The following is a 144,179-nucleotide window of genomic DNA, read 5'->3' on the forward strand; positions in this document are numbered from 1 at the left end:
ATAGCTGCATGAGCAATATGCCCCTACGGTGTCTAAGTCCATTCTTAGACATTGTAAGTACAGTGTAGCCATATTAAGTATATGGTCTGGGAGTTTGTCAAAACAAACTCCACAGTTCCATAATGGCTACACTGAATACTGGGAAGTTTGGTATCAACCTTCTCAGAATAATAAACCCACACTAATGTCAGTGCTGGATTTATTTAAAAATGCACACAGAGGGCATCTTAGAGATGCCCCTGTATTTTACCCAATCCTTCAGTGCAGAACTGACTGGTATTTGCCAGCCTGCCGCTGAGAGATGAGTTTCTGACCCCCTGGGGTGAGAGTCTTTGTGCTCTCTGATGCCAGAAACAAAGCTTCACACCTCCCCCCTGCAGGAACTGTAACACCTAGCAGTGAGTCTGAAAGGCTCAGGCTTTGTGTTACAATGCACCAGGGCACTCCAGCTTAGTGGCGATGCCCCCCTCAACCCCCCAGGACACAGCCCCCACTTTTGGTGGCAAGTCCGGGGAAATAATGAAAAGACAAGGAGGAGTCACCCCCTCAGCCAGGTCCACCCCTAAGGTGAACAGAGCTGAAGTGACCTCCTCTTTGGAAAATCCTCCATCTTGTTTTGGAGGATTTACCCAATAGGAATAGGGATGTGCCCCTCTCCCCAAAGGGAGGAGGCACAAGGAGGATGTAGCCACCCTCAGGGACAGTAGCCATTGGCCCTAACACCCCTAAATGTAGTATTTAGGGGCGACCCTGAAACCAGCAAACCAGAATCCTGACACCTACCAAGAAGAAGGACTGCTGACTTAGAAACCCAGCAGAGAAGAAGGAGACGACAACTGCTTTGGCCACAGCACTACCTGCCTGTCTCCAGATTCAAAGAACCTGCAACAGCGATGCATCCAGCGGGACCAGCGACCTCTACCGACTCAGAGGACTGCCCTACAAACCCAAAGGACCAAGAAACTCCTGTGAACAGCGGCTTTGTCCAAAGCAACAAGAAGAAACCATCTTTAAAGGGACTCCCACCTCACTCCTGAAGCGTGAGTCCCCAACACTCTGCACCCTATGCCCCTGGCCCGTGTCCAGAGAAACCAACACTGCAACGAGGACCCCCAGGCGACTCCCCCGGCGTGTCCACCCTGAGACAACCTCCCTGCACCCTCACAGAAACGCCTGCCCCAGTGCCGCTGAGGGTGTATTTTCTGAGCCTGTTTGGGACCCCCTCAGTGCTCTACAAATCTCCCCCTGGTCTGCTCCCTGAGGACGCGGATACTTACCTGCTAGCAGACTGGAACCAGACCACCCCTAGTTTCCATAGGCACCTATGATATTTGGGCTCCTTTTTGACCTCTGCACCTGACCGGCCCTGTGTTGCTGGTGCTGGGTGTTTGGGGTTAACTTGAACCCCCAGCGGTGGGCTGCCTATGCCCCGGACACTGAACTTGTGATTTACTTACCTGACAAACTAACCTTTTCTTACCTCCCCCAGGAACTGTTGAATTTTGCAATGTGTCCACTTTTAAAACAGCTTATTGCCATTTTATGCCAAACTGTGTACATTACTGTTTTCATTCAGAGTTCTATATTTACCTAAGCCAAGTACCTTACAATTCATGTACTTACTTGATATCTGAATCTTGTGGTTCTAAAATTAAGAAAATAATATTTTTTAACCCATTCGCTGCCAGGCCTTTTCCCCCTCAGGTGCCAGGCCTTTTTTTGGCTATTTGGGGCAGGGCTCGCTTAGGCCCTCATAACTTTTTGTCCACATAAGCTACCCATGCCAAATTTGCATTCCTTTTTTCCAACATCCTAGGGATTCTGGAGGTACCCAGACTTTGTGGGTTCCCCTGAAGGAGGCCAAGAAATTAGCCAAAATACAAAGAAAATTTCGTTTTTTTCAAACAAATGGGAAAAAAGGGCTGCAGAAGAAGGCTTGTGTTTTTTTTCCCTGAAAATGGCATTAACAAAGGTACGGCAGGGCTAAAATCACCAGCTTCCCAGCTTTCAGGAACAGGCAGACTTGAATCAGAGAACCAATTTTTCAACACAATTTTGCGATTTGTTGTGCTTTCAGCTTCCTTCCAGTCAGTGACAGAAATGGGCGTGAAACCAATGCTGGATCCCAGAAACGTAACCATTTCTGAAAAGTAGACAAAATTCTGAATTTAGCAATGGGTAATTTGTGTAGATCCTACAAGGGTTTCCTACAGAAAATCACAACTGAAATAAAAAAATATTGAAATTGAGGTGAAAAAAACTGCAATTTTTCTCTACGTTTTACTGTGTAACTTTTTCCTGCGATGTCAGATGTTTTAAAGCAATATACCGTTACGTCTGCTGGACTCTTCTGGTTGCAGGGATATATAGGGCTTGTAGGTTCATCAAGAACCCTAGGTACCCAGAGCCAATAAATGAGCTGCACCCTGCAGTGGGTTTTCATTCTATACCGGGTATACAGCAATTCATTTGCTGAAATATAAAGAGTCAAAAATAGGTATCAAGAAAACCTTTGTATTTCCAAAACGGGCGCAAGATAAGGTGTGAGGAGCAGTGGTTATTTGCACATCTCTGAATTCTGGGGTGCCCATACTAGTATGTCAAAACACAAATTTCCTTCCACCCAGCGTTCCCTCAAGTCTCCCGATAAAAATGGCACCTTACTTGTGTGGGTAGGCATAGTGCCCGAGAATGGAAATGCTCCAAAACACAACGAGGACACATCACATTTTTCTACAGAAAACAGAGGTGTTTTTTTGCAAAGTGCCTACCTGTGGATTTTAGTCTCTAGCTCAGCCGGCACCTAGGGAAACCTACCAAACCTGTGCATTTTTTAAAACTAGAGACCTAGGAGAATCCAAGACAGGGTGACTTGTGGGGCTCTCACCAGGTTCTGTTACCCAGAATCCTTTGCAAACCTCAACATTTGGCTAAAAAAACACTTTTTCCTCACATTTCGGTGACAGAATGTTGTGGAATCTGAGAGTAGCCACAAATTACCATCCACCTAGCGTGCCCCCAAGTCTCCCGATAAAAATGGTACCTCACTTGTGTGGGTAGGCCTAGTGCCCGCGACAGGAAATGCCCCAAAACACAAAGTAGACACATCACATTTTCTCCAAGAAAACAAGGTGTTTTTTGCTAAGTGCCTACCTTTGGTTTTTGGCCTCTAGCTTAGCCGGCACATAGGGAAACCTACCAAACCTGAGCATTTTTGAAAACTAGAGACCTAGGGGAATCCATGACAGGGTGACTTGTTGGGCTCTCACCAGGTTCTGTTACCCAGAATCCTTTGTAAACCTCAAAATTTGGCTAAAAAAACACTTTTTCCTCAGATTTCGGTGACAGGACGTTCTGGAATCTGAGAGGAGCTACAAATTTCCTTCCACCCAGCATTCCCCCAAGTCTCCTAATAAAAATGGTACCTCACTTGTGTGGGTAGGCCTAGTGCCCAGGACAGGAAATGCCCCAAAACACAAAGTAGACACATCACATTTTCTCAAAGAAAACAGAGGTGTTTTTTGCAAAGTGCCTACCTGTGGTTTTTGGCCTCTAGCTCAGCCGACACCTAGGGAAACCTACCAAACCTGTGTATTTCTAAAAACTAAAAACCTAGGGGAATCCAAGACAGGGTGACTTGTGGGGCTCTCACCCGGTTCTGTTACCCAGAATCCTTAGCAAACCTCAAAATTTGGCTAAAAAACACTTTTTCCTCACATTTCGGTGACAGAACGTTCTGGAATCTGAGAGGAGCCACAAATTACCATCCACCTAGCGTTCCCCCAAGTCTCCCGATAAAAATGGTACCTCACTTGTGTGGGTAGGCCTAGTGCCCGCAACAGGAAATGCCCCAAAACACAAAGTGGACACATCACATTTTCTCCAAGAAAACAGAGGTGTTTTTTGCAAAGTGCCTACCTGTGGTTTTTGGCGTCTAGCTCAGCCGGCACCTAGGGAAACCTACCAAACCTGTGCATTTTTGAAAACTAGAGACCTAGGGGAATACAAGACAGGGTGACTTGTTGGGCTCTCACCAGGTTCTGTTACCCAGAATCCTTTGCAAACATCAAAATTTGGCTAAAAAAACACCTTTTCCTCACATTTCGGTGACAGAACGTTCTGGAATCTGAGAGGAGCCACAAATTTCCTTCCACCCAGCGTTCCCCCAAGTCTCCCAATAAAAATGGTACCTCACTTGTGTGGGTAGGCCTAGTGCCCGGGACAGGAAATGCCCCAAAACACAAAGTGGACACATCACATTTTCTCAAAGAAAACAGAGGTGTTTTTTGCTAAGTGCCTACCTGTGGATTTTGGCCTCTAGCTCAGCCGGCACCTGGGGAAACCTACCAAACCTGTGCATTTTTTAAAACTAGAGACCTAGTGGAATCCAAGACAGGGTGTCTTGTGGGGCACTCACCAGGTTCTGGTACCCAGAACCCTTTGCAAACCTCAAAATTTGGCTACAAAAACACTTTTTCCTCACATTTCGGTGACAGGATGTTTTGAAATCTGAGAGGAGCTACAAAGTTCCTTCCACCCAGCATTCCCCCAAGTCTCCCAATAAAAATGGGACCTCACTTGTGTGGTAGGCCTAGTGCCCGGGACAGGAAATGTCCCAAAACACAAAGTGGACACATCACATTTTCTCAAAGAAAACAGAGGTGTTTTTTGCAAAGTGCCTACCTGTGGTTTTTGGCGTCTAGCTCAGCCGGCATTTAGGGAAACCTACCAAACCTGTGCATTTTTGAAAACTAGAGACCTAGGGGAATCCAAGACAGGGTGCCTTGTGGGGCTCTCACCAGGTTCTGTTACCCAGAATCCTTTGCAAACCTCAAAATTTGGCTAAAAAAACACTTTTTCCTCACATTTCAGTGACAGGACGTTCTAAAATCTGAGAGGAGCTACAAATTTCCTTCCACCCAGCATTCCCCCAAGTCTCCCAATAAAAATGGTACCTCACCCGTGTGGGTAGGCCTAGTGCCCGGGACAGGAAATGCCCCAAAACACAAATTGGACACATCACATTTTCTCAAAGAAAACAGAGGTGTTTTTGCAAAGTGCCTACCTGTGGTTTTTGGCCTCTAGCTCAGCCGGCACCTAGGGAAACCTACCAAACCTGTGTATTTTTGAAAACTAAACACCTAGGGGAATCCAAGACAGGGTGACTTGTGGGGCTCTCACCAGGTTCTGTTACCCAGAATCCTTTGCAAACCTCAGAACTTGGCTAAAGAAATACTTTTTTTCCTCACATTTCGGTGACAGAACGTTCTGGAATCTGAGAGGAGCCACAAATTACCATCCACCTAGCGTTCCCCCAAGTCTCCCGATAAAAATGGTACCTCACTTGTGTGGGTAGGCCTAGTGCCCGCAACAGGAAATGCCCCAAAACACAAAGTGGACACATCACATTTTCTCCAAGAAAACAGAGGTGTTTTTTGCAAAGTGCCTACCTGTGGTTTTTGGCGTCTAGCTCAGCCGGCACCTAGGGAAACCTACCAAACCTGTGCATTTCTGAAAACTAGAGACCTAGGGCAATACAAGACAGGGTGATTTGTGGGGCTCTCACCAGGTTCTGTTACCCAGAACCCTTTGCAAACGTCAAAATTTGGCTAAAAAAACACCTTTTCCTCACATTTCGGTGACAGAACGTTCTGGAATCTGAGAGGAGCCACAAATTTCCTTCCACCCAGCGTTCCCCCAAGTCTCCCAATAAAAATGGTACCTCACTTGTGTGGGTAGGCCTAGTGCCCGGGACAGGAAATGCCCCAAAACACAAAGTGGACACATCACATTTTCTCAAAGAAAACAGAGGTGTTTTTTGCTAAGTGCCTACCTGTGGATTTTGGCCTCTAGCTCAGCCGGCACCTGGGGAAACCTACCAAACCTGTGCATTTTTTAAAACTAGAGACCTAGTGGAATCCAAGACAGGGTGTCTTGTGGGGCTCTCACCAGGTTCTGGTACCCAGAACCCTTTGCAAACCTCAAAATTTGGCTACAAAAACACTTTTTCCTCACATTTCGGTGACAGGATGTTCTGAAATCTGAGAGGAGCTACAAAGTTCCTTCCACCCAGCATTCCCCCAAGTCTCCCAATAAAAATGGGACCTCACTTGTGTGGTAGGCCTAGTGCCCGGGACAGGAAATGTCCCAAAACACAAAGTGGACACATCACATTTTCTCAAAGAAAACAGAGGTGTTTTTTGCAAAGTGCCTACCTGTGGTTTTTGGCGTCTAGCTCAGCCGGCATTTAGGGAAACCTACCAAACCTGTGCATTTTTGAAAACTAGAGACCTAGGGGAATCCAAGACAGGGTGCCTTGTGGGGCTCTCACCAGGTTCTGTTACCCAGAATCCTTTGCAAACCTCAAAATTTGGCTAAAAAAACACTTTTTCCTCACATTTCAGTGACAGGACGTTCTAAAATCTGAGAGGAGCTACAAATTTCCTTCCACCCAGCATTCCCCCAAGTCTCCCAATAAAAATGGTACCTCACCCGTGTGGGTAGGCCTAGTGCCCGGGACAGGAAATGCCCCAAAACACAAATTGGACACATCACATTTTCTCAAAGAAAACAGAGGTGTTTTTTGCTAAGTGCCTACCTGTGGATTTTGGCCTCTAGCTCAGCCGGCACCTGGGGAAACCTACCAAACCTGTGCATTTTTTAAAACTAGAGACCTAGTGGAATCCAAGACAGGGTGTCTTGTGGGGCTCTCACCAGGTTCTGGTACCCAGAACCCTTTGCAAACCTCAAAATTTGGCTACAAAAACACTTTTTCCTCACATTTCGGTGACAGGATGTTTTGAAATCTGAGAGGAGCTACAAAGTTCCTTCCACCCAGCATTCCCCCAAGTCTCCCAATAAAAATGGGACCTCACTTGTGTGGTAGGCCTAGTGCCCGGGACAGGAAATGTCCCAAAACACAAAGTGGACACATCACATTTTCTCAAAGAAAACAGAGGTGTTTTTGCAAAGTGCCTACCTGTGGTTTTTGGCCTCTAGCTCAGCCGGCACCTAGGGAAACCTACCAAACCTGTGTATTTTTGAAAACTAAACACCTAGGGGAATCCAAGACAGGGTGACTTGTGGGGCTCTCACCAGGTTCTGTTACCCAGAATCCTTTGCAAACCTCAGAACTTGGCTAAAGAAATACTTTTTTTCCTCACATTTCGGTGACAGAACGTTCTGGAATCTGAGAGGAGCCACAAATTACCATCCACCTAGCGTTCCCCCAAGTCTCCCGATAAAAATGGTACCTCACTTGTGTGGGTAGGCCTAGTGCCCGCAACAGGAAATGCCCCAAAACACAAAGTGGACACATCACATTTTCTCCAAGAAAACAGAGGTGTTTTTTGCAAAGTGCCTACCTGTGGTTTTTGGCGTCTAGCTCAGCCGGCACCTAGGGAAACCTACCAAACCTGTGCATTTCTGAAAACTAGAGACCTAGGGGAATACAAGACAGGGTGATTTGTGGGGCTCTCACCAGGTTCTGTTACCCAGAACCCTTTGCAAACGTCAAAATTTGGCTAAAAAAACACCTTTTCCTCACATTTCGGTGACAGAACGTTCTGGAATCTGAGAGGAGCCACAAATTTCCTTCCACCCAGCGTTCCCCCAAGTCTCACAATAAAAATGGTACCTCACTTGTGTGGGTAGGCCTAGTGCCCGGGACAGGAAATGCCCCAAAACACAAAGTGGACACATCAACTTTTCTCAAAGAAAACAGAGGTGTTTTTTGCTAAGTGCCTACCTGTGGATTTTGGCCTCTAGCTCAGCCGGCACCTAGGGAAACCTACCAAACCTGTGCATTTTTGAAAACTAGAGACCTAGGGGAATCCAAGACAGGGTGTCTTGTGGGGCTCTCACCAGGTTCTGGTACCCAGAACCCTTTGCAAACCTCAAAATGTGGCTAAAAAACACTTTTTCCTCACATTTCGGTGACAGGATGTTCTGAAATCTGAGAGGAGCTACAAAGTTCCTTCCACCCAGCATTCCCCCAAGTCTCCCAATAAAAATGGGACCTCACTTGTGTGGTAGGCCTAGTGCCCGGGACAAGAAAAGTCCCAAAACACAAAGTGGACACATCACATTTTCTCCAAGAAAACAGAGGTGTTTTTTGCTAAGTGCCTACCTGTGGATGTTGGCCTCTAGCTCAGCCGGCATTTAGGGAAACCTACCAAACCAGTGCATTTTTTAAAACTAGAGACCTAGGGGAATCCAAGACAGGGTGCCTTGTAGGGCTCTCACCAGGTTCTGTTACCCAGAATCCTTTGCAAACCTCAAAATTTGGCTAAAAAAACACTTTTTCCTCACATTTCAGTGACAGGACGTTCTGAAATCTGAGAGGAGCTACAAATTTCCTTCCACCCAGCATTCCCCCAAGTCTCCCAATAAAAATGGTACCTCACCCGTGTGGGTAGTCTTAGTGCCTGGGACAGGAAATGCCCCAAAACACAAATTGGACACATCACATTTTCTCAAAGAAAACAGAGGTGTTTTTGCAAAGTGCCTACCTGTGGTTTTTGGCCTCTAGCTCAGCCGGCACCTAGGGAAACCTACCAAACCTGTGTATTTTTGTAAACTAAACACCTAGGGGAATCCAAGACAGGGTGACTTGTGGGGCACTCACCAGGTTCTGTTACCCAGAATCCTTTGCAAACCTCAGAATTTGGCTAAAACAATACTTTTTCCTCACATTTCAGTGACAAAACGTTCTGGTATCAGAGAGGAGCCACAAATTCCCTTCCACCCAGCATTCCCCCATGTCTCCTGATAAAAATGGTACCTCATTTGTGCGGGTAGGCCTAGTGCCCACCATAGGAAATGCCCCAAAACACAAAGTGGACACCACATTTTCTCAAAGAAAACAGAGGTGTTTTTTGCAAAGTGCCTACCTGTGGTTTTTGGCCTCTAGCTCAGCCGGCACCTAGGGAAACCTACCATCTTTGAAAACTAGAGACCTAGGGGAATCCAAGAAAGGGTGACTTGTGGGGTTCTCACCAGGGTTTGTACTCAGAATCCTTTGCAAACCTCAGAATTTGGTTAAAGAAACACTTTTTCCTCACATTTCGGTAACAGAACGTTCTGGAATCTGAGAGGAGCCACAAATTCCCTTCCACCCAGCGTTCCCCCCAAGTCTCCTGATAAAAATGGTACCTCACTTGTGTGGGTAGGCCTAGTGCCCGCCACAGGAAATGCCCCAAAACACAAAGTGGACACATCACATTTTCTCAAAGAAAGCAGAGGTGTTTTTTGCAAAGTGCCTACCTGTGGATTTTGGCCTGTAGCTCAGCCGGCACCTAGGGAAACCTACCAAACCTGTGCATTTTTTTAAACTAGAGACCTAGGGGAATCCAAAACGGGGTGACTTGTGGGGCTCTCACCAGGTTCTGTTACCCAGAATCCTTTGCAAACCTCAAAATTTGGCTAACAAAACACTTTTTCCTCACATTTCGGTGACAGAGAGTTCTGAAATCTGAGAGGAGCTACAAATTTCCTTCCACCCAGCATTCCCCCAAGTCTCCCAATAAAAATGGTACCTCACTTGTGTGGGTAGGCCTAGTGCCCGGGACAGGAAATGCCCCAAAACACAAAGTGGACACATCACATTTTCTCAAAGAAAACAGAGGTGTTTTTGCAAAGTGCCTACCTGTGGTGTTTGGCCTCTAGCTCAGCCAGCACCTAGGGAAACCTACCAAACCTGTGTATTTTTTAAAACTAAACACCTCGGAAAATCCAAGACAGGTTGACTTGTGGGGCTCTCACCAGGTTCTGTTACCCAGAATCCTTTGCAAACCTCAGAATTTGGCTAAAAAAATACCTTTTCCTCACATTTCGGTGACAGAACGTTCTGGTATCAGAGAGGAGCCACAAATTTCCTTCCACCCAGCGTTCCCCCATGTCTCCTGATAAAAATGGTACCTCACTTGTGGGGGTAGGCCTAGCGCCCCGACAGGAAATGCCCCAAAACACAAAGCGGACACATCACATATTCTAAAAAAAAACAGAGGTGTTTTTTGCAAAGTGCCTACCTGTGGTTTTTGGCCTCTAGCTCAGTCGGCACCTAGGGAAACCTACCAAACCTGTGCATTTTTTAAAAACTAGAGACCTAGGGGAATACAAGACAGGGTGACTTGTGGGGCTCTCACCAGGTTCTGTTACCCAGAATCCTTTGCAAACCTCAAAATTTGGCTAAAAAAACACCTTTTCCTCACATTTCGGTGCCAGAACGTTTTGGAATCTGGGAGGAGCCACAAATTTCCTTCCACCCAGCGTTCCCCCAAGTCTCACAATAAAAATGGTACCTCACTTGTGTGGGTAGGCCTAGTGCCCGGGACAGGAAATGCCCCAAAACACAAAGTGGACACATCAAATTTTCTCAAAGAAAACAGAGGTGTTTTTTGCTAAGTGCCTACCTTTGGTTTTTGGCCTCTAGCTTAGCCGGCACATAGGGAAACCTACCAAACCTGAGCATTTTTGAAAACTAGAGACCTAGGGGAATCCATGACAGGGTGACTTGTTGGGCTCTCACCAGGTTCTGTTACCCAGAATCCTTTGTAAACCTCAAAATTTGGCTAAAAAAACACTTTTTCCTCAGATTTCGGTGACAGGACGTTCTGGAATCTGAGAGGAGCTACAAATTTCCTTCCACCCAGCATTCCCCCAAGTCTCCTAATAAAAATGGTACCTCACTTGTGTGGGTAGGCCTAGTGCCCAGGACAGGAAATGCCCCAAAACACAAAGTAGACACATCACATTTTCTCAAAGAAAACAGAGGTGTTTTTTGCAAAGTGCCTACCTGTGGTTTTTGGCCTCTAGCTCAGCCGACACCTAGGGAAACCTACCAAACCTGTGTATTTCTAAAAACTAAAAACCTAGGGGAATCCAAGACAGGGTGACTTGTGGGGCTCTCACCCGGTTCTGTTACCCAGAATCCTTAGCAAACCTCAAAATTTGGCTAAAAAACACTTTTTCCTCACATTTCGGTGACAGAACGTTCTGGAATCTGAGAGGAGCCACAAATTACCATCCACCTAGCGTTCCCCCAAGTCTCCCGATAAAAATGGTACCTCACTTGTGTGGGTAGGCCTAGTGCCCGCAACAGGAAATGCCCCAAAACACAAAGTGGACACATCACATTTTCTCCAAGAAAACAGAGGTGTTTTTTGCAAAGTGCCTACCTGTGGTTTTTGGCGTCTAGCTCAGCCGGCACCTAGGGAAACCTACCAAACCTGTGCATTTTTGAAAACTAGAGACCTAGGGGAATACAAGACAGGGTGACTTGTTGGGCTCTCACCAGGTTCTGTTACCCAGAATCCTTTGCAAACATCAAAATTTGGCTAAAAAAACACCTTTTCCTCACATTTCGGTGACAGAACGTTCTGGAATCTGAGAGGAGCCACAAATTTCCTTCCACCCAGCGTTCCCCCAAGTCTCCCAATAAAAATGGTACCTCACTTGTGTGGGTAGGCCTAGTGCCCGGGACAGGAAATGCCCCAAAACACAAAGTGGACACATCACATTTTCTCAAAGAAAACAGAGGTGTTTTTTGCTAAGTGCCTACCTGTGGATTTTGGCCTCTAGCTCAGCCGGCACCTGGGGAAACCTACCAAACCTGTGCATTTTTTAAAACTAGAGACCTAGTGGAATCCAAGACAGGGTGTCTTGTGGGGCTCTCACCAGGTTCTGGTACCCAGAACCCTTTGCAAACCTCAAAATTTGGCTACAAAAACACTTTTTCCTCACATTTCGGTGACAGGATGTTCTGAAATCTGAGAGGAGCTACAAAGTTCCTTCCACCCAGCATTCCCCCAAGTCTCCCAATAAAAATGGGACCTCACTTGTGTGGTAGGCCTAGTGCCCGGGACAGGAAATGTCCCAAAACACAAAGTGGACACATCACATTTTCTCAAAGAAAACAGAGGTGTTTTTTGCAAAGTGCCTACCTGTGGTTTTTGGCGTCTAGCTCAGCCGGCATTTAGGGAAACCTACCAAACCTGTGCATTTTTGAAAACTAGAGACCTAGGGGAATCCAAGACAGGGTGCCTTGTGGGGCTCTCACCAGGTTCTGTTACCCAGAATCCTTTGCAAACCTCAAAATTTGGCTAAAAAAACACTTTTTCCTCACATTTCAGTGACAGGACGTTCTAAAATCTGAGAGGAGCTACAAATTTCCTTCCACCCAGCATTCCCCCAAGTCTCCCAATAAAAATGGTACCTCACCCGTGTGGGTAGGCCTAGTGCCCGGGACAGGAAATGCCCCAAAACACAAATTGGACACATCACATTTTCTCAAAGAAAACAGAGGTGTTTTTTGCTAAGTGCCTACCTGTGGATTTTGGCCTCTAGCTCAGCTGGCACCTGGGGAAACCTACCAAACCTGTGCATTTTTTAAAACTAGAGACCTAGTGGAATCCAAGACAGGGTGTCTTGTGGGGCTCTCACCAGGTTCTGGTACCCAGAACCCTTTGCAAACCTCAAAATTTGGCTACAAAAACACTTTTTCCTCACATTTCGGTGACAGGATGTTTTGAAATCTGAGAGGAGCTACAAAGTTCCTTCCACCCAGCATTCCCCCAAGTCTCCCAATAAAAATGGGACCTCACTTGTGTGGTAGGCCTAGTGCCCGGGACAGGAAATGTCCCAAAACACAAAGTGGACACATCACATTTTCTCAAAGAAAACAGAGGTGTTTTTTGCAAAGTGCCTACCTGTGGTTTTTGGCGTCTAGCTCAGCCGGCATTTAGGGAAACCTACCAAACCTGTGCATTTTTGAAAACTAGAGACCTAGGGGAATCCAAGACAGGGTGCCTTGTGGGGCTCTCACCAGGTTCTGTTACCCAGAATCCTTTGCAAACCTCAAAATTTGGCTAAAAAAACACTTTTTCCTCACATTTCAGTGACAGGACGTTCTAAAATCTGAGAGGAGCTACAAATTTCCTTCCACCCAGCATTCCCCCAAGTCTCCCAATAAAAATGGTACCTCACCCGTGTGGGTAGGCCTAGTGCCCGGGACAGGAAATGCCCCAAAACACAAATTGGACACATCACATTTTCTCAAAGAAAACAGAGGTGTTTTTGCAAAGTGCCTACCTGTGGTTTTTGGCCTCTAGCTCAGCCGGCACCTAGGGAAACCTACCAAACCTGTGTATTTTTGAAAACTAAACACCTAGGGGAATCCAAGACAGGGTGACTTGTGGGGCTCTCACCAGGTTCTGTTACCCAGAATCCTTTGCAAACCTCAGAACTTGGCTAAAGAAATACTTTTTTTCCTCACATTTCGGTGACAGAACGTTCTGGAATCTGAGAGGAGCCACAAATTACCATCCACCTAGCGTTCCCCCAAGTCTCCCGATAAAAATGGTACCTCACTTGTGTGGGTAGGCCTAGTGCCCGGGACAGGAAATGCCCCAAAACACAAAGTGGACACATCACATTTTCTCAAAGAAAACAGAGGTGTTTTTTGCTAAGTGCCTACCTGTGGATTTTGGCCTCTAGCTCAGCCGGCACCTGGGGAAACCTACCAAACCTGTGCATTTTTTAAAACTAGAGACCTAGTGGAATCCAAGACAGGGTGTCTTGTGGGGCTCTCACCAGGTTCTGGTACCCAGAACCCTTTGCAAACCTCAAAATTTGGCTACAAAAACACTTTTTCCTCACATTTCGGTGACAGGATGTTTTGAAATCTGAGAGGAGCTACAAAGTTCCTTCCACCCAGCATTCCCCCAAGTCTCCCAATAAAAATGGGACCTCACTTGTGTGGTAGGCCTAGTGCCCGGGACAGGAAATGTCCCAAAACACAAAGTGGACACATCACATTTTCTCAAAGAAAACAGAGGTGTTTTTTGCAAAGTGCCTACCTGTGGTTTTTGGCGTCTAGCTCAGCCGGCATTTAGGGAAACCTACCAAACCTGTGCATTTTTGAAAACTAGAGACCTAGGGGAATCCAAGACAGGGTGCCTTGTGGGGCTCTCACCAGGTTCTGTTACCCAGAATCCTTTGCAAACCTCAAAATTTGGCTAAAAAAACACTTTTTCCTCACATTTCAGTGACAGGACGTTCTAAAATCTGAGAGGAGCTACAAATTTCCTTCCACCCAGCATTCCCCCAAGTCTCCCAATAAAAATGGTACCTCACCCGTGTGGGTAGGCCTAGTGCCCGGGACAGGAAATGCCCCAAAACACAAATTGGACACATCACATTTTCTCAAAGAAAACAGAGGTGTTTTTGCAAAGTGCCTACCTGTGGTTTTTGGCCTCTAGCTCAGCCGGCACCTAGGGAAACCTACCAAACCTGTGTATTTTTGAAAACTAAACACCTAGGGGAATCCAAGACAGGGTGACTTGTGGGGCTCTCACCAGGTTCTGTTACCCAGAATCCTTTGCAAACCTCAGAACTTGGCTAAAGAAATACTTTTTTTCCTCACATTTCGGTGACAGAACGTTCTGGAATCTGAGAGGAGCCACAAATTACCATCCACCTAGCGTTCCCCCAAGTCTCCCGATAAAAATGGTACCTCACTTGTGTGGGTAGGCCTAGTGCCCGCAACAGGAAATGCCCCAAAACACAAAGTGGACACATCACATTTTCTCCAAGAAAACAGAGGTGTTTTTTGCAAAGTGCCTACCTGTGGTTTTTGGCGTCTAGCTCAGCCGGCACCTAGGGAAACCTACCAAACCTGTGCATTTCTGAAAACTAGAGACCTAGGGGAATACAAGACAGGGTGATTTGTGGGGCTCTCACCAGGTTCTGTTACCCAGAACCCTTTGCAAACGTCAAAATTTGGCTAAAAAAACACCTTTTCCTCACATTTCGGTGACAGAACGTTCTGGAATCTGAGAGGAGCCACAAATTTCCTTCCACCCAGCGTTCCCCCAAGTCTCCCAATAAAAATGGTACCTCACTTGTGTGGGTAGGCCTAGTGCCCGGGACAGGAAATGCCCCAAAACACAAAGTGGACACATCACATTTTCTCAAAGAAAACAGAGGTGTTTTTTGCTAAGTGCCTACCTGTGGATTTTGGCCTCTAGCTCAGCCGGCACCTGGGGAAACCTACCAAACCTGTGCATTTTTTAAAACTAGAGACCTAGTGGAATCCAAGACAGGGTGTCTTGTGGGGCTCTCACCAGTTTCTGGTACCCAGAACCCTTTGCAAACCTCAAAATTTGGCTACAAAAACACTTTTTCCTCACATTTCGGTGACAGGATGTTCTGAAATCTGAGAGGAGCTACAAAGTTCCTTCCACCCAGCATTCCCCCAAATCTCCCAATAAAAATGGGACCTCACTTGTGTGGTAGGCCTAGTGCCCGGGACAGGAAATGTCCCAAAACACAAAGTGGACACATCACATTTTCTCAAAGAAAACAGAGGTGTTTTTTGCAAAGTGCCTACCTGTGGTTTTTGGCGTCTAGCTCAGCCGGCATTTAGGGAAACCTACCAAACCTGTGCATTTTTGAAAACTAGAGACCTAGGGGAATCCAAGACAGGGTGCCTTGTGGGGCTCTCACCAGGTTCTGTTACCCAGAATCCTTTGCAAACCTCAAAATTTGGCTAAAAAAACACTTTTTCCTCACATTTCAGTGACAGGACGTTCTAAAATCTGAGAGGAGCTACAAATTTCCTTCCACCCAGCATTCCCCCAAGTCTCCCAATAAAAATGGTACCTCACCCGTGTGGGTAGGCCTAGTGCCCGGGACAGGAAATGCCCCAAAACACAAATTGGACACATCACATTTTCTCAAGAAAACAGAGGTGTTTTTGCAAAGTGCCTACCTGTGGTTTTTGGCCTCTAGCTCAGCCGGCACCTAGGGAAACCTACCAAACCTGTGTATTTTTGAAAACTAAACACCTAGGGGAATCCAAGACAGGGTGACTTGTGGGGCTCTCACCAGGTTCTGTTACCCAGAATCCTTTGCAAACCTCAGAACTTGGCTAAAGAAATACTTTTTTTCCTCACATTTCGGTGACAGAACGTTCTGGAATCTGAGAGGAGCCACAAATTACCATCCACCTAGCGTTCCCCCAAGTCTCCCGATAAAAATGGTACCTCACTTGTGTGGGTAGGCCTAGTGCCCGCAACAGGAAATGCCCCAAAACACAAAGTGGACACATCACATTTTCTCCAAGAAAACAGAGGTGTTTTTTGCAAAGTGCCTACCTGTGGTTTTTGGCGTCTAGCTCAGCCGGCACCTAGGGAAACCTACCAAACCTGTGCATTTCTGAAAACTAGAGACCTAGGGGAATACAAGACAGGGTGATTTGTGGGGCTCTCACCAGGTTCTGTTACCCAGAACCCTTTGCAAACGTCAAAATTTGGCTAAAAAAACACCTTTTCCTCACATTTCGGTGACAGAACGTTCTGGAATCTGAGAGGAGCCACAAATTTCCTTCCACCCAGCGTTCCCCCAAGTCTCACAATAAAAATGGTACCTCACTTGTGTGGGTAGGCCTAGTGCCCGGGACAGGAAATGCCCCAAAACACAAAGTGGACACATCAACTTTTCTCAAAGAAAACAGAGGTGTTTTTTGCTAAGTGCCTACCTGTGGATTTTGGCCTCTAGCTCAGCCGGCACCTAGGGAAACCTACCAAACCTGTGCATTTTTGAAAACTAGAGACCTAGGGGAATCCAAGACAGGGTGTCTTGTGGGGCTCTCACCAGGTTCTGGTACCCAGAACCCTTTGCAAACCTCAAAATGTGGCTAAAAAACACTTTTTCCTCACATTTCGGTGACAGGATGTTCTGAAATCTGAGAGGAGCTACAAAGTTCCTTCCACCCAGCATTCCCCCAAGTCTCCCAATAAAAATGGGACCTCACTTGTGTGGTAGGCCTAGTGCCCGGGACAGGAAATGTCCCAAAACACAAAGTGGACACATCACATTTTCTCCAAGAAAACAGAGGTGTTTTTTGCTAAGTGCCTACCTGTGGATGTTGGCCTCTAGCTCAGCCGGCATTTAGGGAAACCTACCAAACCAGTGCATTTTTTAAAACTAGAGACCTAGGGGAATCCAAGACAGGGTGCCTTGTGGGGCTCTCACCAGGTTCTGTTACCCAGAATCCTTTGCAAACCTCAAAATTTGGCTAAAAAAACACTTTTTCCTCACATTTCAGTGACAGGACGTTCTGAAATCTGAGAGGAGCTACAAATTTCCTTCCACCCAGCATTCCCCCAAGTCTCCCAATAAAAATGGTACCTCACCCGTGTGGGTAGTCTTAGTGCCTGGGACAGGAAATGCCCCAAAACACAAATTGGACACATCACATTTTCTCAAAGAAAACAGAGGTGTTTTTGCAAAGTGCCTACCTGTGGTTTTTGGCCTCTAGCTCAGCCGGCACCTAGGGAAACCTACCAAACCTGTGTATTTTTGAAAACTAAACACCTAGGGGAATCCAAGACAGGGTGACTTGTGGGGCACTCACCAGGTTCTGTTACCCAGAATCCTTTGCAAACCTCAGAATTTGGCTAAAAAAATACTTTTTCCTCACATTTCAGTGACAAAACGTTCTGGTATCAGAGAGGAGCCACAAATTCCCTTCCACCCAGCATTCCCCCATGTCTCCTGATAAAAATGGTACCTCATTTGTGTGGGTAGGCCTAGTGCCCACCATAGGAAATGCCCCAAAACACAAAGTGGACACCACATTTTCTCAAAGAAAACAGAGGTGTTTTTTGCAAAGTGCCTACCTGTGGTTTTTGGCCTCTAGCTCAGCCGGCACCTAGGGAAACCTACCATCTTTGAAAACTAGAGACCTAGGGGAATCCAAGACAGGGTGCCTTGTGGGGCTCTCACCAGGTTCTGTTACCCAGAATCCTTTGCAAACCTCAAAATTTGGCTAAAAAAACACTTTTTCCTCACATTTCAGTGACAGGACGTTCTGAAATCTGAGAGGAGCTACAAATTTCCTTCCACCCAGCATTCCCCCAAGTCTCCCAATAAAAATGGTACCTCACCCGTGTGGGTAGTCTTAGTGCCTGGGACAGGAAATGCCCCAAAACACAAATTGGACACATCACATTTTCTCAAAGAAAACAGAGGTGTTTTTGCAAAGTGCCTACCTGTGGTTTTTGGCCTCTAGCTCAGCCGGCACCTAGGGAAACCTACCAAACCTGTGTATTTTTGAAAACTAAACACCTAGGGGAATCCAAGACAGGGTGACTTGTGGGGCACTCACCAGGTTCTGTTACCCAGAATCCTTTGCAAACCTCAGAATTTGGCTAAAAAAATACTTTTTCCTCACATTTCAGTGACAAAACGTTCTGGTATCAGAGAGGAGCCACAAATTCCCTTCCACCCAGCATTCCCCCATGTCTCCTGATAAAAATGGTACCTCATTTGTGTGGGTAGGCCTAGTGCCCACCATAGGAAATGCCCCAAAACACAAAGTGGACACCACATTTTCTCAAAGAAAACAGAGGTGTTTTTTGCAAAGTGCCTACCTGTGGTTTTTGGCCTCTAGCTCAGCCGGCACCTAGGGAAACCTACCATCTTTGAAAACTAGAGACCTAGGGGAATCCAAGAAAGGGTGACTTGTGGGGTTCTCACCAGGGTTTGTACTCAGAATCCTTTGCAAACCTCAGAATTTGGTTAAAGAAACACTTTTTCCTCACATTTCGGTAACAGAACGTTCTGGAATCTGAGAGGAGCCACAAATTCCCTTCCACCCAGCGTTCCCCCAAGTCTCCTGATAAAAATGGTACCTCACTTGTGTGGGTAGGCCTAGTGCCCGCCACAGGAAATGCCCCAAAACACAAAGTGGACACATCACATTTTCTCAAAGAAAGCAGAGGTGTTTTTTGCAAAGTGCCTACCTGTGGATTTTGGCCTGTAGCTCAGCCGGCACCTAGGGAAACCTACCAAACCTGTGCATTTTTTTAAACTAGAGACCTAGGGGAATCCAAAACGGGGTGACTTGTGGGGCTCTCACCAGGTTCTGTTACCCAGAATCCTTTGCAAACCTCAAAATGTGGCTAACAAAACACTTTTTCCTCACATTTCGGTGACAGAGAGTTCTGAAATCTGAGAGGAGCTACAAATTTCCTTCCACCCAGCATTCCCCCAAGTCTCCCAATAAAAATGGTACCTCACTTGTGTGGGTAGGCCTAGTGCCCGGGACAGGAAATGCCCCAAAACACAAAGTGGACACATCACATTTTCTCAAAGAAAACAGAGGTGTTTTTGCAAAGTGCCTACCTGTGGTGTTTGGCCTCTAGCTCAGCCAGCACCTAGGGAAACCTACCAAACCTGTGTATTTTTGAAAACTAAACACCTCGGAAAATCCAAGACAGGTTGACTTGTGGGGCTCTCACCAGGTTCTGTTACCCAGAATCCTTTGCAAACCTCAGAATTTGGCTAAAAAAATACCTTTTCCTCACATTTCGGTGACAGAACGTTCTGGTATCAGAGAGGAGCCACAAATTTCCTTCCACCCAGCGTTCCCCCATGTCTCCTGATAAAAATGGTACCTCACTTGTGGGGGTAGGCCTAGCGCCCCGACAGGAAATGCCCCAAAACACAAAGCGGACACATCACATATTCTAAAAAAAAACAGAGGTGTTTTTTGCAAAGTGCCTACCTGTGGTTTTTGGCCTCTAGCTCAGTCGGCACCTAGGGAAACCTACCAAACCTGTGCATTTTTTAAAAACTAGAGACCTAGGGGAATACAAGACAGGGTGACTTGTGGGGCTCTCACCAGGTTCTGTTACCCAGAATCCTTTGCAAACCTCAAAATTTGGCTAAAAAAACACCTTTTCCTCACATTTCGGTGCCAGAACGTTTTGGAATCTGGGAGGAGCCACAAATTTCCTTCCACCCAGCGTTCCCCCAAGTCTCACAATAAAAATGGTACCTCACTTGTGTGGGTAGGCCTAGTGCCCGGGACAGGAAATGCCCCAAAACACAAAGTGGACACATCAAATTTTCTCAAAGAAAACAGAGGTGTTTTTTGCTAAGTGCCTACCTTTGGTTTTTGGCCTCTAGCTTAGCCGGCACATAGGGAAACCTACCAAACCTGAGCATTTTTGAAAACTAGAGACCTAGGGGAATCCATGACAGGGTGACTTGTTGGGCTCTCACCAGGTTCTGTTACCCAGAATCCTTTGTAAACCTCAAAATTTGGCTAAAAAAACACTTTTTCCTCAGATTTCGGTGACAGGACGTTCTGGAATCTGAGAGGAGCTACAAATTTCCTTCCACCCAGCATTCCCCCAAGTCTCCTAATAAAAATGGTATCTCACTTGTGTGGGTAGGCCTAGTGCCCAGGACAGGAAATGCCCCAAAACACAAAGTAGACACATCACATTTTCTCAAAGAAAACAGAGGTGTTTTTTGCAAAGTGCCTACCTGTGGTTTTTGGCCTCTAGCTCAGCCGACACCTAGGGAAACCTACCAAACCTGTGTATTTCTAAAATCTAAAAACCTAGGGGAATCCAAGACAGGGTGACTTGTGGGGCTCTCACCCGGTTCTGTTACCCAGAATCCTTAGCAAACCTCAAAATTTGGCTAAAAAACACTTTTTCCTCACATTTCGGTGACAGAACGTTCTGGAATCTGAGAGGAGCCACAAATTACCATCCACCTAGCGTTCCCCCAAGTCTCCCGATAAAAATGGTACCTCACTTGTGTGGGTAGGCCTAGTGCCCGCAACAGGAAATGCCCCAAAACACAAAGTGGACACATCACATTTTCTCCAAGAAAACAGAGGTGTTTTTTGCAAAGTGCCTACCTGTGGTTTTTGGCGTCTAGCTCAGCCGGCACCTAGGGAAACCTACCAAACCTGTGCATTTTTGAAAACTAGAGACCTAGGGGAATACAAGACAGGGTGACTTGTTGGGCTCTCACCAGGTTCTGTTACCCAGAATCCTTTGCAAACATCAAAATTTGGCTAAAAAAACACCTTTTCCTCACATTTCGGTGACAGAACGTTCTGGAATCTGAGAGGAGCCACAAATTTCCTTCCACCCAGCGTTCCCCCAAGTCTCCCAATAAAAATGGTACCTCACTTGTGTGGGTAGGCCTAGTGCCCGGGACAGGAAATGCCCCAAAACACAAAGTGGACACATCACATTTTCTCAAAGAAAACAGAGGTGTTTTTTGCTAAGTGCCTACCTGTGGATTTTGGCCTCTAGCTCAGCCGGCACCTGGGGAAACCTACCAAACCTGTGCATTTTTTAAAACTAGAGACCTAGTGGAATCCAAGACAGGGTGTCTTGTGGGGCTCTCACCAGGTTCTGGTACCCAGAACCCTTTGCAAACCTCAAAATTTGGCTACAAAAACACTTTTTCCTCACATTTCGGTGACAGGATGTTCTGAAATCTGAGAGGAGCTACAAAGTTCCTTCCACCCAGCATTCCCCCAAGTCTCCCAATAAAAATGGTACCTCACCCGTGTGGGTAGGCCTAGTGCCCGGGACAGGAAATGCCCCAAAACACAAATTGGACACATCACATTTTCTCAAAGAAAACAGAGGTGTTTTTGCAAAGTGCCTACCTGTGGTTTTTGGCCTCTAGCTCAGCCGGCACCTAGGGAAACCTACCAAACCTGTGTATTTTTGAAAACTAAACACCTAGGGGAATCCAAGACAGGGTGACTTGTGGGGCTCTCACCAGGTTCTGTTACCCAGAATCCTTTGCAAACCTCAGAACTTGGCTAAAGAAATACTTTTTTTCCTCACATTTCGGTGACAGAACGTTCTGGAATCTGAGAGGAGCCACAAATTACCATCCACCTAGCGTTCCCCCAAGTCTCCCGATAAAAATGGTACCTCACTTGTGTGGGTAGGCCTAGTGCCCGCAACAGGAAATGCCCCAAAACACAAAGTGGACACATCACATTTTCTCCAAGAAAACAGAGGTGTTTTTTGCAAAGTGCCTACCTGTGGTTTTTGGCGTCTAGCTCAGCCGGCACCTAGGGAAACCTACCAAACCTGTGCATTTTTGAAAACTAGAGACCTAGGGGAATACAAGACAGGGTGACTTGTTGGGCTCTCACCAGGTTCTGTTACCCAGAATCCTTTGCAAACATCAAAATTTGGCTAAAAAAACACCTTTTCCTCACATTTCGGTGACAGAACGTTCTGGAATCTGAGAGGAGCCACAAATTTCCTTCCACCCAGCGTTCCCCCAAGTCTCCCAATAAAAATGGTACCTCACTTGTGTGGGTAGGCCTAGTGCCCGGGACAGGAAATGCCCCAAAACACAAAGTGGACACATCACATTTTCTCAAAGAAAACAGAGGTGTTTTTTGCTAAGTGCCTACCTGTGGATTTTGGCCTCTAGCTCAGCCGGCACCTGGGGAAACCTACCAAACCTGTGCATTTTTTAAAACTAGAGACCTAGTGGAATCCAAGACAGGGTGTCTTGTGGGGCTCTCACCAGGTTCTGGTACCCAGAACCCTTTGCAAACCTCAAAATTTGGCTAAAAAAACACTTTTTCCTCACATTTCAGTGACAGGACGTTCTGAAATCTGAGAGGAGCTACAAATTTCCTTCCACCCAGCATTCCCCCAAGTCTCCCAATAAAAATGGTACCTCACCCGTGTGGGTAGTCTTAGTGCCTGGGACAGGAAATGCCCCAAAACACAAATTGGACACATCACATTTTCTCAAAGAAAACAGAGGTGTTTTTGCAAAGTGCCTACCTGTGGTTTTTGGCCTCTAGCTCAGCCGGCACCTAGGGAAACCTACCAAACCTGTGTATTTTTGAAAACTAAACACCTAGGGGAATCCAAGACAGGGTGACTTGTGGGGCACTCACCAGGTTCTGTTACCCAGAATCCTTTGCAAACCTCAGAATTTGGCTAAAAAAATACTTTTTCCTCACATTTCAGTGACAAAACGTTCTGGTATCAGAGAGGAGCCACAAATTCCCTTCCACCCAGCATTCCCCCATGTCTCCTGATAAAAATGGTACCTCATTTGTGTGGGTAGGCCTAGTGCCCACCATAGGAAATGCCCCAAAACACAAAGTGGACACCACATTTTCTCAAAGAAAACAGAGGTGTTTTTTGCAAAGTGCCTACCTGTGGTTTTTGGCCTCTAGCTCAGCCGGCACCTAGGGAAACCTACCATCTTTGAAAACTAGAGACCTAGGGGAATCCAAGAAAGGGTGACTTGTGGGGTTCTCACCAGGGTTTGTACTCAGAATCCTTTGCAAACCTCAGAATTTGGTTAAAGAAACACTTTTTCCTCACATTTCGGTAACAGAACGTTCTGGAATCTGAGAGGAGCCACAAATTCCCTTCCACCCAGCGTTCCCCCAAGTCTCCTGATAAAAATGGTACCTCACTTGTGTGGGTAGGCCTAGTGCCCGCCACAGGAAATGCCCCAAAACACAAAGTGGACACATCACATTTTCTCAAAGAAAGCAGAGGTGTTTTTTGCAAAGTGCCTACCTGTGGATTTTGGCCTGTAGCTCAGCCGGCACCTAGGGAAACCTACCAAACCTGTGCATTTTTTTAAACTAGAGACCTAGGGGAATCCAAAACGGGGTGACTTGTGGGGCTCTCACCAGGTTCTGTTACCCAGAATCCTTTGCAAACCTCAAAATGTGGCTAACAAAACACTTTTTCCTCACATTTCGGTGACAGAGAGTTCTGAAATCTGAGAGGAGCTACAAATTTCCTTCCACCCAGCATTCCCCCAAGTCTCCCAATAAAAATGGTACCTCACTTGTGTGGGTAGGCCTAGTGCCCGGGACAGGAAATGCCCCAAAACACAAAGTGGACACATCACATTTTCTCAAAGAAAACAGAGGTGTTTTTGCAAAGTGCCTACCTGTGGTGTTTGGCCTCTAGCTCAGCCAGCACCTAGGGAAACCTACCAAACCTGTGTATTTTTGAAAACTAAACACCTCGGAAAATCCAAGACAGGTTGACTTGTGGGGCTCTCACCAGGTTCTGTTACCCAGAATCCTTTGCAAACCTCAGAATTTGGCTAAAAAAATACCTTTTCCTCACATTTCGGTGACAGAACGTTCTGGTATCAGAGAGGAGCCACAAATTTCCTTCCACCCAGCGTTCCCCCATGTCTCCTGATAAAAATGGTACCTCACTTGTGGGGGTAGGCCTAGCGCCCCGACAGGAAATGCCCCAAAACACAAAGCGGACACATCACATATTCTAAAAAAAAACAGAGGTGTTTTTTGCAAAGTGCCTACCTGTGGTTTTTGGCCTCTAGCTCAGTCGGCACCTAGGGAAACCTACCAAACCTGTGCATTTTTTAAAAACTAGAGACCTAGGGGAATACAAGACAGGGTGACTTGTGGGGCTCTCACCAGGTTCTGTTACCCAGAATCCTTTGCAAACCTCAAAATTTGGCTAAAAAAACACCTTTTCCTCACATTTCGGTGCCAGAACGTTTTGGAATCTGGGAGGAGCCACAAATTTCCTTCCACCCAGCGTTCCCCCAAGTCTCACAATAAAAATGGTACCTCACTTGTGTGGGTAGGCCTAGTGCCCGGGACAGGAAATGCCCCAAAACACAAAGTGGACACATCAAATTTTCTCAAAGAAAACAGAGGTGTTTTTTGCTAAGTGCCTACCTTTGGTTTTTGGCCTCTAGCTTAGCCGGCACATAGGGAAACCTACCAAACCTGAGCATTTTTGAAAACTAGAGACCTAGGGGAATCCATGACAGGGTGACTTGTTGGGCTCTCACCAGGTTCTGTTACCCAGAATCCTTTGTAAACCTCAAAATTTGGCTAAAAAAACACTTTTTCCTCAGATTTCGGTGACAGGACGTTCTGGAATCTGAGAGGAGCTACAAATTTCCTTCCACCCAGCATTCCCCCAAGTCTCCTAATAAAAATGGTATCTCACTTGTGTGGGTAGGCCTAGTGCCCAGGACAGGAAATGCCCCAAAACACAAAGTAGACACATCACATTTTCTCAAAGAAAACAGAGGTGTTTTTTGCAAAGTGCCTACCTGTGGTTTTTGGCCTCTAGCTCAGCCGACACCTAGGGAAACCTACCAAACCTGTGTATTTCTAAAATCTAAAAACCTAGGGGAATCCAAGACAGGGTGACTTGTGGGGCTCTCACCCGGTTCTGTTACCCAGAATCCTTAGCAAACCTCAAAATTTGGCTAAAAAACACTTTTTCCTCACATTTCGGTGACAGAACGTTCTGGAATCTGAGAGGAGCCACAAATTACCATCCACCTAGCGTTCCCCCAAGTCTCCCGATAAAAATGGTACCTCACTTGTGTGGGTAGGCCTAGTGCCCGCAACAGGAAATGCCCCAAAACACAAAGTGGACACATCACATTTTCTCCAAGAAAACAGAGGTGTTTTTTGCAAAGTGCCTACCTGTGGTTTTTGGCGTCTAGCTCAGCCGGCACCTAGGGAAACCTACCAAACCTGTGCATTTTTGAAAACTAGAGACCTAGGGGAATACAAGACAGGGTGACTTGTTGGGCTCTCACCAGGTTCTGTTACCCAGAATCCTTTGCAAACATCAAAATTTGGCTAAAAAAACACCTTTTCCTCACATTTCGGTGACAGAACGTTCTGGAATCTGAGAGGAGCCACAAATTTCCTTCCACCCAGCGTTCCCCCAAGTCTCCCAATAAAAATGGTACCTCACTTGTGTGGGTAGGCCTAGTGCCCGGGACAGGAAATGCCCCAAAACACAAAGTGGACACATCACATTTTCTCAAAGAAAACAGAGGTGTTTTTTGCTAAGTGCCTACCTGTGGATTTTGGCCTCTAGCTCAGCCGGCACCTGGGGAAACCTACCAAACCTGTGCATTTTTTAAAACTAGAGACCTAGTGGAATCCAAGACAGGGTGTCTTGTGGGGCTCTCACCAGGTTCTGGTACCCAGAACCCTTTGCAAACCTCAAAATTTGGCTACAAAAACACTTTTTCCTCACATTTCGGTGACAGGATGTTCTGAAATCTGAGAGGAGCTACAAAGTTCCTTCCACCCAGCATTCCCCCAAGTCTCCCAATAAAAATGGTACCTCACCCGTGTGGGTAGGCCTAGTGCCCGGGACAGGAAATGCCCCAAAACACAAATTGGACACATCACATTTTCTCAAAGAAAACAGAGGTGTTTTTGCAAAGTGCCTACCTGTGGTTTTTGGCCTCTAGCTCAGCCGGCACCTAGGGAAACCTACCAAACCTGTGTATTTTTGAAAACTAAACACCTAGGGGAATCCAAGACAGGGTGACTTGTGGGGCTCTCACCAGGTTCTGTTACCCAGAATCCTTTGCAAACCTCAGAACTTGGCTAAAGAAATACTTTTTTTCCTCACATTTCGGTGACAGAACGTTCTGGAATCTGAGAGGAGCCACAAATTACCATCCACCTAGCGTTCCCCTAAGTCTCCCGATAAAAATGGTACCTCACTTGTGTGGGTAGGCCTAGTGCCCGCAACAGGAAATGCCCCAAAACACAAAGTGGACACATCACATTTTCTCCAAGAAAACAGAGGTGTTTTTTGCAAAGTGCCTACCTGTGGTTTTTGGCGTCTAGCTCAGCCGGCACCTAGGGAAACCTACCAAACCTGTGCATTTCTGAAAACTAGAGACCTAGGGGAATACAAGACAGGGTGATTTGTGGGGCTCTCACCAGGTTCTGTTACCCAGAACCCTTTGCAAACGTCAAAATTTGGCTAAAAAAACACCTTTTCCTCACATTTCGGTGACAGAACGTTCTGGAATCTGAGAGGAGCCACAAATTTCCTTCCACCCAGCGTTCCCCCAAGTCTCACAATAAAAATGGTACCTCACTTGTGTGGGTAGGCCTAGTGCCCGGGACAGGAAATGCCCCAAAACACAAAGTGGACACATCAAATTTTCTCAAAGAAAACAGAGGTGTTTTTTGCTAAGTGCCTACCTGTGGATTTTGGCCTCTAGCTCAGCCGGCACCTAGGGAAACCTACCAAACCTGTGCATTTTTGAAAACTAGAGACCTAGGGGAATCCAAGACAGGGTGTCTTGTGGGGCTCTCACCAGGTTCTGGTACCCAGAACCCTTTGCAAACCTCAAAATGTGGCTAAAAAACACTTTTTCCTCACATTTCGGTGACAGGATGTTCTGAAATCTGAGAGGAGCTACAAAGTTCCTTCCACCCAGCATTCCCCCAAGTCTCCCAATAAAAATGGGACCTCACTTGTGTGGTAGGCCTAGTGCCCGGGACAGGAAATGTCCCAAAACACAAAGTGGACACATCACATTTTCTCCAAGAAAACAGAGGTGTTTTTTGCTAAGTGCCTACCTGTGGATGTTGGCCTCTAGCTCAGCCGGCATTTAGGGAAACCTACCAAACCAGTGCATTTTTTAAAACTAGAGACCTAGGGGAATCCAAGACAGGGTGCCTTGTGGGGCTCTCACCAGGTTCTGTTACCCAGAATCCTTTGCAAACCTCAAAATTTGGCTAAAAAAACACTTTTTCCTCACATTTCAGTGACAGGACGTTCTGAAATCTGAGAGGAGCTACAAATTTCCTTCCACCCAGCATTCCCCCAAGTCTCCCAATAAAAATGGTACCTCACCCGTGTGGGTAGTCCTAGTGCCTGGGACAGGAAATGCCCCAAAACACAAATTGGACACATCACATTTTCTCAAAGAAAACAGAGGTGTTTTTGCAAAGTGCCTACCTGTGGTTTTTGGCCTCTAGCTCAGCCGGCACCTAGGGAAACCTACCAAACCTGTGTATTTTTGAAAACTAAACACCTAGGGGAATCCAAGACAGGGTGACTTGTGGGGCACTCACCAGGTTCTGTTACCCAGAATCCTTTGCAAACCTCAGAATTTGGCTAAAAAAATACTTTTTCCTCACATTTCAGTGACAAAACGTTCTGGTATCAGAGAGAAGCCACAAATTCCCTTCCACCCAGCATTCCCCCATGTCTCCTGATAAAAATGGTACCTCATTTGTGTGGGTAGGCCTAGTGCCCACCATAGGAAATGCCCCAAAACACAAAGTGGACACCACATTTTCTCAAAGAAAACAGAGGTGTTTTTTGCAAAGTGCCTACCTGTGGTTTTTGGCCTCTAGCTCAGCCGGCACCTAGGGAAACCTACCATCTTTGAAAACTAGAGACCTAGGGGAATCCAAGAAAGGGTGACTTGTGGGGTTCTCACCAGGGTTTGTACTCAGAATCCTTTGCAAACCTCAGAATTTGGTTAAAGAAACACTTTTTCCTCACATTTTGGTGACAGAGAGTTCTGAAATCTGAGAGGAGCTACAAATTTCCTTCCACCCAGCATTCCCCCAAGTCTCCCAATAAAAATGGTACCTCACTTGTGTGGGTAGGCCTAGTGCCCGGGACAGGAAATGCCCCAAAACACAAAGTGGACACATCACATTTTCTCAAAGAAAACAGAGGTGTTTTTGCAAAGTGCCTACCTGTGGTGTTTGGCCTCTAGCTCAGCCAGCACCTAGGGAAACCTACCAAACCTGTGTATTTTTGAAAACTAAACACCTCGGAAAATCCAAGACAGGTTGACTTGTGGGGCTCTCACCAGGTTCTGTTACCCAGAATCCTTTGCAAACCTCAGAATTTGGCAAAAAAAATACCTTTTCCTCACATTTCGGTGACAGAACGTTCTGGTATCAGAGAGGAGCCACAAATTTCCTTCCACCCAGCGTTCCCCCATGTCTCCTGATAAAAATGGTACCTCACTTGTGGGGGTAGGCCTAGCGCCCCGACAGGAAATGCCCCAAAACACAAAGCGGACACATCACATATTCTAAAAAAAAACAGAGGTGTTTTTTGCAAAGTGCCTACCTGTGGTTTTTGGCCTCTAGCTCAGTCGGCACCTAGGGAAACCTACCAAACCTGTGCATTTTTTAAAAACTAGAGACCTAGGGGAATACAAGACAGGGTGACTTGTGGGGCTCTCACCAGGTTCTGTTACCCAGAATCCTTTGCAAACCTCAAAATTTGGCTAAAAAAACACCTTTTCCTCACATTTCGGTGCCAGAACGTTTTGGAATCTGGGAGGAGCCACAAATTTCCTTCCACCCAGCGTTCCCCCAAGTCTCACAATAAAAATGGTACCTCACTTGTGTGGGTAGGCCTAGTGCCCGGGACAGGAAATGCCCCAAAACACAAAGTGGACACATCAAATTTTCTCAAAGAAAACAGAGGTGTTTTTTGCTAAGTGCCTACCTTTGGTTTTTGGCCTCTAGCTTAGCCGGCACATAGGGAAACCTACCAAACCTGAGCATTTTTGAAAACTAGAGACCTAGGGGAATCCATGACAGGGTGACTTGTTGGGCTCTCACCAGGTTCTGTTACCCAGAATCCTTTGTAAACCTCAAAATTTGGCTAAAAAAACACTTTTTCCTCAGATTTCGGTGACAGGACGTTCTGGAATCTGAGAGGAGCTACAAATTTCCTTCCACCCAGCATTCCCCCAAGTCTCCTAATAAAAATGGTACCTCACTTGTGTGGGTAGGCCTAGTGCCCAGGACAGGAAATGCCCCAAAACACAAAGTAGACACATCACATTTTCTCAAAGAAAACAGAGGTGTTTTTTGCAAAGTGCCTACCTGTGGTTTTTGGCCTCTAGCTCAGCCGACACCTAGGGAAACCTACCAAACCTGTGTATTTCTAAAAACTAAAAACCTAGGGGAATCCAAGACAGGGTGACTTGTGGGGCTCTCACCCGGTTCTGTTACCCAGAATCCTTAGCAAACCTCAAAATTTGGCTAAAAAACACTTTTTCCTCACATTTCGGTGACAGAACGTTCTGGAATCTGAGAGGAGCCACAAATTACCATCCACCTAGCGTTCCCCCAAGTCTCCCGATAAAAATGGTACCTCACTTGTGTGGGTAGGCCTAGTGCCCGCAACAGGAAATGCCCCAAAACACAAAGTGGACACATCACATTTTCTCCAAGAAAACAGAGGTGTTTTTCGCAAAGTGCCTACCTGTGGTTTTTGGCGTCTAGCTCAGCCGGCACCTAGGGAAACCTACCAAACCTGTGCATTTTTGAAAACTAGAGACCTAGGGGAATACAAGACAGGGTGACTTGTTGGGCTCTCACCAGGTTCTGTTACCCAGAATCCTTTGCAAACATCAAAATTTGGCTAAAAAAACACCTTTTCCTCACATTTCGGTGACAGAACGTTCTGGAATCTGAGAGGAGCCACAAATTTCCTTCCACCCAGCGTTCCCCCAAGTCTCCCAATAAAAATGGTACCTCACTTGTGTGGGTAGGCCTAGTGCCCGGGACAGGAAATGCCCCAAAACACAAAGTGGACACATCACATTTTCTCAAAGAAAACAGAGGTGTTTTTTGCTAAGTGCCTACCTGTGGATTTTGGCCTCTAGCTCAGCCGGCACCTGGGGAAACCTACCAAACCTGTGCATTTTTTAAAACTAGAGACCTAGTGGAATCCAAGACAGGGTGTCTTGTGGGGCTCTCACCAGGTTCTGGTACCCAGAACCCTTTGCAAACCTCAAAATTTGGCTACAAAAACACTTTTTCCTCACATTTCGGTGACAGGATGTTCTGAAATCTGAGAGGAGCTACAAAGTTCCTTCCACCCAGCATTCCCCCAAGTCTCCCAATAAAAATGGGACCTCACTTGTGTGGTAGGCCTAGTGCCCGGGACAGGAAATGTCCCAAAACACAAAGTGGACACATCACATTTTCTCAAAGAAAACAGAGGTGTTTTTTGCAAAGTGCCTACCTGTGGTTTTTGGCGTCTAGCTCAGCCGGCATTTAGGGAAACCTACCAAACCTGTGCATTTTTGAAAACTAGAGACCTAGGGGAATCCAAGACAGGGTGCCTTGTGGGGCTCTCACCAGGTTCTGTTACCCAGAATCCTTTGCAAACCTCAAAATTTGGCTAAAAAAACACTTTTTCCTCCTATTTCAGTGACAGGACGTTCTAAAATCTGAGAGGAGCTACAAATTTCCTTCCACCCAGCATTCCCCCAAGTCTCCCAATAAAAATGGTACCTCACCCGTGTGGGTAGGCCTAGTGCCCGGGACAGGAAATGCCCCAAAACACAAATTGGACACATCACATTTTCTCAAAGAAAACAGAGGTGTTTTTGCAAAGTGCCTACCTGTGGTTTTTGGCCTCTAGCTCAGCCGGCACCTTGGGAAACCTACCAAACCTGTGTATTTTTGAAAACTAAACACCTAGGGGAATCCAAGACAGGGTGACTTGTGGGGCTCTCACCAGGTTCTGTTACCCAGAATCCTTTGCAAACCTCAGAACTTGGCTAAAGAAATACTTTTTTTCCTCACATTTCGGTGACAGAACGTTCTGGAATCTGAGAGGAGCCACAAATTACCATCCACCTAGCGTTCCCCCAAGTCTCCCGATAAAAATGGTACCTCACTTGTGTGGGTAGGCCTAGTGCCCGCAACAGGAAATGCCCCAAAACACAAAGTGGACACATCACATTTTCTCCAAGAAAACAGAGGTGTTTTTTGCAAAGTGCCTACCTGTGGTTTTTGGCGTCTAGCTCAGCCGGCACCTAGGGAAACCTACCAAACCTGTGCATTTCTGAAAACTAGAGACCTAGGGGAATACAAGACAGGGTGATTTGTGGGGCTCTCACCAGGTTCTGTTACCCAGAACCCTTTGCAAACGTCAAAATTTGGCTAAAAAAACACCTTTTCCTCACATTTCGGTGACAGAACGTTCTGGAATCTGAGAGGAGCCACAAATTTCCTTCCACCCAGCGTTCCCCCAAGTCTCACAATAAAAATGGTACCTCACTTGTGTGGGTAGGCCTAGTGCCCGGGACAGGAAATGCCCCAAAACACAAAGTGGACACATCAAATTTTCTCAAAGAAAACAGAGGTGTTTTTTGCTAAGTGCCTACCTGTGGATTTTGGCCTCTAGCTCAGCCGGCACCTAGGGAAACCTACCAAACCTGTGCATTTTTGAAAACTAGAGACCTAGGGGAATCCAAGACAGGGTGTCTTGTGGGGCTCTCACCAGGTTCTGGTACCCAGAACCCTTTGCAAACCTCAAAATGTGGCTAAAAAACACTTTTTCCTCACATTTCGGTGACAGGATGTTCTGAAATCTGAGAGGAGCTACAAAGTTCCTTCCACCCAGCATTCCCCCAAGTCTCCCAATAAAAATGGGACCTCACTTGTGTGGTAGGCTTAGTGCCCGGGACAGGAAATGTCCCAAAACACAAAGTGGACACATCACATTTTCTCCAAGAAAACAGAGGTGTTTTTTGCTAAGTGCCTACCTGTGGATGTTGGCCTCTAGCTCAGCCGGCATTTAGGGAAACCTACCAAACCAGTGCATTTTTTAAAACTAGAGACCTAGGGGAATCCAAGACAGGGTGCCTTGTGGGGCTCTCACCAGGTTCTGTTACCCAGAATCCTTTGCAAACCTCAAAATTTGGCTAAAAAAACACTTTTTCCTCACATTTCAGTGACAGGACGTTCTGAAATCTGAGAGGAGCTACAAATTTCCTTCCACCCAGCATTCCCCCAAGTCTCCCAATAAAAATGGTACCCCACCCGTGTGGGTAGTCCTAGTGCCTGGGACAGGAAATGCCCCAAAACACAAATTGGACACATCACATTTTCTCAAAGAAAACAGAGGTGTTTTTGCAAAGTGCCTACCTGTGGTTTTTGGCCTCTAGCTCAGCCGGCACCTAGGGAAACCTACCAAACCTGTGTATTTTTGAAAACTAAACACCTAGGGGAATCCAAGACAGGGTGACTTGTGGGGCACTCACCAGGTTCTGTTACCCAGAATCCTTTGCAAACCTCAGAATTTGGCTAAACAAATACTTTTTCCTCACATTTCAGTGACAAAACGTTCTGGTATCAGAGAGGAGCCACAAATTCCCTTCCACCCAGCATTCCCCCATGTCTCCTGATAAAAATGGTACCTCATTTGTGTGGGTAGGCCTAGTGCCCACCATAGGAAATGCCCCAAAACACAAAGTGGACACCACATTTTCTCAAAGAAAACAGAGGTGTTTTTTGCAAAGTGCCTACCTGTGGTTTTTGGCCTCTAGCTCAGCCGGCACCTAGGGAAACCTACCATCTTTGAAAACTAGAGACCTAGGGGAATCCAAGAAAGGGTGACTTGTGGGGTTCTCACCAGGGTTTGTACTCAGAATCCTTTGCAAACCTCAGAATTTGGTTAAAGAAACACTTTTTCCTCACATTTCGGTAACAGAACGTTCTGGAATCTGAGAGGAGCCACAAATTCCCTTCCACCCAGCGTTCCCCCAAGTCTCCTGATAAAAATGGTACCTCACTTGTGTGGGTAGGCCTAGTGCCCGCCACAGGAAATGCCCCAAAACACAAAGTGGACACATCACATTTTCTCAAAGAAAGCAGAGGTGTTTTTTGCAAAGTGCCTACCTGTGGATTTTGGCCTGTAGCTCAGCCGGCACCTAGGGAAACCTACCAAACCTGTGCATTTTTTTAAACTAGAGACCTAGGGGAATCCAAAACGGGGTGACTTGTGGGGCTCTCACCAGGTTCTGTTACCCAGAATCCTTTGCAAACCTCAAAATTTGGCTAACAAAACACTTTTTCCTCACATTTCGGTGACAGAGAGTTCTGAAATCTGAGAGGAGCTACAAATTTCCTTCCACCCAGCATTCCCCCAAGTCTCCCAATAAAAATGGTACCTCACTTGTGTGGGTAGGCCTAGTGCCCGGGACAGGAAATGCCCCAAAACACAAAGTGGACACATCACATTTTCTCAAAGAAAACAGAGGTGTTTTTGCAAAGTGCCTACCTGTGGTGTTTGGCCTCTAGCTCAGCCAGCACCTAGGGAAACCTACCAAACCTGTGTATTTTTGAAAACTAAACACCTCGGAAAATCCAAGACAGGTTGACTTGTGGGGCTCTCACCAGGTTCTGTTACCCAGAATCCTTTGCATACCTCAGAATTTGGCTAAAAAAATACCTTTTCCTCACATTTCGGTGACAGAACGTTCTGGTATCAGAGAGGAGCCACAAATTTCCTTCCACCCAGCGTTCCCCCATGTCTCCTGATAAAAATGGTACCTCACTTGTGGGGGTAGGCCTAGCGCCCCGACAGGAAATGCCCCAAAACACAAAGCGGACACATCACATATTCTAAAAAAAAACAGAGGTGTTTTTTGCAAAGTGCCTACCTGTGGTTTTTGGCCTCTAGCTCAGTCGGCACCTAGGGAAACCTACCAAACCTGTGCATTTTTAAAAAACTAGAGACCTAGGGGAATACAAGACAGGGTGACTTGTGGGGCTCTCACCAGGTTCTGTTACCCAGAATCCTTTGCAAACCTCAAAATTTGGCTAAAAAAACACCTTTTCCTCACATTTCGGTGCCAGAACGTTTTGGAATCTGGGAGGAGCCACAAATTTCCTTCCACCCAGCGTTCCCCCAAGTCTCCCGATAAAAATGGTACCTCACTTGTGTGGGTAGGCCTAGTGCCCGCCACAGGAAATGCCGCAAAACACAAAGTGGACTCATCACATTTTCTCAAGGAAAGCAGAGGTGTTTTTTGCAAAGTGCCTACCTGTGGATTTTGGCCTGTAGCTCAGCCAGCACCTAGGGAAACCTACCAAACCTGTGCATTTTTTTAAAATAGAGACCTAGGGGAATCCAAAACGGGGTGACTTGTGGGGCTCTCACCATGTTCTGTTACCCAGAATCCTTTGCAAACCTCAAAATTTGGCTAAAAAACTGTTTTTCCTCACATTTCGGTGACAGGGAGTTCTGGAATCTGAGAGGAGCCACAAATTTCCTCCCACCCAGTGTTCCCCTAAGTCTCACAATAAAAATGATACCTCACTTGTGTGGGTGGGCCAGGTGCCTGCAACAGAATAAGGCCAAAAACTTGTAGAGATAGAGGGGATAGCACAGCGAGTTGATAAGGACATATTCTTCTTCTATACATCTTTAGGCTGACTTTGCTTTGGGGACCCACACAAGTGAGGTGTCATTTTACTTGGAAGACTGAGGGGAACACTGGGTAGTAGGAATTTTGTGCTGGAGCGGTGATCCTACTAAGAAAAGTCAGGAAAATATGCTTTTTTAAGCAAATTTTGAGGTTTGCAGAGGAGTCTGGGTAAGAAAATGTTGGGGGATCCACGCAAGCCACACCTCCCTGGACTACTTGGGGTGTCTAGTTTAAAAAAATGTCTGGGTTTGGTAGGTTTCCCTAGATGAAGGCCGCACTCACGACCAAAAACATAGGTGCCCCCCCCCCCAAACACAGGTAGTTTTGCAATATATCATTTTGATGTGTCCACGTACGTCCGTGATGTGCCAAACACTAAAATTGTGAAAAGAAACGCACTTAGGTTATGTGAAAAAGACCCCTCACCCACCAACCAAGTTGGTGGCATGCTTCATCATCGGGGTCCCACCTGAGACACCTAGCGTGTCACAAGTGCGCTGCGACGCCTGATTACAGCGGAGCAGGTTTTGTCATTTGTACCACACATACTGGTTGGATTTGGCATGAGGGTGAGTGATGGTTCAGTAGATCAAATTTTATTAACAAGAGATTTCACAAAAGTGAAATGCACTGTTAATAACTGAAAGGCCAAAAAACTGAACCAATGACTCACAGCTCGTGAGCTGTAAAGCCGCGTCAAGGCACCAACCGTTTTACAGTCCATTCACACACCTTTCATACATGACATGCACAACACCATTCAAGCCGCCAGCCACGGGCTCAGCACATTACAACACTCGCATCGACAGACAGCGCCACTCAAGGGCCCATCACATACGCCAACATACCTGATACAGCAGTCACACTAGCTGATGGGAGTGTGTGGACTGACGTTTGGCTGGCACCACCAGCCAAGCGCCACCCCACGCACACCGCCAGCCAAGTGCCATCCCACGCACACCGCCAACCAAGCGCAACCCCAAGCACACCGCAAGCCAAGCGCCACCCCACGCACACCGCCAGCCTAGCGCCACCCCACGCACACCACCAGCCAAGCGCCACCCCAAGCACACCGCCAGCCAAGCGCCACCCCACGCACACTGCCAGACAAACGCCAGCCCAAGCACACTGCCAGCCAAGCGCCACCCCAAGCACACCGCCAGACAAGTGGCACCCCACACAAACAGCCAGCCAAACACCACCCCACGCACACCGCCATCACTTTTTTTCAGTTTATAAACAAAGAAACCACAAACTAATTATAAAATAAGTACAAAACTACAAACACAAAAGCTCTAACTAAATACATGACAGTAATGCCAACCGTGAAACTGAACATACGAAAATATAAAATAGGCAGTTTACGCGCACGGTATTTCCTCAAAATTTTTCTTTGTGTGGTAATTTCTGAAACAGCCGGGCACACACAGCCCAGGCTTTGAAGGGAAATCGGGGCAGTACATCCGGCTCTCCCTCCGGATACCTCTTCGGGCACATACTCTACATTTCTTAGTGGGTAAGTCTTTCTTGGGAGTGGGAGGAATGTGATCTGGAAAGTGGCGATCTTTCAATCTAGCCACATCCTCCACCACTGCTACTCTAGGAACTCTTGCCTATTCCACCACAATAAGGCTCCCTATCACCGGCTCCTGAAATTTAACAAATGTCATCCTTGACTCAGGTGAACAATCCTTGAACACAATAAAGGCATTAAAAGTTGCCAAATGAAATAAATGTAGGGCCACCTTTTTATACCACACGTAAGACTTACGCAGAGCAGTGTAAGGTTCCAACCTCTGATCTACTCTATCAACACCACCCATGTGCCTATTGTAGTCCAAAATGCACACAGGTTTGCGCGCTTTGGCAACCTGACCCCAAACAGTCACAGGGGAAGTACTCTCATCATGGATGGTAGATAGCATATACACATCCCTCCTGTTTGAAAATTTCAGAGCTAGCAGCTCATTATTCCGCAAGGCACTGCACTGTCCCCTCTCACGTTTTTTACAGACAAGCTCCCTTGGATAGCCTTTCCGGTTAGAACGGATTGTGCCACAAGCAACAGTGTCCACTCTAAACAACTCCTTGAACAACTGCACTCCAGTGTAGAAATTATCTACGTACAAATTGTGACCTTTGTTAAACAGTCGTCTACCAAGTTCCCACACAATTCTTTCGCTAACTCCAAAAGAGGCCAGACAACCAGGAGGGTCAATACTGGAATCCCTACCAGTGTAGACCCGGAAATTATACACGTATCCTGTACTGCTTTCTGACAGCACATACATTTAATCCCATACCGTGCCCTCTTATTAAGAATGTACTGCTTAAAAACTAAACGCCCCTTGAAAAGGACCAAAGACTCGTCCACACTTCTCTCTTTGCCTGGAACATAGACCTCTGAAAACCGATCTACAAAATGATCAAGGACAGGCCTAATCTTAAAAAGACAGTCACAATCAGGGTGATCTCGTGGCAAGGCTAAAGCATTGTCTACAAAATGCAGCATACATAGAAGAAGCAAATAGCGATTAAGAGTCATAGTTGCAGGAAATATAGCCGTTGCCATCAAGGGACTAGTAGACCAATAAGAAGCCAGTGACAGCTTCCTTATCAACCCCATCAAAAAAGTAAAACCTAAAAACTTTTTCATCTCTTCCAGATATGTGGGAACCCACTGAGTAGCTCTAGACTGAGGCTTAAGTCTGGCACCGTTGTCCCTCAAATATTGCTCCGCATACACATTAGTCTGCTCCACAATCTCTTCCAAAAATATATTGTCCATAAACAAGTGAAAGAAATTGACAGGCAAAAAGTTTTCTGTATTGACTCTACACCCTATGAGACCAGTAAATGCAGGTAACTGTGGCTTCTCCATGTTTGGGGCAATCCAGGTGTCAGGTCTTCTAATGGGAAACCCTTCAGCCCCAGGCTGCTGCACTCTTGGCACATCAATGTCCTCTTCTAAAACAGGCCCTTCATCTGCACTAAGAGTGGCTTCCTCATCAGAAGAATCCTCTCGGACAGAAAACTCACTGCCAGAATCTCTCACTTCCTCCTCTGCCTCAGATGCAGAGTCAGTCTCGTAATCATGGTTTGAAGACGACTCAAAAAGCATGCCAACAACCTGCTGAGCGGTCACTCTGCGGCTAGCCATGATCCTCACTAACAACAAATGGATTGCCAACAACCACCAGCACTAAAATAAGTAATAAACAAAGTGTAGCTTTATCACAAAGAGTTATGTACTAAAAAAACATACCACTCACTTGCCTGAAAAAGCTACCCACCAGCAACTACTCTGCACAGACACAGCAATCACCAATGATATCCCACTAAAAAGAAAAAAGCAAATTAGACATATGACAACACAAATATCATTCTGCCCAAATCTAAGGACAATTTCACACACAATCCTACATTTAGTACACCACCTACAAACATGTCATTCATGCATGTCAACAATACTCCTTTGGAGTAAATTGCTTTCACTTACCTAAAACATGTAACTATGAAAACCGCAGGACAACTACTGCCAAAACCGCAAGGATCCACAGCAAAGGAAGCAAAAGCTTTGAACTATAACAAAAAGAAGAAATAAACTGTTATAATCACAAATACAAATACTTCGCCAGTTGACAAACACCCCGCCACCAAGAACTTAGAAATTGTCCCTGGTGCCTAAGTGGCTTCTGCCCCCCTTGAGGGCAGATGGGCCTTAAAAAAAATAGGCCGATCTGCCCCTAAAGGGGCAGAAATGGCCAACAGCTCTGTACCCTGTTTGGGGGGGCAACCCTTGCCAAAGTGGGTGAATGGGGGTGCCCCAGCACAAAAAAAACTAAGGGGAGCAACAACAAAAAATATTCCCCTCATGTCTTGGTGGCTTCTGCCCTCTTGGGGGCAGATAGGCCTAAAAAAATAGCCCGATCTGCCCCCAAGGGGAGCAGAAATGGTCCTCAGTAATGTGCCCCCCTTTGGGGAGCGACGCTTGCCAAAGGGTCCACCCCCCCCACCCACACAAAACACACACACACACAAGATCCCTGGTGCCTAAGTGGATTCTGTCCCCAAAGGGGGCAGAAATGGCCAACAGCTCTGTGCCCCCTTCGGGGGGTGACCCTTGTCAAAGGGGGCACCCCCAGCACACAAAAAAACAAAGGGAACAAAAAAAAAATCTCTGACATCTTGGGGGCAGATGTGCCTAAAACAAAATAGGCCGATCTGCCTCCAATGTGGGAAGAAATGGCCATCAGTAACATGGCCCCTTTGGGGGGCAACCCTTGCCAAAGGGGCCGCCCACCCCACCCACATAAAACACACCCACACACAAGATCCCTGGTGCCTAAGTGGATTCTGCCCCCTTTGGGGGCAGATGTGCGTAAATAAAATTGGCCGATCTGCCCCCAAGGGTGGGCAGAAATGGCAAACATCTCTGTGCCCCCTTTAGGGGGTGACCCTTGCCAAAGGGAGCACCCCCAGCACAAAACAAAAAAAAGGGGAAAAAAATAAATCTCTGGCGCATTGGTGGTTTCTGCCCTCCTTGGGGGCAGATGGGCCTAAAAAAAGAGGCCCATAAATGGCCAATACTAATTTTCCCCCCTTTGGGGGGGGGCGACCCTTGCCCAAGGGGTGCCCCCAAACACACAAAACACACACACACCACACAATCCCTGGCGCCTAGTGGGTTTCGACCCCCCCCCGGGGGCGAGATCGGCCAAAAACATGGCCGATCTAGTCCCGGGGGGGCTGAAACATATAAAAAATAATTGCCCCCTGGGAAGCGACCCTTACCTAAGGGGTCGCTGCCCAAAAACATAAGGTAAACATAATCCCTGGTGGTCTAGTGGTTTTCAACCCCCCCCCTCCCCCGAGGGGCAGATCGGCCGAAAAAACAGCCGATCTGCCCCCAGGGGGGCCCGAAATATGATAAAAAATAGCCCCTCATGGGAGCGACCCTTGCCCAAGGGGTCGCTCCCAAAAATAAATATGAAAACAAATCCCTGGTGCCTAGTGGGGTTTCCTGGTCCACGATCGCGGGCCCCGCCCGCAATCGTGGACCAGGAATCCACTGAAAACAGGCACGGGTGGGAGGAAAAACTCTTTCCTTTCCCCCATGTCTGTTTTCCCCCCAAAGGAGAGAGACTCACCTTTCAAGTCCTCTCCTGCGATGCGCTGGAAGCAAATGGCTTCCAGCGCGTCCCCTGCAGCTTCTGATGACATCGGAGCGCTGTGAGCGCACTGACGTCATCAGATTGCCGGGGGGTCAGGGTGGAAGGGGAAGGGATTCCTCTTCCATCATCGACTTGGGGGTGTGGGTGGGGGGCCAATGGGGGGAGCGCTAGCGCTTCTCCCGTGGGCCCGGTGCAGGACGAGGTGGTCTCGTCCCAGGCACACGGGAACCCTGTGCTGGGACGAGACCACCTCGTCCAAGGCACCCTAGGGGTTAAAAAACCCATTGGCCTGGCGTTAAGTCTTTGAGTGTGTGTTTTCATGTATTGCCAGTGTGTGTACAACAAATGCTTAAAACTGCCCTCTGGTAAGCCTAACTGCTCGACCACACTACCACAAATAGAGCATTAGTATTATCTATTATTGCCACTATCAACCTCTAAGGGGAACCCTTGGACTCTGTGCACACTGTCTTTCACTTTGAGACAGTATATACAAAGCCAGCTTCCTACACTCCCGCAGGCGCTATCCTTGATACATGACCTCGAGAAGGCCTTTATTACATATCCTGGGGCTATTTTTTGAGGACCCCACAACAGTGGGCATCGGTGGGCAACTTATCGCATACACTAAGATAGTTACTATACACTAGCCCTACCTTCAGGGCTCAAATAGGCTGCTTAATCTCTCCCCGTTCCTGGTTGAGCGAGGCACCTGCCAGGGATGACAACTCACTCCAATCCTATTCGCCATAGCCATGGAACACCTAGCTCACTGGCTCTGCCAATTGGGGATTTGGCTGGATAACACCACCCATGCAGTGTTGCGATATGCGGACGATTTACTTCTATATATCTGCGATGCACCATCAACCTATCTCCTATCGCAGCGACATTCCAAGACTTCGCAAGTACATCAAGATTACACATTAATTGGCCACAATCATGCACCTTCCTGCTAAGCCACGATGCAGCTCCTTAAATCCTACAGCTGGGAGATGCTTCCTTAGTTTGGACCACTGCAGCGGTCCGGTACTTGGGAATCCGTCTTTATCATAGCCAAGATTACTTTTTTTTTTAGAGAAATTTGAGGTGCCCACTTGCAGCTATAAACTCGCAAATGGGCTTTTAGAGAAAGTTACCACTAGCCCTTATAGGTAAAATGTATTTTCCAAAATAATCATCCTCCCCTGCCGTCTTTACCATTTCACAAACATCCGTATGGTTCCCAGTTGTTATTTTGTTTTCCGGAAAATTTGCCGGATGTGCGGGGATCTGCTATGGGACGGAAGGTAATGGCGCATAGCCCTTTGTAAGCTACAGCTACCAGTGGGGCATGTGGGTCTAGGAGCACCTTCCTTTGAAAACTATTACCTTGCGGCATAACTTCAATGGTTCTCCCACTGGTTAAGAAACTTATATGAAAGCAATGAAACCAGTGGGGTGAGAGTCCCCTCCTTCCCCATGTCCTGCGTAAATTATTTCACCCTACCATAAGTAACAAGTAATCTTGGTCCCTACATGTGTGGGTGGTCTGAAAATGCCTCGTCAGGGCCCTGCAACTGACACGACAAGTCATCCCTTATGCCCCAGAAATCTCCCTCAAAGACCTTCGAGAACCGCTGGGACCTTTCAAGGTCTCACAACTGGTGGAATGACACTCACGATCATGGTGGGTGACCTTTCCCACAATTCAGAACTCCTAACATTTGTCCAGCTACGTCAGGACTACGCCATGTTCCCAGGCCAATTCTTGACATATCGGCACCTAGTAGTGGCCCTCCTATTCCTCTGGGGGGTAGTAGATGAGGAGCCACAAATGTGCTCCGTGATTCACACACTTTTGGCCATATGTACAAACACATTTTCCCATTGACACAAAATGGGAAAAACCCTTTGCTACATCTGGCCCTATATAACATAGGGGAGACCCGCCATCTCATTACCTAGTTGCACACAGCACTTGGAGACCATGCAGGCTACTCGCTGACGTCCCTCTGCCAGATATGGGAAGAAGACATAGGTAGGTCCCTGCATGATTCTGAATGGCTGAGGGCGCTGGAATCCCCCCACAGGGTATCGAGGAATGCCTGCTTCAAGAATATACAATACACAATCCTTCGTAGGGTATACCTCACACCAGCTCGTCTGACCTGTATATTCCCCACATCGATCCTAACGTGCCCGAGATGTCAATTCCCCTCGCAGATCTCCAACACGTGCTATGGACCTGCCCAAACAGGTAACTGAAATAAGATGCAGTGTTCCAAAAGAAAGGACTGCATTCCACCAATTAGGGTAGGGGTTCTTTTCAGTCTCCACATGCATTAGTCTTACAGGAACAGTAACCCTCACTCACCGTTGGGTGACATGCTTCATCATTGGGCCATGCTCCTCATCAGGCTGCCACTGCAATGCCTGACCGGCCCTACTAGAGGGCTCTTTGCCAGAGATCTTTTTGAGAAAGAATGCCGGTAGTGAATGGATGTGAGAGCGGCTGGGAAAACTGCTAACATTGGCTAAAGGTGCTCAGCAAAACTATATTTAATACAACCTGGCACCCCTGCCTAGGTTAAAAACATGACATGCAGTTATGTAGTGTAGGGAATACCCACACACAGTTCCATAATATCTAAAACTCTCATTAGAGTAGTATACATACATTTAGTTGTTGGTAAGGAACCAGGTCATTGTTTTCTGTACTTACCCCTTTTCTTGTTTTAACCTTGGCAGGTGTGCCAGGTTGTATTAAAGACAGTCCTCCCGCCCCCCTGCTTTCTCCCAGTGGCAGTCCACGATTATCAGATGGAGCACTGCAGAGAGGTCAGCACTACATTTGGAGGAGGCATGACGGATACTACAATGGACAATGGTACGTGCCTGGGACACTATGTTGTTCCAACTCCAAGGTTTAGCTGCAGTAACACCACCCCCATCTCCCCCTGCTTCCCCCGCCCCACCACCATGGACTTCAGCAAATCCGAGCACCCCAAGAAGCGCTGGAATCACCCTGCGGAAGACAATTTTGTGCTTTACCTTGCTGTTCTCACCCCACCTGTTGTATTTTCCTCCTACCTCCCTAACCCTAATGCCCCACAGTTCAAGCCTTTAGCTCTTCCTCTTCCAGAGACTTGCTTTTACTCTACCAGGGGGAAAAATCCACTCAGACTCCACACAGCTCTCATCTTAACTGGCTGAGCCATCAGACCACCTACTGCAGCTCAGACTGCGACATCCCACCACACGAACCAGAGTTTGGGCAACCACATCCTTATAAGCAGCTTATACCACTATTAATAAACTCCTACCTTAATTCACTCAGCTGACAGGGCCCGTTGATTTTCAAACCCCTGCCTGCACTACATATAACAGTATCTTAACACTTTCACCGCCCTGTGTCGCACCATATATCTACTTCCAGGTTTTTATTGCATTGAATGTATTTGGTGAATGCAATTGGTTCCGTTTACTTTAATGAGACTGCGTAAATTTCTCCATGCTTAAAAACATATTAAAAATAATTTATGAAAAAGAACCAGCACCTGAATATATCATTTTCATTTTTTAGATGTGATTCAGATATGTGGCAAAAGTGTACTATAATTAAGTTTATATCCTTACTGAGTACTACTAATTGAGAAACAGCATTTAGATTTAATAATTTTCTTGCAACACATTTTGAAGGGTGGTCTGAGCACAGCAAGGTACAGAGAATATGTTACGCTGGAGTGCTTTCCCATTCACTGTCTTTGACATACTTTTCCTTTTTCGTGTTTCGATATACAGTTCATTTTGAATACTTCAGTTAGCCTCTTTTCCAGCTTTTGTCTCCAATTTTCAAATGCTGTCCAATACAAGAGTTCCTCGTGTGTCCCTTGTATTATGTGTAAAAGCTAAATTGTAGAAAATGTTTTCCACACAAATATATATAAAATGTGTATCTGATAGAGATGTCAAGTTGCAGATTCCTTACCTTTGAATTCCTCCGGGTGTCAGTCTGGATCCAGATATTTTTCTTTGAGCAGTACTTCTGCACGTCGTCAGGTGGCGTTGGTCAACTCCACGGGCATTGTGTTCGCTGTGATGACGTCTTGGTCGTATATAGGCACCTCCCCGGCACGCTGACATCAGTTCTTTTCTTCCCGCGCCAGCCTACGCGCAGATCCGGAGAGAGCTACCTCAGTTATTTTTTGACTACTGCAACATTTTTGTCGAATTTCTTTTGACGAAGTCGGGGATGCGTCGAGGGATGTCCCGCAAGACAGGTTTCAAGCCCTGCGACTCCTGTCACTGAATGATGTCGGTGACGGATCCGCACCTCGTGTGTCTTTGGTGCCTGGAGTGCGATCACAACCCAAAGTCGGTCACCACCATTCTTCATCATTGAAGTCATCGGGACATTTGGGTCATAAGAAGAAGAAGCGAAGAAGGGCAAGCGTTCTTCAACTTCACCCCTTCGCTCGGATGATGCAGTGCGGGAAGAGCGTCGACGCTCTAGGCCTCTGTCTTCTGAGCCTTCATCTGGGTCCAACTTGCGCTTCCCCGACTTCCCGGGAGCCGGAGCCACCCCTGCCCAGCTCAAAGAGTTTTATGAGGCAATGCGCCTCATTTTTGGGCAGATCGACCCACCTTCGGCGCCCTCGGGCATAGGTGAGATGGTGTGGGCCCCCTCAGGTTTGAAGTCATCGGCTTCGGCCATGGCTCCAGAGGCCCCCTCCGGATCCAATTTCAGATCCGTCCCGATGCCGGTCGTGCCACAGCGACCTTCTCCGGTGTCAGGTCAGACACAGATGCTCCCGCCGTCGGTTGCGCCCACAGTCGACGCCAATCCCATTCTCATAACGGACAACCTGGAGCCGGAACGATGTCGCTCAACGCTGATTCCGTTCTCTATAGGCTCTCCTGGGTCCAGGGTTGATCCAGACCCTTATGCTTATAGGTATGGATACGGGGAGAGTTTGGAGGGGACGCTGGACCCTTTAGAATACCAGCTTGACCCTCAAATGTACTGGGTGCAGGATTTGAGTGATGCCAGTGGTCTAGACACCTCCCCTGACAGTGGTATGCTCTCTCCTCCTACCGTGGCTACGGAAGAGGGCGCCTCATATCCTATGGTGGTGCGAAGGGTGGCTGAGGTCTTGGACCTTGAGCTACCTACTGTGGAGGTTAGGCCCAATATCCTAAATGACGTGCTTCAGCCAGGGTCTTCCACATCAGAACCCCTTCTTCCCTTTAATGAGGTACTGACGGACATCCTTTTGGGTACTTGGTCCGGTCTGGACCAAGTACCCAAAAGGACGTCCCCAACTTCTTCCCTAAGTTATCTAGTCTTTTTGATTCCCTATCCGGGGGTGCAGCAGGGAATGCGCCCAATGAAGAGGAAGCCTGGATGACAAGGCTCTGAAGCGTGGGCTGTTGGGTGAGGAATTTTGGGTCTCTTAGCGCAGGCCGATGGCGGCAGGCAATCGTCCTATTCACAAGAACCCCTGTGTTGGGTCTCAACACAGGGGTTCTTGTGAATAGGACGATTGCCTGCCGCCAAGACAGGATAACTTGGGGAAGAAGTTGTTTTCTTCTAACAGCCTAGCGCTGCGGTCCGTGACCACTGCATGCCTTTTGGACCGCTATTCCTATACTCTCTGGGATATGGTTGCGCAAATGCTGCCTAGAGTTCCGGAGGAGGCCCAGACTGTCCTTTCCCAAGCCGTGACAGACGGGAGGGATGCAGCAAAGTTCATGATTCGTTGTGGACTGGATACGACCAACTCTGTGGGCAGATAGGTTGCATCGATGGTGGCATTGAGACACCACGCCTGGCTGAGGACATCTGGCTTCTCTGGGGATGTCCAGCAGTCTCTGATGGACATGCCCTTTGATGGCACACGTCTCTGTGTAGACAAGGTGGACTCAACGCTTGAGCGCTACAAGGATTCCCGAGCCACTGCACAGTCCCTTGGCCTCAAGCCTGCTCATAGACCCCAGCAATCCGCCTTTTGCCCCTTTTGTGGCTACAGAAGGGGCACCTAGCCGCGCTCCTTTCCCCCTGGCCATCCACCCGCGCATCCTGTACAGCCCTTGCACGCCCCTGGAGATTAGGGAGCCAGCGGGTCGGCCAGTCCACCCTGCCCCTTCCTCAGCCTCCAAACTTTCCTAGTTCGCGGGTACACCCGGTACCAGTTGGTAGTAGGATTCGCCATCGCCTGCCCAAATGGCAATCCGTTATCTCGGACAGGTGGATTCTCCACATTGTCCGAAGGGGCTACTCCCTCCCCTTTGAGACACCTCCTCCAGCCATGCCACCTTCATACAATCACAGATCAGAGGAAGATATAGCGCTTCTCCGCAAGGAAGTCCAAGCCCTTTTGGCCAAAGGAGCTATAGAGAGGGTTCAGTTGCCAGAAATAGGTCGTGGTTGCTATTCCCTCTACTTTCTGGTGCCGAAAAAGGACAAGGGTCTGCGTCCTATCTTAGATCTTCGGTCCCTCAACCTCTTCCTCAAGAAGGAGAAGTTCAAAATGTTGACATTGGCTCAGCTTCTATCTGCCCTGGATCCTGGAGACTGGATGGTAGCCTTGGACTTGCAAGACGCATACTTCCTCATTTCCGTCTTGCCAGCCCACAGACATTACCTATGATTTGTGGTAGGACCCGAGCACTTTCAGTTTACCGTGCTCCCTTTTGGCCTTACCTGTGCCCGTCGGGTCTTCACGAAAGTGATGGTAGTGGTGGCAGCTCATGTGCACAGGTAGGGGGTCCCAGTCTTCCCCTACCTTGACGATTGGCTGTTGAAGGCGAACTCGCCCCAGACAGTCGTCTCCCACCTCCAGACTACCGCGAACCTTTTACATTCCCTGGGGTTCACTATCAACATGCCAAAGTCACACCTGACTCCTTCTCAGACGCTCTCTTTCATCGGACCTGTTCTAGATACAGTGCAATTTTGGGTGTATCTTCCTGAAAAGCGAGTCCAGGATATTCGGGCTATGATACCGATGTTTCAGCCTCTATTCTGGATTTTGGTGAGAATGACTCTGAGGCTGCTGGGTCTCATGGCCTCCTGCATCCTGCTAGTTCAAAAGACCAGGTGGCATATGCGGGCTCTGCAGTGGAACCTGAAGTTCCAATGGGCGCAGCATCAGGGGAATCTCTCCGACAAGGTCCAGATCTCGGAAGCAACTGCGAGAGACCTGCAGTGGTGGTTAACGAATCAAGATTGGGTCAAAGGCAGATCCCTCTCCTTTCCCCAACCAGATCTTACAGTAGTGACAGATGTGTTCCTCCTGGGATGGGGCGGCCACATGGGAATGGCAGAGATAAGAGGCCTCTGGTCTCCGGTGGAAACCGGGCTGCATATCAATCTTCTGGAGCTCCGAGCGATTTGACTAGCATTAAAAGCATTTCTTCCCTCTCTCAAAGGGAAAGTAGTACAGGTGTTCACAGACAACACCACCGCCATGTGGTACTGCAACAAACAATGCGGAGTGGGGTCATGGACCCTTTGTCAAGAGGCTCTTCGCCTCTGGACTTGGCTGGAACATTAAGGCATTTCCTTGGTGGTTCAACACCTGGGGGGCTCCCTGAATGCCAGGGCAGACAAACTCAGCCGACGATGCGTGGTCGATCACGAATGGTGGCTCCATCCGGAGGTGGCGCAAGGTCTCTTCCTTCAATGTGGAGAACCTTGGTTAGACTTGTTCGCCTCCGTAGAGAACACACAATGTCAGCTGTTTTGCACATTGGAGTTTCCAAGGTGGCACTCGCTCGGCGATGCCTTTCATAACAAGTGGAATTCAGGCCTCCTGTACACCTTTCCACCCATACCACTTCTGCCCAGGGTTCTGAAGAAGATCAGGCAAGAACGGGCTCAAGTAATCCTGGTGGCTCCGGACTGGGCACAGAGAGTCTTGTATACCGAGCTGTTGAGCATGGCCATTGCTCCTCCGATCAGACTGCCTCTTCGGGAGGATCTTGTGTCGCTGTCACGACTCACGTGCTGCTTGCGCCTGGAATTTGCAGACCGGGTGGCGTGGATCTTCAATGTTCGGCTGTGGCCCAAAAAGGGGCGACTCTTTCTGGTAGCCACGGTGCTGTAGGCAATGGAGACGCCAAGAACAGACCGTGCCCTTCAGAAAATAGCGCCAGAGGAAAAAAACCCTTAGAAAAAGGGGAAAAACCTCCAACAGGAAGATTCCTGGAAAAAACAAGAACAAACAAACTGGAATCCAAAAGGAGCAAAAGTCAGGAAACACAGAATGCTGAAATCCAGAACCTACAGGAGAGGAAATCAGGAGCGAAGACACTAACTGAGCAGAAAGTGTTGCAGCGGAAGGAAATGAAGAAAACACAGCCCTTATATACCAAAAGACAGGAAGTGACCCACAGGAAGTAAAAGGACACCATATTAGACAGGGAGAGGTACATAGAACAAAACAGAATAGAAACCATAGAGAATAGGGAACAATGAATGCTGGGAAAAGAAAGGTAACCTGGGAAGGGAAGAAGACATAAAAAAAGTACAACAAAAAGACCCAAGAAAGAAGAAAAGAAAGAGGACAAGAAAGAAGAACAGGTAAGAGGGGTCAGGAGACCCCAGCAAGGCGGTGGAAAACGACAGAGCGAGGCCCCATGCAATGCCTGGGGCCTCGAAAAGTGCATGAAAGGCTGGGGGCACGCCGCGTTTTAGAAACGCGCTGTGCGGCCCCAGCCGAACGCCCGGCTTGTGCCGAACATTCGGCTTGCGCCGCACCACGCGGCGCGACAGTAGGTCCCCCTCCCGAAGGCCCAGGTTTGAGAGGAAACAAACAGTGAAAGCGTTGAATCAGGAGAGGAGCGTGAACAGAAGATGCATCTTCCCAAGAGCATTCACTGAGAGGATAACCCTTCCAATGAATCAGATATTGAAGCCGTCTGTGAAATAGACGAGAGTCACAGATTTCCTGTACCTCATATTCAGGAACATCGTTCACCAACACAGGAGGAGGACAAGGAAACTGACGAGAGAAAGGGTCAGGTACGTAAGGTTTGAGCTGGGAAACATGAAAGACGGGATGAATTTTCCAAGTATGAGGTAAGCGAAGACGGACAGTGACAGGATTGACCAACTGAAGAATACGGAAAGGCCCATAGTAACGAGGTGTGAACTTATTTTGAGAAAGACGTGAGGGTAAGAATTTGGAGGAGAGCCAAACTTTATCTTGCGGATGATAGTCTGGATTGGTTGCACGTCTCTTGTCTGTAGCCTTCTTCATATATCTCTTGGTATGTAACAAATTAGATCGAATTAGTCTATGGATTTGGAGAAGGCGTTTGGAGAAATAGGAAATAGCGGGTAGAGGAGAGTTGGATTGTGGAGAAGTAGGAAAAGAGGCAGGATGAAAACCATAAGAACAGAAAAAGGGAGTGACCTTGGAGGCGCTATGGACTGAGTTATTGTAGGAAAATTCAGCTATAGAGAGGTAAGTGTTCCAGTTACTTTGGGTAGAATTGCAAAAGCATCGAAGATATTGCTCTAGTCCTTGGTTCAGACGCTCGGTCTGGCCGTTGGTCTGAGGATGGAACCCTGAAGACAGGGCTCTATTAATATTCAGTGTTTTACAAAAATGCCTCCAAAACCGGGAAATGTACTGAGGTCCTCTATCAGATATTATGGTATGTGGAAGTCCATGGAGACGGAAGATATGATCAATGAATATTTGACTTAGTTCTTGAGAAGTAGGTAGCCTTTTCAGGGCAGTGAAATGAGCCATCTTCGTGAAAGAATCCACAGTGACCATGATAACCCGGTTTCCTGCTGATGGTGGGAGTGAACACATAAAATCAGTAGAGATGGTATGCCATGGGGCCGGTGGAACAGGCAAAGGCTGTAGTAATCCTGCAGGTCTGGTATGGGGTATCTTGATTTGGGCACATATGGGACAGGCCTGAACGTATCTTTCCACATCCAGCTTCCAGGTAGGCCACCAGAAAAATCGTGAAATAAGTTCTTGTGTGGCCTTGATGCCTCTATGACCAGCCACAGGTGAATCATGGCACATTTGTAATGCTTTTTCTTGCACCTTGTTAGTAGGGAGGAATATCAGGTTTTGATAATAAAAATATCCTTGTTTCTTATGTAATAATGGTCTTAGTTCTTCTATATCGTGGTCCGATAGGTTGGCGTATTCCAGTTGTACTTCTTCCAGGAAAGACTGAGTCACTCCAATGATCTTACTGGGTTCCAGAAGATACTGAGATGAGGAAGGAGTACACTCTGGATATCGGCGAGACAGACCATCAGCCAGAATGTTTTGAGATCCAGGAATATATGTGATGAAAAAATCGTACTGACTGAAGAAAAAGGCCCAGCGGGCCTGACGACTATTCTGGCATACAAAATTTCGTAAACATTGTAGGTTACGGTGGTCTGTCCTCACCTCAAATGGTTCCTTGGAACCCATCAGAAACTGTCTCCACTCAAGGCAGGCTGTTTTCAGAGCCAATAATTCCCTTTCCAGTACAGAATAGTGTTGTTCAGCTGTGGAAAGGATATGAGACAAGTAGAAAACAGGATGTTCAAGACCATCATCCTCTTGTCGTTGGAGTAAGACAGCTCCGATGGCTCTCTCAGAAGCATCAGTTACGACTATAAATTGTTTGGTGGTATCTGGATGTCTCAAGATGGGGGCTTGGGTGAAGGCTCTCTTTAATTCTTGAAAGGCTGCTTCAGCCGCCTCAGTCCAGACAAACCCTTTCTTTAAATTTTCCTTTTTTAAGGTGTGAGTTATGTGGCTAGTCTGTCTGGCAAAGTCTAGAATGAATTGTCGATAGAAGTTTGCTAACCCTAGGAAACATTGTGTTTCTTTTATGGAAGAAGGAGAAGGCCACTCTAGGATAGCTTGTACCTTTTCTTGATCCATAGCTATGCCGGTGGGACTTAAATGATAGCCCAGATATTTGACTTCCGTCATGTCGAACTCACATTTTTCTGGTTTGCAAAATAGTTGATGAGCACGAAGTCTTTGAAGAACTTGTTTCACATGGGAAGAGTGGAGTTCCGGATTTCTAGAATAAATAAGAATATCATCTAGGTAGATCACGACTGTCTGATTCAGAAGGTCTGAAAACACTGAGTCCATAAACCTCTGGAAGATTGCGGGGGCGTTAGTGAGACCAAACGGCATAACCCTATATTCAAAATGGCCAAATGGAGTCCTGAAAGCTGTCTTCCATTCGTCGCCTTCTTTTATGCGTAAAAGGTGGTAAGCTCCTCGTAAATCTAATTTAGTAAAACGTTGAGCCCCTCTGATAGCTTCTAGTATGTCCCTGATGAGAGGCAAAGGATAACGGTCTTTAATTGTTATTTTATTCAGACCTCGAAAATCCAGGCAAGGACGAAGATCCTTTGTCTTCTTGGGGACAAAAAAGAGAGGAGCCCCAGCCGGAGACGACGATGGAACAATAAGACCACTCTGTATATTTTCGTCCAGATACTCTTTTAGAACTTCCTTTTCGGGTTCCGTGAGAGAGTACATCCTCCCAAAAGGAACAATTGTGCCGGGTTCCAATGGAATAGCACAATCATATTCTCGATGTGGAGGTAGCACAGGTTTCGACGGTTTTTGGAAAACATCCTGAAACTCCAAATAGTGGTCTGGGACCCCTTGGACCGTATTAATGGACATACCAGTGGCACCTTCAGTATCTAAGGATCTTTTCGGAGACCAATACTTGTCGGAAGTAAAACAGTTCTCATGACAAAATTGCGAAGACAAAGAAACTGTCCGGGTTACCCAATTTATATACGGGTTATGTCTGATAAACCACGGAATTCCAAGAATGATGGTATGGTTGGGGGACGTGATAAGATCGAAGGAGATGTGTTCTTGATGGTTTCCCACCTGTAGACTTAACATCAGGGTAGTGGTGTCTACAGGACCAGAGGATATCAAGGATCCATCCACGGTGTGTACCTGTTCGGGTACTTCTTTTGCTTGTGTAGGAACTTGGTGAGCAGCAGCCCACGTCTTGTCCATGTATATACCACTAGCACCACAATCTAGTAATGCCATAGTCTTTTCTTGACGACCGTCAGGAAGTTGTAACAGGACAGGAAAAATGAACAAGGCGGTTGTATTGTCATCAAAGGAGCTGATGGAAGGTATAGCAGTAGATCCCGTCCCCTCCCTTCTTACAGAGGACGGGAGGTGGCGTTTCCCGAAGGCCTGGGTGGACGTACAGGACAGGTACGAAGCATGTGACCAGCAGAACCACAGTACAGGCACAACCCTCTCTTGCGTCTGTCCTCCCGTTCACTAACAGAGAGCGGACCTCGGGTAGTATCCACCTGCATGGGTTCCCCTTCGATGTCTCTAGCAGGAGTGCGAGGTTCCTCAGAACGCTGCAGGCAAGCTCGTGAGCTACTTGGCTGGGAAAACCCTCTACTCCTTTTCTTTTCCGATCTCCGTTCCTGAAGACGATATTCGATGGACAGTGCTTGATCCATCAGGCCACGAAGATCTTCCGCTCTGGTAGAATGTACTAGTTCATCCTTTATTTCTTCTTTGAGTCCTCTACGAAATAAAGTTACCAGAGTACGTTCCACCCAAGTGGTCTCTGCCGCCAGCTGACGAAAACGGGTTATATATTGCAAGACGTCTTGCGAGCCTTGTTGGATATCACATAAGGCTTCTTCAGCAGAGGCTTCCAATCCAGGACGGCTAAACATCTGTTTGAAGCGACTCACAAAGGTGGAATAGTCCGACAATACAGGATCGTTGGAGGACACCATCGGGGTTGCCCAGGCCAAGGCTGGACTGGATAAGGCACTGATAAGATAACCCACCTTGGTCCTGTCGTGGGAGAATTGGGTAGGTCGGAAGGCGAAGTACACTGTTAATGCATCCAGGAACTCGCGAAGCTTGGTTGGTTCACCAGAGAAACAAGGGGTAGAAGCGGAGATAGTTGGAACATCACTGGTGCGGAGAGCCAAAGCCTGTCGTAACGCAGCATTTTCATTGCGTAGTTGTTGCAATTCCTGAGCTTGTTGCTGAATCGTGGTCAAAAGAGATTGTTCCGGATCTGCAGCAACCGCCACTGTGTCATCCATGGTGTTTGAGGACGTCGGAATGGTTGGGCGCTGCAATCTGTCACGACTCACGTGCTGCTTGCGCCTGGAATTTGCAGACCGGGTGGCGTGGATCTTCAATGTTCGGCTGTGGCCCAAAAAGGGGCGACTCTTTCTGGTAGCCACGGTGCTGTAGGCAATGGAGACGCCAAGAACAGACCGTGCCCTTCAGAAAATAGCGCCAGAGGAAAAAACCCCTTAGAAAAAGGGAAAAAACCTCCAACAGGAAGATTCCTGGAAAAAACAAGAACAAACAAACTGGAATCCAAAAGGAGCAAAAGTCAGGAAACACAGAATGCTGAAATCCAGAACCTACAGGAGAGGAAATCAGGAGCGAAGACACTAACTGAGCAGAAAGTGTTGCAGCGCAAAGAAATGAAGAAAACACAGCCCTTATATACCAAAAGACAGGAAGTGACCCACAGGAAGTAAAAGGACACCATATTAGACAGGGAGAGGTACATAGAACAAAACAGAATAGAAACCATAGAGAATAGGGAACAATGAATGCTGGGAAAAGAAAGGTAACCTGGGAAGGGAAGAAGACATAAAAAAAGTACAACAAAAAGACCCAAGAAAGAAGAAAAGAAAGAGGACAAGAAAGAAGAACAGGTAAGAGGGGTCAGGAGACCCCAGCAAGGCGGTGGAAAACGACAGAGCGAGGCCCCATGCAATGCCTGGGGCCTCGAAAAGTGCATGAAAGGCTGGGGGCGCGCCGCGTTTTAGAAACGCGCTGTGCGGCCCCAGCCGAACGCCCGGCTTGTGCCGAACATTCGGCTTGCGCCGCACCACGCGGCGCGACAGTCGCAGCAGCAGGGGAGGGTCATCCACCCGAACCTGTCCACCCTCCGCCTCCTGGCATGGAGATTGAACGGCGACAGTTGACGTCTTTTGACCTGCCACCTGAAGTCTGTAACGTTATCTTGGCAGCCAGGCGTCCCTCAACCAAAACCGTATACGCCTGTCGTTGGAAGAAATTTGTAGCATGGTGCATTGACAAATCTGTCGATCTTCTATCTGCTCCTCTTTCTCAGGTCCTTCTCTTTATTCTTTCACTTGCCCAACAGGGCTCCACACTGAGCACCCTTAAGTGGTATATCTCTGCTATCTTAGCTTTCTTGAAGTTACCAGATCAGCCTTCTTTATTTATATCTCCCATTGTTGGGAGGTTTCTTAAAGGCCTCACACATCTTTTTGCTCCTATCCCACTCATCATGCCCCAATGGGATCAAAACCCATTATTAACATTACTTATGTGTGTCCCGTTCGAGCTGCTTCACAACTGCCTTTTACGGCTTTTAACCATCAAGACTGTCTGTCCGCAGAGTAAGTGAGCTCCAGGCTCTTTCATCTGAACCACCTTTTCTGTGCAATAAATCCGGACAAAGTGGTATTTCGCACAAAGGCTTCTTTCCTACCTAAAGTTGTGACACCCTTCCATGTCGGGCAGTCCATCACCTTGCCCACCCTTTATGCTCCCCCACATCCCTCACATGAAGAGGAGAGACTCCACCATTTGGACCCAAAAAGAGCATTGGCGTTCTACCTTGATCGTACCAAAGACTTCCTGGTGGACAATCAACTCTTTGTGGGATATGTGGGTGCAAAGAAGGGGAAGGTGGTGCCGAAGAGGACCATTTCACAATGGGTGCTCTTATGCATCAAAATGTGCTACGCTCTGGCTAAGAAGCAACCTCCTGAAGGTATGCGTGCTCACTTCACCAGAGCTACTGCTGCTACCACAGCGCTAGCACGGGGCGTTCCAGTACTGGACGTCTGTCAGGCAGCAATGTGGGCATCTCTGCACACTTTTACCAAACACTACTGCCTGCACAGTCAGGTCCGCAGGGACGGATACTTTGGCGTTCGGTCCTGCAGGACTTCTTGGTGTGATTTGGTTCGCAGCCCACCACTGGGGATGGTATTGCTTGGGTATCTATTCAAAGGTAATAATCTGTAACTAGAAGTCTTTGTCAGATGTACAAGTTACTTACCTTCGTTAACGATATATCTGGTAGAGATATATTCTAGTTGCAGATTCCTTACCGACCTGCCCATCCTCCCTGCACTGTGAACTGATTTCTATGGACAGGAACTTTCCTTTAAGGGCCCTAGTTTTGGCGCAATACTGTCAGTGTTCTTCATGGCTCCGCGCTATGTGAAAATAAACTGACATCAGCACGCCAGGCTGGCGCCTATTGTACGACCACAACTTCATCACGTCAAACACAACTTCAACGACACCCACGGAATCAACTGACACCACCTCACGGTGCGCAGAGGTACTGCTCGAAGAAAAATCTCCAGATCCAGACTTGACGCCTGGGTGGAATTCAAAGGTAAGGAATCTGCAACTAGAATATGTCTCTACCAGATTTGTAAGTAACTTGCACGTTCAACATTGTTGGCTGAAATTTCCCCTTACTTAATGTCCAAATATAGAACGTTTAAGGGTTTAAATGTACACCTCTATGGAAAACAAATGCAGCACATCTTGTATTTGAGGCTACTATTAAAGTATTACTGCTTTCCCATGCACTATCTTATACTGCAAAGCATGAAATAGGGGACTTTAGGTGATGGGTATGTAAACCATAAACTCACAGAATACAAGCTCAGTTTACTTTTTACTTAAAGATAATTAGTTGTCGCCTCAGTGCTTTAAGTGGACCGGGTCCAGTTCTTTAAAATAAAAATGCTCAGATGGTTCGCTGTCGGCTCTACATTTTTGCCATGAGACGGAGAAAAAAAAACTGGCAGCATTACCACCCTTCACTGCTTCAGATGTTACTTCAAAGAGACTCGTTAGTTATTTCACAGTCTCATAATTTCAGAACTTAAGTTTTTTCAATATTATATACAACAAAGTCAACGTTGTTACTTTTTGTCTCCTATGCATCTAATAACCATTGATAATATCAATAGTCCTGGCTTTTTTTGGGAGTAATGTCAGTTATATTATATATCTGGGTGCAATAACAGAAAGAAGCAGCAGAATACCACTAGGGAAGCAAACTACGTTAAGCAGATATTTTTAGCTCACGTGCTCAGAGCCACGCCCCTTACAATATCCCACCCAGCATTTTCATTCCACTTAAAGCCCTGGGTCGCACCATATGTCTCCACACCCTCATTTCCTGGCATGCTGTCTCCTGCAAAAGCAGAGACTCACCTTCTTGTACTAGGATGCTCCCACCATAATCTGAAAGCCTCAGACTGGCCGACGGCCATTGCGTTGCGAGCACGCGTTGGAATCAATAAGTAATGAAACAGAACTGCGGAGAAGCATCCAGATAAACTCGGGCCTAGAAATCCCAGAGACTCACTTTCATTTTGTAAACGTCTAACGGAAGATGTTTTGGCATGTTAGAGCATAGTTTTCTCCCACAAGAATTAGAAAGATAAATTGAAATGAAAAAACAAAGCAGATGCGATAGTGGGTAGGAGAGCAGCTGAAGACGATAGGAAGATAACGGGTACTCGTCGCTCCTTTCCTCAAGTCCCCAACGGCCAAAGCCCGTTTCTCTAACCTTATCAGCATAGGTGATTTAAGTAATAAATCAAGGATCATCAGCTAACCGCAGTCACACAGGGGTATGTGTATATGATTTCATGTGACTAATTACGTGTGGCTTGATAAGGCCAAGTCACTGCAGGGTTGTATACATTAGGTCGAGGTTGATGGAAACATGGCCCTAGAGGAAATCGTGGTAGCAGCAGGCGGAACCCACATGGCTTTGTTGCTAGAGTTCGTCTCCCTGTGATTCCTCCCCCAAGTATGCGTCGTGCGTGAGCTCGGTCGGAGCGTGGCTACCGGCGGTTTTCATCTTTTTGGTGAATTTTGCTACTGGCTATTTGTTCTCAGTACCGGCGTCTTGGTGTGCGGTCCTGCTAAATGGCCCTGAAGTCAAGGAAAAGGAAGCGGGTGGAATGCAGAGCCTGGACAGATTGGAGGGGCACAGAGTCTCCTTGGCTCACATGGACTCTTGCCCACCTGCCAGAGTGAACAACTACGAGTATTTGAGGTGAGCGTGGGGAAATCCTGGTGGAATGCGGGAGTGGAGACATTGTATTTTGCTGGGAGTCCTGGTGGATCGGGGGGCAACTTCTCTTGACCTGTGTGGCGGTGCTTGGAGGATTTCCAAGTTGCTTCTATGTCACTGAAACACTGTAGGTTGGCAGTGTCCAGCTTAAACAAATCAAATATCTGGCCTGTCCAGTTGAGAAGTGGAACCAACAATGGGGAAGCGTAGACAGGCCAGGACATCCCAGGGTAACACCATAGACTACCATGCAACAACGGCAACTCCATTGCACTGAGTGTTGAGGCAGATGTCAGATAAAAAGCCAGTGAGGTCGAGGGGGAGCCTTCGAGGATAGAGCTACTTGCTGCTATACAAGGTCATAGGGAGGCACTGGAAGGAAAAATTGAGTCAGTAGCGATAAAGGGGAACCTGCTACACGCAGATCTGTATAAGGTATCTGACAAAGTGCGACTTGCAGAGGGCACCTTCAGAGACCGGTGGAGGTGGTCACACCAAAAATGGAGTGCAGATCGAAGATGCAGAGGGTAGATCTCGACGCAATAATGTCCGCCTTCCGGGTTTCCCAGAGGGGGCGTCCTCCAAGCAGTTTATAGAAAACGTAATCTGATCCATACTGCAGCCGAAGGAACTCTCGCCTATGTTTATTATTGAGAGAGCACATCGTGCACTTATGGCGCCCCCCCCAGCCAGGAGCTTCCCCTCAAGCTTTTAGAGCCCATATCTTGCACTATAAAGATCGTGACTGCGTGTTGTGGGCTGCTAGGGAGACAAACGCTGCTTGCTGTGAGAACTATAAGGTAGTATTTACCCTGACTACACCAGCAAGGTACAAACCTCCAGGAACAGTTTCATGGAGGTCAAAGATAAACTGAGAACTATGGGGATCCACTATATATTGTTGTACCCCGCCCGGGTGGTCTCTGGGGGCAAATCACATTTTTTTTTATATGCCGAAGGAGGTTTGGCAGTGGCTTGATATCTGGGACATGGTGCCAAAGAATAGGAGTGGGCTTGGGAGTCTCCACAAATGCCAACATGGTATTTTACCCTGTACGGGGTTTGGTTCGAGCTACTTCCACCCAGGTGGTAGGTATGGTTGGGAATGTTGGGGTTAGGCTGGGGGTCCTGACAGCATTAGTTAAATTGGATTTTCAGCAAATATGTTTGTTGTGTTGTTGCTCATCCGGGGAGGGGCGGACTAGGGAGTTACAGTTACGGTTCCGAAATAGTTGCTATCATATTTAAGTTTAATACAGAGTACATGGGATGCTGCCAGTATGGGAGATGGGCATGGAGGGTTCCCTATTTCCTGAATAAATGGTGGACGATCTGAAGGAAATATCTTGAAATGTTAGAGGGCTCAAATGATTTACTACACTATATAGGGCCCAGTCGTTTCTCCGTAGACAGGGCGTACAGATTGCTTGCCTGCAAGAAATACATCTAATAGGCGAGGAAATACAAAAATAGGGGAAGAAGTGGAAAGGCAAATGTTTACGTCCACATACGCCTCCTATGCTCGGGATGTGCCCATGTGGGTGGCACCTGGGGTTCCATTTAGACACACTCACTGTGAAGCTAATGTGAATGGTCGCTACATACTGATACAGGGCACACCAGACAGGAAACCGGTCACGATCCTAAGCACATATGCCCTAAACTCTTGATGACCATATGTCCCATGACATAATGCTAGATTTGTTGGAAGATGCAGTGGGGGTCCCCTGATCTGGGCCAGAGACTTCAATTGTGTGTTGGATGATGATAAAGATCGCTACCCCCCAAGGCAGGGCACAAAACCACTTATGGTGCGATGACTCATGAGGGTAATGGACTGTCTAGGACTTATAGACGGTTGGATTGAGTTGCACCATGAGACACGGGAATTCACATGTCATTTAAGAACACACAATACATATACTCGTTTATACCAGTTTCTCTGGGAGGGATCACTGCCACACAACTGTCTGCAGTTAAGCACTTGGGTCGTTTCCTATCAGATCATGCACCAGTGTTGTTGACCTTGCAGTGGGGACCCAGGAGGGGAGTGCGGCAGACATGGCAGATGCCCCTGACATTTCTTGGGGATGTTGTTGGTCGGGAATTGAGGAACTATGCAGGACAGAGAGGTGGAGTAGGAGGCCCTGAAAGTGGTTATTTGGGAAACATGCATGAGTACTACATGTAGAGCACGGTGACAACTAGATGCAGAACTTAAGGCATTAGAGAATAAGTTGGCAAAACATCAGGAAGAGGAGACACACTCTGGAGACATAAAAGGGGAATTGTTAAATATGCACAGGGACATGAATGAGGTTTAAGAGCCTGTCGTCAGCGGTTGCACAGGGAGGGGGGATAAATTGGGACGCCTCCTGGCTTGGAAACTGCGAAGGGAGACTGAGCCTGCCCCCATTCTATATATTAAAGACAGTAGAGGGTGTCTAGTATAGACAAGATTTTGACCGTCTGGCCGTCTTTGTTGAATATTTCAGGGTGGTATACAGTGCGGGTACGCCTGGTTTGGAACGGGACCGCAATGATTTTGTGAACGGGGATAGTCTTCCGAGCCCCGAGAAGTGACAGGGACTGGAGGATGATATCTCTTTGGAAGAGCTAGAAGAGGCCAGTAATGCAATGAACAAAGCTAAAGCTCCGGGTCAGGATGGGTTCCCGGTGGAGCTCTATCAGACCTTTAAGGTCACACTCCTGCGTAAGTTACTAGAGGTATTCATAGAAGCGAGGGACAGCGGAACATTATCAGCTTCCATGCAAAAAGGTGTAGTATGGCTGATGCTAAAACCGGGGGGAGATGCAACAAATCCCCCAGCTTACAGACCCCTTACTATGTTAAATTCAGATGTTAAAATCCTATGCAAGGTCTTGGCTACCAGGCTGAGGGAACTGATACGAGATCTGATCCATGAGGATCAGTGTGGGTTTATCCAGCACGCAACACTGCCCTTAATCTACAGCAAGTTGCACATGTCTTGCATGAGACCTCGGAGACTGCTCAGGAGTTTGCCTTTGTCACTGGATTTGGAAAAGGCATTCAACACTGTTGAATGGAATTACATGTGTGCAGTTTTGCATCACATGAATTTTGGGTGCGCCTTCTTTACACAGAGCCCACTGTTTGTATTCGAGTAGGGGGCCAGCTGTCTGAGGCATGGACGGTGGGCAGGGGTATGAGACAAGGATGTCCCCTGTCAACGCTCCTATTTGTCCTGGCTATAGAGCATCTTACAACATTATTGCGCCGTGATATGAACCAAAATGGGATACAAATAGTGACTGAATCCCATGTGGTCTCATTATATGCAGATGATGCACTGATTTATCTTAGGTCGCTAGGGGAGTCAGTGCTGCTGCTAATGCAGCTCCTGTCGGTGTTTGGTAATTTTTCAGGACTCAGGATTAATACCAGAAAGTCCTTGTTGTTTCCCCTGGGGGGATTTAGGGATAAGCAGGCGGCACAACTGCCGGAGGTGGGATTGAGATGGAAGTTGGAGGGGGTTTGATACCTGGGCATATGGATTACTCGTATAGAGGAGGCTCACAATCGTTTCAGCATAGAGAGAGTAGTTGGTGGTCTGGTGAGCTCTGTTGCTTTTCGGAATACACTTTCTCTCTCTGTGATGGGTAGGGCAGAGGTTGCAAAAATGGTGTTCCTCTCCCGTTGTTTGTATCTGACTTAGAATACTAGATTTATGCTTGGACCCAGCTTCTTTCGTAGGCTGGATGGAATACTGGTCTCGTTGATCTGGGCAGGATGACTAGCAGAGTCTCCCTTTCCATACTAAAGAAAAATTTGGAAGACCTGGGCTTGGCGGTTCCTGATCTGCAGCTCTGTTATTGTGCTTCACAGATACAATAGGCAGTCAAATGGATGGTGGAATCAATCAGGTATGAGGAGAAACTCTTGGGGAATACTGGTTGGGGACACACTGCTGCAACTCCTGATGAAAGGGGGCAGATCAGCTTATCCGATCCTGTACCTGGTCAAGGTCACAGCCTCTATATGGGAGAAAGTGGTCAAAAAGATTATCAGACGAGCGGCCCTTGATAGGGACTTGAAGTTATGGGACTTAACACCCTTCAGGGCCATCAAGGAATGTATAACCCTGGAGCTCTGGCGATAGGGTGGATGTCTGGTGGCTGGGGATATTTACCCAGGTGAACATTTCTTCTCCTTCCAGGAGGCACAGGAGACATTTAGGGTGGGCCCACGGCAATTTTTGCAGTATGCCAAACTGGAAAGGGTGGTACAGGAGGATTGGAGTGATTTGCCAGAGGCTCCCAAGGCTTCACAAGTCTTGGGAGGACTTATTAGATGGGGGAAAGGCATCATCTGATCTCCTTGTTTTACAAGGCACTTAGACGTGATAGGCCATCCACAGAGGGTGTAGGGCATAGCACACTGGAAAGAGATCTGGAGGAGGCACTTAACTAATGATGAATGGAAGAGGGCCTCAGAACTGGTGTGCACTGTTTATGCAACAACAGGTTAAAATTATTGCATTTTAATTAGTTGCACCGCACACACGACGCCTCATTTATTGAATAAAATAAATCCAACCAGGGAGGCCCGATGTGAGCATTGTGAAGCACTGGGGGTTGGGTTCTCGCATCTGACCTGGACATGTGATAGGGTTCACGCTTTCTGGAAGGAAGTAATCCATAAAATAACAGCTGCTACAGGGCTGACTCTCACAGGCTCCCCGAAAACCTGTTTACTGGGTGTAATAACCAGACCTAAGGGCTGAAAAATACCATACAAGACGGCCCAATTGGCTCTGCTATTAGCCAAGAGGAGATTGGCTATTGGGTGGATGGGAACTCCGTGCCTCCTCTTGCATCACATATTAAAGGATTTGTTGGAATAGGGGGCTGTGGAGGAACAACATATGCTGCTGGTGGGCACCGATGAAGGGGCAGCAGCTGAAATGTTGGCTTGGGGACAGCTACTTGAGAACTTTGTGGAGGGTGAGGACTCAAGCCCAGAGTCTTCGGCAGAAGAGATGGGGTATGGGGAGGCACTGGATATTATCTGTCTACCAGTGGAAAAGAACATATGCATTTATGACTTTTTTGGGGCGATGAATGGACTAACTCAGCTAGCAGATATAGCCCATGCATGAATAATAAGCCCTTTTTATTCCTAAGGACGGCGTAGAACATTGGGAGGATATGACAGTTATCATATGATCTTCAAGGCATGGGTGACTTTGCGCTTTGCTTCTCCTTGTGCGGGGGGATTATCTCATGGCACTGTCTAATTTCTTGTAACACTGCATGTGGTTTGTATGTAAAGGAATACAATAAAGATTATTTAAAAAAAATATTTAGTAAGATGAAGGTATTGCTTGCTACGGCTTACATTGACTGGGAGAGTTGCTTTAATTAAAATGTTGATTCTGCTTTTGCTTTTATTCCTTTTTCTCAATCTTCTTTTACGGTTACTTAGCACATATTTTAGAAAACTCAACAGCTTTCTAAACTTTTTATTGCAAAATAAAAACCCTAGGGTAAAAAGGGAAATATTAGAACTGGGGTAGAGCAAGGGAGACTGGCACTTCCTCATTTTAAGACCTACTAGCAGACAGCCTGCCCGGATAATTAATTTGATTCAATTCTCAATGACCGCTACTAGGTTTGACTGCTTTTTTTCTAAACGTATGGTCAAAGAAAGTGAAATCAAAAAGCCTGTAGTTTTGAAGACGGCAAAGCTACCTAAGAATTCTACATATAAACGTTTGCAATTTTTCTTCAAGTATTGGGGGATCCCAACATGTCATTCTTATACTCAATTACAGGAGTGTGAAATTTGGGGACTGGTGGTACAAAAACCATTGGTATTCCAGTGGAGAGAGAAGGGGTTCAATAAGTTAGGGGATGTCTATACTGGTATTAGATCAATAACATGGGACCAAGTGATACAGCGATTCAGGAGTAACAGTATGGATGTTCAGCTTAGTTATAGAAAAATAACTAGTTTCTTAGAGGCAAATTATAAGAAAATGAAGGTGGAAACTCGCTTGTTGGTACACTTGTTTTATGAGAATACATTTCTAGGAGTGGGTAATTGGTATAGGTTTTTTTAGAAGATGCGTAAGCCAAACATTGGTAACTGATTGTTCTAGAAAGAGTTATAAGAGAAATGAGATGTAAATTAACTATAAGTGAATGGCAGTATATTTGTGAACTGGGATATAAGTCTGAGCCGCCAACTATAAAAGGATGGCATTTCTCTCAATGTGGACTGCGGACTACATACCATCTAGGCTTCATAAAATGTATCCATCTCAACCTAATCAATGTTTTTGGTGTGATGCAGCCTATAGAGGTGCCTGGGGACATATTGTTTTCAGTGTCCTAAATGCAGCAATTTTGGATTGAGGTTTTTGCTGAAATTAGTGAAACAATCCAGGTTTATGTACCACCCGATCTCACACTGGCTTTATTTGGTTCCTCCCTTTCGGTAGGCAAGATCAATAAGTATTCCAAATGGTTTATCTCAATTGCGACAGCAGTGGCTCATTTGCTGATTTTGCAACATTGGAGATCAGCTAGCACCCCCACTATTACTTTATAGATCGAAAAGATGATGAGGGCCAACATTTTTGAGTAGGCATATGCAAGAAGAGTGGGCGGCACTTTAGACTTATTGAGATTCTTCCCCTTCTGTAATTGGAGATTGATTTGGCAAATGAAGCTTTGATGATTAATGGCACTTTACTAGCACTTTATTATCACAGTCATCCTTTATACGTTAGGCTTTATATGTTAATGATTTTTTTAGAACTTTGAGCAATTTTCTCATGGAAGAAAAGCAACGTTTAAGGGCTTTTTATGAGCACTGTAGTATTTTATATGCCAGATATTACTTTAGAAGTACAACCATATGCTTTTAGTTAAACTTCCATTTCCCCCTTTTGGGAGTGATTTCTCTACCTGTAAGATGGTCAACATGTGAGATCTTAACGTGCTTTTAATGATGCAACCTTGATGCCAGTTATTTGTTGGGAGAAGGGTTTGAACAATGATAGTGTTGCTAAATTTTCTGCTTTCATAACACAGGTATGCATTTTAGTAACACACATTTACACTTGTGTCAATATTTACTTCAAATATGCACTTTATTGTATTTCATTTTTTTTCTATTATGCCCAATAAGGCTACTTCTGGTTTGTTTGTTTGTTTGCCCTGCTCAATAAAAAAGTGATTGATAATATCAACCTTCAAAAATATTGTATCCACCAGATCTACAAGGTGAGTACATTTTTACAGTTTTTACCTCCACATCTACTAGCCTTATACTTAACTTTCAATGTAGTAGATAGGTTTATGTAGTAAATGTGATACTTATGGCATACAGTATAATGAATGCAATATAGTGAGGGGGTACCCTACTCCAGTATTGCATTGTAGTTGTATTTATATACCTCTTTGTATCCTTGACAAGCCACTGAAGCATTCTGATGGACCAGGGGCATCCTTCTCTGCAGGTTGTGCTTGGTTGAAAGTATATTGGATTGTAGTGTGATATATGTTGGACCTATCCTGAAATACACACCATTAAGGTGCAAAGAGGCATGAACATTCTGCATATGGTTGTCATCAGCTGAAATGAAAGTGTCATCAAGGAAGACAACTGGCTGGCCTCGCCTAAGGATTCTCTTTCACCTCGAGTATTAGAGACTGCAGTCTCATCTTTCAAACCGTGCAAACAAGATTTGTGCGTGTCTCTTTTGTTTTCATGCTTCAGCACATTATAGCCAAATCTATTAGCTTTGCCTGTAATTTCCATTCAAACATTAAGCACTGCTGGATCTCCAAAATTATTCCCTACACCTGCGAGCATCGGATGTCTGCAAGATGGTTGATTCAGAGCAAGACTTGTGCATGTCCTGTAAACAGCAAAGAAAGTTCTGAATTCTTATTGGAAAGGTGTCTTCTCTTACCAAAAGCATGTAAATACACATAATAATCAAATACTTCCATGGAACAAGAAGATGTGAGTGGGGGATTTCCCAATAAACCAAAGAAAGTGGTGCCACACACATCAAGAGGTAAACTTACATGAACCCTAAAAAGAAGTGTGTCACATACTGGGATAAAGAACATTATATGGGACTTCTATCTGAATGTCACAAAATGAGGGGGTTCGCAAACCACTTAAATGGGAGGAATATTCACAGAGAAGAGTAAGCAGGATGACTTCTCATTGTAAAAACATATGTTTTTGTGTTGTTATAGCACATTATTAGGTGAGGAGTAACAGAGTGCTGCATATTATGAGAAGTAATGGAAGACAAAGCAAGATTGAATACATCAAGTGAGGGTTTAAATCTTTGAATTACACGCAAGTAAGGCATCATTAAAGATTAATGCCCTCATTATGACATTGGTGGTAAATACCACTTACCGCTGCGGTGATGGCCGCCAACATACCGCCGCCGTGGCAAATATCCATTTGCCATATTATGGCACACAAACACCCCAGACCGACAAAATACTGCCCCCACATATACAGATCCGCCAGCCCAAAGGTCAGTGGTAAAGTGTCGATACGAACACCCATACCGTTACGCCAGCAAAACAACACCCACCACATTATCACCCACAAATCACCATGGCGGACATTCAGTGGTGGTAAACCACTGGCGGTACACACCGTCGCGCTCAGAATGGCCACCCAAATGCAAAACAACACAACATTGACCTAAACGAAAATCACACACCTGACACTCCTACACACACCACACACACCCACCAACAGCACTATAAAACACCCACCCACATTACACACAACCCTTCATGAATACCAGTAAGTGCCACAAGACTAACACGAAAACCACTGAGACAACTACACACACACCACAAACGCCCATCCATCCGTCACACAACCCACATCACACACCCCACCACATCACTTGCCACCCTCTGCACAACACACACCACACAACACCCATATCCTCACTAAGGTACCCCCGTTTCACAGATGAGGAGCTGCGGGTCATGGTCGAGGAAATAGTCTGGGTAGAGCCACAGCTGTTTGGAGCACAGGTATAGCAAATATCTATTGCCAGGAAGATGGAGCTATGGCGGAGAATTGTGGTCAGGGTGAACGCCGTGGGACAGCATCCAAGAACAAGGGACGACAGGAAAAGGTGGAACAACCTACTGGGGAAGGTACGTTCTGTGGCAGCAAGGCACCAGCTCGCCATCCAGTGGATTGGCGGTGGACCCCCACCTCCTCCCCCACAGCTCACAGCATGGGAGGAGTAAATCTTGGCAATACTGCATCCTGGGGGACTCACTGGAGTTGCCGGAGGACTGGACACTGGTTAGTCAATATTTACTACTCATCACCCACCATACCTGCATGCCATCCCACCCCTCAACCTCACTCCCATCACTCCACTCCATCCCACACACTTCACCTACACATCTGACTAACCTCAATGCTAAGTCCTGCATGCTATACCAATGCATGGACATCCCTCCCAGCCCTGCATGGACACCCATCACCAAAGCATTCACAGCATGGAGAACCAACGAGCACACAATCCATCCCCATACACAAACAAAGGTGGCAGGACAAAAGCAACAATAGAGGGGAAGCAAGGGATGTACAATATGTCACAGACATGAATTATAATACATCACTTATATCCCCATGGGTGCCCCAGCCAATCTCAGCGGTGAGGAGGTGCCACGACTAACCAGTCCCCCAACAGAAGATGACCCCAGTGATCCAGGATCTGGATGAACTACCTGGCCCATCAGGGACCACTGGTCAGTCGGCCACCTCAGCCCACTCATAGTCCAGCACAGAGCCTCCTCCATCAGTATCTAACATCACAGCACCCACCCAACGTCCTCACACCTCTGTCTGCAGGACACGTAAATCAGCAGTGTGCCCACCTGTTCAAGGACCCTAGTCCACACCTCACACCCAAGACAATCAGGGACCTGGGGTCAGTGGCAGTGGGCACACGTTCAGGGGACATAGGCACATGGGAACAGGGACACTGGGAGGACCGCTGTGCGTTAGGGGGACGACAGGGCCAGGGAACCGACTCTCCAAGAGGCACTCACTAATGTCCTGGGGGCTTACCAACAGTCCCAGGACAAGATGGGCCAGATCCTTACCAACATGCATGAGAACAAGCGGCTGCAGGAGGTACACCAACAGGAGATCAGGGAGGATTTACAGGCCCTCAACACCACCATGGTCTCCATAGCAGGGGTGCTGGCAGATATGGCCAACATCATGAGGGAATGGACAGCATACCAACGGGCCCCTACCAGTAGCGAGTCTACTGACCAGCCTACCACTTCTGCTGCAGCTAGTGGGCAGGAGACCCTCCCACAGGAGCCACAGGCCACCAGCACCCCTCCTCCCGCAGAAGGTGAACCACCCGGCAAACGTTCCTTGCGACCCAGGTAGAAGCCAGAGACACTTGCCAAGACCAACACCAGAAAATGAGACCCTCCTGAATTTCCCCCTTGTGTCCTACCTTGTCACCCTGTCCACTTTGAACCACCTTTGCTCCTCTTCCTATGGCCCCTTGGACACTGGACCTGTGCTACAAACACACTGGAACAATGCCCTGGACTTTCCTTAACCATCACCCCATTCCATTTCACTTTTCTGTCAATTATTTGCATTACAATAAACACCCTTGGACACAACCTGAGTGAAAGTGTTTTATGTGATGAAAATGTGCATATATGGAAGCAGTCACATCATGTGCAAATGATCTGAACACTGTGATAGCACACATTTAATGACCTGTATCTGTCTGTTGTCATCACATCAGTACACTGTTGTCATATCACCAACATCTGCAAAATGAGAAGCTATAGGTGACAGTATGTAGAGATGCAAAGGAAGTGAATGCCATCCTGCTACAGCCACACAGAAAACATCAATAATCAGACGAATGGTCAGTTCTACTGTCTCACCTATGTGTCATTGGAAGTATTGACGTATAACTGATGTTCTGTTGTCCACATCCTCATCCTCTGCCTCTTCATCCTCACTGTCTCAGGGTCCACTGCTGCCGCAGGGGCATTTCAGGTCTCCTCCTCCTGCAGAATAGGCACATGTCGTCCGAGGGCCAGGTTGTGCAACATGCAGCATGCCACTACTATCTGGCAGACCTTCTCGGGTGAGTAGCACTGGGATCTACCTGTCAGATGGAGGCATCTGAACTTGCCCTCAGGAGGCCAAAGGTCCTTTCAATAATTCTCCTGGATCGCCTATGTGCATCATCATAATGATTCTCAGCCCCTGTCCTGGCATTCCTCACAGGGGTTGCGAGCCACAATAGCTTTGGGTAGCCAGAGTCATCTTCAAGTATTGAGGAACAAACATTAGCCTTACATAGTGGTATGGGGTCAACACCAGAAGGCATACACTGACATACATTGGGTGGGGAGTCAGGCTCACCAGTTAGCCACACCCTGTGCCTCTGTAGTTGTGCCATCACATTTGTGATGCTGCTATTACTCAGGATGAAGGTGTCCTGCACCGACCCAGGATACTTGGCCGTGACGTGGGAGATGTACTGGTCAGCCAGGCACACCATTTGCACAGTGAGTGAGTGGAAACTCTTCTGATTCCTGAACACTTGTTCATTCTGGTGGGGGGGGGGGGGCGGGATGGCAAACGCAACATGTGTACCGTCAGTCGCAGCAGTAATGTTGGGTATATGTCCCATTGCATAGAATCCTGCCTTCACAGTGGCCAAATCTTCCACCTGGGGGAAAGCAGTGTAGCTGCACATGTGTTTCACCAGGGCAGACAAAACCCTTGCCGCAGTGGTAGGTATCTAAGGGACACAAGAGTGAGTAGGCTGTCACAATTTGAACAGTGGAACCACCACCTCCGTGCACATAGAGCAGTAATGTGATGGTACATTGGGAATGGCAATGTATTTGCAAATTATAGAAATGACACAGTTCTCGATTATCTGAATAGTATCCACCATCATAAAATCGCGACTGCCTGTCCTGTATGTAGGGACAGGTGGAAGTGAGGTAACTCTGCAGGTGTTGCGCGTCATGGCGGAAGGCGGTCTTGCGCCGTGCTATTCCTCGTTGGATAACATGGGGCTCCATGGAGCACAGTGGCCAATGGGGATCACTGGCGGCGGAGACGGTGTACACCCCTGCGGACATGACTGCCATTTTCTGTCTATAATCTCACTTGATTCCTAGCTTTCCACAGGACAACACCTACAGTGCGTGTGCTGCTGTGATCTGTGTCTGGATCCTGCCATGGCCCGTGTGACTGGGGAAAGGGCCCCTGCCTTCACTTCAGAGGAGTTGAAGCGTTAGGTGGATGGGGTCCTACTCCAGTATGGGCAGCTGTATGGGCCTCCAGACCAACAGGTGAGTACACCTTGGGCACGAGGCATGTGACAAAGTTGCATGGAGATGCGTGTGCAAGCATTGTGTCATTTGGGGGGGGGGGTCGTATGTCTAGTGGTAGTGTACATGGTGGGCCCTGGGTGATTAGTGTGCCAATAGGGTTGGAAGGGGATTTGTGGGCCATATGTGTGACAGGCTGGATTGTATGTGAAATGGTTTCCTCCTGTCTGTGTTTCCTCTGCAGGTCAGCGCCCATCAGAAGAAAGGATTGTGGCGTACCATCGCCAAGGACGTGCAGACGCTGGGGGTCTACAGCAGGCAGAGCACCCACTGTAGAAAGACGTATGAGGACCTGAGATGGGCCCGGAAGACAGTGGATGCCCAGCTGGGGGCGGCCTCCAAACGAGGGCGGGGTGCCTGTCGGAACCTGACCCCCCCGATTGCCTGCATACTGGTGGTGGCCTTCCCAGAGCTGGATGGGTGCTCAAGGGCATCACAGCAGCCACAAGGGGGTGAGTACAGTGTGCGTTACAATTATGATTGGTAGGTGGCATGGGAACCTGGTGGTGGGTGTCAGTGGGTGCCCCTTAATGCCAGCTCAGAGATTGCAGCATGATCCAGCTCAAGTGTAATGGTTGTATTGCTAAATCTGGTAATCTAGCTAGGTTGCAATCCATGTCAGACAGGGCTTAGTGACTCCCAGGAGGGGTGCAGTTAGTGGGGGCTGGCTTACATCTTGCTGTGGTACCTAGCCAATAAAATGCCAGTGCGATGCATGGTGCTCAATTCTGATCCCTGTGTGTGACGGTAGTGTGTATGCCATCTGTGTTGTTGGTGCTGCAATTCCCCCAGTGCTTCCTTTCTCCCTTCCACCCCATTTTTCTTCTGTCATCCTGTCCATGTGTGCATTAGCATAATTTGGCGGAGGAGCAGGGGCACCGGCGACAGGGAGCTGCATCCCACAGGACCCAGGAGGTACAGTCCACCGACGCTGTGGGGACCAGTGGGACAGAGGGCGAGGGGAGCACCACAGCAGAGACAGGAGGTGGCAACACTGACTCAGATTCCTCCTCCGATGGAAGCTCTCTGGTGGTGGTAGACACCTCTGGGACCACCCCAGCTACAGGTACAGCCACCCCCATACCAGCACCGCCCTCCCAGGAGCCCTTCACCGAGTTGCCCGTGCCCGCTCACCCAGGAGGGTGGGCATCTCTTTCGCCCCAGGCACCTCAGGCCCTGCCCCAGTCAGGCTTGCTGCCCTGAGTGAGGAGGCTATTGACCTCCTGAGATCAATCTCTATAGGGCAGTCAACCATTGTGAATGCCATCTAGGGGCTGTCATCCCAGATGCAGCAATGCAATGCATTCCTGGAGGGCATTCATTGTGTATTGGCGGCTCAACAGTGATCGTTCCAGGCTCTGACCTCCTCTCCGATGGCAGCCAGTGTCCATGTTCCTACCATCCCCCTCCAGCTACCACTTCCCAATCCCAGTCTCCTCAACCCCAACCCATCCCATGCACACATATAGACAAGCATGCACACAAAACATCACACGAGTGGCACAGACAAACATAGCCAGCACACTTCAGGCCACAAGCACTCACACAAACAACAGACAGTTGCCCACACAACAACATCCACTTCCTCCACTGTCTCCCCCCCCTCCTCTCTCACTGTCACATCCGCACTCACAGGTCACTTGCAGACACCTCCACAACATCCATCCACGCGTCCCCTATGTCCTCTCCCACCCTGTCTGCCCCCCACTTCCTGAGAGGCACAAACTCACGCACTCAAACACTCAACAGCCATCCACCTCACATCAGCACACTGCCCATGCACCTGCACCCAAGTCCAGCAGACATACTCCTCCAACAACCACTCCCTCAACCTCCACTCCCATCCTTCCTCCCGCCACACCGTCCCTAAGAAGGTTTTCCTTGCCCAAATTGACCTTTTTCCCCAATCCCCCTCGCCGTGGCCAGTAGAGGCACCTCCTAGTCGTGGAGGCAAGAAAGGAAAGGATCCCACTCTACCACCCAAGAGAGGGAAGGATCCCACACCACCACCCAAGATTGGGAAGGATCCCACTACACCACCCAAGAGAGGGAAGGATCCCAGAGCAGTGGTCAAGGAGCCCACACCTCCAGTATGGACACAGCAGTCCTCACCTCCAGTATGGACACAGCAGCCCTCACCTCCAGCTGGGACACAGCAGCCCTCACCACCAGCAGAGGGCATGTAGGCCACCCTCCACGGACTATTGTACAAGGAGCCCCCTCCAGAACCAGTGGGCAAGTTCCCCAACTCAGAGACTGTGACCTTTCATTCCCCAGCAAATTGAAATGGGCCTGGACCCCCCTCCAGAACCAGTGGGCAAGTTCCCCACTTCATCTGAGGTGCCTCCCACCCCACTTCCCCCTGACGTGCCTAGCCATTCCCAACATGATGCCCCTGCACAGTGTAGTGCGGATTACGTCAGGGAACGAGTTGGGGCTCGGAGTGTGCCCTGTGGCCATGTGGGCCTTTTTTGGACTGGCCATTGGCCCTTTCAGAACAGTGACTCATGTATTTCTTGTCATATGGACAATATGGTGGCTGTTAGCATCAAATTATACTATCAGTTCTGGAAAATGTAGTCCTTGCATTATTATGACGTGTGTCCTGTGAGACTGGTTTTCCTCTGTAGCTGGTTGTGTGTATGGTGTGTACGTGCATGGTGTGTGTTGTGTTGTGTGCGTGTATGTGTCACTCCCCTTTTCCTCCCTCCCTTGTGTGCTAGGTGGCTGTATTCGCCGTCGGCGTCTTCGTCTGCGTTGGTGTCCCAGGTGGAGCATGGCGTAGAAGAGCATCGCGAAGACTTGAAGTTGCTGTTCCATGGCGGCGTTATTCTTCTCTGTGTCTCTATTGGTGAGTCTTTCGTTTTCTGTTTCCGCCAGGCTTTTCATGGCGTTGGTACCACCCTGGAAATCGTGGCGGTTTGCTATGTCTTAATATGGTGGGCGGTACTTTGTCTTCCGCCTGGTTGTTGATGGCTACCGCTGTGTTCAGTGGTGTTAACGTCCTGGCGGTTGGTGTGGTACATTGGCTGTCTCTGGGAGTTAATCACCACCATGGTCATAATTTGGCAGTAATTACCGCCAGCCTGTTGGCGGTATTGCTGCCACTTTAACAGTCACTGCCAATGTCATAATGACCACCTAAGTGATTTGCACAGCATTGCACAATTTTAGGTCAAGTGCCAAGCTGGATTCAAAACTAAGTTCCCAGGTTGACTTAGTCACTACACCCCACATTTTTCCTTAATTAATATAATAAAGCATTAAAAAAATGTTTAAGAATTGAAAATGCTCCCAAAGTTCACCTTCACTAATCCTTGTGAACTCTTATATTCTTTTGTTTTGTTTTCCAGTAGGCATTATGCTATGCTCCTTGTAATGTCTTGTGAGTAAACCAAATGCAATATATTGTGGTATGTAGGTATTTAATAAGGGTCACACCTGGATTACATTATCTCGCATTTAAGGTTCAGGTTTGTCTATGTGCATATTCACTATAGGTTAAAGTATAACGTGATATACAACATTAATATTTACATAGTTCTAAACACTGTAATAATTTATCAATAGTGATGCATCTCCATTGTACCCATCGGGGTGGAACAGAGATCATGGTCCAGATGAATACATTTTTTACTGGAGTATTTTCTACCATTTAAAATAATATGCAAAGGATTGATGAACCTTTTTTCAGTCTTTGGCACTACAGTCCTTTGTTGAACTAGCTCTGGACTGATGTAATAGAAAAGGATCAATATTGCAAAGTACAACTATAAAGCCAGTTTCCTTTTGAGTTTCAGGTTAAATATCTTTCACAAAAATGCAGGTACCTGACAAGGCCACATTTACACTCAGTCATGTTTTTCTTTTTTCTCTGAATGGAAGAAGCCAAAATTTAAATGTGCACATGCTGCTGCAGAACTGCATTATGGAAAATAACATTGTCCGACATGCTTATGAGGGAGCTGACGCTGTGTAAAAATTTAGATTGAATTTTGTTATGGTGAACACACACACACAATCCAGCTAATTGGCACCACCTGCATTCCCCACCAGCCAGTAAGGAGCTCATGTTGCTTCACGTGTGTAACGTCACTGGTGCTCCTGTAAAGCACTCCATTACCTTCAGATCGGGTTTGTGTAATATAAAACTACAAAAAAGGTCAACTATCTGTGAACGAGCTCCACTCTTCAGTAGGAGGGGATCTGTTTATTACGAGTCCTACTCTTATGTGCAGGAACTAATTTTATCTGTGCAGGAACTCACTTATGTCTTCTAGGTATTCTGGCGCATCTCTAGAAACGCAGCTAACTTCAAATTTAGGTTCCTGGGAACAGGAAAAAAGGAACGGTATATAGAGAGTGTGACTCCAGTAACAGAGAATAGTATGAAAGAATGAACAGTGCTGAAGCCCAGGGGACTATGGATGATGCAATAGAAGTCAAAATGCACTGCAGTACATGAGAAAGTGGACCTGGGCAGATTAGCAAGAGACAAAAAAAAGATATGAACAAAGGGTGCTCCCTGTTGGAGCGACCAGCATTTAGGTAGGGGTCAGTGGTAGAAGGGAAGTGGTACTGAATGGCAGTTCTTCTTATTTTGTGTGAAAATTCAAATTTTCAGCAGGATCCAGAGGCGGGCAATGGCCCGTGTGAAAACGGGACCCCTATGAGGTCAGGTTAATTCCAGATTTGGCTCTAATTATTACCCTATGGGGAAGTAGTGGAGCAGTTGTCTACACGTGGCTGCAGTTTCAGTGCTACAGTAACTACATTTTGGCTGCCAATAGGTGCTTCTTTAACATGGCCCAGTGGTGCTTTAGGAGATGGTCTAGCACCAGGGGACCAAGATATGACCAGGTTACCCAGGTCCATCTTCCAAAGGGGTGCTAGGGGCTAATTTTGTGTTGCTCTGGAATGGCTTAGGGTCTGACTTACTGGTTGTCCGAAGGGGGCTCCCATTGTATGACAGAGTGGCTGAGTTTACCTTGCCTAGTACTAAGTAGGGGTTATAGTGGAAGTCTCTGGGTACCAAATCGCATTTTCTTGCCGTTGGTGCTTGAAGGGCCAGCCCAGTGGGTAACCATGATTTTGAGAATTTCGGGGAGATAATTTTCTGCCTAGTCTTGCATTGAAATGGTTGTTCAATATAAATAATATCAATATTTTGGTGTGTCAGTATCAATACATCTTATATGTGTCTTTATGAAAACAAGAATGTTTAATTCTCAAACCCAAGTTTTGCGACCCCAGGCTACTTCATTGCTTTAATGGGGAATGCGGCTGGTTTAGTGTATTCGCCCAGATATCATTCACACTCAACCTCTGAGAGTCCCTCGCTTCTGTTAATGTGAACTGTTGTCTCTGGTACCAAGCCTGAGTTTTAAAACCACCTCTTCAGGCAGACATTTAAACAATGGGAGGTATCTGTACTCTGTGTCAGCAGAAGGTGTATTAACACATAGGATTACAGTTGCCAGATGGAAGTTAGCATAGAGTAGCCAAGTGGATGGGCAACAGCTGCTGTGGCAGAAAGCTTTGGTGGGCACAGTGCCACCTGCTGTCCATGCACAGTGCTATGCCGATGCACTTGTCTATTACATGTTCAGCTAACAAGTAACCGGGCAAGAGGCACACGCAGCATTCTGTGGGATGGACTGTTAGATGTCAGCAGCCAGCATCCCTTGATAGCTTACAGTGGAACATTGCAAACCATGTGTGTCCGTACTGTTCTGCACGTGTCTCACCCTACCCAAACTGAGCTAGATAGCAATCAATAGGAGGAGGAACACAGTAATGGGCTGGTCTCCTTTGCTGCCTTTGTACGGAGTGTCAGAGTAACTTCCTGGCTATTAAAGTACCTGTGTGACATTACGTTATTGTCAAACCATCACTCTGATGCCAGTGCTGCCCAACAGATTCTCAGGCAACATCAATGCTTGGGCCATGGCTGGTCTTCCTTTTGGGATAGACCAGTCAGCCAGGAGCATTTTACTCAGAGACTGCCCACAGGACTAAAGTCTCTGACCCCACCAATAAATGTTGGTGCCACTTACTATAAACCTCTGTAGGAAAGTCCCTCTTTCTGGCATGGTGACTTTTTGCCTGTTGTCAGTGTGCTTAGACTGTTTTCACTGGGATCCTCCTAACCTGGACCCCAGTCAATGTGCTCTCTCCTCTTAATGTGGTTGTCTTGGTACCCTTTACACCCCACAATTGGCATACTGGTGTACCCCTGTAAGTCCCTAGTATATGGTACTTAGGTACCTAGGGCATTGGAACACCAGGGGTCCCCCATGGGCTGCAGCATGTACTATGCCACCCATGGGAGGCCGTCCAAACTGTGTTTGCAGGACTACCATTTGCAGCTTGCATGAAAAGATGCAGGCACCCTTTCATTGCTGGTCACTACACAAGGTCACTGTAAGTCACACCTATAGTAGACCGTTCCAGCCCTAAGGGCAGGGTGCAGGTCCCTGTGTATGTGGGCACCCCTGCAGGAGCAGAGGTACCCCTGCGAACTTGAGTTCCAAATCCCTGGACTTCGTAAGTGCAGGGAAGCCATTTTGGCTATGTACTGGCCATAGGTCACTATCTATGGTCCAGCTTGATAATGGTAACTCCGAACCTAGGCATGTTTGTTATCAAACATGTTGGAACCATACCCAATACTGATGCCAGTATTGGTGGTATGATTCAGTGCACTCTGGGGGCTCCTTAGAGGGACCTCCCCACCCCCCAGTATTGCACCTACCAGTCTTCCGGGGTCTGCAAGAAGCCCACGCTGCTTCAGCCCCTCAGGCAGGATTCTGCTCTCCTGCTGCTTGACCAGCTGAAGCAGGGGAAGGCAGAACAAAGGATTTCCTGTAGGAGAGGGATGCAACCTCCTCTCTCTTGGAAATATGTTTTACAAGACTGGGGAGGGATAGCTTATCCATGACACTGGTTTTCTTTGAAGGGTACATTTGGTGCCCTACTTGCATAATCTGGTTTGCACCAGTCCAGGGACCCCCAGTCCCAGCCCTGGCGAGAAACTGCACAAAGTAAAGGAGAGTGACCACTTCCTTGTCCATCACCACCCCAGGAGTGGTGCCCAGAGCTGCTCCAGGTGGCCTTATGATTCTGCCATCTTGAAAACAAGATGGGCAGGGGCCCCTGAGAGCATCTGACTGGTCAGGTTAGGCAGATGACGTCAGTGACCCTCTCTAATAGGTGGTCACCTTGCAAAGTGACTAAGTCCCTTTTTGGGCTAATAGGGACTCCCTTGCAGGTGGGTCCCCAGATTCGGAGTGCAAGACTCCACCAGGACTCCTGCAATGACCTCTTCAGCGGAACCACTGCTGGACATCACAGGAACCGAACAAGACTGCAACAGCGAGACAACCTCTCCTTCCAATAATGTTTCAGCGGCTCCTGTCAGCAAATTGCAACATTTCCTTCGGCTGTGCATCTTCTGGGGGTTTGGCAAGATTTTGTGTGTACTTTTCTCCAGAAGGGGGTTTGCCTATAGTAATCTAGTTTGGTGTTCCTGTAATAAAGACCTTTATTTTTGCAACACTGTGGTTCCCTTCATGTGTGATAAGTTACTGTGTGACTACTGTGGTATTGCAAGTCCTTCACACTCCTCCTAGATAAGTCTTGGCTGCTCACCACAGCTACCACTGGAGAGCCCTGGCTACCTAGACACTGTAACACTATCTAATAAGGGTTGCCTGGTTCCAGTATAAGGTGTTACATCGTAGGTGTCCCCCACACTATGCCACCCTCCTACAACCACCGAAACAAAGTAACTGCTGTCCAGGCCTATATTTCCCAATATCCCTTAGCATGCTCTGACTTTTTAGCCAGTGCGTGGAATTTTTTAGACGCGATAACACAAGAGCCCCAGAATGCAAAATGCTGTTGATATACATTTCTGGTGTGCCTGATGGACACTGAATCACCACAATACTATTTTAAAAAAGAAAGACAAACCTCCCCCTTTTTTGCCTGCATGTTTTTGCTACCCCTTGACAAGGGTAGTAAGCGCTATATAAATTTAATTACATACAGTCAGGGCCACTGGAAATATGCGACAGGGGAGGACCAAGTTATGCAGTAGGGTTATTATGTGACAAGAAAAGGCAAATTATGAGGGGTAATGTGGCACATTTTGTGACACTAGGACTTCATTATTTTGTCATTTTTACAGTTATAAACAATATCTTGGCATTATTTGCACCTCATTAGTACAAGCATATAACCCAAAAAAAGCAAGCAACAGATAGGTGATCAGACAAGCTTTGCAAAGGGTCTTCCACTGCGTAGTAACACATGTTGCCGCATATTTAGGAACTTTTGAACCGATTGAGCTAGAAACATTTTTTTGTTGTTTAAATATGCAGCAGATAATGGATTATATGGCAAATATAGTGAATCTATGGCTAAGCGAAAAATGCTATAACCGCACAATCGCGTGATTACAGTAGCCCTGCATACAATATAATTTGTCACTTGTACTTTCTTTGCCTGGAAGGACTCAGGTTAACAGTTAGGTTGAGAACAGGGCAGAGGTTGTCTTTCGAGTGCAAATACTGGCTCCGTCATCACAGTGTTAACGGGCAAGCATTGTTTCAGTAAGGAATGCTAAAGTACATTGTCATGCACAGTAAAAGCCTCCACCAATTGGTCTGTAAACTAGCATTTTATTGCAATTGTATTTCTATTTATTTAGCGCTTACTAGCCTTTACGAAGCATTACTGGTGACCTCCACCTCTCCTTTGAAAGTACTTTTCAGCACGAGGGAAAGCTGAAAATGTCTCTCTTTAAATGTTTTCTACGATGCCGGGTTCCCAAGCAGTGCCCTGTCTGAGACAAGCACACACAAAGCTGCAGCCGTGGCTAAAGCACATGATAGGAGAAGGGGGGAGGGGGGTCTGAAGCCCCTTTATCCCAATGTGCATTGTGCTGTTTCAGCCCCTTGCTAACAAAGGGCCTGATTTAGATCCTGACGGAGGGGGTTACTCTGTCACAAACATGGCGGATATCCCGTCCGCTGTAATTTGATCCCATTATATCCGATGGGGATCGTAATATGGCATGACGTTTGTGACAGGGTAACCCCCCTGCAAGGAGCTAAATCTGTCCCAAAGTGTTAATTGAATTTCTGAAGAAATTCCTGTCAACATCCCATCACTTCGTCTGACCCAGTGTTTGCAGAATCTTCTTATGCATTATTTACCCATATACTCTGCTATGAAATTTTGGTTATTGCTTTCATGGAGAGTACCCCAAAACACTTAGGTGGTCATTACAACCCTGGCGGACGGTGTTAAAGCGGCGGTAAGCCCGCCAACAGGCCGGCGGTAAAAAAATGGGAATTATTACCGTGGCGGAAACCGCCAACAAAGACAGCCACTTTAACACTCTGACCGCCACGGCGGTACAGACAAACAGCGCGGCGGTCACCGCCAACAGGCAGGCGGGAGACAAAGTACCGCCCACAGTATCACAACCTACCAATCCGCCACCTTTTCCGGGGCGGATTCACCGCAGATAAAAACATGGCGGAAACAGGAATTTCAAAGGGAAAACGCTCACCTCTACACACTCCATGAGGAACGACGACACCATGAAGCCGGAACTCCATATTCTTCCTGCACTAGTCTTCCTGCTCCTATACGACGATCATCAACGCCGGCGGCGAAGATAACGGTGAGTAGGGGAGGCAAAAGAGAGGGACACACACACGCAACACCCCCACCCCCACCCCGACCCTCACCCACTACAACACACACACCAATGCATATCCAAACATTACAGTAACAACCCCCAACTCCCCCCGGAAGAATGCAAAGACAAAAGGAAATGAGTGGAACCATTGTAATATATCAAAATACAGTAAGCAAATATCTATATATATATATATATATATATATATATACACATTAAACAAAATATACACCATGATTAGTAGTGCAGGTAATGCACCATTCATTGTCCGTGGACCACTGGGCCCAAAATGCATGGGCGAGGCCCACACTAGATACCTGATCAAAATCGAGAGAACACTGCTGGGGCATCAGATAGAAATACAACAGGCACCTCAGGGGGAAGGGAAGGGGGGGCACCTCAGCCGGATGAGTGCACCACACCAGATCCACGAGGGGGCTCGATGCCCATTGATGTATCCTGGGGAGTGCAAAGCCACAGTCTCTCAAGTCTCTACAGTGGGTGGTTTGCCCACTGTACCATCCTGGGGAGTGCAAAGCCACAGTCTCTCAAGTCTCTACAGTGGGCGGGTTGCCCACTGTACCATCCTGGTGAGTGCAAAGCCACAGTCTCTCCAGTGGGTGGGTTGCCCACTGTACCATCCTGGGGAGTGCAAAGCCACAGTCTCTCAAGTCTCTACAGTGGGTGGGTTGCCCACTGTTACATCCTGGGGAGTGCAAAGCCACAGTCTCTCAAGTCTCTACAGTGGGTGGTTTGCCCACTGTACCATCCTGGGGAGTGCAAAGCCACGGTCTCTCAAGTGGATAACAGTCTCCACTGGTTCTGGAGGGGGACTGGTGCCCAGAGCGCTTCATCCTGTGAAGGACAGAGGTAGTGGATGCATGTCTCCACTGGTTCTGGAGGGGGACTGGTGCCCAGAGTGCATCACTCACCCCGTGACGGTCCCAGTTGCGTCACTGCCCCTGCCGCCCATGGGCTAGCGGTGCTTGCCATGGCGGTCTTTGCCCTGTTTAGCGGTGCTTGAGTTTGCAGTTTCTGACCTGTTCAGCAATGCTTGCCCTGTTCAGCGGTGCTTGCCATGGCGGTCTTTGCCCTGTTCAGCGGTGCTTGAGTTTGCAGTTCCTGACCTATTCAGCGGTGCTTGCCCTGTTCAGCGGTGCTTCCCATGGCGGTCTTTGCCCTGGTCAGCGGTGCTTGAGTTTGCAGTTTCTGATCTGTTCAGCGGTGCTTGCCCTGTTCAGCGGAGCTTGCCATGGCGGTCCTTCATTGCCCAGCTGGGCTGTGGCTGGCGGTCCTTCATTGGGCAGCTGGGCTGTGGCTGCCGGGGCCCTCCTGGGCAGCTGGGCTGTGGCTGGCAGTGGCCTCCTGGGCACTGACTCTGGCGGTGGCCTCCTGGCCAGTGACGATCGGGCTGCCCTCCTGGGCACTGACTCTGGCGGTGGCCTCCTGGCCAGTGACGTTGGGGCTGGCTGTGACCTCCTGGGCAGCGGGGATGATGGCGGTCTTCTCCGCCGTGCTGCTCCTCCCAGACTTTGGCGATTTCTTCTGCCCCTTCCCCACCTTGGGAGGAGTCACAGCTGAGACGACACTCCCCCCGGGACCCTTGTGAGCAGCTTTGCTGGCTGGAGTCTTCACCCTCTCCCGCCGGGCACTGTCCAACTTCTGGTGCTTCACAGGGGGGGGGACTGGCTGTGCTGTGGCTCCATGTCACACTGGCTGCCCTGGTGCCCGGTGCACTCCACATACCTGTAACAACAGGCACCACTGGGCCCGGAGATTTTTTGGCTGAGGTGCTAGTACGGGACCTATGAGTTGGAGGGGGGGTGGGAAAGAGGTCAAGCTTGGTCAGGAAAAGTTTCTTAGGAACACTGGGACGGGTAGCTGGAGGGGGTTTGGGAGTGGAGGAAGAGGTAGTGGTTGTAGGAGGTTTACGTTTGGTGACTTTGGGTGAAGGTGCATGCGCTGGAGGCTGTCGTGAGGTTGATGGCTGTTGGGTGGGTGTGTGCCTGCGTTTGTGTACTTTGGGAGGGGGCGTCACAGACACACTGGGAGAGGACACAGGGGACGTGTAAATGGTAGTGGGGGTGGTGAGTGCATGTGAGCGGGGTGTGCTGGTGTGGGACGTAGTGGCTGTAGTGGTAGTGCATGCAGGTGAGAGTGTAGACGCGACTGGGAGGGAGGAGGGAGACAACGAGGAGGGGGACACAGTGGAGGCAGTGGATGTTGCTGTGTCTGTATGTGTGTGATGCTTGCGTGAGTGCCTGTGGGATGTGTGGTGCTTATGTTTGCCTGAGCTTCCCTTGTGTGGTGAGGTGTGTGCATGCTGGTCTGATGGTGTGCTTGGGATAGGCTGGGGTACAGGGGATTGGGTCTGGGTGGAGGAACTTGGAGGGGGGAGGCTAGACACGGACAATGGCTGCCATCAGTGCTGAGGCCAGAGTTTGCAGGGTTCGATGAAGGGCAGCCTGACCAGAATGAATGCCCTCCAGGAATGCATTTGTGTGTTGCAATTCCCTTTCTACACCCTGGATGGCATTCAAAATGGTAGACTGCCCAACAGTGAGTGACCTAAGGAGGTCAATGGCCTCCTCACTGTGGGCAGCAGAGGTGACAGGGGCAGGGGCTGAGGTGCCTGGGGCGAAGGTGATGCCCACCCTCCTGGGTGAGCGGGCACGGGGCGAAGGCTGAGGGGCTGCTGGGAGGGCGGTGCTGGTAGGGGGGGTGGCGGCTGTACCTGTAGAAGTGGGGGGCACAGATTTTGCCGCCACCACAAGGGAGCTCCCATCGGAGGACGAGTCCGTGTCGCTGGTTGCAGATCCTGTGACCGCCGTGAAGCTCCCCTCGCCCTCCGTCCCACTGGTGTATTCCGAGTCCGTGGTGTGGCCCTCCATGGCCATGTGGGATGCAGCTCCCTCGTGCTCCGGTGCCACTGTACCTCCGCCTGATGATGCTGATGCACACAAGAACAGGGAGCCCACAAAAAGGGGGACGACGACAGAAGAAAGACAGGTTGAGTGCATGGCTTACCGCTACCGTTGGCGGACAATACAGACACAGCAGCCCCCTGCACTACGCCGTGCTGTTGGGCTCTACAGATGCAATTCCTAGGATATGGCCTACATGGCTATGGTCGACATCTGCACACATAGATGACACAGGGGCATGTATACCTGTACTTGGCACTCTACAGAGGTGGGGTGGGGTGCCACATGGCCTGCATTACGGAGGGGCCTAGCCTATGGAACTCGCCCTGGCCTAGGGAAACCCACAGCCCTCCTCCCCCACCCAGACACCTTCACTGCGCGCAAAGTCCGCTGAATGATGTTGTACTCACCCCCTTGTGTCTGCTGTGATGCCCTCAAGCGCCCATCCAACTCAGGGTAGGCCACCGCCAGGATCCGGAACATCAGGGGGGTCATGGTTCGACGGGCACCCCTCCCACGTTGGGAGGCCATCCCCAGCTGAGTCTCCGCCGTCTTCTTGCTCCAGCGGCGAATGTCCTCCCATCTTTTACGGCAGTGGGTACTCAGTCTGTGGTGGACCCCCAGGGTCTGGACGTCCTTGGCGATGGCACGCCAAATATCCTTCTTCTGGTGGGCACTGACCTACATGAAATGTACAGGGGAAGAAGAGAAGTCATTAGCAACTGCACCGTGGAAGTGAGTGGCCCACATCCCTAGCCTTGCCATGTGGCACATGCATTCACAGTCCTTCATGCACGCAGAACTGTGCCCCCTTCCTTCTTACAACCAGCCCTCTCCACACAGGCATAGCCCATACAACGTGCTCCCTGTGTACTTATCTGTTGGTCTGGAGGACCGTAGAGTAGCGTGTACTGGGGAGGACCCCGTCCACAAGCTTCTCCAACTCCTCTGCAGTGAAGGCAGGGGCCCTTTCCCCAGACGCACGAGCCATTGTCTCTTCCAGACCGAGGTCACAGCAGCACTTGCAGTGTAGGTCCTCTCCTGTTGAAAATCAGGTATCGAGTGATTGAACAGCTAGAAAATGGCGGACACATCCACGGCGGTGCATAGCATCACCGCCGGCGTACATCGTCATTGGCTCCTGGGACCCATAGGGTCCAATGTTAACCAATGCAGCATTGCGCCGCGGTCTTCGACCGCCTACCGCGACGGTGTACAACGCCAGCGCAATTACCTCACATCCCATTGTCCCACTATAGAGGTCAGGCAGCCGCCATTTCAGGGGCCCACATGGCCTAATTACCAACTGCGTCACACAGACCTAGGCCTTGTCGCACAACACAAATACAGGTCAGATTCTGTGTATGAATGGTGTTGTAGACTGTGGGTACATACCTCTGAGTTGTTTGACTCTGTGGTCGCTGTTGTCCTTCCTAGGCACCGTCCGCCGGGACATAAGAGGAGATGGCGGAATCCTCCGGTGTACCGACCGCTGGTGGACCTGTTGACAATGGAGGAGTGACATTTGATCATCACCTACAGGTTTGACCGTGGCACAATCCAGGAACTGTGTACCCAGTTGGAGCCAGACCTGATGTCAGCAATCCGCCATCCCACAGGGATCCCCCCTCAAGTGCAGGTGCTATCAGTGCTCCATTTCCTTGCAAGTGGGTCATTTCAAACAACAGTGGCCATGGCATCAGGGATGTCCCAGCCTATGTTTTCCAACGTGTTGTCCAGAGTGTTGTCTGCCCTGCTGAAACACATGCGGAGCTACATCGTTTTCCCTCAGGTGGAGGATATGCCTAGAGTGAAAGGTGACTTCTATGCCCTTGGACATATCCCCAACATCATAGGTGCCATTGATGGGACCCATGTAGCTCTGGTACCCCCCCCCCCCACAGGAGGGAACAGGTGTACAGGAACCGGAAGAATTATCATTCCATGAATGTACAGATGGTATGTTTGGCAGACCAGTACATCTCCCAGGTAAATGCTATGTTCCCTGGCTATGTGCATGACGCCTACATCCTGCGGAATAGCAGCATCCCTTATGTGATGGGTCAACTCCAGAGGCACCGGGTGTGGCTATTAGGGGACTCTGGTTACCCCAACCTGTCATGGCTACTGACCCCAGTGAGGAATCCCAGGACCAGGGCAGAGGAACGCTACAATGAGGCCCATGGGCGGACTAGGAGGGTGATCGAACGCACCTTCGGCCTCCTGAAGGCCAGGTTCAGGTGCCTCCATATGACAGGTGGTTCCCTATTCTACTCACCAAGGAAGGTGTGCCAGATCATCGTGGCCTGCTGTATGCTTCACAATTTGGCTTTGCGACGACAGGTGCCTTTTCTGCAGGAGGATGGTCCAGATGACGGTGTTGTGGCAGCTGTGGAGCCTGTGGACAATGATGAGGAGGAAGCAGAGGAAGAAGACATTGACAACAGGGACTCAGTTATCCAGCAATATTTCCAGTGACACACAGGTGAGAATACATTCCTGCCTACTACAAGTACTTTCACACTTCTACCTCTATCCTGTCTGTCGATTTCAACCAGTATATGGCAACTGAGTTGTACATTTCCCTTACGGTTTCACAGGTGTGGTTTCCAACGTGTGTTATCTGCTTAGATTCCTCATGGACTTGAGATGTGTGACATAGGTATGTTGACATTACATTTGAGATCGCATTTTGTCACTGTCATTGCTAATACACATTTTCAAAATCACAGACTGACTCCAGATTGTTTTGTGCTTCAAGGGTGTTTATTGCAGTGCTAAATATTGGAGGGGGGTTGTAAAATGGTGAGGGGTGATGGAGGAATGTCCATGGCAGAGTCCAGTCTATTAGTCTCACAGGTGCATTGCCCATATGGGCATAGGAAGTGGAGCTGGGGCAGTTCAAATATGGACAGGGTTACAAAGTGGGACAGTAGGATGACAATCAGGGTGGTTTCATTTCTTGGCGGGGGTCTTGGCATCGTGCTCTGTCTTGTTCCTGGATCTCAGGGACCGTTTGCGGGGTGGTTCTCCGTCTGCAGGGGGTGGGGTGCTGGTGTGGTGGTCCTGTGGCGTTGCCTCCTGTCCACTAGCGCCGGCGGAGGTGGTGGGCAGTTCATCGTCCATGCTAGTGTCAGGGGCCCCTTGGAGTGCCACAGTGTCCCTCCTGGTGTTAAGTATCTCCTTCAGCACCCCTACGATGGTGCCCAGGGCGGTGCTGATGGTTCTGAGTTCCTCCCTGAAGCCCAAATACTGTTCCTCCTGCAGGCGCTGGGTCTCCTGAAACTTGGCCAGTACCGTTGCCATCATCTCCTGGGAGTGGTGGTATGCTCCCATGATGGAGGAAAGGGCCTCGTGGAGAGTGGGTTCCCTTGGCCTGTCCGCCCCCTGTCGCACAGCAGCCCTCCCAGTTCCCCTGTGTTCCTGGGCCTCCTTCCCCTGGACCGTGTGCTCACTACCACTGCCCCCAGGTCCCTGTTGTTGTTGGCGTGGTGGGTTATCCTGGGTTCCCTGTAGTGGTGGACACACAGCTGATTGACGTGTCCTGGGTACGGAGGTATGGGCCCGCTGGGTGGGTGCTGTGCTGGTGTTACCAGAGGGTGGAAGGTCTGTGGTGGCCTGTGACTGGGTGTGGGGAACCGACTGTCCCGAGGCCCACGATGGTCCGGGCTGGTCATCTGGATCCAGTTGGACAGAGCTGCTGTCATCACTGTGGGCCTCTTCTGTGGGTGGGGTGGAGATGTCTGGACCCTCCTGTCTGGTGACTTTGGGTAGTGGTCCTACAGGGGTGTAAAGGCATGATTATTGCATCTGTGTGTGTCATGGTGTGCAATGGGTGGGTGAGCGTGTACCCCAGTGCTGCATTCCTGTGTGGGGGCTTGTGTGATGATGATTGAGGGGGGGTGTTATGGGTATGTGCAGTGGGCATGCTTTAGTGATGGATGTCCATCCTTTGTTGTGTCAAGCAGGGCTTGGTGTTGGGATGGGTGGTTTGTGTTATTAGTACATTAGTGATGAGTTGGAGTGATAGGGGAGGGGGCGAGGGTGGGGGTCTGTGATAGCATGCAGGTAGGGTGGGGGATATGATAGTTAAGATTTGACTTACCAGAGTCCATTTCTCCACCGACTCCTGCGAGGCCCTCAGGATGCAGAATAGTCAAGACCTGCTCCTCCAATGTTGTTAGTTGTGGGGGAGGAGGTGGGGGTCCGCCACCAGTCCCCTGTACCGCGATGTTGTGTCTGGAGACCACGGAACGCACCTTTCCCCGTAGGTCGTTCCACCGCTTCCTGATGTCGTCCCTATTTCTTGGGTGATGTCCCACTGCGTTGACCCTGTCGACTATTCTTCGCCATACCTCCATCTTCCTAGCTATGGAGGTGTGCTGCACCTGTGATCCAAATAGCTGTGGCTCTACCCGTAAGATTTCCTCCACCATGACCCTGAGCTCCTCCTCCGAGAACCTGGGGTGTCCTTGCCGTGCCATGGGGTGGTGTAGGTGATGTGTGGGGTGGTGTATGTGGTGTTCAGTGTGGTGATATGTAGTGGTGTGTGGTGTTTTGTGCGTGGAAGTAGTGTGGGTGATGGTGTTGAGTGCCTGTGGCTGCTAGTTTGTGGATGGTGGTGTCTCTCTGGCCTTCTTTCAGATTTTTGTGTCATAGGGGTTTGTGGGTGATGTGGGTGTGTGTTTTATATAGTATTGAGTGTGTGGGAGTGGTGTGTGTATGTGTATCCGGTGTGTGTCTTTCGAATTGTCCAATGTGGTGGTGTTTTGGAGATGTGTGTGTATTTTGAGCACGGCGGTGTGTACCGCCAATGGAATACCGCGGTTGAAAGACCACCGCGTGGATTCGTGGGTCGTGATAGCATGGGTGTATTTCTGTTGGCGTGACAGTGGAGGTTTTGTTTTCGCCAGTTTATCACTGACCTTTGGTGTGGCGGACTTGTGTGAGTGTCTGAATTTTGTCAGATTTCGGGATGTGGGTCATAATAGCTGTGGCGGATTTCCGCGGCCACGGCGGTGTGTTGGCGGTCTTCTGCACGGCGGTAAGCGGCTTTTACCGCCAATGTTGTAATGACCCCCTTAATTTTTCCGTATAGATGTATCCAGCACACACCTTACACTTCCACCTACTGAGATGACCAGATCACTTTGTTGGTGCAGTAGCCTAGTTGTAGACTAGCTGCAGTCATGTTGTCTGATTAGAATGCCTACCAAAAGTACTTGATATCACTATTTCACATGCAAATGTAATTTCTTTGTACAATCTTGCATCCTCAAATTGCATTGTTTCACAAAAACCCTCTATATTCCCAAAACCCCACATGAAAAACTTACCTTTTCTTAAAACTTCAGATTGTCTCTTTTTTCTTTCAAATGGCCTCCTTATCTTCCATCTTCTCTATGCTTCCTCTTTCTGAGCACAATCTACTCTAAGTCACAAGCATCTTTGCCTTAATGTCTATTATTTTATTTCTGCATTAACTCAATCAATCAGTTTTTGTAAAGTGCAGCAACTCACCCGTGAGGGTGTCAAGGCTTGGGGTCGGGGAAGTAGGAGGAGGAGGGAGAGGGCCTCATCCGAATAGCCACATCTTGAGGTTCTTCCTGAAGATGGTGAGCGATGAGCTTTGCCTGAGTTGCAGGGGGAGGTTGTTCCAGTTTTTTGCTGCAATGTAGGTGAAGGATCATCCTCTCGTGGTGGTTTAACGAATGCGAGGGATAGTGGCCAAGGCCAGCTTGGCGGAACGGAGTGATCTGGCAGGGGGAAACGCAGTGGTTCAGGTAGGCTGGTCCTGCGTTGTGTATGGCCTTGTATGTGTGGGTGAGTAGCTTGAAGATGATTTGTTTCTCGACCGGGAGCCAGTGGAGGGTCCTCAGGTGTTGGGAGATATGTTCTTGGCGCGGGAGCTCCAGGATGAGTCTGGCGTCAGCGTTCTGGATGAGTTGTAGTTTCTTTTTATGTTTCTAGTTGAGGTGCGGGCATCGAGGGTGTTGCCGTAGTCGAACTTGCTTGTGACTAAGGCGAGTGTGTCTGTCCTGTGGCAGTCTGCTGGGATCCATCTCAAGATTTTCCAAAGTTTGCCAAGTGTGTGCCAGCAGGAAGAGGTGAGTGAGTTTACCTGGCAGGTCATGGATAGGGAGGAGTCGAGAATGATGTCAGGTTGCAGGTGTGCTCAGTCGGTGCTGGGTGGGTGCTGAGGGATGTGGGCCACCAGGAGTCGTCCCAAGCTGAGGTGGCGTTTCTGAAGATGATGAGCTCATTCTTGTTGGAGTTGAGCTTGAGGCAGCTTTCTCTCATCCAGGTGGCAGCGGCATCCATTACTGAGTGGCCTAGTGGTAGACTAGCTGCAGAAATGTTGTCTGATTAGAATGCCTACCAAAAGTACTTGATATCACTATTTCACATGCAAATGTAATTTCTTTGTACAATCTTGCATCCTCAAATTGCATTGTTTCACACAAACCCTCTATATTCCCAAAACCCCACATGAAAAACTTACCTTTTCTTAAAACTTCAGATTGTCTCTTTTTTCTTTCAAATGGCCTCCTTATCTTCCATCTTCTCTATGCTTCCTCTTTATGAGCACAATCTACTCTAAGTCACAAGCATCTTTGCCTTAATGTCTATTATTTTATTTCTGCATTAACTCAATCAATCAGTTTTTGTAAAGCGCAGCAACTCACCTGTGAGGGTGTTAAGGCTTGGGGTCGGGGAAGTAGGAGGAGGAGGGAGAGGGCCTCATCTGAATAGCCACATCTTGAGGTTCTTCCTGAAGATGGTGAGCGATGGGCTTTGCCTGAGTTGCAGGGGGAGGTTGTTCCAGTTTTTTGCTGCAATGTAGGTGAAGGATCATCCTCCCGTGGTGGTTTAACGAATGCGAGGGATAGTGGCCAAGGCCAGCTTGGCGGAGCGGAGTGATCTGGCAGGGGGAAACGCAGTGGTTCAGGTAGGCTGGTCCTGCGTTGTGTATGGCCTTGTATGTGTGGGTGAGTAGCTTGAAGATGATTTGTTTCTCGACCGGGAGCCAGTGGAGGGTCCTCAGGTGTTGGGAGATATGTTCTTGGCGCGGGAGCTCCAGGATGAGTCTGGCGTCAGCGTTCTGGATGAGTTGTAGTTTCTTTTTATGTTTCTAGTTGAGGTGCGGGCATCGAGGGTGTTGCCGTAGTCGAACTTGCTTGTGACTAAGGCGAGTGTGTCTGTCCTGTGGCAGTCTGCTGGGATCCATCTCAAGATTTTCCAAAGTTTGCCAAGTGTGTGCCAGCAGGAGGAGGTGAGTGAGTTTACCTGGCAGGTCATGGATAGGGAGGAGTCGAGAATGATGTCAGGTTGCAGGTGTGCTCAGTCGGTGCTGGGTGGGTGCTAAGGGATGTGGGCCACCAGGAGTCGTCCCAAGCTGAGGTGGCGTTTCTGAAGATGATGAGCTCATTCTTGTCGGAGTTGAGCTTGAGGCAGCTTTCTCTCATCCAGGTGGCGGCGGCATCCATTACTGAGTGGAAGTTCCTTTTGGCCGTGTCTGGGCCTTCGTTGAGGGAAATGATGAGTTGTGTCATCGGCATATGACACAATGTTCATTCCGTGGCTTTTGACGATGGCTGCGAGAGGGGCCATGTATACATTGACCAGCGTGGGTCTCAGTGAGGATCCTTGGAGGACTCCCCAGTTGACTCCTGTAGGTCTGGATGTGGAGTGCGGGAGTCTGACCCTCTGAGTGCTCCCAAAGAGGAAGGAGCGGATCCATTCCAGGGCTCTTCGATGAATTTCTGGGTCCTGGAGTCTGGTGCATAGCGTGCTGTGGGAGACCATGTTAAAGGCTGCTGAGAGGTCGAGGAATATAAGTGCCGGGGTGTTCGGATGTCGTCGGTGGCTGCCAGGAGGGCTATCTCCGTGCTCTGGTTGCTGCGTAAACCGGACTGGGAGCTGTCCAGGGAGTTGTTTGCCTCGATGAAATTCAATAGTTGTTCATTGATTGCTTTCTCCAGTACTTTGGCAGGGTAAGGTAGCAGCGAGATGGGCAGGAAATTCTTTAGTTCTGATGGGTCAGCCAAGGGTTTCTTCAAGAGAGGGCATATTTCGGCGTGTTTCTAGTCCTCTGGAAGGGTGCCTGTGTTGACTGAGCAGTTCATCATGTTTTGGAGCTCAGGACGATGGGTGTGCTGGCGTGTCCGTGCGTGCTCCGGAGTGGGTGCTGTTCTTGATGCTGACTGTTTCCTCCGTGGTTGGGGGGGGATGTCAGTCCCATGTTCTGGTGCCAGGTATTTCCAAGAGGAAGCTGTTGTAGATGTCCTGGATCTTGCGGTGGAAAAAGATGGCAAGTTTGTCGCAGAGGTCCTGTGATGGGGGGATGCTGGTGGCTTCAGAGGGGGGATTTGAGAACTCGTTGATGACTCAGAAGAGTTCCTTAGAGTTGATGTGATCCCAGGGTGAATCCTTCTGTGCGTTCTTGATGTTTTCTCGGTGGGTGATGGTTGTAGCTCTGAAGGAGTCAAGGTCTTCACTGGTTTGGCTGTTCCTCAATTTTTTCTCTAAGCGTCTGCAGGTGCACTTTAATTCTTGGAGTTTGGTGGTGAACCAGCTGGCTTTCATAGGTAGGCGTTTGGCCAGTGTCAGCCGGAGGGTGGGCTAGAGTGTCAGCGCATTCGGTGATCCATGCATTGAGATTGCGTGCTGCTGTATTGGAGTCATCGAAGGGAGTGATTTGACGAGAGTTTAGGTGAGTTGGTCTTGGTGAACTCACACACTCCTCACCAATGGTCAGACCTAACTCTTATTCATCTAATCTCCACAAAGAAACTGAAGTAAAAGCATGGACTGGTTTGCGTGTGCATTCAAGAATAATCCCAGTAACCAACATTACATGGAATCCCCTGTGATTGGAACGGCATGGGTTGCAAGTGTGGTTTTCGTAGAAAGTGTTTTGGTGTAATGGTTGGTGACTGTTGTTAAATAATCAGAACTAAACAACTGAGAGAATACTTTTATGAAAAATGTTTCTTGTGTGCAGTGAAACAGAATGCTTCGATTAACAATGTTTCTTGTGTGCACATTTTTCTCTGAAAAACAAGCAGGAACGAAAGGGTAGGGAGGTTTGCAGTATGCCACAAGAGCGAAAAAAAAAAGAAAAATATGACAGGCATGGCTAAGCGACACTGAGGGAAAAAAGTAAAAAGAAAAAGGAGACTTTGATCTAAAAGGGGAGATACGGAGTTGTTGGTTTTCACTCTCTCATTTAAAGCTGTATTACCTCCTCATTGTCCTTCCTCACCCCATTCCGAACAAATGGAGTAAAGTGCCCACTCACTCTTCACGTCACATCTAGAAAGCTTCTTCTTCTCTTTCTATGAAAGGGAAGAAGGACAAGGAGCATATAGCCCCTTCTGTCCCCCAGAACTACCTGTTCTTTTTTTTGTGCCCTCACCAAAAAAGAACAGGTACTATGTACGGCTGCCCGGGTGCCCTTTGGAGTTCTTTTTCCCTTTGTCGGTATGGGCGGCTTGCTATGTTGTTGTTGGGGCTGCTTTGGCGCTGCCGGTTGCTGTTTTCTGCATACAGCTGCTTTGCCGGTCACTGTAGGTCTGGCGTGGTACGGCGCTTCCCAGTTGCTTTGGTCCGGGCACCTTCTTGTTGGCTGCGTGGGCACCGCCTCTCTGTTGGGCTGTGGGGGCACCTTGCTTTCCCTTTAGGGGGTGTCCTGTGCATTTGCACAACGTCCCATGGAATTTTGAGGGTAGGCTTTTCTGGTGCGGCATTGGTGCGCCGGTTAGACCATGATGGCCACGGGCTCCCATCCGGCAGATGTCCGGTTTTGGTTAAAATAACATTTTGTTGCACAGGCGACTGTGCATAGCTGGGCCTCGGACTTGCCCCCCTCCCCCTCCTCCTTTGCCCTGGGACCTGTAGGTGCTTGCCTGAGTGGGTCTGCCGTTTTTTCCCTGTTTGCCCTTAGGCATCCGTTTTTGGCAGTTTACATTTACTTCAGCTTGCCATGGTTATTCCGGCTGGGTGCATTCAGTTGTGGTTTGGCCCTGTGGTCTAGCTCTTGGCCTGCCTGACCTGGTGGCTTGGGTCTTGGGGTGGGGACTGGTTATAGCCCTCCCACCCATTCCCTTGCCCTTTTTCTCTGCCCCTTGGGTGTCTTTTTCGACTACCCGGAGGTGGTCTTATGTTTTTCCTGGGCTTTTTTGGTGGTCCTCAGTTGCCATTTATTCCGGGTCGTTCTGTGTGTTTTTTCTTCTGTTCCTCACACTGGCGACATGGGGAAATACACTCGTAAGAGTCACCATCTTTCTCTTGACTTGCCACCTAAAAAGGTGCTTGATGGTGGAATTTGCGTTACTGGCACCCGGTTCTTGACGTCCAGCTCCAGGACCTGATTCGTCAGCTGTTGGACGCTTAGAATGTGCAACAGGGGAAGTCCTCCCCTGTTTCTCCTGCATCTTCTTCTGGTTCTGCCTTGTCTGTTTCTTCCCCTTCTTTGGTGTCCTCCTGGTTGTCTCCTGATTATGATGAAGATGATCTGGGGTTTCTGGCTGGTGACTCTGCTAAGAGGAAATATATCCTGAAGGAGGATTTGGAGCGGTGGGCTCTTATTTGTCATCCAATCTCCAGCTCCCTGTTGATTTGGACCAACCTTGCGCTAGTGGGGAATGGTTCCGTCAGTTCTAGCCTGTAGGAAAGTACCATCTTGCCTGGCATGTTACCCCCATTTTTACATGTATGTAAGTTTGTTTTTGCCTGTCTCACTGGGATCCTGCTTGCCAGGACCCCAGTGCTCATAGTTTGTGGCCTGAATGTGTATACCTGTGTAGTGACTAACTGTGTCACTGAGGCTCTGCTAACCAGAAACTCAGTGCTTATGCTCTCTCTGCCTTTAAATTTTTCACTATAGGCTAGTGACCACTTTTACCAATTTTAATTGGCACACTGGAACACCCTTATTCACTCACTCTGAATTCCCTAGTATATGGTACCTAGGTACCCAGGGTATTGGGGTTCCAGAAGATCCCTGCAGCCTTTTTTTTTGCCACCCATGGGGAGCTTAGACAAACCTTTACACAGGACTGCCATTGCAGCCTGAGTGAAATAATGCACACATTATTTCACAGCCATTTTCACTGCACTTAGGTAACTTATAAGTCACCTATATATCTAACCTTCACTTGCTGAAGGTTAGGTGCAAAGTTACTAAGTTTGAGGACACCCTTGCACTAACAAAAGTGCCTCCACATTGTTCAGGGCCATTTCCCCGGACTTTGTGGGGGGACACCATTACACGCGTGCACTACATATCGGTCAATACCTATATGTAGCTTCACAATGGTAATTCCGAATATGGCCATGTAACATGTCTAAGATCATGGAATTGTCCCCCCATGCCAAATCTAGTATTGAGGAGCCAATTCCATGCATCCCCGGGTTCCACTATGGACCCCGGGACTGCCAAACCAGCTCTCTGGGGTTTTCTCTGCAGCTACTGCTGCTGCCACCCCACAGACAGGGTTCTTCCCTTCTGGGGTCTGGGCAGCCCAGTCCCAGGAAGGCAGAACAAAGAATTTCCTCTGAGAGAGGGTGTTACACCCTCTCCCTTTGGAAATAGGTGTTAAAGGCTGGGGAGGGGTAGCCTCTCCCAACCTCTGGAAATGCTTTGAAGGGCACAGATGGTGCCCTCCTTGCATAAGCCAGTCTACACCGGTTCATGGAACCCCCAGTCCCTGCTCTGGCATGAAACTGGACAAAGGAAAGGGGAGTGACCACTTTCCTGTCCATCACCACCCCAGGGGTAGTGCCCAGAGCTCCTCCAGTGTGTCTCAGACCTCTGCCATCTTGGATCCAGAGGTGTGAGGGCACTTTGGAGGCCTCTGAGTGGCCAGTGCCAGCAGGTGACGTCAGAAACCCCTCCTGATAGGTGCTTACCTGACTAGGTGGCCAATCCTCCTCTGAGGGCTATATAGGGTCTCTCCAGTGGGCTTTTCCTCTGATAAAGACTTGCAAGAATTCACCAGAGTTCCTCTGCACCTCTCTCTTCGACTTCTGCCAAGGACTGACCGCTGACTGCTCCAGGACGCCTGCAAAACTGCAACAAAGTAGCAAAAAGACTACCAGCGCCATTGTATCGCCTAATCCTGCCGGCTTTATTGACTGCTTCCTGGTGGTGCATGCTTTGGGGGCTGCCGGCCTTCATCCTGCACTGGAAGCCACAGAGAAATCTCCTGTGGGTTGACTGAATCTTCCCCCTGCTTCAGCAGGCACCAAACTTCAGCATCACCAGTACTCTGGGATCTCTCTCATCCTGACGAGCGTGGGCCCTGGAACACAGGTGGTGGACCCAAGTGACCCAGACTGTCCAGTGGTCCAGCTGCCCAAATTTGGAGGAGGTAAGTCCTTGCCTCTCCAGACAGTAATTCTGTGCACCGCATGAACTTCAGCTACAAGGGCTTCTGTGCACATTTCCACGAAATCCTGCATGCACAGCCAAGCCTAGGTCCCCAGCACTCTGTCTGCGATGCTCAGCTCCCTGAGTTGATCTCCGGTGTCGTGGGACCTCTCTTTGCAGTGTTGAGATGACCGACGTGTTCAGACTTCTTGAACCCTTGTTCAAGGACTTCTGTGGGTGCTACCTTCTTGTGCATGTTGTTGACGGCCCCCTCTGTCTCCTCTCCCAGGTGGCGACATCCTGGTCCTTCCTGGGCCTGGGCAGCACCCTTTTTCCTCAACTGCGACTCTTGCAGCTAGCAAGGCTTGTTTGCGGTATTTCACCAAGGAAACAACTCTGCATCCTCCAGCACTCCGTGGGACATCTTCTGCACGAAGGAGAAGTTCCTAGCACCTTTCGTTGTTACAGAATCTTCAGCTTCTTCCATCCAGAGGCAGCCATTCTGCACCTTCATCCGGGGTTTAGTGGGCTCCTGCTCGCCCTGGACACTTTCGCGACTCTTAGACTTGGTCCCCTTCCTTTGCAGTTCCTCAGGTCCAGGAATCCGTCTTCAGTGCTTTGCAGTCAGTTGTGGTCTTTGCAAAATCCTTTATCATGACTTTAGTGTGTTTCTGGGGAAATAGTCGTATTTTACTCCTACTTTCCAGGGTCTTGGAGTGGGGTATCTTGGACACCCTTAGTGTTTCCTTACACTCCCAACGACCCTCTACACACTACACTAGCCTAGGGGTACATTCGTGGTTCGCATTCCACTATCTTAGTATATGGTTTGTGTTGCCCCTAGGCCTATTGTATTCTACAGTGTTTGCACTACTTTCTGACTGTTTTACTTACCTGATTTTGGTTTGTGTGTATATTTTGTGTATTTTACTTAACTCCTAAGGAAGTATATCCTCTGAGATATTTTTGGCACATTGTCACTAAAATTAAGTACCTTTATTTTTAGTAACTCTGAGTATTGTCTTTCTTATAATATAGTACCTATATGATATAAGTGGTATAGTAGGAGCTTTGCATGTCTTCTAGTTCAGCCTAAGCTGCTCTGATATAGCTACCTCTATCAGCCTAAGCTGCTAGAACACTACTAATCTACTGATAAGGGATAACTGGACCTGGCACAAGGTGTAAGTACCATTGGTACCCACTGTAAGCCAGGCCAGCCTCCTACACAGCCGCCTTCCATTCCCAAGCTTCTTGTTATCCCTGTTGTTCAATCCTTGCTGCAGCGTGAATGGAGGGATCGTGATAGTCTCTGTTCCTCGCTTTATGGGCCAACTTTATCCTTTGTCCCAGGGGGAGACTTCCGTTCCTCATGTTCTCACTTTGGATCCTTTGATTTCTAACCTTACAGGGAGACCTTCCTTACTTTTGGAGGAGGTTAATTTGACTGATCTCATTGATGAGGTTGAGGCAGCTCTCAAAAGATCTCACGGTGGACTCTGTCTCTCCTTACGTTCTGAAACTTATGAGATCTATACTTCCCAATCTGTGCTCAAGGATTTTCAGTCACTCTCTTCTGTTATTCAGGATGATGAAGACGTATCTGATTTGCTGTCCTGTATGGAAGTTCAAGCAAAATGTATCTCTGATATTGCCTTTGACTCTCTTCGGGTTTCTGCAATGGCCACTTCTGGTTCTGTTTCTGTTAGGCGTTATCTTAATCTCAGAGCCTGGAGGGTTGGTTCATCTCAGAAGGATTGTTTGTTACGCATGCCCTTTGGAGGTTCTAAACTCTTTGGAGATGAAATGGAGGAGGTCCTCAGGAAGTCCTTCAAAAGTCAGAAACATTTTCAACCTTTTCGTTAGAAGCCTGAAGTCTGGGATAATGGTAGGAGACAGGTGGATCTTTTTCAGAAACAACATCCTGATTCCCACCCTGTCCTCTCACGGTTCCAGCGTAAGAGTCCTCCTTCAGGGGGTGCCTCTCGTCAGTCTGAGGGTAAGCGTTGTTCGAAGCACTCTTCCTGACTGGGCCGCCCCTTCCGTTTCTCCCATTGAGTGGCGTCAGGGTCAGTTTGTTCCTTTTGGGCTGCTTCCATCACGGATGCGAGGATTCTTCAGTTGGTTTCCCAGGTTTTGTCTGGATGTTTCTCCAGAGTTTCTGGATCCCCACTTCCTGCAGATGGCATGGCCTCGTGATCCAGTAAAGAGGTTGGCCCTAGCCGATGGTGTTTCCTCCCTGGTCCTGAAACGTGCCCTCCTTGCGGTTCCTCCACGGGTGAGGGGGTGCAGTTGCTATTCCCATGTCTTCATGGTCAGAAAGATCACAGTGGATTTTTGACTGATCGTGACCTGCAGTTTCTGAACGGCTTTGTCCCTACCCTACACTTTCGGATGTCCATTTTGCATCAGGTGATTCCACTGGTCTCTCAGGGGGATTTCCTGACAAAGATCGATCTTCAGGACGCATGTCTCCATGTGTCAGTGGGTCCTGCCTTAGAAGTTCCTGACGTTTGCAGTGGGCTCCCAACATTGGCAGTTCAGGGTGCTTCCCTTTGGGTTCAAGTCCTCCCTCAGGGTTTTCACCAAGCTTCTGGCCCCAGTGGTGGGCTCCTTCATTCCAGAGGTGTCTTGGTCCACTCGTATCTCAACGACCTTCTGATCCATGTGCCCTCTCTGGACAAGTCTCTTGCCTTCTCCTGAGGCGGCTCCTTGGGTATGGACTGTTCATGTCACTGGCATGTGGTCTGTTGTATTCCAGGGCTTCTGTTATTTTGTGCCTCATTAAATTCTGAACTGCAGTGATTGTGTTTCTTGTGGCTCTTTCGTGTGGCATTCTGAAAGTGGTCTTGATTGGGCATTTTTCCATTTGTTTGGAATGCGACAAGGAAGAACGATGAGGGGGTAATGCTCGGATTACTGGTAATCTTCATTACTCCGATTCTTCCATTCTGTATGTTCCTCCCTGTTCTTTCATCAGCGGTGTTGTGGTGCTTGGTGATACACAGGTAGTTCTGGGGGACAGGAGGGGCTGTATGCTCCTTGTCCTTCTTTCCTTTCATAGAAAGGGAAGAAGTAGCTTTCTAGACGTGTTGCGAGGAGTGAATAGGCACTTCACTCCATCCGTTCAGAATGGGAAGAGGAAGGAAGAATTGGAGTAATGAAGATTATCAATAAATAATCCAAGCATTAGTTTTCTCCCAGAAAATAAAAGATGAAATAACAACTGTGCATAATCGTCAATGCTATTTGCAACATTTTTGAAAACTAACATAACAAATCGATATTTCAGCTAACAAAGTTTAAATAAGAGCAATTTTGGTACTTAGGCAGTTGCACCCTCTGTTGTTCTATGCCACCTTCGCCATCTGTGCATCAGTAATTGTTTCTTCACAGTCTCCGGTCATAATCGAGTCATTGTCGAGTTGTTAGGTGGGCATTGTATACATAGTTGTTTTCGTAGCAAGAAGACATGCACACAATTTTAGTTTAATAGTATGTTAAGTTGTATCTGCATGGTTAACAAATACAATGTGTGTGGCACTGAATGGCTGTAACCGTGCCTGGGAGCTCGAATCATAATATTTCCTCAGCAGGAAACTTCTGTGCAATGTTTCCTTGTCGGATTACCTTTTCTACAAGTAAACATCAGTTTTAAGAGCAATCTATCTAGAAATTGTTTCAAAATTGTGATTTGTGCTTTCAGTCTCTAGTTGAGAAAGGGGCAACTAAGAGGGGAGGACAGATGTATAGAAAGTTTAACCAGAATGGACCCATTCAAGCAATAGTCAGGTGAAAGCAAAACACGATTCAGGATGTGGTCCAAATCATTTATGAATTAGAACGAAGCTGTAGTGAACCCAAAAAGTGTCACTCCAAGTCCTTGGTAAAGATCGAAAATGTCTGAGATAAAAGGAACTGGGAGAAATTAATTACTAAGTAAATATTTATTCGTTTCATAAAGAGTTGGCTTGTGAAAGCCACTTCATAGTACTAATGACTGTAGTGAGGCAATTCATGTGATGGCCCTACCCCTTTCCATGCGACTGAAGATCCATTATGTGATATCTTCCATTCTCACTGATGGTACAGCTACACTCAATGCCCTGTCCCTTCCAAGTAAGGTGATGGTCTCTTTCATTTCTAAATACCATAGAAAAGTTTCAATGAAGAGGCTTGTGTTCAGTTTTTTCTCAAAAAACAAGATTTGGGAAGCTTCTGAAATCTGGCCACTCAGTATTCCAGAATTGTGTGCCCATTATTGACTGAAATTGGCCTCCTGCCTGGAGACTTATTGTGAAATCTCGACTGCTTGATCAGGTTTACCTTTCTAGTACTGGTATATCAATGGGTATATAGTTTAAGAATAAGGCCTATAACTTTAAGTGCTGAGTCAAGTGATGATAAAGGAGGGGCACAGTCCCCCAAAATAATGAATCCTAGGAATCTTGGGTAGGTGGTGAAAAGTGCATCCGCTTTGTTTACTGGTAGATCTATAGACAAGTTATCGCACATGTAAAGAATTATCCTTTAACCCCTTCGCTGCCAGGCCTTTTCCCCTCCAGTGCCAAGCCCTTTTTTGGCTATTTGGGGCAGTTCGTGCCTAGGCCCTCATAACCTTTTGTTCACATAAGCTACCCACGCCAAATTTGCGTCCTTTTTTTCCCAACATCCTAGGGATTCTAGAGGTACCCAGACTTTGTGGGTTCCCCTGAAGGAGACCAAGAAATTAGCCAAAATACAGCAAAGATTTTGTTTTTTTCAAAAAAATGGGAAAAAAGGGCTCGTGGTTTTTCCCCCTGAAAATGGCATCAACAAAGGGTTTGGGGTGGTAAAATCACAATTTTCCCAACTTTCAGGAACAGGCAGACTTGAATTAGAAAACCCAATTTTTCAACACAATTTTGACATTTTACTGGGACATACTACTTTTTGTGCTTTCAGCCTCCTTCCAGTTAGTGACAGAAATGGGTGCGAATCCAATGCTGGAACCCAGACAGCTAAACATTTCTGAAAAGTATACAAAATTCTGAATTCAGCAAGGGGTCATTTGTGTAGATCCTACAAGTGTTTCCTACAGAACATAACAGCTGAAATAAAAGAATATTGAAATTGAGGTGAAAAAAACTGCAATTTTTCTCCACGTTTGACTCTAACTTTTTCCTGCGATGTCAGATTTTTTAAAGCAATATACCGGTACGTCAGCTGGACTGCTTTTGTGGTTGGGGGGATATATAGGGCTTGTAGGTTCATCAAGAACCATAGGTACCCAGGGCCAGTAAATGAGCTGCACCTTGCAATGGGTTTTCATTCTATACCGGGTATACAGCAATTCATTTGCTGAAATATAAACAATGGGTATCAAGAAAACCTTTGTATTTCCAAAATGGGCACAAGATAAGGTGTTGAGAAGTGGTTATTTGCACATCTCTGAATTCTGGGGTGCCCATACTAGCATGTGAATTACAGGGCATTTCTCAAATAGATGTCTTTTTTACACACTGTCTTACATTTGAAGGAAAAAATGTAGATAAAGACAAGGGGCAATAACACTTGTTTTACTATTCTGTGTTCCCCCATGTCTGCCGATAAAAATGGTACCTCACTTGCGTGGGTAGGCCTAGCGCCCGCGACAGGAACTGCCCCAAAACACAACATGGACACATCACATTTTCACGAAGAAAACAGAGCTGTTTTTTGGCAAGGTGGCTAGCTGTGGATTTTGGACTCTAGCTCACCGGGCACCTAGGGAAACCTAGCAAACCTGCACAGTTTTGAAAACTAGACACCTAGGGGAATCCAAGATGGGGTGACTTGTGGGGCTCTGACCAGATTCTGTTACCCAGAATCCTTTGCAAACCTCAAAATTTGGCCAAAAAACACTTTTACCTCTCATTACGGTGACAGAAAGTTCTGTAATCAGAGAGGAGCCACAAATTTCCTTCCACCCAGCGTTCCCCCAAGTCTCCTGATAAAAACGGTACCTCACTTGTGGGGGTATGCCTAGCGCCTGCGACAGGATAAGCCCCAAAGCACAACATGGACACATCACATTTTCACAAAGAAAACAGAGCTGTTTTTTTGCAAAGCACCTAGCTGTGAATTTTGGCCTCTAGCTCAGTCGGCACCTATGGAAACCTAGCAAACCTGCGCAGTTTTGAATACTAGACACCAAGGGGAATCCAAGATGGGGTGACTGGTGGGGCTCTGACCTGGTTCTGTTACCCAGAATCCTTTACAAACCGCAAAATTTGGCCAAAAAAAACCTTTTCCTCTCATTTCGGTGACAGAAAGTTCTGGAATCAGAGAGGAGCCACAAATTTCCTTCCACCCAGCGTTCCCCCAAGTCTCCGGATAAAAATGGTACCTCACTTTTGTGGGTTGGCCTACTGCCCGCGAAAGGAAATGCCCCAAAACACTATCTGGACACATCAAAATTATCAAATACAAATCTACCTGTTTTTGTGTGGGGGCGGGGGGGCATCTGCGTTTTTGGTCCTGGGCTCAGCAGCCTTCTAGGGAAACCTACCAAACCCAGACATTTCTCAAAACTAGACACCCGAGGGAGTCCAGTGAGGTGTGACTTGCGTGGATCACCCAATGTTTTCTTACCCAGAATCCTCAGCAAACCTCAAATTTAGCGTTTCCCGCATTTCTCTTTGGGATCACCGCACTGGGACAAATTTCATACCACCCAATGTTCCCCTCAGTCTCCCGGTAAAAATGATACCTCATTTGTGTAGGTGGGCCAAGTGCTTGTGAAAGGGAAGAGCCAAAAACATGTTGATATTGCAGGGGAACTAAAGGGGGTCCAAAAGGGCAGTTTGCAAAAAAAACATTTTTAGGCTGACAAGTAGAGCAGAATTTTTATAAATTTTTATCGTTATAGATTAGATAATGCTGGGTGGTAGGAATTTTGTGGATTCCTGCAGATTCCGGAAAGTTCCATCACAAAAACGTGGGAAAATGTGTGATTTCCAGCAAAAGTTTGAGGTTTGCAGGGGATTGTGGGTACAAAAATGGTGCGGGTGCATGTGAAACACACCACCTTGGAATCACCCAGATGTTTAGTTTTCAGATGTGTCTAGGTCTTGTGGATTTTTCTACATGGCAGCGTCCCAAAGTCCAAAAAGGGCAGCCCTCACCATTCCAAGTGGGACGATTTTGAGAGTTAGCCAAGCTCTCATGGCCCAAATGTAAAACTAAAACCCAAAATAATCAAATGTCTTCTTGCTTGCTGTCGGATAAGATGTTTTAGAGTGTGAGAGAGAGCTGAGAGACTGTTACCCTCTTCAGTTGGGGTGCGGGCGTAACCAGGCCCATACTGGGTGGTAGCCACCCCCCCAATATTTTTTTATATTTTTTTATTCCCTGGCATCTAGTAGACTTTCTCCCCCCCGGGGTGTGGATCAGGGGTAATTGCCCCATCTGCCCACTGGTGGGCAGAATAACTTTGGCCCCATTTATTTGGGGTGGGGGTATGGCCATACCCCACCCTCTTCTTTTTGAAAAAAAAAACTTCCCTGGCCTCTGGTGGGCTTTCTGCCCCCCCCCCCGGGGGCAGATGGGCCTTCCAAAAATAGGCCCATCTGCCCCCAAGGGGGGCAGATATGGCCACAGTAATGTGCCCCCATGGGGAGCGACCCTTACCCAAGGGGCTGCCCCCCTAAAGAAAACAGACGCATACACACACACCAATCCCTGGTGCCTAAGTGGTTTCTGCCCCCCTTGGGGTCAGATTGACCTAACAAAAATCAGCCGATCTGCCCCCCAAGGGGGGCGGAATGGTCTAAATACAATGTGCCCCCAGGGGAACGACCCTTGGCTAAGGGGTCGCTCCCCACCTCTAAAAAGAAATTAAAAAAAGGTATCCCTGGCGCCTAGAGACTTCTGCCCCCCGGGGGAAGATCGGCCGAATAAAACAGGCCGATCTGCCCCCAGGGCGGGCAGAAATGGCCTAAAATAAATTTGCCCAGGGATCTGATCCCTGGCGCCTAGTGGATTCTGCCCCCCCAGGGGCAGATTGGCCTAACAATAGGCTGGAAAATATTGCTTCCCCCCCCGGGAGTGACCCTTGCCCAAGGGGTCGCTCCCCTTATGCCAATTTCAAATACAAATGTACATCCCTGGTGTCTAGTGGGCATTTCAAAAGCCAGATCGCTTTACAATCCGGCTTTTGAAATGCTCTGAGAGACTTTAAAGGGAAGCACATTCCTTTCCTTCCCTTGGAAGCCTCTCAGGGCCCCATCACATCACATGCTTTGCATTTCTCTTCCGATCGCGCTGGAAGCTGACCTTCCAGCGCGATGGGGAAGGGGCCTCTGATGAGGTCAGTGCACATTTGCGCGCTGACGTCATCAGACGTCACTAGGTGAGTCGTGGGTGGAAGTGGAAGGACTTCCCCTTCCATCCCTGCCTTGGGGGGGTGGGAGGGAAGTCCACAGAGGGAGCGCTAGCGCTCCCTCTGAGCTCAGTGCCCAGGACGTAATGGTTACGTCCTCGGCACATGAGCACTGTGCCGCGGGACGTAACCATTACGTCCGTGGCACAGAAGGGGTTAAGCAGAGAACTTGACTTGATAAATTTCCCACTACGATTTGTTGAATATTAAACATTGCCTCAATCTGTCTCTGTTCTCTACAACAATGTTTATCTTCCGCTAACTTCGTTTGGACCTATGGCCCCCTTCAATCTCCTATGTACCAGACATTTTACACCCAACATACATACATAATATGTTGCTTTCACTCTCTTATCCTCCCTTATTTTAAGAATTTTGATTTTGAATTTAGATGGTGCTATACGACTAATCTCTGCCGTACCATTTTGTTTGACATTGGTCCAAAAGTTCTGAGTATCCCCAATTAGAAATGAATAATAATTTGTGGCAATTGTACAATCCAACTCCCTGGTCCTAGGCATGGTTTTGAACATAGGAGACCTGGTTCATTATCTGATGTTTTGCAGCATCCCAAGGCCTGACTTGTAGACATGTTCGGTATTTACAAACTGCACCCCAAACCTAGACCTGCCCCCATGTTTCAGGTTAAAGCGGTGGGTTATGAGGCTAGTCTTGAGCAGCCTCCAATGAAGCTTCTAAAACATGTGCAGGAATGAAGGAGATCATGAGTTCTCCAATATTGGCTCTTTCCTAGATTCACATGCTAAAATCATTCCCCGTCCTCGAAGTGAGAGTCCCACAGTACTATAATAAAGCAATGTGTATTACTATAATAGACAGAATGGCATTGAACCATAGGTTATATGGCCTATCTTTGTCCTTTTTTCAAAAAGGACCAAAATACTAACTTTAGCCAATCAGGTGACCGCACCCTCTAGAGCACTCCTCACAGAGGGTGATATTTTCTACTGGACGTCTTGTGATGGGAGGTTTTTTTCTCTCAGCTTTTTCAAAGGAATTTACTCCCAAAAATCATCACTTCTTCTACCTGCATATTCTAACTGGACACCATTTCCCAATTCGTCAAAAAAGGATTTTTCAGATCCTGTGACACTTGTGGGAAGCAAAGGCTTCATTCAGATGACTGACGTAAAGAATGCACATGTTGCCTCTATCCACAGCATAAGGTGACAGACTAGAAAATCTGTGGTACCTTTTCTCAGAAGACTCTTAAAGACTGGGATGGTAGACTTTTGCTGTAGCCACAAAAGCTTAAAAAAAACAAAGAATGCTTTTATCTGAGGATAGTGATCAGTCTTCACAGACTTCATCTTTCCTCAAAAGGCCTAAATCTAAGGAAAAAATTGCCTAAGAACCACCTTCACAGGCTATTTAAAAACTCCAAACATACTACCACTGGTTCACTACCACTCTTTCTCTGAAAGAAGCACTTCCCAAGTGTGTTTCCCGGTTTATACAGTCAACGACAAAAACCATGAAGAAACCATTAAGCTCTACATTGTACTCTCGTCAACGAAGCCAACGTCGCAACAAGCTCATTGGCAACCGCAAATAAAGTAACGACGCCGACATCAACATTGACCTTTACCACAACATCATAGCCTATGATCATTTACTTGTCACCGCCATCATCGACGATTATAACATCAATGATACTAAAACAGCAGCCAATGAAAATTGAGTCAAGGACGTCCTTCCTTAACTTACCATCGATAACGAAAATCCCGTCACAGTCCTCGCCTGCGCAATCATAGTTGTTGTCGATGCGTCACTCTGCGGTGATACCGTTGATGATAATACTGTCAACAATAGACTTGTCGATACTGTTGATGCTCCGGTTGACTATGACACCATTGATGAAATGGTTGACGATGCCATTGTCAAAAACCTTACTGTCAACAAAGAGAACATCAATGATGGAATAGTCCATGTCGGTAGCAAAAATCCCTACAAAGATGTTCACACCTCTCCGAGCATGGTGTTGCCATATCCGCCTGCACACCTCTTAGATGAGGGTGAAGCCTCCGAGGAACAAGGTCCCTTTGAAGTAGCTAGTAGTCCATCCGAACTACATGTAAAATGCCTGGACTTTGAGGATGATGACTAGCAGTATCAGGAGGACTATTACTCTGAGAGAGAGCACTCAGAACCATACCACCATGCATATTTAGTGCAAGACCAACAGGAACTTTCTATTTCAAAGCCTATGTCTCTGGTTGCAAATTTACAAAGTAGGCTCCAAGGCTAATATCGCAGATTTCCACCATCTGCTCTTGCAACTCCTATGCCACAAGCACCAAGGCCTGTACAGTTGTTGCAAACTCCTACACTGTTACCACAACCATCGCAATTGCTTGAAACACATACTTAGCTGACCCCCAACTGATGATGCTCCATCTGCTGATGAAGGCAGAAAAGAGGGAGAAATACAAGACACTACCTCAGTGCCAAATGAGTGAGACGGCTATCTCATCCCCACTCCATCCCCACCAGCAGCTGCATCAGTACATTTTCCGCCAGAGGACGTTGGTAGCTTCAATAATTTAATGGAGAGGGCAACCAAGTGATTTGAACTCACCCACGAGGTAGACCCTAAATAGCCTAGGAAGGGGGATTGGTCACCTAACAGGGTGACCACCTATTAGGAGGGGGATGTGACGTCACATACCTGACCTGGCCACTCAGATGCTCCCAGGAGCCTCTGCACATCTTGGATTCAAGATGGCAGAACCAAGTGACCACCTGGAGGAGCTCTGGGCACCACCCTTAGGGTGATGATGGACAGGGGAGTGGTCACTTCACTCTCCTTTATCCAGTTTAGCGCCATAGCAGGGACCGGGGCAAACCGGTTTATGCAAGGAGGGCACCAAATGTGCCCGTCATAGCAAACAGGTGGTTTGGATCCCAGTGAAAACTGTCAAGCATACTGACAGCAGGCAAAAAGTGGGGGTAACCATGCCAAAAATAAGGTACTTTCCTACACTGAGTTCAATGAGTTCTCCACGATAGACATTGTGTCAGACTGCAGGGAAATCCTTGCCAAAGGAAGAGCGGATACAATGAACAGAACTTATATACTCAAGTGGAAACTCTTTAGCCATTGGTGTGCAGGCTCTAAGCTCAACCCTATATATCACTGTTGGAGGAAATCCTCCCATATATGCTCCACCTGGCAAGATCCAGCTTGACTCGTTCTTTCATCAGAGTGCACCTGGCAGCAATTTCCTGATTTAGACGATTAATTAATACACACTCTCTATGGTCTAATCGCAATGTAAAACAATTCCTCAAAAGCCTATTCAGGACCTTTCCTCCTGTAGTTAATCCTCCACCATTGTGGTACTTGAATTCAGTACTGGGGTAGCTCATGAAAACACAATTTGAGCCCTTTCACAGGGCAGAAATGAAGTACCTTACTTGGAAAACTGCACTCCTATTGGCTCTCACCGCTACCAAAAGAGATTGTGACATTCTTGCCCTTACCATCAAGGAACCTTTCCTTCAATTCAAGTCAGACAACATTATACTTTGAACCAATCCTAGTTTTTTCCCAAGGTGTAGTCAGACTTCCACCTGAATGAGACAGTGGTTCTACGAACATTCTTCTCGAATCCTCAAACAGTTGTAGAAAACTCTCTACATTTTCTAGATGTCAAATGATACCTAGATTTTACTTACACAGGACCCATGAAATCCGCAAAGCAGACAAATTGTTTCTGGCTTACAATGTTATCAGAGCAGGGCTCCCAGTAACCAAACAGACCATCACCAGATGGATTGCATCAACCGTACAATTTTGTCACTCGCAAGCAGAAAAGCCATTGCAGGACTAAGTCAAAGCCCATTCCACCAGAGCTGTTTCCACATCTAAAGCTCTTTTTGCTGGAGTACCCATCCAGCATCTCTACCAAGCAGCAACGTGGTCCAGGAGGCATACATTTACAAAGCATTACTGCGTGGATGAGACTGATAAGACTGGCGTGGCTCTGGGACAGGCAGTGTTAAGACACCTGTTTCAATAAGGTGAGCATCTTTTACATTTTTTCCCACTGTCCGCTAAATATATGTTTATATGATGTGATTGTTCTTCTCTTCCTTTGCTGCTTATTATTCGGATTCAAGAATGTGAATCTAGAAAATATCCAGTAGTGGAGAAGAAAATGAGTTACTTTAGTGTAACTGTAGTCTCCAGTACTGATATCTTTCATAGATTCCAATGCGACCCACCCTCTTCCCCTTAGAGGCTCCCTGCATACATTGGGATTATTATTTCCAACTTGTGCTTGAAAACCTGAGGGAATCAGCCTCTTGGGAGTGTTCTAGAGGGTTCTGTTGCCTGATTATCTAAAGTTTGTGGTTTAGTCCTTTTTAAAATGGACATTGATGGGCTTTAAAACCTATGGTTCAATGCCATTTTGTCTACTATAGTAATACACATTGCTTTATTATAGTACCGTAGGACTCCCACTTCGAGCATGTGAATCTATGAAAGATACCAATACTGGAAAACTAGTTATAGGTAAGTAACTAATTTTCATACTCATCAGAGACAAAGAAAGCGGGGATGGTGGGTACACGCGCTGCACACATGAACATATAATACAGTAACACCTAACTCTGCATTAAGGAGTGCCTGATTGTATGATAATAGATGCTTCACCCTATAATCAGAGATCAAGGACAGTATTATACAGGATGAAGTAATCTATAGTAAAAGATACCTAACGATTTGATAATGGATGACTGACTCTTTAATTAGAGATTCCTCATTTTATTATAAGAGACCTATCATAAGTGATGTGTGAGAGAAGCCTTTTCATATCCTATGAAAAGAAATGCCTGATTGCCCGATCCTATGGTGACCTATGCCTAATAAGAGATACCTGACCCTATCATGAATAACTGGCCATGTGATAATGGGTGTCTTATTCTATGTTACGATAAAGCCTGATTTTATGAGAAAGCAAGGCTGACTGTATAATAAAAGATGTCTCACATTAGAACAAGAAATATCGAGCTCTTTAGTAAGGTATACTCAGGACCACTGGGAATACGTGGCTGGGTAGGACCAAATTTTGCTGCAGGTTTGACTAAATTATGCAACAAGGAACGGCAGATCATGCGGTGTAATTAGGCACATTTTGTGATAGAACGACTTCAGTATTTTGTAGTTTTTATTCATAGTAACACTAGGTAAAAAGAATGTATGTCATCAGTACAGCCCTAAGCAACTGAAAGATGACCAGTGTACCTTTGCGAATTGCACATGTGGCACACTTTTAGAAACTTTTGATCTGTTTGAGCTAGAAACAAATTTTATATATAAAATACCATGATTGATTATGTGGTACATGGTACAAATATATAATTAGGCAGGGAAACACCGTGGCAGCAGAATCACATAATTCCAGTGGCCCTGTGTATATTTAACTCTTTAAAAGGTGTTATTTGACACTATGATAAATACCGTCCCCTACGAAAAGGGATCCCCGAAGGGAAGCCTGGCCTTAAATAAGAAAGCTGTTTTTTATAATAAGGAATGCTTAATGCTGTAGTAGGAGACTCCATAACGCCTGGCCTTGTAGTAAGAGGCACCTGACACTATAGTAGGAAGGCTCATCCCTCTGATAAGAGATGCCCAACCCTATAACTAGAAATTCCCTGGCCCCCTGATAAGAGACCTATCTTTAGAAGGCAAATGCAGTGCCTACTCCCTCACTGGATCTCGATTCCCACACAGTTCAGGGGAGACTCCACTGGCATGAGTTCATAAAAGGCACTCTCGCGTGTTTGCTTTGAGTTACTTCCCCCACCTTGAGGATGTCAGATTGTCAGTATAAAATGTAATTAGTGATTTCTCATGGAGGGGCAGTGGAATAGCCTTATTGTATACATTTAATGGGATCATTGGAAGCAATAGCATCATTGGCTGATTCTTCCTGCACTGTCGACAGGCCTTGTGGCTTCTCGTTGAGGCAAAGAGTGCCCGCCGTAGTTGATGAGAGCACTATTTCTAGGCCCACAAATGAGCGATCATTGGATCAAGGCAGGCTCTTAGTTTCTCGGGTTCCTATAATCGCAAGTTTCCGTTACACTAGTGGGAACATGAGCTTCTATTTAATACACAACGTGTTCTTCTGGAACTCATTTAATCATGTTTCACTTTTTTGCAGAAGAAAATGCATGTATACAATTAAAATAAAGAAAACATGATTGCAGCCCATCCTTTCGATGTTATTTAATTTGCACAAAGCACTCACACAGAGTAAAAAGTAATTAATCAAGAGTCACATTATACAAATGAAGTACAGAGTTTGTGTATATACATATACAGGCATGATAGAACAGTAGATGCGTCCTTGAAAGGCTTGTGCTTAAGGGAGGCAAGCAGGTTTGAAGATAAGTTATTTTCATGTTAGATGAGATAAGACCAGCAGGTAAAAACATGCATAAACTGACAAACACTGACACGTATGCCACTGCACATTCAGGTTCATGCAGACATTTCTAATACAAGCATTGTCACACAGACAGAATCTGACTGACTGACACCAGCATTATCATGTACAGTGACCATGCTGGTACATGTTTAATCCCACATGCAGGTTAACCACATTGAAACATCCATGTTCTCTGTCTCTCTCATATGACACATTGACCCAAAAATAGATCTCACCATAGATGTTCTCCTAGACAGAGGGTAATAGACACATGCATAGACACACATGAAGAGTTGTACACAAAGGCATAGGAACATATGCAGGGTATTGCAAACATGAGCACCCTGGCACATAAATAGAAACACACAGAGGACACACAAAGAAACGCTGACACATGCATGCAGAGCCCCTCTCTTCCTCTCTCTCACACACAAGATAGGTAGACCACCACCGAGGATCTTATCAACTGAGGAATATTGGGAGATGCATAGACATACATTGAAGGTCATAGGCGCAACGGCACATGTAAAGCCAATGGAATGTGCATAACCACATATGAAAGGTTGTAGACACATTAAAGCTTGTAGACTCGGACACACTGGTCCATACAGAATGACGCATACACAGACACACACTACATTACAAAGGTCATACATTCAGACTCAACTGCACATCCATTCAAGACTGCTCACATGGACGCACTGACGCATGCATAATCATTTGTACAAGGTTGCACCAAAGGTACACCTACAAATGAAAGGGGACTGCACACACAAATGCACTGAAGCAGGCAATACAGTTCCACTCCCTGGAGGAGCTGTTCTCGCCCTCCATCTTGTACAGTGCCAAACTAGACCCATCCCAATGGGCCCCATCTTGCTTTTATAATTAATAATACTGTGAGCTCGGCTTCAGGATGAACATCAGAAGAGATCCACTCCAGCATTTTCAATGTTTGCATTCGTTACCCATATATTTCTTACATTGGTGTGATATTGAGGTTCTCTTCCAAGGTATCTGTTAGAACTGAAATTTCTGGTTGGTTAGGGTATGCATCTTGGCCAGGCAGAACCCACTACTCTAGTCAGGGAAAGTAGGTTACACACCAAAGATAACCTGTGCTCACCACCCCCTGGTAGCTTGGCAGAGGGCAGTCAGGCTTATCCTCAGAGGACATGTGTAAAGCATTTGCGCAACACACTCACACCAGTGACACAATAAATACACAACAAAAGAGACTCCACACCAAAATAAAAATTTATGTATATTGTTTCTTGTGCATAAACATAGACCAAAGTGACAGTATTCAAAAGTACTATGCGCACTATGCAAATCCTGAGTCAGTACTCATTATCTACACTAGACAAAGATAAAAAAATGTCATACATCGTATCATCAGGGCATGATGTGTGCAGCAAGTAGGTTTTCGCAGTAGTCACATGAATCACCATGTATCCTTAGATATCCTAATTACTGTGCAAATATCAACACAACATGTATCATGGCTTCAGGACATGTAGCAGTGAAGCATGCTTATCATCCCAAAAATCCTTCAATAGCATTGTACGTATATAGGCCACTACATATCACCACAAGCATCTAGGGTGGATCATTAGAGTGTACCTCACAAATGCATAAATCCCCCAACTTTTCAAGTATGTAGGTTGAAGGGCATTAGCTCTCCCTATGAGTCATTAATTGGTAATGCTGGTTCCATGTGGGACAAAGGGGCCCCAGCGTGCTGGTCACAACCCATATGGTCACACAACAGCTGAAAGGAAAGATGCCCTGTGTCAGTGGCAGACACCAGAATCTCCGGGCCCTCAGGTCCAGAAGTCCTCAATTAGTCACTGGGTGGGGGCCATCGCCCCTCCGATCAGGGCCCACTGGCTGTCAACATACCTGGAGGGGCCTGAGGCAGTCTTCTCTCCCGGCCTCAGGGAGATGATGGCAGCTCTTCAGGCAGCCGTCGGATTGGCACTTGATACTCTGGGCAGCCAGGAAACCAGTCAGGCACCAGTAATCAGGCACTGTGCCAGATTCTGACCCCCTAGACTGACGTGAGCAGATCAGGGCTTGTTTACTTGTGTCATCCCTGGCATGCTCTAACTTTGGAGGTGCCATACCTGGCAGGAGCATGGACGGCTGAAAGGTTTCCCTGGGGTTCCCAAGGTCCAGGCACAATGCCACACTCTGTCCCTCTGAGCCAGCGAACTTGAAGCAATGCTGGTCTCCTCCTCTCTGCAGGGACAGCGGGCCCCATGAGGGGTATTCTTCACTGACGGTGTCGTTGCTCAAGGCAGGGAGGCAATGCTGCAGGACATCCCTTGTCACGGTCCCCTCACTGGGGAGCTGTCAGGTGAGATCCAGCCACTGCTGCTTTGGAGGATTCATGGAGCAGCCACCACACACCCCTCTCAGCTGGGCATAGCGCTGCTATCAGGAGGAAAGAATCAGAGTTCCCCGATGACAAACTTGCTGCTCGGGCAGGGTGCCAGTGGGGAGAAATGTAGTAACATACTCCCACTAGATTAAGGCCCAGCGCTCGCCATGTGCTGATGGAGAGTCTTTAAGGAAGGTGCTGTTTCTCCCGGGGCAAGGTGTTCAACATGGATTCACCCCCAAGATGAGGTGACCGTCCAAAGCTCTCACTATGATCTCCCGCTTTAAAGATAGAGCTTCTCATGCACTACATACAGACAGGAGAGGGCGGAAAAAAGGCGCTCATGATGCGCTATAGTTGACGAGGCAGGCAAGGGACCCAGACAAGGAGCGTAAAGCAGTGCTCCGTGGAGAACACTTGCAGTTAAGGGCAAAGCAGGCAGGCCAACACATCAGGGTAACAATGGTGGTTCCTCGTGACAGTCCCACAGGTTCTGGTGACCCACTGTCAAGGAGCAGGCTGGCAGCAGGGCAACAATCAGAAAAGCAATCAAGGAAGTCCTTCATGTCACCCAGCAGCAGCAGGTAGTAGGGCAACCACAACGGAGCAGTCCAGCTGAGTCCTTTTTGCAGTCCAGCAGTCCTTCTGGCAGAGGTTCAGTCCCAATTCCAAAAGTGGTCTGAAACATGGGATTACAACCCCTGTACTTACACTTAAAATGTATTAGATCTAAGGGGCACTTCAATAGAACTTTAGAAGTGCACAACACCCCCTTTCAAACTCCAGTCCTGGCTCCAGACATCAGTAGTGGGTAAACAAACCCTTTGTGTGAGGGCAGGAAACAGCCTATACAAATGTAAGTGTGCCCCCCTCTCTCCCAGCCCAGGAAGACCATTCAGTATGCAGATGTAATCCTGTCACACTTCCACCCTCCCTGTGTGATGGATGTCTGCAAAGAGTGGACAATTCTCAGCTGTCACTCTACCTGAGACCTGTATTGGAGTCAGGCTGCAAAGCACAAATCATAAGCACAGTAAAATGACCACTTTCTAAAAGTGGCATTTCCACAATAGTAATCCACCTACGCCAATAAGCAGGATTTCTCTCTACCATTCCAAACATGCCCATGCTACTCCTCACCGATCAGAAATGACCACTTAAGTACCTTTAAGGGAATTCCCAATGCTAGTCTATGAGAGAAGTAGGCCTCACAGCAGTGCGAAACCAAATAGGCTGTTTGTCACTACCAGGACATGCCACACAATGAAAGCACGTCCTATGTTTACCTACACTGCATTCTGTCTATAGGGCTACCTAGGGCCTACCTTAGAGGTGACCTACATGTAGTAAAAAGGGAGTTCCAGGCTTGGCAAGCTTAAATGACAAATCAACGTGGCAGTACACATGCAGGCATTGCAGTGGCAGTCCTGAGACAGGTTTGAAAGGCTACTTCTGTGGGAGGCGCAGGCAGCACTGCAGCCCACTAGTAGCATTTAATTTATAAGCCCTGGGTACATATGGGATACCTCTGTACAACAGACTTATAGCTTAAGTAATGAATGTGCCAAACAGGTGTAAGGCAATCATACCAAGTTTAAAGGAGAGAGAGAGCACATGCACGTTAGCACTGATCAGCGGTTGTAAAGTGCCAAGAGTCCTTACACCAACAAAAAGAGGGTCAGAAAAATAAGAGGAAAAATGCAAAAAATGTGTGGATAACTCTACAGAAAAGGCCATTTCTAACAGGATCCTCCTCAATAGTCATAAGCTTTGAATTGTCCCATCCGCGTGCAGGGATCCCGGAGCACTTAAAAAAATTATACAAATATGTATAACAGACTTTTTTTTACCTTTCATATGTGTTTGCAACCTAAAGGAATACTAAAATGGCTCGATTTAATTGATTTTCTTTTTTTTAAAAAAAGGCCACTTATCTAGATCTGGGTGATCATAGACTATCTTTCACCATCATTTTTTTAAAAGGAAAGGGAATGTGTGACATTATTAACCAGTAGGCTGCAATGCAATGCAAAGTATAGTAGAGAACTGGCACTGTGCCTTTAAGCACTTCACAATGCACCCTGTATCCCATCATGCCGTACAGGTGACAGACCAGTTTATTTATCCGACTCCTGGAAACAAGATCTTGTGTCACTGAGCTCTGCCTTTTTGGCTTAAAAATATTAGAAGATCTTTCTAAACCTTTTCTCTTGTCAGTCAATCTACATTTTCAGCACCTAGAGTGCATTTACTTCCTTTTGTGCAAGAAAATCATTTGTTTTCTTGTAAGAATGCCTTCACGTTTTGTGAAGTGCCCTTCCTGTAGAAACAAGAAGGCTCAGACTGACCCGCAATCTGTTTGTATTGTTTGCCTTCCAGAAGATCACCATCTTGGCACTTGTACCCTGTTTTAGAAGTTTTCCAGAATACCTGTTGAAAACAGAGAAAAACCTGCCTGCATGGCTTCCAAGACAGAAGGCAAGATACAGCAGCTGGGTCATCAAAAGGCCTTGGAGAAGTTAATATTTCTTCCAAAGCATTCTTTTATTGCACCAAGGAGTCTCATTGAGGGAGATCCATAGAGAGACACCATCAGAGGAAGAGTAGCCAATCCTGATCGACCTTGAGAAGCAGGACGTCGAGGACGGTAAAGCTAGCATTGTGCTCGCCGTCAGCACGTACCATCAAAGACTGTTGAGGCATTACTTTATGTCAAAGAACTCTCAACGTTTGTCATCAAAGCAAACTTTGATGTCAGAGTCGACACAGATCTTGATGATGAGAACAACATTGAGGTTGTAAGACATCAGACACTCTGGCCCTCATTCTGACCTTGGCGGGCGGCGGAGGCCGCCCGCCAAAGTCCCGCCGTCAGGTTACCGTTCCGCGGTCGAAAGACCGCGGCGGTAATTCTGACTTTCCCGCTGGGCTGGCGGGCGGTCACCTTCAGACCGCCAGCCAGCCCAGCGGGAAAGAGGCTTCCACGATGAAGCCGGCTCGGAATCGAGCCGGCGGAGTGGAAGCTGTGCGACGGGTGCAGTTGCACCCGTCGCGTATTTCACTGTCTGCGCAGCAGACAGTGAAATACATGTAGGGGCCCTCTTACGGGGGCCCCTGCAATGCCCATGCCAGTGGCATGGGCTCTGCAGGGGCCCCCAGGGGCCCCGCGACCCCCCCTACCGCCATCCGGATCTCGGCGGTCCGACCGCCGGGATCTGGATGGCGGTAGGGGGGGTCGGAATCCCCGCGGCGGTGCGGCAAGCTGCGCCGCCGCGGAGGATTCAATGGGGCGGCGGTACACTGGCGGGACCCCGCCAGTGGTGCCGGTCCGACCGCGGCTTTACCGCCGCGGTCGGAATCCCCATTGGAGCACCGCCGGCCTGTCGGCGGTGCTCCCGCGGTCCTCCGCCCTGGCGGTCAAAGACCGCCAGGGTCAGAATGACCACCTCTATGTCAAAGCATACAATGCTGTCCTTACCAACAGATCCACCATCTACCACGGAATCTAGACTTTGCTCTACATCATGAGCTTGATCTCAATCTACTTTCAGTATCTCACAATGCTGGCTCCAGAGTTTATTACACAGAAATGTACCACCTGTGCCAGACTCAGAGTACTCCTGCACATATTCTCCACTGCGGGTCACACCTGAGATATGGCTCTCAAGTACACCATCTCCTAGGAGATCAGCCTGCTCACATTCTCTCCAGGCACACCACCTAATGCTAGCCACCTACTGTTCTAGCAGTTCCCCTGAGAAGCCCACAACTCACGACTTAGCCACATAGATCTCCATGAAGATGTGAGAGTTCAAGGTGTCATTGCTCCAGATCTAAAACTAGATCCAGGAGAACATCAAAAAACAGATCAACGTCCATACATTCTAGAAGATCAAGCAGGAGATCAAGAAATTGACACAGAAGAAGATCTACATCTTGGCCGACCACTGTAGGAAGCTGGCGTGGTGTGTGTTGAGCACCTATGGTGTTATCACCTTATACCAGGTCAAGGTATCCCCTATTAGTGAAGTGTAGGCAGTGTCTAGGAAGCCAGGACTCTCTAAAGGTATCTGTGGATGAGCAGCCAAGACTTATCTAGGAGACATGCAAAGCTTATGCAATACCACTATGGTCACACAACACTTATACTCAAGCAACTTGTCACGTCACGTCACCCACCCACACCACAGGACACACACTCGACCCCATCTTCTCAGCCAGCAACCACGACTCCTTCAGCCACACAACCGAACTCCTATGGACCGACCATCACTGCATCCATTTCTCCTTTCAGAAGCCAGTCACTCACCACCTTACCACTAAACCCCCCCGCCGCTACTGGAACAGAATCTCAACAGAACAGTTGATCTCCACCCTCACCCAGGCACCCCCTCCCAGGACCCGGGACCCCAGCACAGCCATGACCTACCTGCACAAATGGCTAGAAGACTGCGCCAACACCCTCGCACCACTCAAACAACCCTCAGACTCCCACCACAGACCCAAGGCCAGCTGGTTCACCCCCGACCTGCAGGCCTCCAAACGGGAATGTTGAAGAATGGAGAAGACCTGGCACCTTGCACCCATCAAATCCAACCACACCGCCCTCAAAACTGCCATCTGCAAACATCACCAGCTGATCCGCACTACCAAAAGAACCAACTACAAAAGCCGAATAGACACCAACGCCCACAACAACAAAGAGCTCTTCGGCATCATCAAAGAACTCTCCAACCCCAGGACCGGCTCCCACGAACCCTCGCCATCACAGGAACTCTGCAACTCCCTCACCACTCACTTCCATCGAAAGATCGAAGACATCCACAACAGCTTCGAACCCCAGACCCATCAGACAACCACGAACCCAAAGCATCAAACAACACCAACCCTCTATGCTCCTGGACCCACGTCAACAATGAAGATACCATCAACACCATGGACTCCATCCACTCCGGCTCCCCCTCGGACCCCTGCCTGCACCAGATCTTCAACAAAGCCAGCAACATCATCGCACCCCACCTCTGCGCAATCATCAACAGCTCCTTCGAGACAGCCATCTTCCCGGAGAGATGGAAACACGCCGACGTCAACGCCCTGTTGAAGAAACCCAAAGCAGATCCAGATAACCCCATTAACTACCTACCTATCTCCCTCCCCTCCTTCCCAGTGAAGGTCATTGAAAAAATCACGAACAGCCAACTTTCCCGCTACCTGGAAGACAGCAAAGTGCTCAATACCTCCCAATCCGGATTTCGCAAGAACCACAGCACGGAGACCGCACTCATTGCTGCCACAGATGACATCAGGACCATGCTCGACAAAGGCGAAACCGCAGCGCTCATCCTCTTGGACCTTTCCGCAGCTTTCAACACAGTCTGTCACCACACCCTTCGAACACGCCTACACAACACCGGAATCCGCGGCAAGTTCCTCGACTGGATCTCCTCTTTCCTCTCCGGCAGAACCCAGAGAGTCCGCCTTCCGCCCTACCTGTCCAAATCCTCCAAAACCGTCTGTGGCGTCCCTCAAGGATCCTCCCTCAGCCCAACACTTTTCAACGTTTACATGGCTCCCCTCGCCAACATCGCACGATCCCACCACATCAACATAGTATCCTACGCAGACGACACCCAGCTGATCATCTCCCTCACGAAAGACCCCACAACAGCAGGAAATAACCTCCACAAGGGACTTCACGCTATCGCCGACTGGATGGATTCAAGCCGCCTCCAGCTAACCACAGACAAAACAGAGGTCCTCATCCTCGGCAGCAACCTCTCAACCTGTAACGACTCCTGGTGACCTACCTCCCTCGGAGCCGCCCCTACCCCCACCACCCAAGTACCGAACCTGGGCATCATCCTTGACTCAGCACTCAGCATGACTCAGCAGGTCAATGCAGTCTCCTCTTCCTGCTACAACACCCTCCGCATGCTCCGCAAGATCTTCAAGTGGATTCCCGTTGAAACCAGAAAAACAGTCACCCACGCCCTAGTCAGCAGCCGACTGGACTTCGGCAACGCGCTCTATGCAGGAACCACAGCCAAACTACAAAAGAAAATGCAACATATCCGATTCATCCTTGACGTCCCACGCCGCAACCACATCTCTTTCCACCTCAGAGAGCTACACTGGCTACCCGTTGTCGCGTAGGCTCTCATTATCCTAATGAGACTACTGGATGTTTGGGTAGCTGGGTCGTTCACGGTGTGGGGGACTAAGTCTAACCCTCGGCGAAGGACCCCTGTCACCCTCAATTCGGTTTTGCTCCGGCTAACTAGCAGTGCCTCATCTCTCCCATAGGGAAGAGATGATTGGGCAGGCGAGCACATGACATCTTAGTGCTTCTCAGGGAAGTCGTGGTCACTCAGATCCCAACCAGTTCTCTCATACAAAGTGCGGTCTCATATATGAATGACAAAGGTATTTTGAGTTTTAAAGATTGGTTTAATAAAATGACTGCATTTTAGATAACAAAGCGTGAGCCGCAATAACCAGAACCATACAACACAGTAGGATTTAAATAGTAACGAGGAGAGTGAAACATAAGAATAACGCTATCATAGTGCTATTAGATTACATTCTCTCTTCTAAGTTCTATTTTGAGCACAGCATGTTAAGCTCTAAGCCTGCCTTTTTGGGTTCCCCGGGGAGGACATCAACCCTCATACCTGAGCAAAGGCCTGTGATCTGGATCAGCATCTGCAATAGGGCAGTCAGCGTCTAGTTGAGGTTCCCTGGTCAGAATCTCCCTCTTACGTGTACCAGGACTAGGAAGTGTTTTTATAACTAACACGCCGGTGTTCTAAGAAACGTACCTACGTAAGAATGTGTACTTTCTACAAACCCTAAAGACTAAACTTCTACCACGTCTATCGACAATGTACCAGACTGTATCCTTGACTGAAGCACAGAGCGAAGAAGAATGTATTGTTTGAGAACTCTGGTGCTGAAGTAAGCTAAACAGTGTTATAGAAGAAAATATAACAAGACCGTGAAACTGGTTATTGAAAAATAACAGTGCGAGGCTAAATAAAATGCATCTAGAACAAAGTGCACAGAGGCCTAATGCTTTAAGCAAACGCGAAAAGGCTATATTAAAAATGGCTACACTACACCCTCCCCTTGTCGGTAGAAAGTGGTTTCAATCTAATCCTAAAAAAATGCCCTATGTTTAAACAAAAGGTAACTAAAATCTTATATAATTTCAACAAGTCAAGAGGACACCAAAGCACAATAATCCTAAATTTAAAAATAAGCATGCGGCCAAAAGCCAAATTCATATAACAGAGTCAATTTAGACCAAATCCCATTCAAACGGTGGTCATTGAAAGCAGGAGGTTCTCCCCTTCGGCAGATGACAAGACCAGAAAATCCACGCCAAAGACTATTAAGGAGCAGGTGTGTTCCAAAGCCTCAGAATCAACCAAGGCGGCATCCCGTGCAGGGCCTGTGAACGAGTTAATATCAACTTCCTCCAGGAAGGGTATTTCGTAATCAGCCTCACAAAGCAAACGCAGCCGCAGCCCGCATGTCTGGGAATGAGCCCTCATCGGGAACATCAACAGATCAGCATCAACCACTGGGGGGCGTTGCCGTGAGAGACAGACGACTAGTGGATGCTCAAACGAGCACCAACGGCACCGAAACACGGGCTGCACACAATCCAAAACCGGTCTGAATGACAGAGACTAGTCACACTCCAAATGTCCCAGGAGTGTTGCTCCGAAGTGCTGCATCATGCGTTCACGACACAGCTGCGCTGATGGGAGCGCCCATATTCGTTCTTGTTGCGGCGGGACAGCCATTGCGGAAAAACAGCAACAGCAAAACGCTGGCTAATAAAGCCAAAATTATCGGATATCCCCCAAAAATGCTTCTGAAAATTGAATGAATAGCCGAAGGTATCAAACCGAAAATGGAAGAGAAGGTGTGAACAAAACCAACACCCACGGCTTCCCACGAGTTCACCAAAGTGGCTCGGAAAGTTGGTATTTAACAGGGACTGTATTTCTGCTGATGACCTTGCCACCTGAAGTTCGTAGGTCTCGCGCGCAGATGTAAGGGCCACATGCTTTTGAAACAATAGAGCCTTTAGTCTACTTAACTTGTCGAAATTCACCTTGGAAATAGCAATGTGAGGCCAGATATCTGCTACCTCCCTTAATTTAGTGGGGGGAAACAACACATTCCCGCAGCAAGTAACGACCTTGGTGACCGAAACAATGTAAACTATTCCGGCCCACATGCCACAACAGTCTTCACTATTGAGGAGGACGTAGCTGCCGTTTGAAAGCACCTGGAATGTGCGTTTAATCAAGGGGACCGGAACTCCCTTCAGATAGCAAGCCAAGTTCGCAACCGAGGCATTACATGCCCCATGCAAGGACAGCTGCTTACAAATCATCGAATGGCTGACTGAAGTCTCGCATTCACGACCGCTAAGAAAAACCTCTCTCATTCCATTGAGACATTTGTACAAGAAGGGAAGTTCCCACACCTCATGTATATAACTATCTCCCAACTTTTCATATCTGCCTACCGGAACATGTTTTAAACAAGAAGTGAATTGTAGTGTAGAAATAGGCAGATTAATAACCCCGTGTATCAACCACCCAGCTGAGGGAATCTCGGCCACGGTAAAAAGCAATCTTTCCAATTTTTCAATGTTAAGCATGACATAAGTCGCCTCCTTCTTAGCCATCAGTTGTTGTTGTCGTGTCAAATTAAAGGAAAAAAATATCTCCCTGGCCCTGATGTGCTGCCACGGAACGCGACCCGCCTTCAGTGTCTGAAGTGTCCAACCCAACTGCATAATGGACCTTGTTTGACTTTGTCCATGATATAAAGAAGACATATCGGATCGTATAATGTCTATGGCAGAAGAAACGATGTTGTCGATGATATATATTCGGTCGGACAGAGTGTGAATTCCATTATCCACAACAGCTAATGCCTTTTTCAAATTTTCCTGATCTATCTGCCATAACCGTGCCGCAGCCTCTTGTTGGGAAAGTTTCCATATTTCATTGTACACTTCGTACAAAAAACGCTTCCTACATGGTGTCTTCGGGCCTGACAAAAAATCTTGCAAGTCAGTGTTATTAGACAGGAGAGTGAGATGTGTCTTTACTGCATCTAGCGAGGAGTATTTTAACCATTGTTGACACAATTTTCCCACACTATATGTAGTAATAATTTCAGCATGTTCAGGTGATATATAGCGAGGGTCTGCCCGACTCGTCCTGAAACCCCCCGAGGAGGTGACAAAACATTGATGACACCCATTGGTGTCTACAGGCCACCCGCCCGGACGTGCAAATGAAGTGTTAAATGTACCATTCTGGACCCAGTCTGTAAGTTCACTAAAAGTGGCATTGATATATTTCTGCCAATCCTTCATTTTTGTAGGGACAGGTATACTAGGCATATTCAATTCTCTAATCGTTGCTAAGCCCAAACAGCTAGTCTGTTGTACTGTTTCATTTTAAAAAAAATCATCTGGACGGGAATGAGACATGCTCTAAACAATGTTTCTCTACCCTGTGCCTGCCAATGTTTTGTTCCCCAAACACTTTTCAAATCAACATTATTTGACCAATATTCATAACCTTCAATCGACAGTCGGGAAACAAAAGAATCTGAATATATGAATTTCGTATTAGTCAACAACATTTGCTTATCTTTAGACGGAGTTAACTTAAAATAATATGACTTAGCATCCATTGGATGATGCCCAGAAAAATACGCACATTTTTCAGAATATGTTTTAGAACTTCCCTTTGGGGGAGTCGGGTAATGCTCCCATTGCGTATAATCAAATATCGTTTTTGGACTACTTGCTTTATGTATAAAGTGGTGCCCATAATAATTATAACAAAACATGTCACCATAATTCTCTTTAAACTGGTAAACATCTTCATTCTCATAGAAAGTATAGTATTGTAATTCAGTCATCATGGAATCAACTGTCTTCACATCCCAATCATCAGATACAATGCCTGGTATTACGATATCATTCATAGATAATTTTAGAACATATGGTATTTGAATTATCTCAGTGGGACCGTATATATCAAACATTACTTTATCCCACACAATCCCATCCATAATTGGTACTGCAGAAATGTTCACAAAGGACAAGTCTCTTCGAACCTTATGTGACGAAAAATGTGGCTTCAACACCTCCTCCACCTGTTCAACCGCTGATCTCTCAGGAAGAAAATGACCATGTATCAACAGAAAAAAGGTAACGACAAACCCTATCCACAGAAAAAATGCTATCATAGTCAATAAGAGCCACAGATAGTTCCAAGGAAAAACAAAATACGTATCTTTAAGCCAATAAATCAGCTTACGTGGACCTGGGTCAGGTGTTGAAGAGGCAAATGAGTCCTATACATCATCGTTGTTGTTGGCAAAGTACCCAGAGGCAGTTCTTGTAAAAGGTGCTGCTGTATTCAGTGGAGGAGTTGGTGTTTCTCGCGGTGGTACGCTGTAGATAGCACCACCCGCAACATCAGTAGTCATGGTGACTCGATCAAATGTTTCCAAATTATTTGTCGCAGTGGAACTAATGCAAGATCATCTTCCACCCTCCCCAAGCTCAGAGAGGCAACAGTGTTGGTATAAATAACTTAGAGCGAAACATCTTCCCCAGTAGTGAGAGGGATTCGGGAACTACTGGACGTTCCTCTTGGTCTGCTGTGCAGAATCGGCCACATGTTGTAACTTGACATTGTCAATGGAAACAAAGCGATTTTCTTTAGCACCTGGCAACGGTGGTAAAATAACAGTTCTTGTTCCGTGTATCCCCAACACAGGGACTGGTGCTCGATAAGAAGGGCCAAATTCTTTTTTCACTGCGACCTTTTCACGCACAAGATCCCCAACTCTGGGAATCCATCAGTAGGCGTTACTGGCACATCCTTAATCCCTGTGGAGGAAGCACCTTTAGGATCCGTATGTTCTAGTGACATCAATAGAGCTTTCAGCTCAGCCAATTGTGCCGTACAGTCCCTTAATGTTTGTGTATAAATATGTTGGGGGCAGATGTTCTCCCCCTCCATATGGCCGCTCACTACTGCACATGCAGCTGAATATTGGTGTTTTGTCCCCACCGCCGGTTGCGCAGAGCCATCGGTGTACATGACTACTTGATAATGATCAATAGGCAACGTGTCAGCGGGAACTGGATATTCAATTTCATATTGCAAAAATTCCTGAGTCTGTAACTTAGGGTCAAAAATGTAATCTACATCAGTGGCTGTTAAAGACGTAGCCCATTGTATCCATCGCGGGTGCAATGCTTTCGCATTAGGAACACTCACTTTTGTAACAGCCTCTAGGGCCGGAATAGGGGAAACGACTATAATGCGTTTACCCTGGGCAAGAGGTTGTTCTTTGATAACAGCCATCTGGACAGCAGTGAGAATTTTCTCTGTTGGTGCGAATCGTTGTTCAGCAGCCGAATACAAGTGGGACTTGTATCCAATCGGGACTGTCTCACCTTCATTAAAGGTGACATACGTAAACCCAATGGCCCCAGCTATTACCCTGATGACCAAATGTGTCTTATTGTCCCGTGTATGTAAATGTTTTGCAGCTAGGAGATCTGCTTGCAACTCCCGAACAGTATGTGTATGCTCAATCGTCCAGAATTTGCTTGAAAAATCAGGACGTATTAATTCGTATAATGGTTTTATGCGTGTAGCATATTCAGGAATGTATGTTCTGCCAAAATTTAGAAAGCCCAACAATGATTGGAGTTTCTTAATCGTATTAGGTGGTTGCAATTGTGCACACTTTTCTAAAAATTGTGGCGCTAGGCTCTTACCTTCATTTGACAGCTCATATCCCAGGAATATGACGCTGAGGAAGGGAATTTTAGATTTTTTTGAAGTTAAATTTGTAGCCAATTTAGGCAAACCCAACAACAATGCGGGCTACCCGTCTTAAATGTTGTAGTAATTCGTCATTCGTGAGATATATATCATCCACATATGACAATGCTTCAGGGTCTAACCTGTGTAAAATGTCAGTCACGCGTGCCGCAAACAGTCCCGGGCTATTCTTATACCCCTGAGGCAAACGACAGAATTTTTTCTGGAGCCTAACGCACTAAAGCTTGTAAGATCCCTGCTTTCGGGTGCTATATTCTGGCAGAAGAAACCATTCGAGATGTCTAAAGTTGTTTTGTACTTTTTCCGCACAATGTTGTTCATCAGTGCCGCGCTATGTGAATTTTGTATAGCGTATGTACGTGTGTGTCCGTTCAAGTGTCTAGTCTAAGACTATTCTATATGAATGGTCCGGTTTAGCTACAGGGAATAAGGGATTATTCATCGGCGAGACACAGGGTTCAATTACTCCCTGGTATTCTAATTGCGTAAGTATTTCTCTCACCAGTGCCCTTGCTTCATGTTTTATTGGATATTGCGGTTGTGGCTGAGGTTCGCCTTTAATCGGAATTACATGATATGGAGAATCCCTATCCCACCCTACGTGATTTCTATATAAGGCAGGGGCTTGTGCTAGAGCCCATTTGATGCTATAGGACTCTGTGAGTTCTCCTGGAACAAGTGGTGAGAACGAAGGTTTAATAACCTCCTCCCCAACTGGGCAGGTGCGAACAAAGTCAGGCGGCCAATCTTGTTCAGCCAGCAAAATGTCATATATCTTGACCACACGATCCCAAAATATTGCGTTTATAGTGCGTTCAATGTCTCCTTCCAATTGTAAGGTCACTGTATATACCCTATCGGGTTCAGAGACACGCATATCTGCTGTTTCAACCTGTGTGAAGTCATCAGTTGCTTTCACCTCCAGATGCTCTAGAAGATTCCGGCGAACTATTGTGACCTCTGCCGCGCTGTTTAGCAGTGCGAGTGCCCACGTCTTGTTCTTCAAGAGAACTCTCTTCCTGTGTGGCATGTCTAACTGAGACTGCCGCCACCTTTTTCTTTTTAAACTGTTGTTTTTGTTGTATCAGTTTCTCTTCCTTCTTGACAGAAACCTCTGAAGAGCGTTGTGATTCCTGTCTTGGTTTCACGTACTCTGTTATCCGCTCTGACCGCCCACCTCTCTCATTTCTCTTTTCCGATGAGTCCTGAAAGGAACGAGATTGGCGTGTATCAGTGTATTGATATCTATCAGGCGTTTTCAAGTTATCCCTATTTCTGAGATTATACCTAGTCTGTGGGGTCTCCGCTCTTGGAGATTCTCTCCTTTCTTTTTTAGGTGTCTGTTTTTTCTCCCAGTGCTTTTTATTACCCTCAGGCTGCTGTTTAGTATTATCTTTACTAATTTTCCCTTGAAACTGTGGTTTCTGTGGTCTAGCCCCTAGGCTATCTCGACCGATACTGGAATATGTTTCCGCTATTATTTTAGGCAGTTCCCGCTCCTGATCTAGTTGCGGGACGTCACGAAGCCGCATACGCACCACTAGTGCTACTGCCTCCCCTTTAAGATTACTTAATATTATTGAAGAAACCGCTGCAAAATTGCCCATCAGTTGCATTCCCAAATCTAAGGCTGGGGCAGCCCCATAAACATCCTGAATCTGTTTAAGCACTTCCGGTAAGTTTGCCAATGTCGGTGTACCGTGTGCTGTTGTGTAGAGCGCTGCAAACACTGTGCCCCATGTATTACAATGTTCCACTGTGGGAACCATGCCAAACGGTAAACACATAGTTAATATTCTATGTTTGTCCTGAGGTCCTGTTTGGGGAAATACCGCCTCCAGCGTATTAATTTTTTGCGCCAGCCAAAATGGAGTCTCCTCCCGTTTTGCTGGAACCTTACCCATGATAGAGTGTACAGTCGCCAGGTTTATACCTGGAGCTACTGCATGTTGTTGTGCTGGAGCAGCATGCGCTGGGTTTGTATTTAGTGTCTGCATCACAAATTGTACTAAGCGTCTATATGTAGCCGTTAAGTCTGTATATAAACGACGAACTTCAGCCAGCAGCATATTTGCAACCGCAGGATGTGGTGTATATGTGGCCAATAAAGGCCAGGTCGGACCATCATTACTCAGTGGACCTAACCTTACTGGTAATATTGTATTGGGTATGGTGCCATCAAGCCAATTATTATGTTCTTGATAAAATAGAGGTATCTCTAAATATGCGTACGCCCTGTACTGGCCAGGCGCATTCGCAATCGTATATGTATGAAATGTGTTTGTGTTCCCATCAACTGCTGGAAATGTGACCCAAGAGTAAAAAAGTTCTGTTCAATAGGCTGCATGGGCGGCCACCACAAACGTGACTGGACCCCCCTGGTTCGGAAGACCATGTGCAAGCAAATGCGCTGTGAGCGGTTGTCTCATATTAAGAGCTATTTGTAGTACCTGGGGATTCGCCATCAGAAAAACAGCGATGGTTCAGAGAAGGCACACCCAAAACGGGGTCTTTCCTTTTAAAGTTCAAGCTTGAACAACCATCCACTATATCTAGGATTACCTATATCGCGGTGGTGGAAGTCCTCAGTGCCACGGACGTCTCCGTTAAAGGAACTGAGGGACCATCAGAATATATGAGACCGAGAGAGACTGGTGGACCCGAAAATTAGAGCCAGACCAAACGTTGGCGGCGCCATGTCGCGTAGGCTCTCATTATCCTAATGAGACTACTGGATTTTTGGGTAGCTGGGTCGTTCACGGTGTGGGGGACTAAGTCTAACCCACGGCAAAGGACCCCTGTCACCCTCAATCCGGTTTTGCTCCGGCTAACTAGCAGTGCCTCATCTCTCCCATAGGGAAGAGATGATTGGGCAGCCGAGCGCATGACATCTTAGTGCTTCTCAGGGAAGTCGTGGTCACTCAGATCCCAACCAGTTCTCTCATACAAAGTGCGGTCTCATATATGAATGACAAAGGCAGTTTGAGTTTTAAAGATTGGTTTAATAAAACGACTGCATTTTAGATAACAAAGCGTGAGCCGCAATAACCAGAACCATACAACACAGTAGGATTGAAATAGTAACGAGGAGAGTGAAACATAAGAATGACGCTATCATAGTGCTATTAGATTACGTTCTCTCTTCTAAGTTCTATTTTGAGCACAGCATGTTAAGCTCTAAGCCTGCCTTTTGGGTTCCCCCGGGAGAACATCAACCCTCATACCTGAGCAAAGGCCTGTGATCTGGATCAGCATCTGCAACAGGGCAGTCAGCGTCTAGTTGTGGTTCCCTGGTCGGAATCTCCCTCTTACGTGTACCAGGACTAGGAAGTGTTTTTATAACTAACACGCCGGTGTTCTAAGAAACGTCCCTACGTAAGAATGTGTACTTTCTACGAACCCTAAAGACTAAACTTCTACCACGTCTATCGGCAATGTACCAGACTGTATCCTTGACTGAAGCACAGAGCGAGCAAGAATGTATAGTTTGAGAACTCCGGTGCTGAAGTAAGCTAAACAGTGTGATAGAAGAAAAGAAAAAAAAAGACAGTGAAACTGGTTATTGAAAAATAACAGTGCAAGGCTAAATAAAATGCATCTAGAACAAAGTGCACAGAGGCCTAATGCTTTAAGCAAACGCGCAAAGGCTATATTAAAAATGGCTACACTACACCGTATCGAAGAGGATTACCTTCAAACTACTCACCCACGCACACAAAGCCCTCCACAACACAGGTCCGGCCTACCTCAACGACAGACTCACCTTCCACACCCCTGCCCGCCAGCCTCGCCCTCGCCTCCGTCCCCCGCATTCACTGCACCATCACCGGAGGAAGATCCTTCTCTTACCTCGCCGCCAAGACCTGGAACTCCCTACCACTCTAACCACGCCAGACCCAAGACCTCCTGGCCTTCAGAAAATGCCTCAAGACATGGCTATTCGACCAATAGCTCCCCCCACCTAACCCCAGAGCCTTGAGACCCTGATGGGTGAGTAGCGCGCTTTATAAATTGATTGATTGATTGATTGATTGATGAAAGAACCACACAGTGTTACAAAAGTAAAGGTACGTTATTATGGTAACACAACTACTCAAATACTGTATAGGCAATACCCCAACTGGAGGTAAGTAAACATACTATTATATAAACATTAGCAATCAGGAAATAGCATAGAAAGCAATAGGCATTGGTAAAAGCAATCGCAAATAGTGAGGGCCCTAGGGAAGGGCCAAACCATATACTAAAATAGTGGAATGTGAAAAGCAGTCCCCCAACCCGGGGAAGTGGAATCAGTAGAGGGAAGCTGGAGGAACTAGGAACCCCAAGAGGTCAGTACCAGGGCGCCCCCAGTGACCAGGACAGAAGAGGTAAGTACCTGGTTTTCCCCAAAACCAACAGGAGTACTTTGGAAAAAGATTGGGCAAGACCCAGACAAGACTGGAAGAACTCAAAGGTGGATCCTGATATAAGAGGACCTGCAAAAGAAGACCAAGTCCAGTTCAAGTTGGAGTGTCCGGCTGTAGCAGGAGCCACTACCCACCCTTCTGTGGATGCAGGACCAGGTTGACGGTGGAATAAGAAAGTCAGCAGTGTAGCACAGGAACAGAAGAGGAATTCCAGAAGTGATGCAAGTGATGTCCCTCATTGGCAGTTGTGACGCAGTGGGTCAGTGGTGCTGGAAAACCCCCAATAAGCCTTAGCAAATGCAAAAGTCAGAGAAGCAGGTTTTGCAAGGCTGAAGAGGACCAGCAAGGTCCAGGGGACTCAACCCAACTAAGGGAGTCCGAGGCGACCCTCAGCAGCTGGGAGAGTCACAGGAAGAGGTGGTAGACTCCACCGGCGACCCACAGGCATCAGGCTTAGGAGTCACAGTGAGACCCACTCAGCACACCTGAAGAGGAGTCCCACGTCGCTGGAACAGGAGACTGTGCTTTGCAGGAAGGAGTGCTGGGGACAGGGGCTACATGGAACTTGAAGATCCCTTGGAGGAGGAACATACAAGCCTTGATAGCTGCAAAATGCGCAGTGCAGAGGGGTACCATCCTGCAAGGAGAGGCAAGGGCTTATCGTCTCCCAAGTTGGATAGCTGGTAGAGAGGACCAAGGTACCACTCCAGACCACCACCTGTGATGCAGGATCCGCGCAGGAGAAAGGATCCACACAGCCGCTTGTCGTTGCAGTTGGTGCCTGCTGATGCAGGGGAGTGACTTCTTCACTCCAATGAAGATTCCTTCTTAGTTCTTGTGCAGGCTGAAGATTTGTCCTCTGAGGATGCACAGCCAGGGAAATTTTGCAGTTGCTGGAAGGATCCTGAGAAGCAATGTTGCAGAGTGAGTCGTTGCTGGAGTTGCCGATTGTTGGTTCCTGGAGGGTCCAGTTGCAGTCCCGGTGACCAGAAGATAAAGTAAACGAAACAGGGGAGTCCTGGTGGAATCTGTTTACCCATCCAAGAGGGAGACCCTAAATAGCCAAGGAGGGGTGATTGGTCACCTAGCAGGGTGCCCACCTTTCAGGAGGCGGCTGTCACGTCACCTGCCTGACCTGGCCTCTCAGATGCTCCCAGGGGCCTCTGCCCACCTTGGACTCAAGATGGCAGAACCAAGTGGACACCTGGAGGAGTTCTGCCCCCCCCTCCCCTGGGTTGAAGATGGGCAGGGGAGTGGTCACTCCCCTTTCCATTGTCCAGTTTCGCCCAAGAGCAGGGGCCAGAGGTCCCTGGAATGGTGCAAACTGGTTTATGCAAGGAGGGCACCAAATGTGCCCTTCAAAGAATACTGGTGGCTTGGGGAGGCTACCTCTCCCAAGCATGCAACACCTGTTTTCAAGGAAGAGGGTTTTAACCTCCTCTGTCACAGGAAATCCTTTGCTCTGTCTTCCTCTACCTGAGCTAGTCAAGCAGCAGGAGCGCAGAAACCTGTCTGAGAGGTGGCAGCAGCACGGGCTGCCCGGAAAACCCAAGGAGACTAGTTGGAACAATGCTGGGGGTCATCTAAGGAGACCCCGAGGTGCATGGAATCATACAGCCAATACTGGCAACAGTATTAGGGTATGATTCTCACATGTTTGATACCAGATATGACCAGGTTCAGAGATATGGGTTCCCCACCCTTACCAAGTCCAGTGTAATGGAGATGGAGTTCATAGGGGCTCATGCAAGGGTGCCCTCATACACAGGCACCTGCACCTTACCCTCTGGGCTAGGACGGTCTACCATAGGGGTGATTTAGTGAGCTGGTGCAATGACCTGTATTGGAAGGATGCATGCACCTTTTCATGCAGGCTGCAATGGTAAGCCTGCAGACACATTTTCCATGGGCTCCCATGGGTGGCACAATACATGCTGCAGCCCATGGGGAACCCCTGCTGCCCCAGTGCCCTGGGTACCTAAGTACCATATACTAGGGACTTACATGGGGGCACCAGTATGCCAATTGTGTGGTGTGCACTGTCCTAAGCAACCAAATTTAGGAGAGCGCACAATCACTGGGGTCCTGGTTAGCAGGTCCCAGTAAAAACAGTCAAAACACGCTGACAGCAGGCAAAAGGTGAGGGTAACCATGCCAGAAAGAGGGTACTGTCCTACAACTACTACTTGTTCATCGGTCACAAGTTATTCACCTGCTCTGACAGATACACATTCAGCAAGATTCTCTACAGTAGAGGATCCTCTCACGTTTAACAAGGTATTAAGACGAGCAGCAAAACTAAACACTGACTTACCCACTCCTACTACGTCATCATCTGTTATCTTTGAGATTTTATCTCGGTGCGAAAGCAAGATCCTCTTGTACGTGGCCTATTGAAACCTGTGATGCAACTATTTCTCATGCCTGCATCAGTGGAGCCTGCTCCATCTAGACTTCTTAAAAAATATAGGCCTCCTGACCAACACCCTCTGTTCCTTAGAGCAGACCCTCCTCTAGATTTGGTCATCATAGCAGCGGCAAAGAAGTATCTTACAGATGCTCCTTGCTTTTGTGTTCCACTGGATGAAGAGAGAAAGCTAATAGATGCACTGGAAACAAATGTGTGGACCGCATCATCTACGGTAAAAGTTGCTAGTGCTTCTGCCCTGCTAGGAAGGTATGATAGATCTCTGTGCTATGTGCTACAACATTTTACAGAAAAGTTCCCAAAAGACAACAGACAGGACTTTCAGGAGATTCTAAATGAGGGGGACCTGATATAGGACTAGTTAATAGGTGCAGCAGCTGACACTTCAGAACTGGCTGTTCATGGCTATTGTTATGGCATCTTTGCACAAAGAACATCTTGGCTCAGACTAACTGTACTCAAACCAGAAGCACAACAATGCATTCTAAATTTGCCTTTTTCAGGAAATACACTCTTTGGGTCTCTTGCAGACAAGATCTCCCACATGAAGGATGAAATTGACACTTTGAAGGCTGTTGGTCTAGGGAAGTTAAAATAATATCATAGGAGATACATGCCCTACAATAGAAGATATTTCCCTCAGATGGTTCAAACCTCTTACTGATCTAATCAACAACAACAGAGACAATCCTTCTATTCTTGTAAATCCTCCAGAGGTAGGGGAGGCCAACAATAACAATTTGCATCTAAAGGGAAATTCTGGCTACACAACAAATCTGTTAGAGACTTCTAGCCGGCGATTCCTTAACTTAGAATATTCTCTGGCGTCAGACTGGATCTGGAAGATTTTTGAGTATTACCCTAGTGCACCTGTAGGTAACGTTCTTTGGCTCCGCACCGGAATTGACGTGGTGCCACCTCAGCACGCTGTTGTCAGTTAGCATGATCCAGATTGAGCTACCCATCAGTCACTTTTTGACTGGTCTTTTTTTTTGTTGACTTTTTGTCGACTTTTTTTGAGATTTCATACCCTCGTGTAAGGATGCCACCGAAGAAACCGTCTGGTTTCAAACCATATGGGGCCCGTCACAGGCAAATGTCGGGGACAAACCCCCCACTTGGTGTTTTTGTGGTGCCTGGAGCTAGGACACAACTCCAAGGCGTGTGAGGACTGCAGCACCATGCACCTGGAAGCGCTGAGGGAGTAATCCCTCAACCTCCTCAATATAGATCAACTCTGTGACACTTGAGGTCCCATTAGCATGGAAGGTCCCGGGACCATTCGCTCAGTGCTTCCCGACATTCTTCGTCGCATTTGAAGTCATTTAAGAAGTTTGGTAAATCCCACAAGCACAAGAAGTTGAAGAAGCACCCTTCGACTGGGATGTGTCTGTCAGAGACAGGGGAGTGTCGGCACTCCAGGCCCTGCGAGTTGTCAGGGCCCAAACCTAGCTCCACTCTGCGCTTCCCCAATTTTCCAGGAGCCCAAGCGACCACCGCCCAGCTGAAGAAATTTTATGGGGCCAGGCGCCTCATCTTTGGGTGGCCCGACTCCTCTAAAGTGCCTTTGGCCCAAAGGATGAACCCCTATTGTGGTCACGCCAGTGGGTTTTTCCTCAACACCAGTCGGGCCCAAGGATCTCTAGCTGGATTCGGAGCGGAGCCACCAGCAAGACCAAGACTTTCCTTAGCATCCGCTCCAGTGCTGAGGCCCCTGGCGTTACCATCTCCAGCGACTCTGACACTCAGCCAGATAGACGGCATCTGTCACCGCATCTACCACTGACAGAGGACATCCTTCCTGGAGCAGAGCCAGTTCCTTATTTGCTGGATAAGCCTGCTGAAGGAGACATTTGGTAGGGGTCTACGGGACCTTATGGAGAGGACCCAGTTGCAGAGGACAACTGGAATGAGGAACTGGGTGATGCACCTCACCTGACACTGGCCTGATTTCATTATCCTACTGTGGCTAGGGAGGAGGGAGCCTCTTTTTCAGTGACGGTGCACAGGGCGGCTGAGGTCATAGACCTTAATCTACCCTCGGAGGCACTCAAGGGTAACGTCTTGACAAAGGTGCTTTAGCCAGGAGTCGCCCCCTCAAAACCCTTACTCACATTCACTGAAGTCCTTACTGGTGTCCTACTTGGGACATAGTCCAAGCGCTGCGCAGGGACCCCTGTGAATAGTACAATAGCCTGTCACTATCTCCCTGCCCCTGAGGATCCCATTTTCCTTACCCAGCATCCCACCCCGGAGAGCTTGGTTCTCCAAGCCACCTCATCCAGTATTTACCCTGGTGCTTTCCTTACCCTGCCACTGGATATGAAATCAGTGAGGCTGAGCACTTTTGATAAGAGAATGTTCCCTTCCTTCAGCCTGGGACTGCGGTCGGTGTGGCTCAGAACATCTGTTTTTTCAGGGGATGTCCAGGTTCCCTCATAGACATGCCCATTGACAGCTTTTGCCGTGTTGGAGATAAGGTGGATTCAGTGCTGGAGAGCTTCAAGTAAAACAGGGTTATGGCCAGGTCCTTGGGCTTGTCTATGGTCCCTTGTCATTCCTAATTCGCCCCTTTCATGGCTACGGAGGGGGTCTCCAACTGCACCCATACCCTCCCAGCCACTACATCCAGCAGGCTTCCCAGCCTTTTTGTGGCCGAGGGCATGGGTCCCAGAGACTACGTGTGATAGGCAGTCAGAGGTCCAACCTTCCCCTGGCAACTGCTGCCTCCCAGCCTCTATAGTGCACACTCAGAAGATCAGGATATGTCCTCGCCTTCTCCACCGGAGGTCAGTAACATCAAACGGTTAGGGAACTACAGATGGTCCAAAGGGACGCCTCCCTCCCTTTTGTGACACCACCTCCACGTATAACACCCACGCATGACAGAGGACCATCTCTCCTTGCTCCATCAAGAAGTGAAGATTCTCTTGGCCAAAGGAGCGTATTCCTTCTTCTTTCTAGTGCCCAAGAAGGACCAAGGATTTTGTTCTATCCTAGATTGGCGCCTTCTCAACCTCTCCTTCAAGAAGGAAAATTCAAAATGCTCATGCCCGCCTAAGTTTTGTCTGTCTATATACCAGAGACTAGATCGTAGTGTTGGACTTGCATTAAAAAAAAATTCCACATCCCCATCCTGCTAGCCACTAGATGCTATCTGCTTTTCACAGAAGGCCACTAGCACTTTCAGACTGCCGCGCTACCTTACCAGCCCCTCTCGGATGTTTACCAAGGTGATGGTGGAGCTCATCTGCAGAGATCCGGAATGTCAGTCTTTCCCTACCTCGATTACTGGCTGTTGAAGGCGGGCTCTCCATGGGCAGTTCTCACCCACCTACAGACTATGGTGAATCTCCTGCGCTCACTGGGGTTCACTATCAACATGCCAAAGTCACACCTGACTTCTCCTCAGATGCTTCCAATCATCGGAGCTATTCTGGACACCGTGCATTTTTGGGCGTGTCCTCCCAAGCGGCGAGTCCCGGATATTCAGGCTATGATACCAATGTCACAGGCTCTATCCTGGGTTTCAGTGAGACTGACTCTAAGGTTGTTGGACCTCATGGCTTCCTGCAACATGCTTGTGACACATACCTGCTGACATATGCAGGTTCTGCAGTGGGACCTGAAGGTTCACTGGGTGCAGCATTAGGGGAATCTCTCCAATATGGCCCAGATCTAGGAGGGAACTGCAAAAGACCTGCAGTGGTAGTTAACAAACCACGATTGGGTCTGTGGCAGACCCTTTTCCATCTCCAACCAAATCTAATTGAGGTGACAGATGCCTCACTCCTGGGCTGGGGTGGCCATCTAGGAGAGGTGGAGATCAGAGGACTCTGGTTTCTGGCAGAGTCTGAGCTTCACATAAACCTGTTGGAGCTTCAGGGGATCCCCTTGGCGTTAAAAGCCTTACTTCCATTGATCAAGAGAAGGCTGGTGCAGCTGTTCACTGACAACACCACTGCTCTGTGGTACTGCAACAAACAGGGTAGGGTGAGGTTGTTGACACTGTATCAAGAGGCTCTGTGGTTCTGGACATGGCTGGAATATCAGGGCATGTCCCTTAGTGGGTAAGCATCTGGCAGGATCTCTGACGACAGAGTGGGCAAACACAGCCAAAAATGCCTTACGTAGCACGAATGCCGCATCACCTGTAGGTGGTGCAAGATCTCTTTCAGCAGTGAGGAGATCCTTGGTTGGATCTGATCGCTACTGCCATGAATGTGCAGCGTCAGCAATTCTGCATGCAGAAGTTTCAAAGTTGACTTGCTCTGAGATGCTTTTAGTCGTGAGTGGAGCTCTGGCCTCTTGTACGCCTTTCTACCAATACCACTCCTGCCCATAGTTCTCAACAAGATCAGGAACAACCGGGCCCAAGTCAATCTTGTGGCTCCTCAGGGGTCACAGAGAGTCTGGTATCCCAAGCTGTTAAGCATGGCCATTAGTCCTCCAGTCAGGCTGCCTCTTCAGAAGGATCTTTGGTTGCAGCAACAGGGCAGGGTTCTGCACCGAACCTGCGCACCCTCCACCTACAAGCGGGAAGATTGCGCAGCAACAGTTGACGGTTTTCAGGTTTCCTCCCGAAGTCTGTAATGTTATTCTAGCAGCTAGGCGTCCCTCCACTAAGTCGGTATATGCTTGTTGTTAGGAGAAATTTGTGTCATGGTTTGCTTCCCACAACATTGACCCCACCCTATCTGTGCCTCTTTCAAGAGTTTTCTTGTTTGCTTTGTGTTTGGCCCAACGGGGCTCTGCTTTGGGCACAGTTAAGGCTTACCTGTTAGCCTTCTCAGCATTCTTGTGGTTGCAGGACCCACCTTCTTTTTTTAATGCACCTTATGTGGCTAAATTCCTTAAAGACCTGCAACGTGTGTTTCCACCTATGCTCTTTATCAAGCCTCAGTGGAACCTCTACCTGGTACTCACCTTTCTCATGTGTGCACCAATTGAACCTCTGCACAATAGCCCTCTTAGATTATTGACCATCAAAACTGCCTTTTTAGTGGCCATAACATCGGTCAGTGAACTGCAAGTACTATCTGCCACCCTCCTTATACTACCTTTTATGCAAGCTGTTTATCTGGACACGTGCCTCCTTTCGTCCAAAGGTTGTGACCCCATTTCATGTAGGCCAGAACCTCACCTTGTCTGCTTTTTTGTTCCACCTCATCCTTCCAAGGAAGAGAGACTTCACCGGCTGGACCCAAAAAGAGTGTTGTCATTCTACCCTGACCGAACAAGAGAGTTCTGGGTGGACAGTCAACTCTTCATGGGCTATGTGGGACCAAAAAAAAAAAACAAAGTAAAACTATGTAGAAGAGAACTGTCTCACAATGGATTGTCCAGTGCATTAAGATTTGCTACACACTGGCTAAGAAACAGCCCCCGAGGGCTTGCAGGCTCACTCTACCAGAGCCAAGGCTGCCACGACTGCGTTAGCAAATGACGTTCCTCTCCTGGATTTCTATCAGGCAACAATTTAGGCATCACTGCACACATTCACAAAATATTACTGCCTGGACAGTCAGGTCTGTTGTATCGGGCACTTCACCCATTCGGTCCTGCAGGACTTTTTGGTGTAATCGAGTTTGCAGACCCACCTCCAGGGAGATATTGCTTGGGTATCTAAGGAATCTGCGGCAAGAAGTCTCTTTCAGATGAACAAGTTACATACCTTTGGTAATGCCTTAGCTGGTAGAATCTATCTAGCGGCAGATTCCTTACCAACCCTCTCATCATCCTTGCTCTGTGGCCTGGTTCAGGTGTAAGTGATACTCTTTTCAGGGCCTTAATCTTTTCCACACTAGTGTCCAGTTCTCATCATGTCTCCCCGGTCTTGGTGTGGAAAGTTGCAGAAGTAGCTGACGTAAGCCAGCTGAGGTGCCGCCTGTATAGGTACTGCATTAGTCACTTCTGGGGCTTACGATGCCGACGCAGAGCCAAACAACCCCCCCTACTGGCAAGCAGGGGTACTGCTAGAAAATCGTCTGTTCCAGTCTCACGTCTGGAGATATGCCAAGGTAAGGAATCTGTGGTCGGATAGATTCTCTACCAAATGACGCATTACCAGAGGTAGGTAACTTGTTCTTTGCTACTTTCGCCCTCTTTTCAGTCACTCTGGCAGAGGGAAGATTGTCAACTATCTTGATGAGTGTTGTTTCATGACAACAGGTAAGTAGGTTGTGAATATTGTTCAGAAAGGATATTTTCTTAGTTTTGAGTTTCCTCTCCCTTCTGTTCCACCAGTCACAACAGCAGCATATCAAAACAATCTTGCAGAAAGTAGTCAACAATCTCTTACAGAAACATGCTGTGGAGAGGTGTGCTTGCCACCAAAGAGGATTAGGAATTTATTCTAGGTATTTTCTGGTGCAGAAATAAGCACCAAAAGAAGAATTCGGACCCATTCTTGATCTTCGAGTACTAAACAAGTCCATAAACAAGGAAAAATTCAGGATGTTGGCATTAATCCGGATCTGTCCTCAACTACACCAAAGAAACTAGGGGGTTCAATAGATCTCAAAGATGCCTACTTCCACATCCTGATAATAACAAAACATTGAAAGACTCTTTGATTCTTAGTGGGCTAAAAACATTACCAATAAAAAGTCCCACCTTTCAGACTAAAATCAATCAGCTTCTCAAACGTTTACAAAATGTATTGTCGCAGCCCATCTAAGGATACAAAAAAATATTTGTCTATCCATACCTAGACAACTGTCTAATAAAAGGCGTAACATTGTAAGAAATATGGGAACATTTCCAGTTTTGCCTCAAAACACTTTACTAATTGGGGTTTTGAGTAAATCTCACTTACCTGGTACAATAAAATAAAATACCTTTGAGCAATACTGAGGGTTGTACACAATGAGGTCTTGCAAGATGTTTTTCAAGACTTAGGCTATCCACAAATAGATTTCTTTGTGGATGCAAACAGCAGAAAATGCCAAGACCATGCATACAGATTCTACCAACCAGGGTCGAAAGGGAATGCCCTTTTGTAGGCTGGTCACGGTAATGTCTCTACATATTTCCCCCAATCCCTCTTATACCGCCATTCTTATCAAATTCTACAGGTCCAAAACCAGAATGATAATGATAGCACTGGAATGACCTTGCCAGTGGTTATTCACGGACCTTCTTCGCCTGTCAGAGTGACCACACAAAGGACTACCGTGCAGACAGGATCTCCTTGACATGTTTGGTGGCCATATCCTACACCCCAGCATTCCAACACCAAACTTAACAGCCTGGCTCCTGAATTCCTCCAATGTGGTCATCTAGGTCTTCCTCAAGACTGCATGGACATACTGTGAGAGGCTAAAAGACCTTTCTTTAGAAAGCGAAATGCCTTTAAGTGGAAGAGGTTTTGCTTATGGTGCCTCCAGAATAGCCACAATCCATCCTTGTGTCAGAAAGAAGTGATCATACCTTCGCTACTTCACCTGGCAATGTCTGGTTTGCAATATTCTTCTATTAAAGTACACCTTTCTTCTATAACTGGCTATAGAAAATCTCCATCACAAATCTCCTCCTTTAGAATACCTGTAGTTAAAGACTTCTTAGAAGAGATTAAAAAGGCATTCCCTCCTGTTAAGTCAACTTCCCCTCCTTGGGAACTTAACATTGTCTATCTAAATTAATGGGACCATTCTTTGAAAGCTATTCATAAAGCCTCTCTACATTTGACTTGGGAAGCAGCTTTCTAAATCGCTATTACAGCAGAAAGCCAAGTGAGTAAAATTCAGGTGTTAAGCTGTACTGAACCATACACAGTATTCCATAGAACTAGGGTGGTAATGAGCACTCAATCCAGTGTTCTTTTTGAGGTGGTTTCAGAATTCCATATTCATCAAACTATTTCATTACCTACATTTTTTCCTGTTTGTCTACTCTAGCAGAACATTTTCTATATTCTCTAGACGTAAATACAGTCTTGAAATTATACCATCTTTTAATTTATTATGATCAAGTAAAAACAAGTTCACCATCATCAAAATAATCAATTTCTAGATGGATAGTTCAGTGTATATTTTTTTTTATTCCAACTAGTTGAGAAGCCTCTACCTGGTAGACCTAAAGCACATTCCACGTGGGGAAAAGCTACAGCTATAGCTCTTCTTAAAAATGTTCCCACTTCAAAAATCTGTAAAGCTGGTACTTGGAGAGCTGTTCATAACCTTACCAGACACTGCTGTCTAGATTCAGACTCCTGAGTGGATACTCAAGTAGGTCAGGCTTCTTTGTAGAACCTTTTTGGGTAAATGTTGGAGCTGTTTTTGTTTCATGCCTGTATATTTTTTGGATGGACTTGCTATTCTATTCAATACTTACGACTATTACTGAGAATGCCCTGGAAGAGACAGGCAGGTAACTTATCTGTAATCCTTGTTCTCTTCCAGGGAAATCCTCATCAAAGTCATAAGCAACCTTCCCACCTCCCCGGACAGGGACAACTAAGCTCTCGAAATTTTCTTCACCCATGATCATCTAATTTCTGGAACAATTACATGATCTAACTATCATTTATGAGGGATGATGGGATACAGGGTTGTATTCTGAGGTTCTTAAAGGCAGAGTGCCAGTTCTCTGCTATGCTTTGCATTGCAGCCTACTGGCTCAAAATGTCAAACATTACCCTATCGTACCTGCCTCGCTTTCATTCATTACATTTGAGACACCCTTGCCTCATCAGACCAATCACACGCTAACACATTACATAAAAGTCCTGTCAACCCTCTGCGCCTCCTGTTTTCTCATTCTCTCTTTAGATAATTACACGTGTTGTCAGCGATGGCGGGACCTCACTCATGGTTCTCAAAGAAATTTTCAAATAGGACAGAATCTGGGGTTTTCTCCATTCTGGGCAGAAAATGAAGAGGACTCACTGTTTCCGTAGTGTGTCAGACCCTCCACTATGGCTATGCCTTTCTGAGTAACTATTAAGGGTATGGTTATGGGTGCATGGACGGAATGGGATAAAATTTATGTAGCTCATTTTCTTCAGAAGTTATGTTTACTGGAGGGAGATGATGTTTTACCCTATTCTGTTAAAGCAGATGCAAATCTAGCTCCTTTAACTGGTACAACTACCATTAATCCAGAAGACTGTTCTTCTGATCCTGTGGATAAGAGGGTTGATGCTGGTTTAAAGAAGGCATTCGCTGCAGAGAGCCTAGCTCTTAAGGTAGCATGTGTGCTGCATACACAGCACACTCTTTGGATAAAAACTTTGATGAATTAGCTTTGGCTGTTCAGGAGGGCTGGAATGTTCAGATTTACTAGATGGTATGGCTCGGCAGGTAAGGCTTCTGGCAGATATTTCCTCTGATGTGGTCAAGCCTACTGCCATGTCATCAGGAGCTATGGTGGCAGCCAGACATAGCCTTTGAATGAGGGAATGGAAAATGGACGCAATGGAGAGTCTGTATTGCCTAAGCTCCAGTTTAAGGGTAAATTACTTTTTTGGAAGCAGTTGTATTTTATGATCTCAAAGGCAGCAAAGGACTGTAAACATACCATTCCATATAAAGGGAATATGGAGGCACATAAACCATTGAATAAGATGGCTAAGTCATCCCACAACGAGACTTGAAGTCATATGGTGTGTGTAGGCAGAAATACCAGCCTAGGAGTTTTTCTCCTAAAAAGGATGTGGGGGAGAAGGGACCAGCAAAGAAGAAGTCCTGACAATTGCAGTTCTGGCAGTCAGGCATAACAGGTGGGGTGAGGGTGAGGGGTGCATTTCAATCAGTTTATCATGTCTGGAAAGAAGATGTCTCAGATGCCTGGGAGTAAGGTACAATCAAAAAGGATTATGCAACAGACTCTACCCAGACTCCTCCTTAGATAGGTACCAGGGTGACTCATTACCTGTGACAGGACACAAGAGAGATGAAAAGGAGTGGAGGCATTGATCAGGAAGTAGGATATAGGAGAGGGGAATGGAGGCCTATTGAATCCTGTTTTTGATACAAAGCTATCAGGAGATTTCAGACCGGTACTAGATCTAAAGTGAGTCAACTCTTAGGTCAGGACTTGCCACTTTCGAATGGTAACGCCGTAGACTATTCTTCCTCTTGTAAATCCAGGAGCTCGGTTAACATCAGTAGATTTGGAAGTTGCTTGTCTTCATGTTCCGGTAAGCAATTCTTACCAGCAATTTCTGCGGTTCACTCTAGGGGAAGCTCATTACCAGTTTCGAGATCTACCATTGGTCTCAAGTCCTCTTCCAGGGTCTTCACCAAGATTCTAGCTCCACTGATGACTCTTCAGCATTTAGAGGGAATCTTTGTCCATCCATACCTCGATAATTGGTTTTGCGGACACATGAAGCCAGTACATGAATTGAATTTAATTTTAATAGGCAGTTCTTGACTTTTCAGGGGGTGGCTCGTTTTGCCTCCTCAAAGGATTGACAAAACTCATAGTCACATTATGGAATCATGCAGTCAGAGGTGCCAGAGGATAGAAGGATGGCTTAGAGTCCAGGGAGATCTAGCTTCCACGATCTTTCTGGTGCATTGGTCTCACTACCATCTTCGCAGGCTGATTTCATGGATGTTGGATCTTTGTGTCCCGGCTTCACAAAGGGTGGAGCACAGGATTCCAATGTCTCAGCCGGTAAAGGCTAAGCTTCACTGGTGGCTTTCCAATAACAGTTTGTGTGAAGGGTTTCATCTTTGTCTGCTGGAGCCTCTAGTTATCACAACAGATGCCAGCCTGTCTTGTTGTTTGGGTGGGGGGTGGCTGGGGAGAGTCGATGCAGGTTCAGGGGCTCTGGTCTCAGGCAGCAGTGCTGAGATCCTCTAATTGGAGATATTTGAGGCAGTGAGGCGGGCTGTGTTGGCATTCGAATGTCAGGTGATGGAATGGGCGGTACTGATGCAGACTGACAATTTGACCATCAAGGCTTACATAAACAATCGGGAGGGGACAAGGTCCAAAGCTCTGAACAAGATTGTGGAGAAGCTCTTCTCATGGGCTCATTTTGCTCTCTTATCTATGAATTTACATTCAGAGGGTGGCTAATGTAGTGGGGGATGCTCCCAGCAGGTACATTCTGTCTTTCTTGGACTTTTCTCTAGCACCAGCAATGTTTTCTCAGGTGGTTCACCGGTTGAGGCAGGGTCTCCCGGATGATTTAGAGACTTTGTTGTAGGCATCCAGAAGGTTGTCCACACAGAAGTCTTATAACAGACATTGGGAGGTCATTTTCTCGCTGGTGTGATGCCAGGGGTTTTAACCCTCAGTGTGTGAGCTCAATGGTCATTATGGAGTTTTTGCAGGAAGGTGCGTGTTTGTGGGTTCTCCATTGCCACCCTTTAAGTGCAATGGGAAGCTATTCAGAGATTCAGGGCACCATGGAAAAATTTAGACAACAATGAAGGCTTGATTTCTAGGCTTCCGAAGGGACTGTCTAATTCTTGCTGAAGGGCAGTTCGCTCCTTTTCCGCTTGGGATTTAATACTGATTTTGACTGTTCTAACTAAGCCTCCATATGACCCTTTGAAGAAGGTGGACTTGCACTATCCAATCCTTCAGACTTTCTTTCTGGTGGCTATCACTTCCACTAGGAGGCTGGATGAATTGGAGGCCTTGTCATGCAGGTTTCCTTTTTGTAGACTGTTTGAGGACAGGGTAATTTTGGCTTCAGTTCCTTCCTTTCTTCCAAAGGTCAATTCCTCTTTTCATAAAGGTCAAGAGGTGATCTTGATAGCCTTTTATCCATCTTCTTCAGAAGAAGAGTCTAGTTTGCACATGTTAGATGTGAGGAGGGCTCTGCTGATGTGTCTTTACAAGGTTCAGGCTTTTAGGGAGGGCAAATTTGTATTTGTGAATTTTGGACCAGGTAGAAAAGGTGAAAAGCCGGCCAGGGGCACTTTCAGTAGGTGGATAAAAATCTTAATTGGTAACGCCTATGAGGTGGAGGGTAAGCCTCGGGTCCTGTCATAGAAAGTCATTGCCTGACTGGTCTTACCAAGAATTCCTTGGGTGAGTACCCGTATGTTGTACATATGTATATACTGATGCAATCATTTATATATGTGTATATATTTGTTTATGTATATATATAAAAAAAAAAAAAAAGAGGACGTGTATATATGTGTATATTTATGCATATATTTCGTATTGTAGGATTGTATGCAGTGGATTGTTTATTTCTATTTGTTATGTTTCATATTAGTGGAAATAAATGTTGGTATATAAGTTTGATTGATGTGTTCATATCACATCTGCAGTGCCAATGTTCTCCTGTTCGCCTCAAATGCATGTAAACAAATGGTGATAACTGACATCTGCACGTCGAGGAGGACCTCTTATTGCCTGGATGACGTCATATGGCGTTGCGTGGGAGTTGGGCAATTGTGACGTCATCATCAACTTGCAGAGCTAGAAGAAAATTTCCGTCGAATGCTGGCACGTGGGGAAAGTTTTTTAGGTGAGGAATCCACAAGTAGCTATGGTATCAACCAGAAAAGGCGTTACCGAAGGTAAGTAACTTGTTCATCATGTACATACACTTTCTGATAAAAAAATAAAAAAAGGACACATTTGTAATAATGATCGTCCCATCACATCAATCATCTGTGCAGAGCAGTAGCTATTATAGGTCAGCACACAGTCAGGCAACTTTAGGGGCTGCTCTCAGTCTCATCCCTATCAGTCTCGTTAGAGGGTCCTTCCCCTATGTGGTATATCAGGGTCCTGTGTGATCGTCCCCCATGCCAGTAGGGCATCCTCCGCCCTTTCGCATTCAATTCAATTCATATGTGCCTCCTCTACAGCAGCCCATTCAATTAAGTCTGTCCTCCAGTCCTGAACTGTAGGAGGTTGGGAGTTAAGCCAGTTTATGGCAAAGCGCAGTTATGCCACTATAAGTCCCAGCCTCACGTACTGTCTGCTGAGGGTGTTTTGAGGGTTTCTAGAGATCAAGCCAAAGAGACATTGAGTAGGTTGTCTGGGTATTGTGCATGCTGTGGCGTGTCATATATATGTCAGTATGTCTTCCAGAACAAGGCCACCTGGGGGCAACCCCAGATCAAATGTATAAAGTCCACTTTGGCCAAGCCACACCAGGGGCATCGGGGTCTCTAACAGGGTATATAGTATGTAGACATTTAGAAAAGAAACATGTCATGTGCAGTATGTCATACTGGATTTGCTTAAAATATACACATGTAGATATTCTATGGACCCACATGTAAATACAGCCCCAGCCCTTTGGTGTGATACGGTCATCACAAAGGTTTTGCCATGTCTCCTCTATTCACAGCGGCATCTCCCGCCTATCAGCTTGAAGAACCCTGTAAAGGTGTGTTATAAGCTGGCACCCAGCCCCAGGCTAATAGAGTCACCATTGTAAGGGTGTGATCACGTGCGTCTGAAAACAAGGGCCACAATTGTCAGGCGGTGGCAGCAATTTTAGGATATTGAAGGAATTGGCCACTTCCCAGTCCAAACGTGTCCGCTGCTCCTTGTATGGTTACAAAGTGCCCCCATTACTAGTCCACCCCACCACCCGGTTATAAATCAGACATTAGACTTCCCCCCTCCTGCCATCTGTCTATAGTCATGCTTGC

This window comes from Pleurodeles waltl, chromosome 12 (assembly GCF_031143425.1).
Source record: "Pleurodeles waltl isolate 20211129_DDA chromosome 12, aPleWal1.hap1.20221129, whole genome shotgun sequence".
In the NCBI taxonomy this organism is placed as follows: Eukaryota; Metazoa; Chordata; class Amphibia; order Caudata; family Salamandridae; genus Pleurodeles; species Pleurodeles waltl.